Genomic DNA, 144179 nt, shown 5'->3' on the forward strand with positions numbered 1-144179 from the left:
CTTGCTGTGGAGATGAATACTACTAGTCCCACCACTGTGACAATTGGTACAGAAATTAGAAAGAAACCTGAAAATATAGTTATAGATTATCCAGAATATAGATTATACCACCCTTCTTGGTTTTGTGCTCAAAAGTCGATATATCCTAGAAATGATTGCACACCTTTGTTTACTAAATGACAACTGATAATACCACAGTTGGTAAATGTGTTTAAGTGTCAGTCGGTAGATTGATGAAGAAAACATAGTACATGCACGCTATGGAGTTTTGTTTAGCCATAAGAAGAACTAAATCTCATTTTCACAAAAAAAGATACAATTCGTAATCTTCAGGTTAAGCAAACAAGGTAAACTCAGAAAGACAACATGTCAAAATTTAAATAGATACATAAAATTATGCTCATGTAGTGTGATTCATAAAATATTTACATGTTACTAAAATATATATGGAGTCAGAGCCGAAGTGAGAATGTCTAGAGGAGTGGTTTTCAGCCTGTGGGTCATAACCCCTCTGGGTTGCAGGCTTTTTGATCATACTATGAATCCTGAGATTATGTTATTTACTGGAAAAGCCTGTTTCTAGTTTGGAGGAGTCTTGTTTGAGACTGCATAGAAGAAAAGTCCCTTTCTGGAATGTCAGCAGAGGAAGAAGTTCAGCTGGGCACTTTCTCTGCCTCTCTGACTTTGCAGACATTCCACCCTAGAACTGGGTCTTGAGTCTTTACCTGTAAACTTGAACAACTCAGACTAAGTTAAAATCAGCACCTCCTCCTCCTCCTCCTCCTCCTCCTCCTCCTCCTCCTCCTCCTCCTCCTCCTCCTCCTTCTTCTTTGCTAAACTACACAGGAATCATGTACGACCATCAGAAAAAACAGGTATTTATATTACAATTCCTAACAGTAGTAAAATTACAGGTATAAAGTTGTAACAAAAATAATTTTCCTTAGGAAATTAGGAAGACTGAATATCACTGTCCTAAAGGATTTAACAGAACCAGAAGGTGGTGGAGAGTTGAGAAAGAATGGGATAATGTCATCAAATTACATGATATACTTCAGGGAAATATCTTCACGAAGCCCATCTGCAAAACCATTAGCTTATGCACCTGGCCAAGACTGGTCTCAGAGAGCCCAGTATGGAAGCCCCACAGAGTCTATAACCTTGCACGGCTTGGACAAGGATGATTGAAAGTTTGAGGCCAGCCATACCCATAGATCCATGTGCCAACCTGAGCTATCACATAAGGCCTTGACGCAAAATAAGCAAATAAATAAATAAGTAACAAAGAAAAAACAAACCATTACTTCTAAAACTCTTGACAACAAAGTTTAGGGAAATAAAGTTAGATTAACTATCTCTGCCTCAGTTGGTCCTTCTGATATGCATAATTTTTGATTTGCCATAGTTTGCCACATCTTTATTGATAGCTATACACAGTTCATTATCATGTTGTCAGCATAAAGGGAAAAGCAGCACAAGACTGTTCAGACCGACTTCTCGTACTTTTGACACTGAAATGTATACACGAGCCTTTTCTTCCAGGGATAAGAATCTATGTAATTGCATCTTTAGTTCAATGTGCATATATTAACATGATCTCTCAAGTAAACACAGCTAAAATGCCATACTTGGTTCACTTGTGCGTTAAGGTTATTTAGATTTCATATGTTGATGTTATTTAAATATGTTTTCAATTTTAAATCGTAATGTTTGGGTTCTCCAAGAAGTGAAAAATTCTAGAACTTTCTTTTTATCATTGAATCCCCAGTTTCTTTTCAGTTTTCATAACTCATCCATGTCTTTCTTATAAGCTCATACCTCATATGTGAAACCAGAAGTAATACATATCAATAACATTGATTTCAGTCCTCTTCTTGTCTTCCAATAAATTTCCAATACATCATTAATTTCATGGAGGGGTTTCACCAGCCCGCTGGCTAGGAATGGTCCACATGAAGCCATCCTTGCCTCTAGCACTAGTTTGCTCACTATTTGTCCCTAGCTAGCTGCCCAGCACAATTCCTGATGATGTCATGCTTCTGCCAAATGCCAGTAATGTACATAGATATTATTTGATTTTCTTCCTTTTGCCTCTGTCTTTCACCATTCTTCGACTACCCTTGAAATGCTAAAAAGAACACCAATTTCATTTCCAATTTCTACTTATCTCTCAGACTATGCTGGCAAGTACCTGCATGCTGGTTAAAATAACAGTCACTATGGGTGTTCCCTACAGTATCCTACCCCAAGTGAAAAGAGAAATTTCAGTTTCTTGAATTAAGCTAAAAAGAGTAAATGCTATGTAAGTGAGCATTTGTTGTGGTGATGCAATAACTTCTTTGAAATTTTGTTAAACTCATAGGTGATACACTTAATTTTACGTACTCAGATTTATGTACATAATAGGTATCTATTGGGCTAGTGCATTCAAATGTCTTATAATAAACTATTTGGGTGAGTAATTCATGTGGGGAAAAAAAGAAATCTCACAGTTCTGGTGATTGGGAGCAAAAGACAGAGTGTTAGCAGGATCAATAGCCTAGAAAGAACCATGTACTCTAAAGAGTAGTATTGGGAGTTGGAAGGTGGAAGGGCAAGGCTGCTAAATGTTGTGCAGAGCCTGTTTCTGTTAAGATCTTAATCTCATTCAAGGGAAACAAGCCTTCAGAACACACTCAACTCTAAGAAGCCCCACATTTACCATCACGAAGACAACTAATATACAACATTCATTGTGAATGAAGTCCATCTATAACAGAGCAGTCAGTGATAATAACAATCCTAATTCTAAAATAAGAGTTCACACCATTTCCTGATATGCAATATTCTAAGTGTTATACTGGTATTAACTAATTTAAACCTTACAACAAATCTGGAATATACTTGAAGAACCCCTTTACACAGACGAAGACATCCAAAGATTTTACAAAGTCACATTTTCCCATTGATAATAAATACAAGGCACAGCTGGTTAAACTGAAAGGAGAAATTGTCTTGTGTTTGAATAAATTTTCGATTGACTCAGAAATTAAAAGAATTCCACATCGAAGTCCCTGCTGCTTTTGTATTCAGCATGATTACCTGGGGAAACGAAGAGCTTTATTGGAAATCCTCAAATCGCTTCTTATAAATCTCCATATACTTGATCTTCCTTTAAGGAGTTTCTATATTTTTAAATAAAAAACCAGACCCGTGAGGGCCAGTGTTCATCACGAAGCACTTCACATGTCTGAAACAGTCTAGCAAACAGAACTTCAGAAGAATTCCTCAGGTCCAGTATGTACAACTTAGACTCTTCACTTTTCCACAAACTTGTACATGGTAGAAATTCTCATTGATAGTGGTTGTGAGGACAATTATTTCCTGTATTTTTCTTTCTATCCACGCCTCTAAATACAGATAGCAATCACCTTGAGAGATTGATTGCTCATGTTCAAATTGCCTTTTGTGTGAAGCTGACAAATTTAGGATTAAATTGCTTTTGGCCATGTTTTCAGAAAAGTAGATCATTATAATGACATTTAATTTTTCTTTTTGAACAAATGAATGAGTTTCAAGTCTGTCTCTACAAAGACAGAGTACTATAAAAATTCCACATGAAAGCAAGCCTTAATTTAAAAAATAATGCCCTAATGATGCCTAATTATTTCCTTGAGAATAAGCAGCAACCTAATTAGTCACCTTTATCTTCATATGCACCTGGAATTGCTATTGTGGATGCAGAAGGAAAAGCACAGACCATTTTTAAAACCATACTCTACCTGAAAAGCACTGAGAAGGTTTGGGCTAGGAAGGCATGGTAATTTATGACAAATTTACATTTTCTAGTGAATATTTGATACATGTTTCAGAGAATTGATAAAAATAATTAATAGAGTTCAGAAAACTTTTCATAGCAATCTGCATGGAATTATTAAAGGAATAAACATAAAAGTATGTCCTCAGAGGAAAAATGCAATTTTGAGGAAATGGTATCTGTAGCTACCAGATGTTTTTCTACCAAGCCACAGACTGACTATTGACTCCAAACACTGAACTTTCTATTCAGACACAATTTGAAAATCTCTTTTTTTATGAGATAGTCTTCCCATAAATGGACCATAGATGGAATAAGTTAATAAAACTGAAAAAGACTTAGATTAGATGTCAAGTTTTTGAAATATGACCTGATGATTCTCTGCATTTTCTGTGTCTATTGTTTTCCCCTTTTCATTTCTGATTTTGTTAGTTTAGATAACTTTAGCCAAACAAGTGGAAGACTTGTATGACAAGAACTTTAAATCTTTGAAGAAAGAAATTGAAAAAGATACCTTAAAGTGGAAATATCTCCCATGCTCTTTGTTATGTAGAATTTACATAGTAAAAATGGCAAGCTTACCAAAAATAATCTACAGATATAATGCAATGCCCAATAAAATTCTTCACAGACCTTGAGAGAACGGTACTCAACTTCATATGGAAAAACAAAAACAAAAACAAAAACAAAAAAACCCAGGATAGCCAAAATACTCTTGTACAATAAAAGAACTTCTGTAGGCATCCTGACTTCAAACTCTACTACAGAGCTACAGTACTGAAAATAGTCTGGCACTGGCAAAAGAACAGACAGGAGGACCAATGGAACCGAATAGAAGACCGGGATATTAATCAACCCACCACCAAACACCTGATTTTTGACAAAGAAGCAAATAATATCAAATGGAAAAGAAAGCATATTTAACAAATGGTGCTTGTATAACTGGATATCAACAGTAGAAGAATGAAAATAGACCCATATCTATTCCCAGGAACAAAACTCAAGTCCAAATAAATGGATCAAAGACCTCAACATAAAGCCAGCCACTCTGAAACTTATAGAAGAGAAGTGGGAAGTACACTTGAATGCATTTGCACAGGATATCACTTCCTAAATAGAATCCCAGCAGCACAGACACTGAGAGAAACAATTGATAAATAGGACCTCCTGAAACTTAAAAGATTCTGTAAAGCAAAGGACATGGTCAACAAGACAAAATGGTAGCTTACAGAATGGGAAAAGATCTTCACCAAGCACACATCAGAGAGAGGTCTGATCTCTAGGAGTGGGAGGAGATGGAAAAATAAAAAAATAAAATAAAATAAATAAAAGAGTTGGTTACCACAGCCTGGCCAACTACATCTGACTGTGTGTTTGAAACCAGCCTGGTTTACAAAAGCTAGTTCCAGGACAGGCTCCAAATCTACAGAGAAACCCTGTTTCGAAAAACCAAAATAAAAATAAAAATAAAAAATAAATCTACAAATAATTCAATAAAAATGGAGTACAGACCTACATAGAGAACTATCAACAGAGGAATCTAAAATGACTGAAAGACACTTAAGGAAATGTTCAACATCCTTACTCATCCGAGAAATGCAAATCAAAACATCTCTCAGATAACATCTTATACCTGTAAGAATGGCCAAGATCAAAAACACTGATGACAACTTATGCTGGAGAGGTTGTCGGGTAAAGAGAACACTCCTGCATTGCTGGTGGGAGTGCAAGCTGGTACAGCCCCTTTGGATATCAATATGGTTATTTCTCAGAAAATTAGAAAACAACCTTCCTCAAGACCCAGTAATACCACTTTTGAATATATATCCAAAGGATGCTCAATCAAGCCACAAGGACATGAGCTCAACAATGTTCATAGCAGCATTGTTTGTCATAGCCAGAAACTGGAAGCAACCTAAATGCCCCTTGACTGAAGAATGGATAAGGAAAAATGCAATACATTTATTAAGATTACTACATAGCAGAAAAAAATGACACCTTGAAATTTTCAGACAAATGGATGGAGCTAGAAAACATCATAATGAGTGAGGTAACTCAGACCTAGAAATACAATTATCATATGTACTCACTCATAAGTGGTATTAAACATAAAGTAAAAAAAAAAAAAGCCAGCCTACAAATCACAATCCCAGAGAACCTAGACAACAAGTATCCTGAGAGACATGTGTGGATCTAATCTACATGGGAAGTAGAAATAGTCAAGTTCTCCTGAGTAATTTGGGAGCAGGGGGACCATGGGAGAGGGTTGAAGGGGAGGGGAGAGGCAGGGAGGACAGCAGAAAAAAATCCAGAGCTCAATAAAATCAATCAATCAATAAGTAAGTAAGGAAATAAATTTATATTTTGCTGATAAGAAGAAAAGATGTCAGGTGGGCCTTAAGAGTAAGGAAGGTCAAATAAAATATTCATCATCTTCATTTCTATAATGAACTCTGTGTCAAAAATTAGTTTACACACTTATGAAAATCAGTTAGAAAGCTAAGTTAGGCTTCTTGTACTATTATAGTTTATACTGTTTGTATTATAGCAAGTCTTGTGTGTATTATTATACTAGGTTTTTCTAGGGAAAATCAAAGTGTAAATTCTATGCATGCATTAATCCATGCATTAATTATTCATATTAAACTGAAAATAAAGTAACTTGGGGGAGGTTAGGGCATTATGGTTTTAATTATTGTTTAGAGTTTTCTTGGTTGCTACTTTACAGCATTTACCACAGCTCTTGAAGTTTAAAACAATGGTTTTTTGTTCATTTTCTTTTTTATTGTTGCTGTGTAATTTTGAGATTGTCAATTAATTATATTTTCCTCTTTTCTTTCCTCCTTTCAAACTGTCCCATAAGCAACTCCCAGCTCTCCTTCAAATTCATGGCCTCTACTTTTATCAATTTTAAAGCCAAGCACATATGCAGTTGTATATTCATATATGTTACAAAATATAACTCATTGATCCTGTATAATGCTTTTTATTTAAAGGATTTTAGAGCTGATCATTTACGACCAGAAATATAAACTAAAGTGTAATGTATGAGATTTAACACCAAAGAAAGAAAATACAATAGATAAATAAGAGTAAGAAATAACTGGCTTTTGTTAGTTGTATTTCTTGATGGACAGAGAAAAATGTTGACACTGTGGACAGTTGATTACATCTAGAAAGAAATGTCTGAATCTTTAAAAGGTGAGAAATGAGTATACATCTCAGAATGCATAAATATATGTATTTTGCGAAATGTTTCATTTTGATGTAATTGTTAGCTTCCAGATTTGTTAGCTGCTACTTTCTGTTTTTAATGGCATTTGCATTAGTACTTTTACTTTCTGCTCTCACTGGTAAATGCTAACCACATCATTGCCTTAGATATATTCCAGAAATGGATTGGAAACTGCTAACGATGCAAGCTAACTTTAAAAGGAAATAGCAGACGTAGGCCATGACCACGCTGTCGTAGTGTGAGTTGCCCAGGGCATTATCCTGCCATCTCCAAGACCTTCCACTAATAGGAGCAGAGCTGTCAGACAGGGCCACTGTATCAATCATCTTGTTTTCTTTAATGCTACCATACTATAATTCTAACCTTACAAAAGATATTTCAGCATGCTCTGCTTTGTGTATAAGATCAGCAGAAGGGAGAGTTAATATCTGAATTGGGAATTGAATCAGCAAATGGCTCCAGCTAGGAAACAAAAGATTGAAGTTTCAGATAAACAAATTTTATGTAGTAACTTTTCATTATATGATAAATATGCAGGCAAAGTACTAAAACAGTGTTATCTTCTGACCCATTACATGGGTAATTACTAAGGGAGATGTTACATGACTTAAGCTAACTAAAATCCTATGCATCCCTGATTGCAGTATGGTATAGGAGGTCCTTTCTATCTATGTGTTGCTTTCATTGGTTAACTAATAAAGAAACTCCTTGGCCTGATAGGGCTGTACATAGGTAGGCAGGGTAGACAGAACTGAATTCTGGGAGGAAGAAAGCAGGTCAGAGATTTCCACCATGGAGCCAGCTGCCAGGTAAGACATGCTCAGTCTTTCCCGATAAGCCACGACCTCGTGGTGACAGACAGATTATAAAAAATGGGTTGAATCAAGATGTGAGAGTTAGCCAATAAGAGGCTAGAACTTATGGGCCAAGCAGTAATTTAAATAATACAATTTCTGTGTGGTTATTTCGGGGGCTAAGCTAGCCGGACAGTGGGACTCAGCCCACTCCTCCTACTACAGCAGTATTCTGTGCATCAGAGGCAGGAATGTTTTGCTAAATCCTACAAAGGCTTTCATATAACTGACTGGTCCTCTGTTGTTAGCATCAGTTCCAAAGATACTTAGTACCTAATTAATGAGTATTAGCTTAGTAACAAAGGTGATATCCTTAACAGATATCACCCTGACTTTACAGATTGAGAAATGAGGGTTAAGTTAGAAAATCATGAATTAATAAACCTAAATGAAATTTAAGAATAATAATGTTATAGTATTTTATGAAAAAGTTACATTATTATGCTTAATTTTTGGCAACTTTAAAGAAAATGAGCTCAAAATCTGTGTAAAAGAAAACCTGTCACAGATGCTACCTCCATTAGAATGTAGTAGCATTTCTTCTTGGACAACCAGTTTGTTTTTGTGTTTGCTTGTTTGTTGGTTTCATTTTGTTTGTTTCCCTGGGTAGTTTTGGAACCTTTCCTGGAACTTGCTCTGTAGACCAGAGTGACTTTGAATACAGAGATCTGCCTGCCTCTGCCTCCCAAGAGGTGAGGAAAAAAGATGTACATCACCACCGCTTGGTCCAACCAATCAATATTTAAATTGTATCTTACTCTCTCAAAGTTTCGCTCCAGTTAAAAGTAACATTGCTAATGGTCACAGCACTTTCACTGTTTACATAATTCTTGCCCACTTTCATTTTATGTCTTTGGTTATTCTTGTTCTATCCTGTTTCAAATTTCTACTTTTAAAGAAAAAAAAATGAAATTTATAACTATTTCACTGTGAATTTTAAAACAAATGAGGAACTTGATGGAGTAGGGAATAAACTCAGATGTTGCTTTTTTCAGATAAAAAGGCATTCCTAAAATAATTTTCACATTGTTTTCAAATCATACAAAAGTTTGTTTATGTGTATTCTATAGTCAAGATATATGAAGATGACAGTAAGTTCCCAAAATATATCTTGCTCTCCAAGACAATCTACCTTCAGTTGTTTGCTTTAAGTTGTTTTTGTGGATCATTGAGGAAGAACTGTGATGGCCAATCATATTAGCCTGGAGAGGATCTGATTTCTTTGTATAAATAAGAGGTGATCCACTTATCTTCTTATCACAAAAGTCAGGGACTCACATTAAATCATATTCAATTAATGTATTTTTAATATTTGGAAAATATCCAAGTTTTAAAAATTATGAATTGAATACCCTTACCTAATGCTGTCAATGAGATGGGCAAATTTCTATTTATTGAAAAAGAAATCTTTCAGTCCTGTTCATTGCATCATGAATAGCTTGATTGCCTAAAAGTCAGACATTAAAAATATCAAAGCAATAAAATTAAAGGACAAAGACATAGAAAATGACAGAGTTTCTAATTAGGAATCACCTACTTCAAAGTTCATTCAGGATAAAATCTATATAACTTATGGTTTAGCAAACAGAATAATTTTTTTCTCAAAATCACATCCAAGTTGGTGCATAAATGTCAAATAATATAATTAAAAATCGAAGGAGGTACTATTTGCTTGTTGTGTTTTGGCCATTGCCATCTCTCAGTGGTTTAATTAATTTTATATGTTCTCATCAACAGATAACTACATGATCACAGCAATATTTGAATTCATTATTTTACTCAAATAACTTTAGATGATCAAATAAAAAGATTATCAAAACTCTTGTTTTATGAACCTTTTTCCATAAATGATCAACAAGCACATTGCAAAGAAAAGGTAGTGAATACATCTACAAATTTGGAAAAGTGTTGAAATTAGTGAAATTTGGTTAGTGTAATACAGAAGAATATGTAGTCATACAATTTCCTCTGGAACAAAAGCAAGAAGTTTATTTTAAAATTTAAGATGGTATACATTTGAATATTAGGTAGTTATTCTCCATGTAATTAGAATATGTTCATAAAGACAAACATTGTAGGATGTGGAACAGAATAAATATCATACACACAAGCCAAATGGAAACTATTAACCCCTCAAAGGAAGACAGGTTAAACATTTTTCTGTTAAATGAAAAACAGGTAATTGTGACACCAGAATATATTTGTGCTAGATAGGATATATGGGCACATAAAACAGTATGCCTACATACACAGATTCCTAGCATATAGTCATCAAACACAGTATGTGTGGGAGACATAAACGTCAAGAGATTTTAAAGGTATATTATTTTACATGTGTAACATAGAGAGCACCGTGATATATGAAATATTCTTAGAAATACTAAGAATAAAACTTATAAAATGTCTGTTATAAAAAATACAGATGAGCTAGTGATAAGTACATATTGCTTAATCAAAAGAACTGTTTTGGTATCAGGGTAACTGTAGCTTCATAGAAGGAATTTGGCAGTGACTCTTGTGTTTCTATATTATGAAATACCTTAAGGAGTATAGGTATTAGGTCTTCTTGGAAGTTCTGGTAGAATTCCGCATTGAAACCATCTGGTCCTGGGCTCTTTTTGGTAGGGAGGTTTCTGATAACAGTTTCTAATTCTTCGCGACTGACAGGACGATTTAGAGCATTTACCTGGTCCTGGTTTAAGTTTGGTATATGGTATTTATCTAAAAAACTGTCCATTTCTTTTACATTTTCCAATTTTGTGGCATACAGGCTTTTGTAGTAAGATCTAATGATTTTCTGAATTTCCTCTGTGTCTGTGGTTATGTCCCCCTTTTCATTTCTGATCTTATTAATTTGCGTGTTCTCCCTCTGCCGTTTGATTAGTTTGGCTAAGGGTTTGTCAATCTTGTTGATTTTCTCCAAGAACCAGCTTCTTGTTTCATTGATTCTTTGGATTGTTTTCTGTGTTTCTATTTTGTTGATTTCTGCCCTCAGTTTGATTATTTCCAGTCTTCTACTTCTCCTAGGTGAGTCTGCTTCTTTTTTTTCCAGAGCTTTCAGGTGTGCTGTTAAGTCACCAATGAGCGCTTTCTCCGTTTTCTTTAAGTGGGCACTTAGTGCTATGAACTTTCCTCTTAGCACTGCTTTCATTGTGTCCCATAGGTTTGAGTATGTTGTTTCTTTGTTTTCATTAAATTCAAGAAAGACTTTAATTTCTTTCTTTATTTCTTCCTTGACCCAGGTGTGGGTCAGTAGTTGACTGTTCAGTTTCCATGAGTTTGTGGGCTTTCTGGGGGTAGCATTGTTGTTGAATTCTAATTTTAATCCATGGTGATCCGATAAGACACAGGTGGTTACTAATATTTTTTTGTAACTGTGGAAGTTTGCTTTGTTACCAAGTATATGGTCAATTTTCGAAAAGGTTCCATGAGCCGCAGAGAAGAAGGAAAAAAAAAAAAAAAAAAAAGAACTGTTTTTTTTTCCCTTGGTACCTGGAGGGACAGCCGTGGGTGCTGGGAACCGAACTCTTATATTTTTGGTTGTGAGCCTAGCCTTTAACGGCTGAGCCATCCCTCCAGGCCTAATCGAAAGAACTTAATACAAAATCTAAACTTAAAAAAACTAGAAACTAAAGAGTTCTTTGGAACATAATGAAATTTAGGAAAAGAAATAATTACCATTTTATTTATCTACATGTATCTGTGTGTGCACTGGAAATCGTGTGTGTGTGAGTATGTGTTTATGTGTTAGCATTGTTCAATTTAATGTTTTGTGTGTTGGTTCACTCTGTAGCAGTTCACTTTATAATTCATTACTGCTACGTTAACTTTTATGTACTTTTATGTGTGGTACATTTAATGATTAATAAAATCCTGAAGAGAGATGCAAGATTATTAACAAAAATGTTCTTTATGCTTCTATTTGTGCTCAGTGAAATTAGAATATACATAAATTATCCATTATTTTATTGGCATGGATACATTTTTGAGGGAAAATATACTTTTGAATGTATTGTTGTATTGGTAGTAAAAAATAATATAAAACTTGTTCTCTGAGATTTTTGTTTGTTTGTTTTTAGAAAACACTGGCCTTCTGAGATTTTGTTTTCCCCATTCTCGTCTCTTCACAGAAAGAACTGTTTTCATTCATTTTCTATGATGGAATTTAAAACCATTTTTTTGTTACATGAGCTATGTGTCAGGCATGTCTTTACCTTAGGGGGAAAAAGGTCTCATCTTAGGTGTTTTCAATTATCTATGTTTACATACAGCTTTTTATATTAACCACATTTCACTGCATACATTTGTAATATATTGCCCCACTGAAAATAGCAAATTGATCTAACATCCTACAGTGAATTAGCACAATAAATGGGATGAACTCTTGTTTTGTCTGTTTTAATTTTATCTACATTACATTTCTTAGTTTGTTGGGAGAAAGTTACAGGAGAATAAGCAGAATTAGGTCGAAAACAAAAACTGTTGCTTCAAAACATTGTTCATTTAACTGTGACCCGGGCAAACAGGATGCTGTAATTGCACCATACATTCTCTGTGATCCTGAATGTGCTTTGTTTGCAGTGGAGAGGAGGACCCACCTTTTTCTTGGCAGATGAAGTGCTGCATTGAATGAGGTGGGAGGTGACCCAGATAGCTCGTTTCCACTGTGTTCAGACTTCACAGGTGTCTCCTGAAATCCAAAGTCTGTTTAAAATTTGTTTTATGAGAATGACACACAATAAGGAATGATGAATGCATTTTTGCTAGCAGTTCTGATCTTTTGTAGAAATACTACATTAAGCTTAAATCTTTTGAAAATATTGTGCCTTGAAGGAATGCTATCATAAAATGAATAACTTAAAGTGGTGTTTCTACATCATAGTACAGTAAGAATAAGAAACTTCAGCTTTACTATATGTAGCTATATTTTTCTCTGAAATATAACCTGTTATCAGGCTAATATGCTCTGACCCCATGCAAAAACAAAACCTTGGTCTTAGCATAGAGTGGGGAACCCTGATGGCTCCTTGGCCTTGAAAGGGAGGGAGGGGAGGTATGGGTGGAGGGGAGAGGAGGGAAGGGGGAGAAGGAGGGGAGGGAAGGGGGAGGAGGAGGGGAGGGAGGGGGGAGGAGGAGGGAAGGAGATGGAAATTTTTAAATAAAAAAAAATAAACCATGAGAAAAAAAAGAAAAAAAATAAATATAAATAAAATAAAATAAAAAAAACAAAAAAAAAACAAAAATTGGCATACATATGCTTTTTATGTTAATATGTGTGTTGATCCATTGTCCTATCTCACCATTAAGTTTAATTTCTAATTTTCTTTTAAAGCAATTTGTCCAAATTATTGATTAGTATTCAATGATCATTACAGGACAAATGAGACATAAATTGGTCCAATTGGTCTAATAATTTTCAGAGGCAATTTTTAAAAACCAATCAGCATCACTCTGAAAAACCCATGAATTTAGTTGTGTGTTCATTTGGCTCTGCATTTTTCTGCTTCCTGTTTTAATTTACTCATTATGAACACAGTTCCTTTTCGCACCAAGCATACAAAAAAAACACTTGGGTTTTTATAACTTTCTTTTCTTATATGTCTTTTTTTGTGCAGGTTAGGAAGCTGAGACAACTTGTATCTGAGTACTCAAAAAGTTCCACACGAACTTTGTTACCTTGGGACTCTTCCAAGCTCACAGGCTTAGTGTCTTTAACTGAAAAGTGAAGACAAATGTTACCATATTTTTTTCAGTTTCAAATACTCATTCATTTGCTATGATATGGGAAATAACAAGATTTCATTTGTTTTTAACTCTCAATATTATTACATAGTGCAAACACTTTTTTCCATCCATATTCTGATGGTAGACATCTTGGCTTTGAAAAAAAGTGCTACAACAAACATGGGAATTCAAGTGCATCTTAGACATATAGCTTTCCTTTCTCTGGCTAAATGATTTACTGGCTCTGAGAGCAATTTTATTTTAGTTTTCATTAGCATATGTTCACTGTACCTGACAATAAGCTTAATAAAGACATTTTATTTTTGGTATATAATATACATTGGCTGTTTCCACTCTAAGTATTCCATTTTCTTCAATAGTCTCCATATGATTTTATGTCACATATCTGATTTTATATACACACACACACCTGTGTGTGTATGTGTATGTGTGTGAATGGAGAGAGAGAGAGAGAGAGAGAGAGAGAGAGATATCTAGGGTCCAGCCATGATTGAAAAATGTGATATTTCTCTTGATGAATATGGTTTATTTCACTGAGTATGTTGATCTTGACTTCCATTTTCATCTATTAGAACCTAGATTAAATTCATAACTTAACAATTGTAAATAGTGCCAGAAAAAAATATAGAATTAGAAGAATCAGCATCTCTCTTCCTCTTTTGCTGAATTAAATTAATTTGAGTTTGTCCTAAGAGTACGTACACTGTATGTTGTGAAGGTTTAACATTCATTTTCATCAGGACATTCCATTCTGATTTCCATAATTTCTGAATTTATTTATTTGCACAACAACAGTTTATCAGGATTTATTTTCCCTGCATCTGCACTAGATATCTTTCATTTTTAATGATTATTTTTCATATTAGATTTCCATTTCTTCACTGGATTGTTCAGTTTCATAGTAATTTTGTTTTATACATATACATATATTGGATATTTATCGTATGTATGCTATATCATATATATTTTATTGTTTTATCTCTATTAGACATTAATCCTCTGCCTAATGAGATTAGCAAAACTTTAATCTTTCTCTTTACCCTGATGATTATTTCATTCTATGTAATCTTATGGTTCAACTTTGTGATTATTTCCCTGGCAAATAGAACCCTTATCAGAAATTACATACCTATACTTACAAATTAAAATATTCCTTATGTTTTCATCCACATTCAACTGTTCATGTTGTACATTATGCTCTCTGTTTTGTTCTGAAGTAGGTTTTTCTACAAGGTAAAATTAGGGATATTCTGTTATTCCACATTCAGATCAAAGTTTGCTAAACACCATTTGTGTTTGTTTTTTCTAATGTATATCTTTGACACATTTTTAAAGTATCACGTAAATACCCATATAGTTTTGTTTTCCCCTTTTCCCTTCCTTTCACTCTCTCTCTGTCTCTCTGTTTCTCTGTCTCTGTCTCTGTCTCAGTAATATTGACCATACCTTCCAGTTCTGTGAACACTAATCAGTAGGTATTAAGGCTCGCGTTGAGTACCAGCATGTTGTCTTCATGTTTAATGAGAAATGTATGTGTTGTATTCAGCAGTAAGGCCTTACCATAAGTTTATGGAAGGTGATTGATAGCTTTGGTAGTATCCTGAGATATTTGACTGGTATGATGTTTCTTCTTTGTTTTATATATGTTATTATGCCAATGTTTTGGTATTTTTACTATGCTTTTTTTTAGTACATTTTGAAGTCAAAATAATATAATTCTTCCCTTTTATTTATTTACTTTAATGATCTTGGCTGCTTTATCATGGTTTCATGCAAATTTTAAGCTGTTTTGCTTGAGGTCTTTTATTGATGTTTCATAGAAACTTCACTTAACTTATACCATGCTTTGGGTACTGAAAGTATTTTAACAACAGTGATATTTTAAAACATAGACATACAATGACTTGTTATTGTTTGTGTGTGTATGCATGTTTGCGTATGGGTCTGTATTTTTTATTTCTTAATTTAGTTCAGGACATTTTATATTGATTATTTTACAATTGTTTCATCTCTTTTGGTAAATTTAACTGTAGATATGTTAACTCTACGCAGCTGTTGTAAGTGAGTCTTTTATCAGATACTATTGATTTTTAATTTTATTCTAAGATTAATACAGTTGTGGAAAAGTTATGTATCAATATTTTGGCCATGGCAGTGGTGAAACAAGCCTTTAGTCCCAGCACTCAGGAGGCAGAGACAGGCGAATCTCTGAGTTTGAAGCCAGCTTGGTCCATAAAACTACAGAAAGAACCTGTCGAAAAAATTGCCAAATTTGGAAATACTTTTCAGGTCTCTTGCAAATGTGTGATCAAGCTATTCCCACTACTGCAATAGAAATTAAAATTGTTTAAAAGTGCACATGTGATCATCTGCCTTCCTCACAAATTCTATGGAGGCAGTGACTATGAGATATTCAGCACTTCTCATACATCATCTCACACCGTGGCAATCATAAATCAGATTCTTAATCAATTGAAATATGCTAAAAACTAGTAAGTAAATATTTTTAAGTTATTTAACTGCACAGATTATAGACTCGAGTCCCTGAGAACTCACTCTCCAAACATTGTCTGTATAATTTTAGAGATTTGAAAACTTTACTGATTATTATCTGAAAATCCCAATGTCAGAATTTTATAGACATTAAGTATTAAATCTTCAATATATTTTACTTTCCAGAGACCTCAAAATGGATTGAATTAATAGATCACACTTTCCCATGATGTGGAGGCTCTTTGTATCTTCTGCCTTGCTGTTTTGAGATAGCATTATATATAGGGTTCTTAATATTAGATAAAAAGTTTTAGAAGGTAAGCAGTCTTGAGCCACAATGTAATTCATATTTAGTTTAAGCCTGATGAATTGTATGCAGAAGTAGTGTAATGTTTCCTTTTGCAAAACAGTTATGCTTTCAGTTTGAAAAAACTATAATTTTTTGTTTAATGAATAATTTTATCTGCAGTGTAGTTGATGGGTTGTTTTTTACACTGGGTAATTCATGGAAATTCAAAGAAATATTGGCAGATATCTGAGCTAATATGTTATGCTGAAAGTTTTCTAACCACATATTTGTCTATAGGATGCCTTTCTTTTGGTTTGTATGTATGTTTATGCATATATTCAAGTAATAATAAATACACTTTTTCAAAACTCAAATCATCTCCATCAAGATTAAAATAATGGGAGAATGCATGATGAAACCTTGTACTAAGAGACTGGTATATTTTTTAAAAGTAAATATGTAGGGTAATTGTTAATTCTTTACTGTCACTTAATGAACTTGTGATAATAAGGCTGGTCTAATTAGAGCTGTCAATATTTAATTCCACATGTGCATTGCACTATGAATTTAATTTAAATTTTTTCAGCCCTGCTCTTTCCTTCTAGTCACCACTGGGAGAAATTGAACCACTTGACTGCTGCTGTGGCAAATTGGATCCTAATAAGGATGATGCTTTAGCGCTTCTTGTTTTCGATAAGATACAACTGCAGTATTGCAGAATAACTCACCTGGGCATTAATTCAACAAGAGATGTTGGTAGGAACATTATATTTTCCACGTTCTGATATCTCAGTGAATGTGTTGCATATAAAGAAGAACAGCAGCTGGATTGTTTCATTTACCAATGTGCTTGTCATTCCAACTTCAGGTGAGGCTGACTAGTCTCTGTACATTTACAAATTATAATTTCAGAGTCTTGAATTATTGTACATGGCAATTTTCAAAATAAAATGTCTATTCTAAAGTAATGAATAAATATGCATCAAATATGAAGTGTTGATGTCAGAATCTATTATGGAAAAAATGGTAACATTGTGGGTCCTTATGGAACATGTTTAAGCACTATCTACAAAATCAACAGCTACACTATACACAATTAAAACAGGACATAATCAATAACCCCCTTATAAAGGTACAAATACAAGTTCCAGAAGAAAAAAAAGTCTTGTAAATATTACACTAATGGAGAGATTTATAAACCATAATAATACTAATACCAAGTATTAGTAACATTTGAACATTAGGCTCTCACACTCTGTTGAAAAATAAATGATATAATTACGTTGGGGGAATTTAATGGTATCTATTAAACCTGATTGTTTCTGTAATTATAGCACACAAACTCTCTCTCTCTCTCTCTCTCTCTCTCTCTCTCTCTCTCTCTCTCTTTCTCACACACACACACACACACACACACAAAATTTGTTTTTCTCATGAGTGTCAGCATTAGTCAAAAGAATTCAAACTGCATATACCACAAATATGCATCAATAATAGAAGAGATAATAAAGACACATCACAGCCTCTCCAAAGAAAAAAAAACAATAAGTGGGAATGAATACTCCCACATGGAATTTTTAACCAACTTCTTAATCACTGTTTTGAATAAAAATAATCATGAGTAATGAGTTCTCTGTCACAGTTAGTTTAGAAGACCAAATTGAAATATAAGATAAGAGAGAGTTCAAATGTGCTTACTGTTGGGGAGCTTCTGGAATAATGTTCAAGTTTTCCTTCCAAATATTATGGACACAACCCTCTTTTGTCAAAATTCCTCTCAATGCTCATTTTCATTTACATTGTGTGTGTATCTCTCTCTCTCTCTCTCTCTCTCTCTCTCTCTCTCTCTCTCTCTCTCTCTCTCTCTCTCTCTCTCTCTCTCTCTGTGTGTGTGTGTGTGTGTGTGTGTGTAATTCCAATTTAAAAAAAGACTTTATACCCAAAGAATGTTTCAGAGGTTATGTCTGTTACACAGGAGCTATATCCAGTGTCTGGAACTATATTGTAGTGGATTACCAACTGTAACTTCAGTTCCAGGGGATTCAATACCATCTTTGAGAAACAGCCATATATATGGTGCACAGACTCCCATGCAAGCAAATAAATTCGCATAAAATTAAAGCAAATAAAGAATTTCAAGTTATTTAAATGAGAAGTGGTAAATAAATGAGAAATAAAATATGATACACCCAGATGGAATAACTCTGAAATTGCTAATTCTTAATTATTCATATTTTGATAGATCTGTTATATTAACTAATATAATTGTATTTTTACCTTACTAAATGATGAAAGTAGTAAATCAAACACATGCATTCCAGTTATAGTAAAACAAAGATCTGTGGAGATGCTGTTTATATTTTAGGCTTTCTAATGAAAGAAAGCAGTTTTTTAAATCTACTGTTGAGTGCTTGTTGCTTGTCAGTATCTCTATTAATTATTTGTGTACCAACCTAAGTTTACCAGAATCATACAAAGTGGTAGAAAAATATGACTGAACTTCAGACTTCAAAATTTCATTTCTGCAGTACTATGTTATAAAGAAAAAGACCAAAATGGCAATATCACCTGCTTAACAAATAAGAAGAATTCAGTGTGTGTAAACTACAGACTGATTTAAAATGGCAATGGTTCCCTTTGTGGAAGAACAGAGAAATGATAGCAGCCCTTTGTTTACAAAGTGCTGTTCTAGCCATTAAACAGGCAGATAATTTCATTATAAAAACTCCCAACTGTTAGAAACTCCACTTGGTAGAAAGGACAGCATCTACTAAAATCATCACAGCTGCTCCATGTTTTATCAAGGAAGTCTACTGAAGTCATTAACATGTATGTACAAGGTGTGCTGGAGAAACAAGAAGACCAAAGTGATAGAAGTAAGGTAACCAGGGCATATTTAACGTGAAAAGAAGGGAGAGAGAAGGCAGGGGCATGATTGATTTATAGAACAAGAGGAACTGCCAGGAAGTGATGGCACATGCTTTAATCCCAGCACCCGGGGGGTAAAGGCACATGGATCACTGTGAGTTCCAGGTCAGCCCGGTCTACAGAGCGAGTTCCAGGACAGGCTTAAAAACCACACAGCAAACCCTAACTTCAAACAAACGAACAAACAAACAAAGAATTGAGAAAAATTTTGTGTTTAAGGAAAGTGTAGGTCATCTTGAGTAAACCTGGCTGTATGCTTTAAGAAATAACAGTTATTCTAATAGCAAGTTATTCCAACAAACAAGTTATTCTAATAGCAAGCAAGCAAAAATAAAAGAAGATCGCATATGATCAAGAGACAGAGGATGAGGAAAAAGCAACAAAATCACAGATGTAGAAGCTGTCATTCTGCTTGAGTGGCTGGTTTTAAAGGTTTGCAAATATATTTCTCCTGCACTTACAAAGAATGACAAAATAAACAGTACAGTACTTTTTCTCCATCTATGAAACACATGATAATTCAGTATCAGCTGTAGCTCTGTATACTCTGATCATTCAATAAATCCTTGAAGCAAGAGTGTCCAATGACTATTATTTCCGCTGTCCAAGTCAAGAGTCAGTAGTGGCTGAGAGGTTACAGAATTGATGCTGCTGGGATTCTGAAGACATCCTTCACCTTAAGCTCCTTAGAGCAATGTCATAGCCTTTATACCATCTTGACATCCATTGCTTTTCCTCATATATCTATAATAAAATGCCTGGTGCCTAAGAACCTGACACACCGCAGCCTCCAATCATCTTTGCAGGACTCACAACCACCTTAGAGAATCCAGAGTGACATTGGATGGCTCAACACCTCTGCATTGAAATTACAGCAGTGACAAGTCAAGGTCATTCAGAGTTTTGTGTTTATTGAAATTTTATTAATTTAGGTAATGAAAATTTAAAAGCCACGGATAAAACGGACATTTATAAATATATATGTCAAACAATGCAAACTCATTTCAAATTAGCCTATGCTCTATGTGCATTTCATAGACAGTGACAAAGAAAGAGAAGCAGTAGGTGTGACAGGCAGGCAAATTTTGAGGAACAATGCTGAAAATAGAATAGGAATATATTGCACGATCTCATGAAATGGTGATATCACCATCCTCCAGTTAATCCAGGAACTAGGGTGGCTGATCCTGGTGGAAAAATTATAAACTGAACGTCTGCATGGGGCAAGAGTCATGTTTTTATGAAAACCAAACTCTTCAAGTTTTCAAATGATAATTGTCATTATTGAACATTTAATCTTTGTTGGCTTTATTCTAAGTAAATGGTAAAGCTTCCTAAATCAATAGTCCTGGCAAACATATGAAGCCATAGTAATTATTCCCATTTAAAAAAGGACCTAGGGCTTCAAGGAATTTAGTGAGTTCAGGTTAATCAATGCTGAGCCTAAAAACCAGTTGTTTGCCCTTTCATACGGTGACTCCATGGAAAGAACACATCCATGTTCTCATAAATTGCATGGGGGAATTTGGACGACTAATCAGGTAATTCTTCAGGCCCCCTCAAACTCTGTGAATCAATTTCCTGGAAACAGAGTTGCCATATTGTGTTTGATTGTATGTCTTTATCTGCTTCACAACAACTTTTGAAGTTATATGGTTTAGGCAAATGGGAGGAAATAAGTCTGTAAAACTGGGAGTCCCAAAACACCGTGAATCAACATCCTAAAAATTTGATCAAGGATTATATGAGTAAAAGACTCAGGTGCCCTAGGCTTTCATTTCTCTAATACCATTGTATGAGAAAAATGGTATTTGTGATGTCATTTGTAAATATATAGAAGAAAATAATGATATTTTTACAAAACATTTAAGTTTTACTCTCAATATATATTCTATCTTAATTATATATATTCTATCTTAATTACTCTGTAAAAAAGCATCTTCAAAGATGTTGGCTCAACAAAAGGTTTGAAAGTAGTATTTGTAACATTAATATTTTGTCAGGGGCTCACATATCTTAAACATTCATCTTATGCTTTTGATGAGAAACTTTAGTACTTGTATGTATGTTTATATGTTTTGTTTTGGTTTTTCGAGACAGGGTTTCTCTGTAGCTTTGGAGCCTGTCCTACAACAAGCCCTTGTAGACTAGGTTGAGCTTGAACACACAGAGATCCACCTGTCTCTGCCTCTTGAGTGCTGGGATTAAAGGCGTGTGCCACCACTGCCCAGCTTGCTTATATGTTTTATGAAAAGGTACTTTTGAAAAGTAACAGTGGGTCAAAAGTTCTTCAAAAGACACCTATAAACCATGAAATTTTTCATGAGTGACAATCAGTAGTAGACATGATCCTCCTGCTGCCCTTTTTCTTACAAGAGATTTACTTTAAACAACTGGTGAATTTTTTTTTTCAACTTTTCTTTATATAAATATTTTTGAAAGCTTCCTTATAACTGACAGTTCAGTCAGGTAGGTACTTCTTAAGGCTCTTGGAGTCATCTATTAGATATGTAATGATAGGGGAAATAGAATTCCTGTTTTCCATTCTATAACGACATGAAAGCCAGGCTGAAGGAGGAAGTGACACAGAGATGTATCCAAGTATGAAAACTACCTCTGGCACAAAGAAAGAAAAGGTTTATTTGTTTAATATGAAGTAAAAAGAAATCAGTAAATATTATCCAGATTCTTTTTAATCTCAGCACTTTCAACTCTAGAATTCTTTCCTTTAGTGCATTACACTTGATTTTTCCTTTCTACTAACATTGTCTGAGTGTCTTCCTTGCCTTTATTCTCTTGCTCAGAGTAAGTGTTGTTTTGGTAGTAAGGGGCAGTAGCTCCACGGAGATTGATTCGATGTCACTGATCAAGCATGTTATTTCATTAGCAAAGTGAAAAAAATACAGCAGACATCACTGTGGTATGTAGTATAGCATAGGAGCAGAGGAGTACGGCAGTATACAGTGGGAAGCAGAGGGGGCTTTGGAGGCAGAAGAGGAATTCTAATCACTCCATCAAATGAAAAGTGAGGGACACAACCAGTTTGTGACTTTGAGGAAAAATCTCAAAATCTGTTGAGTGTCATCAGCAGAACTTAAGAAAGAATATGAATGATCAAAATACATCTTTGCTTCAATGGACAGACTATAAACACTGGTAGAATGGGCCATTAACATAATTACTTTAGCTACTGGTTATATTGAATTAATAAATAACATTGGTCCTCCAGTCCCTAAAACGAGCCATCAGTAGGCTGTGGTTTCACATTTCACAGAAGACAAATCATCAGCTTAGCCCAGCTCCCCTTTTAAGACCTATTTTCTTCATTTCTGTGTTCATAAATCAGATCATTTTACTGATTAAGTCTCACTATTAAAGTCCTTTGATTACTATTTACACCAAATTACACAGTAATATGTTTATATTAAACTAAAGGAAGCAGGATGAAAAGATATTATCAAAGAAGCTGACTAGATAGATCATGGGCCCTAGTAAGAAACTTAATTCAGTCATTAATTCACCGAAAACACAAAGAAGCAAAATGACACCTGATATTGTGATACTTACAGATCAAACCACTGTCCTTTCAGAGGAGATTCTTAGCGTACTTATGAATTAAAACAGAAACCCACAACTGGAGATGTGAAGAGTGAGAAATATTGGCGTGCTTGGCCCTAATTGGGATTTTTTAAAAAATCTAACCCTCACCTCTACGCTCAGTGGCGAAAGAGGATGAGGAGGCAGAAAGATTGTTAGAGTCAGACAAAGAGGATGACACTAAAGAAACAACATCTTCCAGACACAAGAGCTCTCATACACATTATGAAGTCACTGAAACGATGACAGCACCCAAGAAAATTACCTAAGTTCAACACAGACGAAATCCTGCCTCCAAGAGGGGAAAGTAGTCACAAATCTTACCCAGTTCTAAAAAAGCTATTTCTAATTGGTATCTGGTAGGAAAGGGAAATAATTGATTTTCTCCAAGGGGGAAATGCTATGTGCTTATGTTAAACACAGGTCAAACTTAAGGCCCAGAAGTTTTGGGGCAACAAAGTACAGACTCCATGCTTTTTGTTTGCAGGTTTTGGTTGGTTTGGTTGTCTTGTTGTTTTTTTAATCTGTTTTTGAAGTCTGTGTTTTGTTTTTAATACATTTGACATATATTTTATTATTTTTTGGTTGGTTTAATTTTCATTCTTAGTCTATATTTTTATTCCTTTGTTTTTCATGTTTTACATGAAGTGTAGGTAAGGAGGTGAAGAGGAACTGAGAGGAAATAGAAAGAGGAAGAATTTCACCATAACACATTGCAAAAAAACTAAATAAAATGTATTATTAGAACTGATGAAAATAGTTCTTCAAAAGTCTCGAATATTTGTCTTTATAAGCAAACACCCGTGTAGTGTTCTAAACAAAGAGCAGTGGGGAAAAGGAGCGTTAAACAAAATCGAATTCATTTTTCTTCGGTAATCTCATGTACTTCTGTAAATTGTATTTTGACAAACAAAACACTCTTGCCCAAGTGTTTGTTGACTTATTTTTAATCATAGTTACTATATTAGACTAATATTTTATCCCTCTTTGCATTTTTGTGGGATTTCCATTACATAAGTAGTTTTTTTCCAGTTTATTTATTTTTTATTAAAAATTGCCATCTCCTCCCCTCCTCTTCCCCCTTCCCTCCCCTCCCCTCCACCCACACCCCCACTCCCTCCCTCTTGAGGCCAAACAGCCATCAATGTTCTCTACACTATGTTGAGTCCAAGGTCCTCCCAACTCCCCCCAGGTCCAGGAAGGTGAGCAACCAAAACCAGGTGTCCAGGAAGACGCCCCCAGCTAGGTCCTTGGGCAGCTGAGGAGAGGGTGCCAGAAATGTCCAGATCCTATTGCCATACTCATGAATATCTTGCATATCACCATAAGTAGTTTTTTAATTAATATGCAAATACTAGACAATACTAGATAAGTGATTGTAGGGCAAATTTAAGCTGTCCATTTAAAAGCCATTTTGATGGGTTGTCAGTCAGGTAATTCATTGTTATGATAAGACTCCTTGTAACTCCTGTGTAACACAGGGCCTGCATATGGGGGTTTCTGTCCTGCCCAGTTCCCACAGCTGGCAAGTCCCAAAGAAAATCACACAGAGTCTCCATAAGTGATAAACTGCTTCTTTGGTGTCTGTACAGGACTGTGAGAGAGAGCTTCCTTCTTCCCAGAATACTCCTGTATATTCTCCTTGGCTCACCTCTACTTCCTATCTGGATGTCCCACCTATACTTCCTGCCTGGCTACTGAATATTCAGCATTTATTTAAAACATAGTTGACAGAATACAGAATTGTACCATACCACTCCTGTGCTACCACTGTGGTATTTTTTTGATGTTTCTCAAAACTAGAGAATTTCATTGACAAATATAGGAAGGAATTTCTAATCTGATTTTAAAAATGCACAAAAGATTTTTCCCAGTTCCTTTTCTTTTTCAGTATGACTCAAACATACACAAATTAATGCAAGTTAGGTTGTGTAAAGTGAAGAAGGACACTTAAAAGAATTTCCACACTAGCTCAGAATTGAGACTAATAGAGGATTATTTATTTAGGGGTAGACTCACAAATCACAATCCTCTGATGGAACGGAGAATAGCAACTGAATCCTGCAGCCGGAAAACAGGCTGGAAGCAAGCTTTACATCAGCATAAATAGTATGAGGCCATGCCCATGTAGGGAGGTAACTTAAAGGCTACTGGCAGTAGGAATTCCTGCAGCAGTAAAGTTTAAAGTTTTCCTTATAGTTTGCATAAATGTGACTCATTTTAATTTACTAAAATGCTTACCTTCCCTTTTTATAACACTATATATATATATTTATTTAAAGTATGTATATCTTCAATATGAACATAAAATATGAATGAAAGATAGATGTCAGGTTATGAGAGAAATTGAATATATTTCCATAAACATAAGCTTACATTCTCATGACACTCTAAAAATATCCAACATTTATCTTTAGTGTCTGAATCGTTCTGTTTTGCATAATGTGACTAGATTGTTTTAAACATGGGGAATTCTCTGTTGTCGACTGTTACATGTTCTTACTCTCATGCATTTCTGAGTCAAGTGTTCTAATCCAGAGAAGTAAATTCTGCCATCCACCTGGATCATGAATTCTTTTTTGTCTTTGACAACTTTTCAGATTTTGTTGCATTTTCTTTCTCTTGATTCTTCTATCTGTTAAGACTTCGCTCATGTTCTTGAAGTTTATTTTGTGCTTTGAAGAGGAAAAACCTCCCTTGGGAGCCATCTGCAACTCTGAAGCCCACAGAAGTTCTTAGGAAATATTTGTAATGTTGCCATCTACCTGAGTGGCATAAAAGACCTGAAACTGCTCTAAACATATGAAACACCATCCCGGACATGTAGGTATTTTGAAACAAAACAGCTTGCATGTGGAAAATATGTTAATCCTGGAACACCAGATTCTATAAATCATGAGTTTTTAGCAGAGTTGAGCTATTCAATGGCAATCAGTAAAAATATTAAACTTGATAATAACAAGGTAAACTTTTGTGAGATTTTATACAAATAAAAATATGAGACAAAATGTCCTTGAAAAATAAAAATATGCATTTGAAAGCTTAGAAAAATTGAATTTTAACTGAGAAAATTTAAATATGTATATATTTACAGATAAATTTATGAGAAGAATATCTGAAATATTATTGTGTTTTCTTTGAGAAATCAATTAATATTTCCCTGAAACCGATAAGTGTCCTGATAAGATGCTGTCTCATTTATAAATATATGTGTATAAATATATATTTATGTATATATTTATAAATATAAATATAAAATACCAAGCTTATATAGTCAAACAGCCAGAAATATGTTAAAAAAAACTATAACATAGTCCAGCTCTTCACAACATTAATTAAACAATGGAAGTCACTGAATTTTATTATGTTATTACAAAATATCAGAGACTTTTGAAGGTCAAATAACTAAATTGACTTTTGTATTTGCATGAGTAATGATGAAGAGGAGATCAATCTCTTAGTAGATCATATATAGAAAAAAATCAAATAATACATGTTACAAGAAAGACCAATGCCAAAAAGATAATTTATAATTAGTATATGCAGGTGCTTATAAGGCTTTGATAGCTATATAAGTACAAAGAAGACAGAATTAAACACAGAAAGCTCCTAATGGCACTTTTACAAATTAAACATAAAGAAAAATGGATATTTTTCATTGTCAATTTCAAGCATAAATGGTAGACAAGATATGTACAGTGCTGATAGAATCACTTATGTTTACTGGGCTTTGTTGAGACCATCTTCCAAAGCAGAATTGGACACGTATATTTTATATTTATGTTTTAATTTGCAATTGTCATGAAAAATTATCAAAAAGATTTATAAACTTTTTTCCTTGGGAGGAGGACAGAGGTAACAAGGATGAGGGGTAGACCAGGGAAGACTGAGAAGTAAGTGTGATTGGGTTTATGAACTGAAATTCCCAAATAATCAATAAAAAATATGACAAAAAGATTCTCAAATTATTCTATCACTGACATTATTAGAGGGTAAAGCTAAAAGGCTATGGAGCCCAAAATGATAAGATTAGAATGCGTACATACTAAATTCTATATAATATAGTTACATTCCAGCTTTTTTTCAGTTAAATTACATTTATTGCATTGTACAAGCTGTTTCAAAGGGCAATCTGCTCTGCTCCAAAATGCTGAAAAGTGATGAAAAATGTAGAATAAGACAAATATATGTAGCAACAGCTTTGAATAATGCTGGTGTTTAAGTGAAGAGCCAAGAAAATGGGTTTTAAAATTTGACAAGCTAGTTTGCAGCCTCTTGGAAGATGATTACATATTTTCCTTCTTAGTCTCCTAATAATTTTTCTAACTTTCCAAAATGAAAAATTCCCATAGATGGAAGATGCTCATTGTTGGACTGCATTGTTCTTTAATGCATTTCTAGATTCTGAATTAAGCTCTGTATCAGAAGTTTGCATTGGTTTTTATATGGCAATACCATTTTTGATGTCTGTTTTTGTGTGCAGTTTTCATTATTCATTCATGACAATGTCTCCCTAGCTTCCCTGTTGAGAGGAAAATGAATAATACTCATTAAATAAATGAATGAAACTACCACTACTTCATAATTGGAATAGAATAGATTTAAGAGTTTATTATACTTTCAAACTAATTGTTTTGTACTATGACTTTATGTTTTAATATTTTAGTTATTTTTATTTTTATGCTTATGTTATTTGATTTTGTTTTGACCTGTATATTTATCACATTTTGTTTCATTTTTAATTAGGTCTTATAAGTTTTCTGCCATTATTTTTATTATAAAAGCCTATGACTTTTCTGTTTTATTATAACTGATATAAAACTTTTGACAATTTTGTTTCAATAGTTATTTATGTAAACTATTTGTGTAAGTAAAATTTGAAATTTCAGTTTTCTTTGATTCTTTAAATATTTTGTATAGAAGCAAGTACTAGGAATGCTCATAAAATATTTACTACAAATATTGTTCACAAAATAATTTATTTTCTTTTTAAATACATATATTTATTAGATAAAGATTAGTAAATACATTTTCCTGTATTATCTCATTAAGTAAGTTATATGCCACTGACTCTTCTGCATCACAATTTCTTCAAAACCTAGAGATGGAATTTTAGGTACAAATTTGTTGTCAAATACACTATAATAATGTAGTCAATGGTTGTTTTCATCACACATCATGAGTACACAAATTTTAATGAATTCTAATCTTGCAGGTTAACCATAACATGTCTGTTCCCTGAGAACTGTTATCATAGAGTCAGATTCCTCATCAATTTTATTTATGTTAACAAGTTAATTGAACAGGAGAAATTGAGCTTGCAGACTTGTGAGCTAAGGATTGTATAGAGGAGGAAGAATGTGTACACTGAATTTTGAAAAAATTCTAAAAGAAAATGTAGTTTTTGTTTTGCAATACAAAATCTTCATGGTTACACATTTTTTTATTATTTAAAAAAGCATCCAAAGATGTGTGGTCTTCTATTTCTAAACATCATAATTACGGTAGAAACAGAGATGATGGAATTGAGTTTATCCAGGTTGGCAGTTAAACTAAGTGAACAGAATGAGAGACAGAAAAAAAATACATGTGAACAATTAGACTAATAATGAAATATAATGAAGTGAAGGTATAGGATAAATGAAAGTTTCCATCTGACAATGAAGATGAGCAACTGGAGTAATTCCAAAGTTTTATCACTGAAGAAAAATGTTAGAGAACTGAGAGGATTGAGAAATTTGCAGATATTTTAAATAACGGATTTTTGCAACATTTCTTACAATCTCTGAGTCTAAGCAGTTATTTGAAAACATGAAAAGGATCTGTACAGCAAACACAGCACATCGGCCATGGAGAGTACTTGTTTTCTGGAGTAATGGCTATAACAAATATGGAGTTACTGCTTGAGTGGGCAGGTAAACCAGTAGAGACAGACTTGATTGTGTTTGAGCTAAAGATGGAGTGGTCTTTGATTGAAGGTTTTTCAGAATAGGATGTGTTTTAATAGTGACAAACTGGAAAATCCAGCATGTTAAGTGGGTTTAAAGAGGTAAAATATTTTGAGTCATAGGGATTTTTGAAAGACTTCCATGCGAAAAGAATGAAGGGATTCCTATTAGACATAGCATCATGGACAACAACACATGCTTTCCTTTGTGCTTTACAGAAGTGTAAGAATGTGAGGCACACACTTTAGACACTCAAATATGTCATTTGAAAAATGAGATTGAGAAAATGAGTGGTTGGATACGAAGTGTCAATGACTAGTATTTCAGTCTCTTGGCCATAACTGAAGATAATCACAACAATGTAAGAATCAATTTTTTTTCCTCAAAGATCAAGAACAATTTTGCCTGGAAACAAGATAAGCTGAACATTGAAACAGTGTTATAAGCAACATAAGTGAAGGTGGAGAAAATAGGTATTTTAGGTTCTAAAACCTAATAATAAAGAAGACAGAAAATATCATGTTGAAGAACGTTTAAGAACAGAGAATGACCAATATATCACAAAAGAGGAAATCAGAGGCTGAAATAAGATGATACTTTTCAACTCATGCTGTGTATAGTGTGTACTCTTGATATTATGAATATGTATAACATATGAATGTATATAGTAAATATATTATATACACATATACACACACACTGGGAAATAAGTATCATATTATGTAGGTGGAGAGCTCGTGCCAATTTTTGCAAGAAGAGCCAGGCTGCTTGCACTTCCTGGATTCCTGACTAGCTTAGCCCTAAAATAACCACACAGAAACTGTATTAATTAAACACTGCCTGCTTGGCCCATTAGATCTAGCTTCTTATTGGCTAACTCTTATATTAATTTAACCATTTCTATTAATCTTTATATTGCCAGAAGCATCCATTTATTCTTAGCATTTTCACAGTGGGAATATAATTCTCCCAATTATATTGCACTTATTTTGGCTATATGGCAAGAAAAATAGACATCTGAATTCTAACTCTTTCCCAGATATGTGCTTTGATGAATGAGATCCTAGTAAATTTTTTATGCAAAAGTATATATTGTGCAACTATAGTCAACTTTTAATCTCTTGCCACTCTTATAAAAAATAATTGCATAGATTATTCAGATTATACAACAGAACATTTCCTTCTTTATTTCATTGCTATTAATAAAACATTTTCATATTGTCCATCAGTTCTGGTGACAGATTCATCAATGCATAGAGTAGACTAGACACAAAATCCAGGTTTGAGTGAAGTCCAACAAAGATCAAACTATACTGCTGCAATCTCAGCTGATTCATATGAGGGAATAAACAGACTTTTCGGTTGTTTAATCACATAGTAACTGTGAATAATAGAGAGGCATAAATAGCAATATTAAAAAAAAGAGAGAGAGCCCGGCGGTGGTGGTGCACGCCTTTAATGCTAGCACTCGGGAGGCAGAGGAAGGCGGATCTCCGAGTGTTCGAGGCCAGCCTGGTCTACAAAAGCTAACTTCAGGACAGGCTCCAAAGCTACAGAGAAATCCTGTCTTAAAAATATGGTGCTTAGCATAGTTGGGAATGAGGACAAAGGAAGAATGATGATTAATGAGTACTAAATAATAATAAGGAATGAGAAGGCTTGCTTTGCTACTGTATAGCTTGGTAACTGCATATAGTAAAAGCATTTTGTAGTTTTAAGAAGCAGGATTTTGGGTTTTCTTTTAGTGTCTGGGTTGAATTTTATATAGATGTCTGTTACATATATTTTATGTATGATCATTTTGCTTCATTATCATTTATCTTGAGCTTTTTCTTCAGCAATTCTAGCTTTTATTGAATTTTTTCTATCTTTTTCTGACATCCTTGTTTCAGTCATCTTTAATGTCCAAATTTTGGAATATTCTTGCTTTCTTTCAGTTGTTTGAATGTACTGTGATCATTCCTTTCTAATTATTTGTCTGGAATTTCTTCCTAGTAATTCTCACTGGGAGTGCTATTAAAGAATTTGTACTTTTTATTGTCTCTTCTATTTTTTGTGATTATACTATAGTTACACCATTTTTCACCCTTCACGTTCCTCCCAGCAAACTCTCCCAGATAGAGCTCTTTGTTCTCTATCAAGTTCATAGCCTTTTCCCCCTTAACTGTTGTTGCATGTGTGCATGTGCGTGTGTGTGTGTACAAACATATGTGTGTACATAAATTTTACTATACATATATATGCATAAATACAGTTCTGTATTTTGTTATGCTGTTTTTACTTTCTGGGATTATACTTGTGAAGCTGGAGTAGTATGTAACAAGATATTTTTCTTTTCGTTTCTATTCTTTCTTTGTTATTTCATCCTTTCTTTCAGTGCAAGTGTGCACGGTGTCCTGAAGGGACTAAGTATTAATGTGTTTGAGATATTTTTATCCTTTCTGGACTGCCTAAACTTCTGTCAACAGCTTTTCTCTGAGAGTCAATTTCCGCTTTGTGCATATGAGTAGGTCCATAAGATGCTGCCTGCGGGACCTGGTACAGGAAACTCTATATTGTGGTACCTGGAAAGAACACCAGGGGCCACATAGCTGGATCAAAGCAGGGGAGGCTGAGAGTGCTGACTTTTGATTCTGAAAACAATGAGAAAGGCTTCTAAGCACAATTCCTTGTCCTTGTAAGTGAGCCTGTTGCAGAGGGCTGTCTAGGTTCAGTGTGTTTAATATTTAGATCCCAAGAGGATTTATACCTTTATTACGTTTGTCTTTTAGTGTGTAGAAATATGAGCATTGCTGTTCTCCTTATGTGGGAGTGTAAGTTTAAAATGTCAGAGGATCAGGTCAATTATTTTGCTAGTTAATTATCTGTTAATTACCTTGAACATTGACTCTTTTACTGGAAAACTGAATATTTTGTATGAGGCAATTGCTACAGCTCTTGCTATAATTCTTCTCACAGTTTTGCAGGAGTTATCATCATCATGAAACTGAAGGGGGCCTTGGAGATCGTTCACTGTCGCTGACATCAAGTGCCACTCATTCACCAGATATTCATATGTCTTTGGCTTGAATAGTGTCAGTGATCAGGTTTTAATTACTGTTCACTGGTACATGATTATATTGATGCCATTTATTTTTTAATTTTATAAATATCATTTAAAACAAATTTGCATATTTGAGCTAACTCAATCTGTGGTGTCACTAAAAGATATCCTAACAGAAAATAAAATCTATGTACTTGACTAATAACTGAAAATTTTAATTTACTTTCTCTGCTTGTCATTCTCAATGTGTTGTACTCATAAAGACAATCATTCCATGTAGTATTTTGAAAAACAGAAACAGTCTTTCCAAATAGTGGTTCTTGATTTTTTTTTAACATTTTGGAGCTAGTACAACCCCAATTCTCTAATCTGAAAAATGGCAAAGTTAAAGGCTTCTGTCTTGGAAAAGAAAAAGGACCGTGCCATGGCTTATATACAATTCAGGAAGAGTGCAAAAGAGGCTGTATCTATTGAAAATCCCTGTTTTGGATGCGTATGTATTTGAAATCATTCTATCTGTTTTGAAAGGAAAGACTGGCAGGTTCTAGTGGCAAGTATCCTTAATTCTAGTACTTGGAAAGCAGAAGAGGGTGAATCTCTGCAAGTTTAATGCTAGCTTTGACTATATAGATAGATCTATATTAATCTTTGTGTTGGGCCGTCTCTAACTTCTTTCTTCATGTCATCTCTGATGTTTTAAGATAGTACTCATCTTTATTAGCAAAGCCACATGGCAGTTTTCAGTATTATCACTCATCCTAGATCATTTCCACAAAATTGTAGGTGCAATGGAATTTATTTTGATGGAACATGTGACCAAACCGGACTCTCTGAATGTGGCCGACGGTGGAGGCTGACAGAGAAGCCAAGGACAATGGCGCTGGGCTCTGATTCTTCTGCATGGACGGGCTCTGTGGGAGACTTCTCAGCTTGGCTGATCACCTTCCTGGACCTGGGGGGAGTTGGGAGGACCTTGGACTTAACATAGAGTAGGGAACCCTGATGGCTCCTTGGCCTGGAGAGGGAGGGAGGGGGGTTGTGGGTGGAGGGGAGGGGAGGGAAAGGGGAGGAGGAAGGGAGGAGATGGAAATTTTTAAATATATAAAAATAAACCATGAAAAAAAATTAAAAAAAAAACATTTGAAATTCAACTTAGAATAGAATCAAGTAAAAAGTAAACTATTATCCAGATGTAAATATAGAACACTTGTGAATTGTTGATCAATGATTATACTCAATAATACTTAAGAAGAGAAAAAGCATTCAGGCAAAAGAGATAGATGATTTGAAAGACACCCCATAAAAGAATAAAAATAACTTATGAACTAAAATGGGTCTTGATTTCTTAAACCATCACAGCATTTAAGATCCATAACAGACTATTTTTTTTTCAGGTAGACTATCTGTTCTAACAAAAACCACAGAAAGTAATACAACCTAGTGAAGAGTGGAGAAAAGGGAGCATTTTCTTCCTGTCACCATCAGAGATTTAAATAAGTATGACTATTATCGAGAACAATTTCAAAAGTCCTCAAAAACTACAGTTAGAATTATTAAAGACCTAGCAATCCAATTTTGAGTTATATGCCCAAATGAAAAGTAATCCACCAAGATACGTCTCAAGATGATTCTCATCATGGCAGTCTTTACAAGAGCTTATATGTGCGATTAACATACTGGAGTGCAAGGAAGTAATGGGTAAAGGCGAAAATGGCCTGTATATACAAAGGAGGATTATTCATCCAAAAATAATCATGAAGTATATTTTACAAGCCAAACTAGATTAACTTGAAAAATATCTGTGATCAGGTGAGTAAGGCAGAAATAGAGAGACAAATATCACATGTTCTCTGACAGATTTGGTGGCTATCTTTTGGTATTTTGTTACAGCGATAAAGAAAAGAATTAAAACAGGATCTAAAATATGTCAACCTGAAAATAGAGGAGTGATTAATAGATATTGATTTTAAGAGTGGGTGTAAGTAGATAGAAAAGGGGCGGGTTGGAATTCTCTTTTTATGCATGCCATATGTTTGCATGGAAATTTATACTGATCCTTATTAATATATGATTAATATGGTAAATACACAATGAAACAAATATAATTTAAAACCAAAAAGGACTGCAGAAGGATCTGATTGCAAGCTTTTTCCATTTAAAGTGACATGCAAGGAAAAATAATCATAAATTTAAAGCAAAATTGAATTTTAAGGTCAAAGGTTAAGATTCAACAGTTTTGAGTGCCCTTCCCTAAATGGAAAAACTTTACCATAGCAGAAGAGGTGGCAGAACAATTCTGAAGCAAGAGGATAGGGAAGAATGCTATTAAAGCGGTCTTCTGGATATGCCATGGCCTTTGCAATCTTGGTCACACAACTGTGCCGCCTATGTAAGGCTAACAGAAAATAAATCAGCCTGCATTTCAGCAAGGACTGAGGAGATGATCTTGCAGATTCACTTCTACCTGGAGAGCAATTGGCAGTTGATTCCTGCTTCAAAGTGCTAATCCTTCTGTGTGAGTGTGACTACATTTGGATTGCTTTCTTTAGTAGTGTTTAAGAACAGCTTGACAGAACTTAGAAAGAAGAAACTCCAAGTGAAAAAGTACCTCAGTCAGATATGCAGATTGACCTGTGAGCATGTGTATGCACTATTGTATTGATTTCTAATGGGTGTAGGAGGTATCAACGCCATGTGCATCTCTAGGCACAGGGTCTTGGTCTATTTCAGGTTATCTGGGCCAAGTCAAAAATTAAGCCAGCAAAGAGAAGTCTTTTATGCTGTCTGTTCCATTTATCATTTGTTTTCCTGTTCTGACTTTCTTCCATGGTGGATTTGACCCTGGAAGTGTAAGTTGAATATACCTTCCTTTCCCTAAGTTGCTTCTAATTAGAATACTTTATCACAGCAATAGATGGACAATGTTCAATTGAACCCACACTAGGTCAAGGAAGAAATTTAAAAAAAAAAAGAAATTAAAGACTTTCTAGAATTCAATGAAAATGAAAATATAGCATATCCAAACCTATGGGGCCCTATGAAAGCAGTGCTAAGAGGAAATTTCATAGCACTAAAGTGCCTACCAAAGGAAAGTGGAGAGATCTCACAGTAGCGACTTAACAGCACACCTGAAAGTTATAGAAGAGAAAGAAAGAGACTCACCCAGGAGGAGTAGATAATGCAAATAGATCCATATCTATCCCCACGCACAAAACTCAAGACCAGATGAATCAAAGACCTGAAAATAAATCCAGCCACACTGAACCTCCTTAAAAGCAAGTGGGAAGTAGACTTGAACAATAAGTAAATGGTACCTCCTATAAACTGTAAGATCTGAGTCAAAATTCTGATTCTACAATCATATAATTTTGAGTAATTACTGTCATTTTGAGTTAGATATTAAACATTCTCTGACTTTGGATTTATGTACTTCTGGAAAAATAATGCTTTTATAATTTATAACATTTTTGTTACAGTTTTAATGTTTTAAAAGTGGTTAACAAAAAAAGAAAGAAAAATATCTTTGTTTGAGAAGCTCATAACTTCTTTTTTGTAGACAATTGCTGTGTTTTAATTTTTATGATTAAGATGTCAGACTTGAGATATCCATAGGAAAGCAAATTCTCCATGCTGAAATGTAGCTACGACACAGTATTTCAAAAAAGATTGTTTATTTTAAATTCACCCTTCAGGATGTTTGTTGCTTTCGTCTCTTCTTTTTCTTATACTGAAAATGGCTACTATTTCATACAATATATAATGATTAAGGTTTTCCCTTTCCCAACCCCCTGAGATCCTCTCCACCTCCCTTCACATCAGTATCTATTAACTCTCTTTCTGTCTCCCTTTAGAGAAAAGAAAGGCTGCCATTTTGTCTTATTGATTGTGTAATTTACATTATAAAAGCTTCTCAGATCTAGGAGGTCTCATTTATTTATTGTTGCTCTCAATGTTTGTAGTACTGGAGTTATATTTAGGAAGTGGTCTCCAGTGCCACCGTGTTCAAAGCTTTCAGTGTAACCATACTTACGTTGAAGTCTTTGATCCACTTGGACTTGAGTTTTGTGCTTGGGGATAGATATGATATAACAGATAGATATGAATCTATTTGCATTCTTCTACATGTTGAAAACCAGTTATGCAGCACCATTTGTTAAGAATGCTTTGTTTTTCAATTATATAATTTTAGCGTCTTTGCAAAAAACAGGTGGTCATAGGTATGTGGATTAATGTCAGGGGCTTCAATTTGTTTCCATTGGTCCACTTATCTGTTTTTATGTTAATACCAAGATGTTTTCATCACTGTAGCTCTATAATGGAACGTCGTATCATGGATGGTGATGTCTCCAGAACTTCCTGAATATAACACTAGTAGCACAGACACTGAGAGTGACAATTAATAAATGAGACCTGCTGACACTGAGAAACTCCTGTAAGACAAAGGACACAGTCAACAAAACAAAACAGCAGCCTACAAAATGGGAAAAGTTCTTTACCAACCTCAAATGGGACAGAGGATTGATCGCCAGAATATATAAAGAACTCAAGAAACTAGACATTAAAATACCAAATAACTCATTTTAAAAATGTGGTACAGATCTCATCAGAGAATTCTCAATAGAAGAATCTCAACTGGCCAAAAGACATTTAAGAAATTTTTCAAAATCCTTAGCCATCTTACACCCGTCAGAGTTGCTAAGATCTAAAATACTGGTGATAGTTTTTGCTGGAGAGGATGTGTAGTAAGGAAAAACATTCCTCCATTGCTGATGGGAGTATACACTTGTACAGCTACTTTGAAAATCAGTATGGTGGTTCTTCAGAAAATTGGGAATAAATCTGCCTCAAGACCCAGCAATGCCATTCTTGGAAATATAGTCAAAGGATGGACATTCATACCACCAGGACATTTGCTCAACTGTGTTAATAGAACCATTATTTGTAATAGTTGGAACCTGGAAACAGCCTAGATGATACCCTTCAACTGAAGAATGGCTAAAGAAAATGTGATACATTTACACAAAGAAGTACTACTCAAAAGCAGAGAGAGAAAGAGAGAGAGAGAGAGAGAGAGAGAGAGAGAGAGAGAGAGAGAGAGAGAGAGAGAGAGACATCTTGAAGGATGGATCTAGAAAAAAATATCCTGAGTAAGGTAACCCAGACCCAGAAAGACAAGCGTGGTTTATATTAATTCATAAGGAGATATTAAATATAAATCAAAGGATATTCAGCCAGTAGTCATGACACCAGAGGAGCTGGAAGAGACATATACATGGATACCTCTGTGAAGGGGAAATAGACAAGATCGCCTGAGAAAATTGGGAGCATGAGGGTGAAGGGAGAAAGAAGGTGAGAAGGAGAGGAGGAGGGATGAAGGGAAAAGGGGAGGAGAATGGATAGTCAAGATGGAGGAAGGACAGAGATGGAGAACAAGGTGAGAGGTATTTTTATTGAGGGAGCCAGCATATGGCTAGCAAGAAACCTGGCACTAGAGAAATTCCCAGGAATCCACAAGGATGACCCCAGCTAAGACCCTAAGCAACAGTGATGAAGCTACCAGAACTGGCCTTTTCCTATAGTCAGGTTGATGACTACCTCAATTTTCATCAAGGAACCTTCATCCAACAATTTATGGAAACAGAAACAGAGATCCACAGCTAAGCACTGGGCCGAGCTCCCCGAGTCCAGTTAAAAAGAGGGAGGAGTGATAATATGAGCAAAGGTATCACTACCATGATGGGGTCACCCACAGAAGCAGCTGACCTAAACTAGTGGGTGCTCACTGACTTCAAACTGAAGCAGGTGAGCCTGCATTGGAGCAAACTACTAGGCCCTCTGAATATGGGTGACAGTGTGTGGCTGGAGCAGTATGTGATGACACTGGAAGTGGGAGCACAATTTATCTCTAGTTCTACAACCGCCTCGCTCAGCCTAGATACAACAGGGAGAGCCTTGATCCTGCTTTAAATTGATGTGTCAGGCTTTGTTGACTCCCCATGGAAGCCTTACCCTCTCTGGGGCGTGGATGAGTGGTTGGGTGGTTGGAAGGTGAAGGGATCCGGAGTAGAGGAGGGCTAGGGAACTGGGATTAGTATGTAAAATGAGAAGAGATTGTTTTAAATAAGAAATTTTAAAAATATTAAATACAGAGAAATCAGAACAGAAAAAAAGAAGAGATCCTGTACTCTCTTCCTAGTCCCATTTTCCTTATAGAAGGAGTGTGGAAGGGTTGAGAACTGAAGCCAGCAAACATGGAATAAGACGCTAGTTTGTTGTGATTTGTTAAATTCAAATGCTTAGAATCCTAGATCTTAAGAGCTGTTTTTCATTTTATGATGGGAAAGTTTGCTTTCATGATCTCCTTTTGTTTGGGGAGAGCTGAAGGGCAAAGACAAGGAAAAGAAAAGAAAGGCAATAAAAGTAGAAAGAATTGACTAACAGAGCTTAAGTAAACAGAAAAGGTTTACTAGCTTAGAAGCTAAATGTAAGTCAAGTACCCAATTGTGAGTTGCTCCTCAGACTGCACTATGAACTTCCTTCACCTACTCCAAAGCCTGCTATAAATGGTACTTTATAACATAAAGAGCAAAAGGAAGGCTTATCTATCTGGGTTTAAAGATTTCAAACAGTAGCGAACAGCTGTTAGGAATGGAGTAAACTTGAAAGAACTTCATAGGGGCTGAAACTTCTCAGAGAGGGAAATATCATGAGAAAGTCAATAGTGAAAATATATAAAACGAGAAAAAATGGAGTTAGTGTATCTCCTAACTGCTAATAGTAGTTTTCTGCAAACAGATAAAAACATGTATATGGTATGAAACCATTGCAACTATGCCATTTTCTAATATAATAACTGTCAACATTATAATTTTCCAATACAATGCGAAATTTCAGACTCTTATTAAAGAGCTGTTTGCCTGAAATTATAAAGTAGGTTCTTATTTAAAATCTCCAACAGCCGGGCGGTGGTGGCGCACGCCTTTAATCCCAGCACTCGGGAGGCAGAGGCAGGCGGATCTCTGTGAGTTCGAGACCAGCCTGGTCTACAAGAGCTAGTTCCAGGACAGGCTCCAAAGCCACAGAGAAACCCTGTCTCGAAAAACCAAAAAAAAAAAAAAAAAAAAAAAAAAAAAATCTCCAACAAAATACAAAACATAATTGAGAAAAAAGTTTTGATTTCTTTCAACACCTTAAAAATAATAACTAACAGCCCATAAAAGAGACATAAGAAATTAGGTATTCAACAAATATCTATCTATGCATGCATGTGACCTAGTAAAAATAAATGCACATTGTTAAGAATATTTTGGAAATATCTTGTATCTCATAGGCTATTTGTCTAGTATATGAAACAAAATATTTTGCCATTTTACTTAACCTTATAATATGTTTGAAATATTATTATTTCTCTAATATAAGAGGAGAATAAAGATTATTTCCAAAGGTTAGGGGATTTAGTTTGGAATTGTGGATATATTCTGAAACTGGACAATATTCTGAAGCTAGGATACATGGCCAAGGAGCCACTAAAATATTTACACCTAAACGTTAGTGGGACAATTCCAAGACACAGAAATTGTATTTCAATAAAGTTACCAAAACATAATTACCAGGCCCATAAATGGCAAAATGAAACATTGTATGTCTCTAACTTTTATTCAATCACCACACAGATTACACTATCAATGAATATTCGTGTGGCTACCAATTTGCCTAAATGAATCCATCAACTATTAAGTGATCTGACATTCAAATTCTAAATTAACAGGACTAAAACAGTGAAAACACATATAGAAACAGGTTGAAAAATCTAAAAAAAAAAAAACCTGATAGTTTTAAAGATTTGGCCTTTGAGGTTGTTTAGAATATAATTTTTCAAATTTAAATTAGTCTATGTAAACTGCAAATAGTTCAGCATAAAATTGGCTTGAACTGCTTAACAAGTTCATAAATGTGTGGACATCTGGGAATATGATGTTTGTACTAACCTGATGGTCTAATTTTATATTTAGCTCCACAGTCTACAAGGTAAATATATAAATTATGTACTCAGAATGGTATTCTTTCAAGTGATTAGAAATGTAAACAAAACATTCTGTGTAGACATATGTATATCTACACATACATTTATACGTGCACAAGAATCAGAGACCCACTTGTTTACACACCCAGAAATCCCATAAAAGTACTGAAACTGAAAGCTATAATATATATTATGCAGAGGACTTGGTACAGACATGTGTAGGTCTTTACTTGCTACTTTATTGTCCGTGAGTTCATATGTGCTTTGCTCAGCTAACTTAGAGGGCCTCCTTCCGTTGATGTTCTTAGTTTATTAGGATTAGAAAGGTGAGAATGAGAATTTTTTTATATGAGTTTTACATTTACATCATTCTTATACCTCCCACTTTTCTTCTCCCTCCAAAACTCATTATCTATTCTTCTTTGTTACATGTGTATATATGTACACAATAATGTATATACAACCTATTGGGTCCATTTATCATTGCTTATATGGACATGTGTCCAGAGTTAACCACTGGAACTGGACTACATTGTGGGAATTCATCATCTGTCTAACTGGCTTCCAAATCAATGAACTATGGTCTAGGATACATTTGTTTTTCTAGATTTTTCCAAAAATATAAATACTTTTGGTAAATATGGATCCATAATATTAAAAAGTAACTACTAGTGAAATAGTATCATTTTAAAGTAAGATTTTTGTAGAGGTAGGGAAGAAACTTGACAAGCATTATATCATATGACCTTGAACTCTCTAAGTATCGAAGAATGACTTTCAATTCCTGTTCTCCTAGCTCTACATTCTAAGTACTCAGACCAACTATATTCATGTCATTCATTTCCATGAAAACTGAAGTTATGGTGTTAAAATGGTATAGAAATATTGTTTTGATTTTTTAAATATTGAAATCAAGATAACATAATGCACAGTCTTGCTTAATATACTCTGTATATTGCCTAATTTTATTCTTGATAAATTTTGATTTATTTTATTAATCAGAAAAGTTTTTCAACTTGGGGCTGGAGAGATGTCTCAGTAGTTAAGTAACCATACTATTCTTGCGAAGGACTTAGGTTTCATTCCCAGATTCCCAACACTAACATAATACCTTACAACTGTCTCTAACTCAATTCTAGGACTGTATTCTGGTGTCCTTCAGTACCAAACATTCATGAAGTGCACATACATACATTCTCAGAAAATATTCATTCATACACAAAAAACAAATTCTTTAAAATGCAAGTAGCTTTATGAAAATATCTTGCTAAACTGAAATGAAACTCCACACAGTGATAAAAAATTGTCCATGTTTGTTCACTAATAACATCTTCACATACAATTAAACATACATACAGCTGTAATTATTCTAATTATTTCACCATTAAGCAACAGTAATCTCCTTTTCTATATGTCTATGTAGCTTTGCACTTTTGTGAAATGTAAAATACTAATAATTGTTACAGATAATAAACCTGAAACATAGTGTTTTCTAATTGTTATGTTTTCTCTGGTGACTAATTATTGAAAATGATAATTTAGAAAATAAACTATTAATGACCTTTAGAAATGGCATGCTTTAATAGTATTTTGTTTTAATTATTTGCTTTATTAGAGATCAAGGTGTATATGCACTGTATACTTTTGGTAATTTTTTTTCTTCCAAAATTCCCAAAATGTTTTCTTCAAATATATCTTGACTATTAAATCTTGTATACAAAATGAAACAGAGACTTAAAATTCAAAAGATAGTTCAAATTTATGATTTTGTTTGTCTCAATTTCTACTTAATTTTATGATATTTTGATAGATGATTTAACTAAAACCCAGGAATCTGGAAATCTCTACGGTGTATGTATGCAAGTCTGCTTTTCAAGGACAAGTCAGGCAACTATAGAGAATTGTGCATCTTGGCTACTATTTTTCTTCTCTAGCCGTACTGCTTTTCTGCATAACCCATCTTGTCTTATAGATGTAGTTAGTCTCATTGCATAGTCACATTCATGAACATCTTTTAATTCTCAGAATTAGGTCCTATGTTTTATATACAGTTTTGTCTCTGCCCTATTTGTATAATGCTGTAAAGGATATCTTTTAAAAATGCTTCCAGTTTTCACTTGCTGTTCCCAATGATAAAGAAAATAAACAGATCAACAGGTCAATGTTTTTACACTCATTATAATAAGACCATCTCAATGGAACTATGAGAGTATGTCAGGGTGTACCAATTCTCCCTCCACTTCAGCTTTGTTGCCTCACACAATGTTGTGAAGCACACAAAAGCCAATGGCATGCACCCGATTGGAAAGGCCCTTAAGACCATGTATGACAGTTTCTACCTTGACTGTGAGTCAAACAATTGTAACTTTTTGTTTGTTTTCCTTTTTTCACTTTGAAGGTCCCTAGAGCTCAAAGCATCTTTAGTTACCCAATTGTATGCAGTTGCCCTGCCAACAAGCACCACACTCCGCATTGTGTATTTTGGAGGCCAATGATGGCAAACATTTCACATCTCTATTCGAGTCACCTGTTGATTACGAAATATTGGTTTTTCCTGTCAAGGATGCCTACATCCTTAACGTTTAGAAAGTGTCACAAATAACTTAGGTCAATACACGCACTCATCCACATTTGCTACAACAAAAGGAAAATGGTGATTACAGGGAAGTATTTTTATTTTTATTTCTATTTCTTTTCATCGTTGTTCAATAGGAGTAAAATAGGATTTGCTAAAAAAAATTAATCAAATATAGTTTGACAATTACACTAATGAAATACATCTTTGCTCATGTACAATAAGTGTTGTCCTTGGTTGGTTTAAATTCAGGGCCAGGCTTCAGTTTCTCTTATAAAACATTTTTCTAAAGGGTTCTCCACGAGACTGTACTTCATATTCCAGAGGTGTTCCACCCCAGGATTTAGGTGAGCTTTCTTTATAGGTGGCATCCATTAACTTCTCATCAATAAAATCCTAGTAACTGAAGTAGGTTTCTAGTCCCAGTGCCCTGCAGCATTTGGTACATTTGGTAAATATTTGTGCTTACCTGTGGGGCGTGAAAATGAGGGAGTGCCTGCGCAAATTGCACTTTTTCATTGAGAATTCTCCTAAGATTTCATAAGGGGTAACCACAATACTCCCATAAGCTTATCCATAAGCTTTCATTCCCAAGCTCAGTAGTTTCTCATTAAACTATTTTAGTCCCTTTGGAAGGGTTATATTTTATATTCTTCCAGGGTCAGTACACATTCTCTGTTAGGATGTTTTTCCTTACCATAGTAAACTGATTATGGTATCTCTTTTTCCATTATTCTTATGCATTTTTAGAATGCTCGAGTTTCCTTTTGAATATAGTTGATTATAAACTAGTATGTTTCATCACAGAATCTCTTTTCATAAAGACTAGATTTTTCTTTTTTCAGGAGCCTAGACCTGGTCCCATCTTGGTCTAAATCTTTTAGAGCATTTCACTCTTGGCATTATTGCTTATGACATCCCATTAGATGAATTTTAAATATCTGTTTAAAATCCAAACTCCATTAGAGGCAGTGGCCTGAAGTATATAGAAAGATACAGTTTAATAGTTCATTCTGACTCAATGGTGATGCTGACTAACTCCTGGTACCAGAACACTCTTCAGTAAACTAGTGGCAAGGAGTCATCATGTCTGAAGTTAAGACATGGTTTATCAAACTGTAAATCTCAGAATTCCGATGGAGAAAGAAATTAGTGGGTCTGAGAAAGGACATTGCTAGGCAGTTCTTGAGAATGTTTTGATTTCTTTCTGGTGCTAAGCCTCCCGTGTGTTTATCATCCATGGGTCAAAAAGAGCTACAAATCTTAAACTTGTATTTTTCAACAGCAGAATACTAAGTGAACTTAAGTGGCATTATTTATGAAAACAATGGAATTTAAACATAACTAAAACAAAAATTTGATCATAACTTGTGTGTCTATGTGTACTATATTTGTCTGTGTATGTGTGTATGTGTGTGGTTGGTGTCCTCTGGAGGTGATTTGAGGTGGGTAAGAACTTGGGGAACTTCCTCAGTTTCTTCACATTATTTTGGTATTTAAAGCTTTCACTTAACCTGGAGCTCACTGATGAGCTACAAACAAGTAGTTAATGAGCTCAAGGGATCTGTCTTATTTTATCTTCCATTACTGGAATTTCAGATAATCTTTCATTTGCGTGCGCATCTTTTTAAATCTAGTTTTCTTTACCTAACTTGCAGTCATCTTTGAAAAGGACAAAGTTCTCCCTGACCAGCTATCATGTAAGCCTATATTTACATCTTTTCATTAGCATAGACAGACAAATTAAACATTTTGTTTAGCTGATGTGGCAGACAAATTTTAAAGCTCTCCCATGAAGCTGATCTCCTGGTATATTCACTCCTGAACAACCCTTGATACCGCTAACTGTAGATGGATATTTGAAACGTGCTTCTTACTACTTCTGCAAATGTAAATTATAATGCTACAAAAGAGTCATTTTAGTTCAATGTCTAGTTCTGTTGTCATTATTAGTTTGTAGAAGAATGTCATGATGACCAAATCTGGAAGAGAAAAGATTTAATCAATAAATGAAACTGTACGCAGAGTATCCAATTTGAGCTTCCACAAAGCTCTTGTGTTGTCTGTCATCATGATTGCAACTTTAAGGCTATGAGATTAGACTTCACAGTCACAGAAAATGTGCAATACTAGGTGGGCCATGTGCAAACAGTAAACTATTTTTAATTTTCTAGACAGTATAGAAAATAAATGCAGGAAATTTGATGTGGATTTTTATCATAGACGATTTCCTTCAAAGCATTACACGTGAATATTTATTATGTACATATTTGTACTACATTTCAAAACATGTTTAAAAGAACATGAATTCATAGAATGCAGTTTTTTTTTCTAGAAATAAACCCAAATCTAGTAATAAGACTTTTCAATTTTGCCTTTAAGTATAGCTAAAACTCCTCTACATCTCTGGAAATTATTTCCCTGTTCTGTATTTTTTTTTTTTTTTGGCTTTTCGAGACAGGGTTTCTCTGCAACTTTAGAGCCTGTCCTGGAGCTAGCTCTTGTACACCAGGCTGGTCTCGAACTCACAGAGATCCGCCTGCCTCTGCCTGTCCTGTATTTTATGGTGAGCCTTTTTCTTAATTGCAAGCTATATTAATCAAACCAAATTAATGTTCAATGTATTGTTATCATTCTTTGGATACATATTTAACTTTTTGCTTCACAAGATCTGTCATATCTTCCTTCAGTCAAGAACTTGCTCTTGTTTCTGAACATCTGAACAGCATGAATCAGGAAGCTGGATCTTAAAGAAGCCTTATATATTTTGCAGTTAACACTGAGTCAGGAAGGCTTTTTTTAAAAGGAGCTGTGCCTCTGCTTGCTGCCATCAAACAGAGTATATTTGAAAAAAAAATGCGACTACCAAAAATCTGTGCTTAACTCTTGTTTTTATGTGTCTAGAATTCCTTTCCAAGCTCTTTCAGTTTATATGAAGATGTAGTTGCCCCACATTGGTGTGCCATTTTGTTGGCATACAAAAGAGTTCCACAATAACCCAGGATGGAGTATAACAAGGGTTTATTTATGTAGGGATAAACTCATAGACAAAAGTAGCTATCTGCAGTTATCTGTAAGCATTGGGAACTGGAACCCAATACAGCAGCCAGGGGACCTGCATATTCATTTCATCTGCATTTATAGGATATAAGATGTCTCCTAATGTGGGCTGTTATTTTAAAGGCTATTGCCTGAAGAAGTTCCCACAGCACTACCTCACTCTCTCAGTGTCTTCCTTATGACAACATTGTACTCATATCTGTTTCTTTCCATATCTCTCTGATGTCTCCAAATGTTCTGGTTCTAATCTCTTAATTTTCTTTCAAAATATTTTTATCTGATTAATTCAGGTATACCCAGGAAAATCTCTTGTTATTTTAGCACAAGCAGAATAAATCCATTAGTTGCAGCTGAAACCCCCTTTATCTTTGCTGAGTAATATTTCAACGGAATGGATGACTGTTTTACCCAAGCTCAAACTGAGAAATCTCTGAGCAGTGTTTATACCCAGTTTTAAAATTATGGGAGCCATGTTATAATTCTACCTTCTAGTGACATCAGCACTCACTTTCTGACACTGAAGGAATTTATTCTTTTTTTTAACAGATATGCTACTATTGTATATCTGCTAATTCTTATATTTCTTCTTTTTTATTATTGATTTTTATTGAGCTCTACATTTTTTTCTCTGCTCCCCTTCCTGCCTCTCCCTTCCCCTTCAACCTTCCCCCAAAGTCCCCATGCTTCCAATTTACTTAGGAGATCTTGGTTTGTTTTTTTTTTTTTTTTTTTTTGTCTACTTCCCATGTAGATTAGATCTATGTATGTCTCTCTTAGTATCCTCATATTTCTTTTAGATAAGTTGGGAAGTGAAATGCACTAACAAATGAAATACAAGAAGTACATAGCTTTAATATGTATGATATGTATGTTGGGGATAAAGTATCTAAAAAGGAAATGTGTGGTGGATTGAATGAGAAATGAACCCCAAAGAGAGTGGCATTATTAGGGGTTGTATCTTTTGGGGAGTGGATGTGGCCTTGTTAGAGGAAGTGTGTCATGGTGGGAGCAGGATTTTAGGTCTCGTGTATGCTCAAGTCACACACAGTGCCTTAATTCACTTCCTCCTGCCTTTCTGTTGCCTGTGGAATATGCACAACTCTCAACTCCCTCTCTAACTCAAGCTGACCATGTCCCAACATGGTGATAATGGACTGGACCTCTGAAGTGTAAGTGAGCCACCACAATTAAATGTTTTCCTACATAAGTATTACCATGGTCATGGTGTCTCTTCACAGCAATAGAAACCCTGACTAAGACAAGAAGCATCAAACTGTTCTAAGATGAATAATGTTCATAAAATGTTGATAATGCCCAATAACCAAAGCCAATTTGTCTTTACATATTACTGAGGAGGAGGAGTAGCAGGCCTATTAAGTATATATTTTTAATTATTCTTATATCAAACACACAATGGGAAGAGATAAATTTGGATTAATTATGTATTTTTCTCTACTCGCTTACTATCATTTCTCAAAGAGACCAATTCTAATTTTTTTTTTTTTTTTTGGTTTTTCGAGACAGGGTTTCTCTGCAGCTTTTTTTTAGAGCCTGTCCTGGAGCTAGCTCTTGTAGACCAGGTTGGTCTCGAACTCACAGAGATCTGCCTGCCTCTGCCTCCCAAGTGCTGGGATTAAAGGCATGTGCCACCACCGCCCGGCCCAATTCTAATTTTTAACTTTGTTTATTGATGAAAGTTATTGGCAATTTTAAAAAAGATATGACAGTGTAGTTCAATCAATCCGGGTCCCAGCTTTTCTGTTTTGATTATATATAGAGAGAAGAGAATGATGGGGAATTCCAGAGACATCCTTCAGGTACTCTGTGGCCTCATAATATCTCCTATGCAGGAAAAATATGCCTTTCCCTAAAACTTGCCCATGCTGGATGCCACAGCAATGCCAGTGTCCTGTTGAGAGCACCATCAAATGTCAAAACTGGCAAAAAGCCATCAAATGTTACAACAGCAAAAGAAAAGTTGTAAAAATTTGATTTCAAGTTTTTATTGTTAGGTATTTTGTTTGTGAATGTGTGAGCATGCCCGTACATTTCTTATTCTTCTTTCTTTTGTTTTTTTTTTTTCCTGGTTTTCTTTTTTGTCTATTTGTTTCTCAACATGTTTGCTTTCTAAAGATAATTCAAAAGAAATCATGGAATTGAGTGACTGGGGAGTGGTAAAGATCTGGGAGAAATGAAAAATTAGAAGCCTTGATGTTGGGAGCAGTGAGACCCCAGATCCTGAATTTCTTGTAATCCCCTGATCTGAGTGCCTACAGCTGCTCTGAGCACAAGACTTTCAGGAGTTCCTGATGGCAGGAGAGTGGTTTCTGGTGGGTTTGGCTGGGGCGTGGTTATCTCTATATAATCTGCCCCTGAACACAATAAAGGGGGCATTCTTGGGGAATTCAAGGATGACCCATGTCGCTGTCTCTCTGTCTGTGTGTCTGTGTATTTTAACCTCCAGCCCCTTGCCCAAATCTCGTGAACTGGGTGCCAATGCACCGAACGCAGACAAGGGGGCGCGGTGCATGGCACCTTGACATAATACATGAAAAATTTTCAATTAAAAAAGAAAAAGAAAGTATGAATTTTGCACCTAACAGACAATATACCCCACCTATTTTAAGCCATCATATCTTTAATCTTGCTAGTCCTTTCATCTGAAATTCCCTTAATTAGTTAATTAATCAATCAATCAATCAATCAATCAATATGTTGGTGCTTCTTTCAAATCCTTTAAGCTTAATGAAAAACTCCAAGTTGTTACTTTTAATTTTCTTTGAACTATTCAGGTACTCTTCAAAGTAATGTATAATTTGATAATCTTTTTTTGGGTTCTGTCATTACCTAGAGGTTTTAGATACTAAATTTCCCAACTTCTTCCTTATAATTTCTGTTTGCAGACAAGGTCTTACACATTCCAGCTAACTTCATAACTGAAACAACCTTGAGTGTCTGATCATCTTGTGCCCCTTCCAGAGTACTGACATAAATGGAATGTACCACCACACCTGGCTTATGTTGGTGCTGGTATTCAAACTCAGGGCTGCGCATGTGCTGTGCAAACACTCTTTCACTGGAGCTAATTTCCCAGCCTAACTTGCCTCTGTTTCTTGTTTACTGGTTTTCTCTTATGATTTAATAAGTATTTCATCTTTTTCTTATTTCTAAATCTAAAAAACCCATCATCTCACTATTTTCCCCTCCCTCCAAACTCTCTCGTGTCTGTTTTCTCCAGGTGACTCTCAAATTCATGGACTATTTTTTCTTTAATTTTTTTCTTGTAAATGAAAGTATTTAATTGGGGCTGACTTAAAGTTCAGAGGTATAGTCCATTATCATTATGGTACCAAGCAGTGGATATGCAGGCAGACATGGTGCTAGGGAGGTGCCAACAGGAAGAGGGATCCAAGTTGTGCCTGACTTGAGCATCTGAAAGTCCACCTGTGTGACACACTTCCTCCACCAAGGCCACACCTACTCCAACAAGGACACATCTCCCAATAGTGCCACTCCCTGTGAATCTATGGGGGACATTTTCACAAAAGTCTAAAGTCTCATTGGAGTCTTATGGCAATCTCTTAACTGTGATCCCTGCAAAATTAAATTTAAAAAAGCATATAACATGCTTCCAACATATAATGGCATAGAATAAACATCACAGTTCCAAAGCAAAGAAAAAGTGCATACTGAAGAAATAGTGGAGCAATGAAAGACCAAAAACCAGCTGGGCAAAATCCAAAACTGTATCTCCATGTCTGACATCAAAGCTCTCTTCCGACCTCCAGCTCCTTTCAGCTGTATTGACTTCAACACTCTTTTTTTTTCTTTTAGATGTCTCTTCTCCCTCTTAGAAGCTTTTCTTGGCAGGTATCCCATGACTCTAGCTTCTCCAATACCTTGGGGTCTCGAAAGCAATCTTCTCAGCTTTATATAGTGACCTCTTTAAGCCTCCATGCAGGACTTATACCTGGTCTCAGTGGCTTTCCTTAGTAGAGGAGGGAGATTATATAACCCCATTCTTGTATTCTTGACTTGACTTGTATTATGGGACCAAAGGTGCCAAGTTCTGGGAATATTGCAGTGGGAACATGGATCCCTAGTTCAAATATGTTTTCACCAGCTTTCTGCTGTTGATTGTTTCTGTCACTGCCTAAGCTTGGCTGTCCTGGAACTTCTATAGACAGAAAACTGTCCCACATCAGACCTTGAACTAAGACAGCTCCCTGCTTCTGCCTATGGAATGCTGGAACTAAACATGTGTACTACCACACCTGGCTCAAAGCTTTTCTTTATCCTTTTCATTTTTTATTTCCTTACCACAAATGTGAAGCTTAGCTGTGTGGGGACTTCCTCTGAGGTCCCCACTCCCTTTATTTCACTTAGCATTAGGCATTCCTTTAATCTGTTTGCATTTCCTGTAGTAGTGCACATTTTGTATTTTTCCTTACTCAGTTTACTCTTTTTTGATATAAATCTACTTAAGTGTGGCCACTAATAACCAAGCAACAGAGTCAATACTGGGCTGTCTAGAAATCTCCTCTGCCAAAGATGTTAATCCATAACTCTTCAATTTAGCCTCAGGAAGACTTTTGGACCAGGGCAGAAAGCAGCCCCATTCTTCACTGAAATATCACAAGAATGATCTCTAGTCCACATATTAATGTTCTTCTCTGAATCCTCTTAAGCTGGGACCCCAAAGTTCTGATCTTCCACAATTCCACTTTCTTAAGTGCTCTTACTAGTGTGGTCCATTAAGACCTGCTTAGAATATTCAGCTGTTTTCTCCATCTAAAGTCCCAAAGTCTCCATTCCTCCAAACAAAATCACTGTCAGGCATAACATAGCAATACTCCAATCCATCTCTGGTACCAACTGCTGTTTTAGTTAGGCTTTACATTGTTAAGAGGAGACACCATGACCACAGCAACTCTTTTAAAAGAAAACATTTAGTTAGAGCTGACTTATAGTTCAGAGTGGATAATTCAGTCTACTATCACCATGGCAGGAAGTATTAGGGCATGCAGGCAGTCATGGTGCTGGACAGGCAACTGACAGTTCTACATCTGGATTAGCAATCAACAGGAAGATCAAATGATCTTGGGCTTAGCTTGAGCTTGTGAAACCTCAAAAGTCCACACTCTGTGATACACTTGCTCCACATCCACACATACTCCAACATGGCCACAACTCCTAATATTGTTACTCTCTGTGAGAGTAAGGGCCAGTTTCATTCACACAACCACAATAACTAAAGTCTGGTTCTGCTGAGGCCCTAACTCTAAGAGAATAACTCTAAGAGATTACAGTCTTTCTGTCAGGTTTAATTTGTATCCAGCAATATGCCATTGACTTTCATTGATTCTTACATTCTGCATGTCCCTAGTATTTTCTAGGAAGCAGAATTCAATTTTCTATGAAAGCAAACCGTTGGTCTTCAACTGGTTTAGAGTTCTGTGTATATATCGGCATCATGGTAACATTACTCAAAGTTCCAGATTACGGGGTTACCGTTGGAGCCCGGACCGAGTGAGTGTCCGTTGGCGGGCGGGGATGCCCGAGGTGACCTTCGAGCTCCTGAAAGGCGGCCAGCTTGCGGGAAGGCCTGTCCAGATAGGAGTCCACCCAGCTGGGCCAGCTCACGGCCACGCGGCTCCCTGTCCCCACGCACCTCCTCCATGCTGTCAGTTCAGGATTCCACCACAGTGCTTCATTTCACACACACCGGGGTGCATAATGGCAGAAAGTGTGTCTCCACTGAAGCACTTTGTGTTGGCAAAGAAGGCCATCACTGCAATCTTCGGCCAGTGGCTGGAGTTTGTTACCGAAGGATCACATTTTATTGAAGCAACTTACAGGAATCCAGAGCTTGACAGAATAGTAACTAAGGATGAGCTGGTGGAAATACAAGGCTGCAGAAACAAGCTTGCCCTCATTGGGGAGGAGCAGTCGCGGAGACATATGAAAGTGGCATTTTTTTTTTTTTTTGGCAGGATGAGTAGTGGCAAGAGCTGTGTCATCAATGCAATGTTGTGGGATAAAGTTCTCCCTAGCGGGATTGGCCACACAACCAACTGCTTCCTGAATGTAGAGGGAACCGACAGAGATAAAGCCTACCTATGACCGAAGGATCAGATAAAAAGAAAAGTGTGAAGACAGTTAATCAGCTGGTGCATGCTCTGCATATGGACAAAGACTTGAAAGCTGGCTGCCTTGTGCATGTATTTTGGCCCAAAGCAAAATGTGCCCTCTTGAGAGGTAACCTGGTTTTAGTAGACAGCCCAGGTACAGATGTTACCACAGAGCTGGATACCTGGATTGGTAAATTCTGCCTCAATGCTGATGTCTTTGTTTTGGTTGCAAACTCGGAATCCACACTGATGAACACGGAGAAACATTTTTTTTTCCCTAAGGTAAATGAGCGGCTCTCCAAACCAAACATTTTCATTCTGAACAATCGTTGGGATGCTTCTGCCTCAGAGCCAGAGTATATGGAGGATATACGCAGACAGCACATGGAGAGATGCCTTCACTTCTTGGTAGAAGAGCTCAAAGTTGTGAGTCCTTTGGATGCTCAGAATCGGATCTTTTTTATTTCAGCCAAGGAAGTTCTCAACTCCCAAAAGCATAGAGCCCAGGGTGCTGTGGAAGGACCTTCCGCTTCTTCAGCCAATAGCTGCTGAAATACCAGCCCACTGGGGCGTGGTCTATTTATCTTTAAAAAAGAGCGGCAAGCCGTAGGTTCCAGCGCTTGGTTCCGGCTCCTGCTCCAGCGACTAGGCTCCTTTCCTGACGGTGTTTCGTGAGTTTTACCCCCCAAAATAAATACTCCTTTAAATACTAACTGGTGTGGGATTGTTTTTGCTCATTACCAGGAGATGCCAGAAGGTGGTGGGGCACTGGCCGAAGGATTTCAGGTAAGATTACAAGAGTTTCAGCATTTTGAACAAACTTTTGAGGAGTATATCTCAAAACTCTGTGCACATACAACTTGATGTTGTTCTTTTTCTTTTTGTTTTCAAACAGATAAAAAGGAGCACGTCTTGGGACAAAAAGGAGGGCCCGGAATTCCAAGTGTCCTTCAACAGAAAAATGCTTTACTGCCAAATGTTCTTCCTAATCGTTAAGCTCTTGTAGAAATCTCCATATTCTTCATTAGTAATGTCATTAGGATTTCTGGTCCAAATAGGCTTTGTTTTGTTGAGCTCTTCCTGATCGATGTCCTTTCCCTTCTTCTTCTTCTTCTTCTTCTTCTTCTTCTTCTTCTTCTTCTTCTTCTTCTTCTTCTTCTTCTTCTTCTTCTTCTTCTTCTTCTTCTTCTTCTTCTTCTTCTTCTTCCTCCTCCTCTTCCTCCTCCTCCTCCTCCTCCTCCTCCTCCTCCTCCTCCTCCTCCTCCTTCTTGTCACCATCCTTCTTTTCTTCCTCTTCTTCATCAGAACCGACATCTATTTCAGGCTTGTCAGACTCCTTCTTTTTCCTTCTCTTCCTCTTTATCTTCCTTTTCTTCATCTTCATCATCACTGACTTCCTTATCACGTTCCTTCTCCACGAAGAGAGTAATGGGATAGCCAATGAACTGAGAATGTTTCTTCACGGTCTCTTTTATTCTCCTTTCCTCCAAGTACTCAGTTTGGTCTTCTTTCAGGTGTAAGATAACCTTTGTCCACGACCCATTGGCTCCCCTGTGTCAGTTCTCATTGTGAAAGATCCCCCGGCTGAGGATTCCCAGGCATACTGCTCATCGTCATTGTGTTTGGTGATCACAGTCACTTTCTCAGCGACCAAATATGCAGAGTAAAAACTAACACCAAACTGGCCAATCATAGAAATAGCTGCACCAGCCTGCAAAGCCTCCATGAAGGCTTTGGTGCCAGATTTGGCAATGGTACCAAGGTTATTGATCAAGTCAGCCTTGGTCATTCCAATTCCAGTATCCACAATTGTGAGGGTTCGATCTTGTTTGTTGGGAATAAGATTAATGTGCAGCTCCTTCCCAGAGTCTAGTTTGCTAGGGTCTGTCAGACTCTCGTATCTGATCTTGTCCAGAGCATCTGATGAATTGGAAATGAGCTCTCTCAGAAAGATCTCTTTGTTCGAATAGAATGTGTTGATGATCAAGGACATCAACTGGGCAATTTCTGCCTAAAAGGCAAAAGTCTCGACCTCTTCCTCCTCCATTGGTTGGTCCTGGGTCTGGGTTTCCTCAGGCATCTTTGCTGAATAACCACGTAGGAAACGTGACTATCCGCACCACGACACCGAAGCAACTCTCTTTAAATTTTTTTTATTTCATACATGTAATATGTGAGTCCAACCTGCTGATTCTATACAGTATTGCTTTTAAGGATGTTTGTAAGACATCTATAGTATAACTACTTACAAGACACATCCTAGGGAGGGAAACCTAATTCTCCCTGTCTGAGTAGTTATTAAATGCTTATAGCTCTTCATCAGAGGATAAAGATTTGTGAGACTTCCTTTATTCATAGTGGCATGTAAACTGGTGCTATCTTTGTTTAGGTTATGTTTATAAAGCAATATTGCTGGAATTTAATATGTAACTTCCTTGTCACATCTAGAAGACCCTATCTCGTAACAAACTTCCTGTCTCTCACTCAAATAGTTATAATATTATTTTATTTTTATTTCAGTTTATTATCAATATGCTTGAGAATTCATGAGGATGTGCCTTTTATTCTGGATAAACCTATACTTTACAGGGTGTATATTTGAATTACACTGCATCTCCAAGGAGATTTTTTTGTGAGAAAAAGTAGTTATCAGAGTTCTATAAGTCACACATACTTTTCAATGAACCCAGGCCAAAGTTGTAATCCATACATATATCAAAAGAAAGCATAATTCATCCTTACAACCGAGAGCCATCATTAGGCATTAGGCATGAATACTTCATGCTTAACACTTCACTTTTTAGGCACATAAGAGTTAATCAAAGCAGGACTTGAGGAAGTCTATGTTCTTGAAATATGTTTGCTATTTTACTTTGGAAAAAAATGGTCATTAAACATTGTCAAACTATTGACATTAATATATGCATTTAAGTGAGTAGTCATTATGTAGATTATATATTACAAAATGTTATCAAGGACAAAGATAACACTGTGTCACCAAATGGAAATGACACAGCCAGAACCAAGTAAAAGCATTCCAGCACAACTGATTCAATGAACAGATTCACTAGAGCCAAAACGTAAAAGTGTCCAGTACTTGAAGCACGGATTATAAGCTATCAAAAGTTTTCCAGGTCTTTTTCAAATGAAACTTGCTTAATATATCTCAAGATCTTTATATTATTTCCAGTAATTTTTTATTTATGCTCTTAAAAATAAACTAGATAAAGAACAATAAAGGAAAACAAAGAAATCAGAAATTCTTGTCTGTGCCAAGGAGACAGGTGAACATTTTGCAAACACCTGGGGGATCTATTAAGAACAGAAGAGTGCCATATGTAACATGTCAACCCCTGTGAGTACTGGAAGCAAAGACTGTGTAAAATCTTGTGTAAAAATATGAGAAAAAAAAACAGAGACACGTGTTACAGACACAAACACACACACACTCTCTCACACACATACACCATGTTCAAACGAAGTCAGAATCACTCAAATAGACATACACTGCACATTCGACACAAAGAGAAAACTATCATACCACATTCCACACACTGGTCATTTCAAAAATGATTAAGGATCACAAATACAGATACCATTTCTTCCAATTGTCCAGTAAAATAGAACTGTTTATAAAATCAAATCAATCATTTCAATTAAAAAGTTCATTATTTATTTTTTGAAGAATATGTTATTTTCTATATCTGAATATTAAATAGATATAAACTGTTAATAACATATTTATCCTTATGAATTTTAAGGTATATCTTTGGCATCATTATGTGGATCAATAGATGGAAGACATTTTAAAATGCAATATAGAAGCAAATAATCAGTCAGTCAGAAAAATAAAATCTTATTAATCAAATATATGGCATATAGCATGCTTTCACGGCTGAAGGGTTTTAAAAGCTGATAAGTCAGAAAGGAATTTAAGCTGTAACTCCTACAGAAGAAGTTAATTTGCAGTATATCTTAACGGACAAAATGGTTAATATGTCTCCCAGAGAATTATTTTGGTACTAAAAGAAGTTGTTTAAGTTAAAACTTTCTTAACATATTAACCGAAGAGGCAACTTTTAGTCTGTTCAATGACAGCTGTCTACTTACCAGAAAAGCAACACACAACCACATATGGAAGCAGACAACTGTGTTAACTGCCTACAATCAGAAATCTAACGTTCACAGCTATATTCTGTCTGTCCAGAGCTTGCTAAATTAACCTAAGTATAAGTCATTTTGAGCACATATTGAAATGTAGAACATAAACACAGCAAGTTCTGCAGAGCAACTGCTTCATTTGCCCTGTGTCGATGCTGGAGATCTCTGTGGATGTCTTCGTGACAAGTTTCCAAGGTATGTCTTAAAACTAGACAAGCCTGAGTATATAAAATATAAATAATGTGGTCAGGTTCCATCAATAGGACTAGGATATTAACACATTTTCTGCGATTACAGCCCTCTTCTGTCCTCTTTATTCCTCCTCCGATATAAAGTACACCTGCAGCTAAAGAGTCCAGAAGACACTTTAACATAAATGACGTAGGCAGCCACTCAATAAGTAAAAGAAGTCTTATTAAAAACACTTCAGTCATTCGCTACCAGGCCTTTCAATCCTTGTTGGACTGGTAACCGATCTGATAGGTTGTCAATAGCCTCTCAGAAGCACAATTTCAAGTAAATCAACCGAAAGTTGGTACTGCTTCGTGAAACTAATAAACTCCCACTAGGTTTCTTTCTCTGAAGATGTTTCTTTCTCTGAAGATGTCAAAGTGATGCAAAGAAGACTGTAAAGTTCAGGCAATAAAGGAATGCAGATCATTTGTCTGCCAGCTTCTGAGTACTTACATTTGAGAAATTGCTCATCCTGTTAGACAGAGTTTCACTTTAATATAGATAATGAAAATGCCAGTTTTGGTTTCTAGTTTCTGTTCCTATGGGCCACAGAAATAAATTAGAAATGTCCCATCTTATGTGGCCACTAAAATTGGGGTTGCAATGATACCATACTTGGGTAGTATATCTTTCCTTCAAAAGTGTTACAAACAGCAGTCTTGATAGTAGTTCCATGGAAAATATCTGTTGAAAAAGATTCCAACCTCTATGCTAGGAAATCAGTAGGTACAGTGAGAAGAATAATGTTAAAATCTTACTAATGGAGTTTTTTTTAAAAAAGATTTATTTTATTTTTAGTGATGAATGTATTCAGATATTAATTCTTTCCTGGGAAACAGGTTTCAAATCCAATTAGGAAATGGTTGGTTGCTTCATGAGTCTTTCCACTATTGTATTGTTTTGAAAAATCTTTCCTGGTTTATCTGTATTGGAGTATGCAGGGTCTAATGCCGGGTAAGACCACTGAGGTTTTTCTTCTCAAAGAACACTCTGAAATCTAGTCAGAAGGGGAAAAACTTTCCAGTTTGAAACTGTTTTTGTTATGGCCAGTTGCCAGCATATGTGGTGTGTCATCAGTGATAGGAGAGCATCATTTAGTTATGGTAGGGAACCAAGAACAATGACAATAGTCTGCAGTGAGACCGATGTGAGATACCTCTATTCACACTTCACTTGCAAAAATTATATATTGAAGATAGCTTACAATTTAATAGATTAAATTTTAATACACGTGTGTTAGTGTTGACATCCCTTCCCCTCTTCTTTCCCATGCCCCTCCACCCATCTCCACTAATTTAAACCTTTATCCCTTATGCCACTATCTTTTTCTTTTCATTCCACATATGGTTTACAAACACCAATTATAGTTTTACTGAGAATTTTTACTGACTTTGAGATTGTAGGAGGTCGTAAGGTCTTTTGTACCTCTTCCTTTACATTAAACCCTCCTTTGACTCTTACAGATCATTTATTTCCAACCCTATTACCCCGTGTCTCTTCTCTTACTTCACCTACAATCTACTATCCCACTTCCTTTAATGTATTTTCTACAACAATAGTCTAATTTCTTGGCTTCTACTTTTGTTCAGGATAACAGTAAAAAAATTAAGATCTTAAATGAGAGAATACATAAAGCATTTATCTTTGCAGTTTGAGTTTCCTAAGTCAGTAAAAAAAAAAAATTTCCAGGTGCCCATATTAACCTACAAATTGCATTATTTATGTTTTTTTAAGTTGAATAATGTTCAGTTGTGTATATGTATCACAATTTGCATATCCATTTATCTGTTAATGACTATGTCGAATCCATTTCCTAGCTATTGTGTATTGAACATCAATGAACACTGTAAAATAATAATATTGTACACTGTAAAGATGTATTTTTCTCATTGATAATGAATAGCTGAACAGGCAATAGCTAGGTAGGAAGAGGTTAGGTGGAAGAGCCAAACTGTGAAGATTCTGGGTACTAGGAGGGCAGAATCTCCAGTGAGACAGAGGAACGGGGAGATGAGCATGCCAAGCTGAAAAAGGTACATGGTAGACCATAGATAAATATATGATTTAATTTAAAATGTGAGATCTAGTTAGTAGCAAATCTAAGCTATGGGCAGATCATTTACAATTAATAATAAGTCTCTGTGTGGTTATTTAGGGAGTCTGCAGTCCTGGCCAAAAACTTCACCTACAAACGAACACCAGGGCAAGCATTGCTATAGTAGAATCTAAACTTTGGATATATGGCACTTAGGAGTCACCACTTGTTCTTGTTCTATCATTTGAGAAATGTCAAAATGATTTCCCAAAGTTGCTACGAGAGTCTTCCTCTCACCACCAGTGTTTAAGTATTTCACATTCACATCATCCAATCTAGAATTTATTTATTTCTTCCTGATGATTGTATTCTGACTACAGTGGGATGGCCTATTAGTTTTAATATGCAGTTTCCTCGTTGCTAAGGATTATGAACACCTTTTAAAGCATCTACTAGCCATTTGTATTTCTTCCTTTTTAAAGAATTTTCTGATCAGTTCCATAACCAATTTCTTTTATCTTTTTTTCTGCTTCAGAATTTCATGCTTGCATAATGAACTATTTTTATTCATTGTACAACCCCACTGCCTCTCTTCCAAAAGCCCTTCTATTCCTTCCCTATTTAATATGTCTTGACTTTTTAACTCATTGAGTTCACTTGGTGTTGTCACTATGTGCATGGGTTTAGAGCATCCACTGTGTCATGGCTTGCTTCTCAGTGGCTAAATTATTGAATAAAATTATGTCTACAATCTCAAAGAAATCATCAATTGCCAAAAAATGTATTAGATAGGAATGAGAATATATAACCAACTTTCCCCACCATGGTGATCTTTTTTTCTGTATTGATTGATCTTGCTTATGTCTTCTGCATGTTGTCACCACCACTGTGATCTCATACATGAATATACACTGTTGTGTCTGACAAAACACTGTGATCTCATACATGAATATACACTGTTGTGTCTAACAAAACACTGTTTCACTACATTTATCTGACAGCCTATGGCTCTTATAACCTTTCTGCCTCCTAGTCCTCAGTGATCCCTGTACATTGGTATGAGAAATGTTGCATTTAGGGATGAGCATTTCACAGTTTTTTTTTATTCTTTGCACATTGTCCAGGTGTGGGACACTGCCAATCATCATCTACTAAAAACTAAATCCTGTCTGATGAGAATTAAGAGATGCATTGATCTTAGGATATTATGATAAATCATTATGGATCAGTTATATGTTATACACATCTAACAGAATATTTTTTACAGCTTCTTCCTAAGATCCAGCACCTACCTTGTGTCATAAGATCTTGGCCTATTAATGGTACCAAGCATGAATTAAATGAGAGAAGCAGGTCTTACATCCATTCCAAATAATGTTGGTTACTGAAGGAGCATTTGCCAATATATTCCCAATAGTCATATCTTGTCAATGTCTTGTTAGTGCCGCATCCAAGCTTCATTATTGTGTCAGATAGATTCTTCTTCTGCCAAGGGGGGTTTACATAAGAGATTCCAGTACTATTAAACCTAACCATTAAGGATAAAGTTTTTAGTCAGTACCAGTTTGATTTCTAAAGCTTATAGTGAAGCAGATGAGAGGTTTATCCCCCAGTAGAATTCTACTTTCAAGTTCTGAAGAGTAGTCAAGAGCAGTGACAGTGGCCTGTGATATTTGTCAATCTAAAGTGACACAGCAGTCATAGGTTTATGCGTAGTGGGTTCCATCATCTATCCTGATATTTTCTCTTTAATCTGTTCTCATTTTCCCACTCCACTTAACCCTCCTTTCGCCATTATCTCTAATCCTTCCTTCATACTGCCTATGCTCTATGCCAACCTCACTGAAACACACATCTCATTCCTAGTTTTCCAACCTAGCACAATTGTAATTGTTTCCTTTCTTAGTGTTTAATGTTTTGAAATATTTATATATTATAGACAATAATCATCTCTTGCATGAATGGATTGTTGTTAAAGACTCTTGCATTCTGTATGCTGCCTTTTGATAACTTCCTTAGCTTTTACAGAAGACTTGTTTTGAGTTCTATCAGACAATTGTTGGTCTTAGTTTCTGTGCTGTTGGAGTCTATTAAGAAAGTTCATACACGTGCCTATAAGCTGAATCATGGTCTCTAGTTTTCATTCTAGCAGTTTCAGTGATAGTTTGAAGGGTTAGGGCCTTGATTTGTTTGCAGTTATGGATTGAGTGCAGGTTGAGACATAAGAATTGAATTTTGTTTTTCTGTGTTTTCAAATCCAATTTTGCAAAACAATTGGTTGAAGATGCTATCTTATCTCCAATATATAAGTGACTGTGTGTGTGCATGCGTGTTTATGTGTGTGTGAGAATGCGTGTTTGTGTGTGTGTGTGTGTGTGTGTGTGTATGTATGTACTTACAATTAGTTTTCTTTCCTATTTAATTTATTTCTATATCTTTTTTGACCAGGACCATGTGGTTTTTATTACAATGGCTCTGTACTACAATTTGAAATGTTCCATTTTTGTTGTTGTTCATGATTGCATTGGCTCTTTTTGGTACATTCACACAAATTTGGGATGTTTTTCTACATCTCTGAAGAGATTATCTATAATTGTTACTGTGATTGTAATGAATCTGTAATTTGCTTTTCGTAGGATGGTCATTTTTACAGATGATTATTTTTGATGCATAAAAGTGGGTAAAAAACTTTCCCAGAGTCTTCCTCTAGTCTTCTTTGTATCTTCAAATTTTCATTGTAGTCTTCTTTCATGCTCTCATGTAGGTTTGTTTCTAGGTAATTTTTTGAAGGTGTTCTAAATGAGATTTTTTTCATGATAACTTTTCTAGTATATTTATCATAGGTATATAAGAAGGCTACTGATTGTTTCTTTGCTTTCCTTTTTGGTTTGAGAGAGATTATTTATTAGAAAAGTCATCTTTTAATGTTTATTTATTTTATAAATTAACACTTTGCTTGAAATGATATAAGATGTCTTGAGAAAAAAATTATAAGATTTTGTCAACTCATTAAATTGTCTTGTATGTGCCACCATCATTTTTATTCTACATGTAAATTAACAGTAATTAAATGAATTATTTTCTAAAATTCATTTGGTGTTTGCAGACATCCCCCCTGAGCTTATTGGAGTATAAATGAATATATACTTTGCAAACATGTAAGTTCAGATATTTTTTAAATCACTATTATTGGAATATACTTCATTCTGAGCATTCTCCTCTTTCTATTTTTACTAAATTTTTTGAAATTATGCCCTTTTTATAAAGGCTTTTCAGCCAAAAGAAGTGATCTGATGAGGGTCTTTCTTTGTTAGTTATTCATTGTTCATTCTCCCAGTTCCTTGATTACCAGATAAATATTGGTTCCTATCTTCTTTGAGCACCTTTCATCCTATGCAGTATAATTTTATGTTAAGGTTTAGAGACACTACAATTGAACTGCATAAATCTACTCATTATATCATTTCAGCTTTTACTTTATAGTGTAGCCTCTGGGAAAGAAGGCCTTTCCCCATTCTGCAGTCTAAATGTAAAATCTAGAAATCTGACCAGATGTTCTCATTAAGCATTAAATGAATACCATGCATGGATATCATTTCATTCTTGCACATAAAATGCCTAGCTATTTTAGTTTTAATTAAATATGGATTTTCTCTTCTACTTAACTCATTCTCTAGATAGCTACACTAACTATAATAATAGTCTTAGTATTCTCCAATGCCATTGAATTTTTATAAAGTCAGTGTCTCACTGTGAAAGCTCAGCTAGAAACTTATGACATTTATGATCTTTCTACACAAAGTGAGAGCTCCTAAAATAAAATATTCCTTTCAAAATGGAATATTTCAAGTATTCCTAGCATGAAAACATAGTATAAGACTTATAAAATGTCAGCCTGGTCTACAAGAGCTAGCTCCAGGACAGGCTCTAGAAACTACAGGGAAACCCTGTCTCGAAAAACCAAAAAAAAAAAAAAAAAAAAAAACCAAAAAAAAAAAAAGACTTATAAAATGTGTATGCTATGATTCAAACCAAAGCAGAGAAATTGCCCATCTCTTCATAAGTACTCTTAAATTATGGTATAGTATAACTATAACAGCGAAAATGTGTCCATAATTCAGGATTATCATTCAAAATCCATAGAAAAATGAACATTGATTTAAGATACCATTAGTCATCCAATCATTACATAATTATATAGGTGTCAATCACATGGTTGCTATCACTCTGGGGTTTGAAGTATGAAAATTTAAGTTTATATTTATTATTCTCTAGCCTACAAAGAGGCAAAGTATAAAACAAAGGAAGAGGATCATTGTTAAAGGAGCTATATATGAGATATTCAAAGGACAACTCAAAAAGAAGGTAATACTAAGGCTGGCATTGCAAAAACTTTAACTTTCAGACATGACTAAGTCAATGATTAGAATTTATATTCATTAGAAAGACACCTTTCTAAGATAGTTGAGGAGGAAATGTTTTGAGAACACATGCTTTAGATTAAGATGTGCAACTCGACAACTTCCCAAGCCAAAACTTGGGAATTGTTAAGTAAACTCTACATGCCACACTTCCTTATTTTTATGATGAGGTAATAATGAAGACAGCTTTGATTGGTACATGTGGAGTATTTTGGACAGTTTCCATATAAGTGTTTAATAAAAATAAATAAATTCAGGACACTAAGTTTTCTGAAATGCAGATTTTTAGGCAAAAAAAAGATGGATTGAAGTAGCCAGAGCATAGTCATTGGAACGTTTTTTAGAAGATAAACATCAAAATAATTTTGAGGGAAGAGGGATGCTGTAGATGTGGGGACCAGCCATGATAAGCTAAGTACAGACAGGTCACCCAAAGGAAATTCCTTATTTCCAACCATTATCACCTGCCAGAATAGAACTCGTCCCTCTATAAATTTAATAAGAGGCCTGAGTATCTGTAGTTCACCCTAAAGCAATACCTGGTAGCAGGAAAGAACCACAAGCTGAGATAACCTGATCCCCACCCAAGAGCAGACCATTCAAAGGAAATGCCTGACATTCCAAGCGCTTTAAATAGAAACACCTGCCAGCACACCTCACCAGAACACCACTAGACAAATGTCAGCCAATCAGGGGTCCTGAACCTCAGAAACCCCTCACCCCCACCTTTACTACTCTAAAATCCCAATTCTAATTGAGTACGGGACTCTCTGGTTATTCCAATACCATGGACATGCAGAGACACCGAGTTTGCAAACTTAATTAAAATAAAGTCTCTTTGCTTTTACATATGGTACTTGGTTTCCTTGTTGGCCTTGAGGGGACTTCGCAGATTTGGGCGTAACAGTAAACAGGGTAGATTAATTCCATTCCTCTTGAAGTTGTGCCAAAATCCTTAACAGCATCTGTGATAAATGTCGCAGAAGTTAGGAAGTTTCTGAACTCAGAAGATGGCTAATAACACAGTACCCTTGGAATACCCTTTCTTGAAGTCCTGATCCTGGGTGTAAGACATCTCAGTGTGCAGAGAGAACTGCTCAAATTGGCTCCACTAGTGATTCTAACGAGCTCCATCTTTTAGGCCTCTTTCCAGGTAAAAATATCAGAATGAGAAAGGCATGGTTTTCTGTGCTGGTCTATGTGCTTCTAGGAAATACCTAATGGGCTTCTCCAACTATAGATGCAGTAAAATAATCACCTCAGCCCTGGCTAAAATCTTCATCAAGGATATCACAAAAAATTAAAGGAAAATAGCCACACAGTTTTGTCACTATATGTGTGTGTGTGTGTGTGTGTGTGTGTGTGTAGCTTGTTTTGTTCTTCATCAGTGTACAACCTAATGAGATATATCCTTGCTCTATAAGAAAATGAAAATAACATATTTGCCAGTGTTTCCATTGGAGAACTTTAGCATGACAAGGTGGTTCATGTGAATAAGGGAAATGACGAGGGTCTTAAAAATTCAGTCGAGTACATATAGAATAAATGAAAAGAAACAAAAAATTAAAAAAAATTATTTCAGAAAGGATTTTTGGAATCACTTGAACATTTAAAACTGTGTGTGTATCTGTCTGTCTGTCCCTCTTTTTTCCTCTCTCTCTTTTCTCTCTGTCTGTCTCTCTGCTTCTCTCTCTCTCTATGTGTCTCTATGTGTCTTTATGTATCTCTGTCTCTGTTCATCTACATGTGTGTATGTAAGAGAGAGTTACAGGGGGATAATCAATTATATTGAAGGAATTAGACTCTGAATATTTCTATCATATCCCGTTAAGTAAGGAAAGACACAAAGTGGTTTGAAACGTTGCTGTGGTACAACGCCACCACCAAACTGAAAGAAATGAGAAAAGGGAAAGAAAAGAAACACTGGGAAACAGCATCATTTGTTCAAGATTCCAGTGTTAGCCCCCAAATCACTGGGATAAGATAAGAAGTGTTTTATCAAATTTACAACTTCCGTGAGGGGTGCGTTCACCCATTGAGAAGGTGGGACAGAACTAACGGGAGACCACCAAGTCCAGTTGAATGGGACTGATGGAACAGGGGAACAAACGCGACTCTCTGAATGTGGCTGACGGTGGAGAAGGTCTGAGAAACCAAGGACAATGGTGATGGGCTTGGACTCTACGGCATGGACCGGCTCACTGTGAGCCTTGTCAGTTTGGTTGCTAACCTTCCTGGACTTAGGGGGAGTTGGGAGGACCCTGGACATAACATAGTGAAGGGAGCCCTGATGGCTCTTTGGCCTGGAGAGGGAGGGAGTGGGGGTATGGGTGGAAGGGAGGGGAGGGAAGGGGGAGGAGGAGGGGAGGATATGGAAATTTTTAATAAAAAAAATGAGGAAAACAAAAAACAAAAAAAATTACAACTTTATTTTGGTCAAGACTAAGAGTTAGAACTCATCTAATAATTAACCATGACAAGCACACACACATATACACAAATATGCTCTCAATGCACACACCCCCACACCCACAGATACACACACACCAAAAGTTCTATAAACTCTTCCTTTGGGGGCAAACTGATATTTCATAGATGATTTTCAAAAGTGTGGTGAAATCATATGTTCCAATATACTGAAGTCTCCAACCACCACAGAGTCCTGTTTAAAAAGCTATTGCATCTAGGCATGGTGTCACACAGCTATAATGTTAGGGCTTACAACCCAGAGGGAGAAAGTTCAAGAGTTTAATGATCACCTCACCTAAACAGAGACCTGGAAGGCAGGCTATATTGTATAACATCTTGACTCAGAACCAACAATAAATACATAGCATTGCTTGCAGAGAACAATGTAGGTAAGTAGATAGACAGATATAGTTAGAAAGATATAGGTAAATGATACATAAATATAGATAGATGATATATATATGACATCTATATATATGACAGATAGAGGCATAAATGTAATTTATTGATTCTATTTTTGAGAATTTATAAGTTAAAAGGAAGCATTTATCTATTTATAAAAGCATCTTAAAGAATAACCGAATTAAACATGAATTCACAGCTATTGAAGATGAGCCTCTGAAATGTGTTATATAAAATACAGAACATATCAACTCAGAGAGGGAAAGGTAACACCTTTCTGTGGCCCCCTCTGAGGACCAGACTCTATCAGAGAATGTGTAAATGGAGCAGAGTTTTGGACTCTGGATGAGCAACAGGCAGTGAATGTGAAGAGGATGACTAAGAGACTTGTGAAGACCAACGCAGTGTGTGTAGAAATTACACAGAAGCTACAGCTGCACCTCAGCAGAGTCCTAAATTGACAAAATACAGAGAAGGATCAACCACACTTCCACCATCCTTAATACCAGGTTGATTCATTTTATTTTTTACTAAATGTGCACATTTCTGCTCCAGAATTTTAGATTAGTTTGAGGCTATGTAGGATATTACATATAAAAATTTCTCTTTTCTACCAAGGTTTATATAATGCCACATGAGATCTTAAGTGATTTCTACCTATAATACTCAACTACCAATTTTTTTCATTACCTAGTTTTTTCATTCTGAAGAAATATTTTAAAGATATATGCTGCTCCAGGGACAGGGATGTGGCATAGAACATGGAGTAAGAGGTAAGCTGGGGTAACTAAAGCAAAGTTTTCTGTATGTCGTTTTATTTGTGTGTGTATGTACAAATATATGTATATGCATTTGCATGTACATGTGTGTGTGGGAAAGAGATCAAGGCAAAGATGTAGACACAGAAATGGACAGAAATATTGGTCGATAATATGAAATGCATGAATATTGAATAAACGTCTTCAAAAATATGGAACTACTTTCATGTACAGAACCTCAACAGAGATTCAAACCATTTTTTTCATGAAAATATGAGAAATAAGAAAATATTTCCAACATACAAAAAGTCAAATTAACATAACATGAGTCTCACCACAAGCCACATTCAGACACAAGAGGGGCTTGAGCAGCTTGTACTTCTGCATATGCAACCGTGATTTTCTTGGATGGTCTGCAGTGTACTCAAAGATAAACAAATAAAACAACAAGCAGCCTCCCATTAATATTCTCACTCCAGTGTTTTTGTTTTCTATTACACTCATATTTGCCACTTCTAAGACACAAGTTTTACTGAGGCAAGAGATGAATTATTTATTGATAAACTTAAAAGATGACATTTTTCCCTTTTATTCTTCAGTACTCCATAGAAAATGGTACAGTTACTTCCTCTGCCTAAAAATTTGTTCTCCCATAGAATTTAGTACATGAGAATTTTGCCATTTCCATGCGCTAGGATACTACTAATTGATCTCTTTTATTTACTTTCCTTCCATTTTCTGTTCATGAAAAGCTGTGGTTTATTATCAAGCTTAATCAAAGATCAGTTTCTACCTATATGTTCATGGATGCCTTATTTTAAATTGCAATTCTTATTCTTTATTATGTACACTGGCATTTTGTGTGTATATATGCTTGTGTGAGGATGCCACCTTCCCCAGAACTGGAGCATCAGATAGGTGTGAACTCTCATGTGGGTGCTGGGAACTGAACTCAGGTTCTTGGAAAGAGTGGCCAGTGTTATTAACCATTGCGCCATCTCTCCAGGCTAATAGTTTTTACTCTTAATTAAGAAACTTTGCAGAATATTTAAAATAATAAAAAAAACCAAATATTTTATAGCATCGAATTAAAATCACAGAAAAAGTGAACCTAACAAATATCACAGATATTCTAATATTGTCTTTCAACACTTACTTTCTATTCCTCTACATAGATTTCTATCTGAGTTACTAAGAACATCACCCAGGTGTCTGCCTACCTAAGATTTTTAGGGAATCCTTATTATTCCTTTACCAAGCATCTACTCTGTGAGTTGTTCATATCCGGGCTCCCAGTTTTTACATGTAGAACTGCTAACACAGTTCCATTTTTACCTAAGAGATTTTTTTTCTAGAATTCTTGTTAGAGACATAACAGCTCTGTGCTAGAATATGTGAAAAAAACATGTTTCTGCCTTCCAGACAATTGCTGACTTGAAAACACCTTCCAGATAAAGTAAGTTTGGAAAGAAGCCTATGATAACTAAAGGTGAAACTGTCTACGTTAGGGTGTGTCTAGACTGGATGAAAATCATGAATAAAAATTGAGAGAGAAAAGGTAAAGCCCAAGTCTGTACTTAGTGAAGAATTACCAGAGTGTTGATATTGAGGAAGTGGAATGAAAGAAAATTAATCAAAATTCTAAACAAAGAGAAAACATTAAAAATATCTTTTGGGCCTCTCAAACTTCATTTTCTAAGGAAAATCTTTGGAAAAAATTGTATAATCAAGAAAACAGGTAATTATTACAGAAATCTTCAGTTTTAAATTTGTTTGTGAAAGCAAGTAGCTATCAAAGTGTTTGAGACAGGACATGAATTTACAATAAATAGCTAGTGTAGCTTTTGAAAAATAAATAAATTTTGAATATAAAGGCTTCTCGGTTTCAGTATCTACAACCTTACGACGTAGTCACCTCCATCCGGTGTCAGCATTCCAGAACTGCAAAGGCAGCTCTTTAGTCTGCTTTTTCATGCTTAGAGCTGAAATTCAGAAATAAATATTCAATAAGACAAATCTGACATCAAACATTCTACCTCACTCAAAACAATCATGAGTTTACGCAAAGTCAGACAATTAAATTATGTTCTTGTAGTGCCTGACAAAGAGGCCCCAGCTCAGTGAAGTAACATTTATGTTACTGAGAGGCGATGGCACAGTAAATCCTACTTCATTGCTAATAACTGAAGATCAAAACAATCAACCAAGCTCCACTGGTAATAAATTGAAAGTCAGTGGAGCACAAAATGTATTACTGTTAGAATTAATTTTGGCACAAAATGGGTTGTTGAGTTTTCCCCTTTTCTTAAAGCAAATCAACCTTAAGCAAATAGTTAATAAGCTGTTGAAAAGCAAATCCATTCTGCTAGGGGTATTCTAATGGAATTTGAATTTCATATTTTTTGAGCACAATGTAATCATTTGGAATCTGGATTATAAGTATTTTGGTAAAGTTTTTCTTTTCTTTTTTTTTTCTTATCATTTTTTTTATTAAAGATTTCCATCTCCTCCTCCTTCCCTCCCCTCCCTTCCACCCATACCCCCACTCCACCCCTCTCCAAGACAAAGAGCTATCAGGGTTCCCTTCACTATGTTAAGTCCAAGGTCCTCCCAGCTCCCCCTAAGTCCAAGAAGGTGAGCAACCAAACTGACAAGGCTCACAGTGAGCCCGTCCATGTTGTAGAGTTCATGTTCATTGCCATTATCCTTGGTTTCTCAGTCCTCCTCCACCGTCAGCCACATTCAGAGAGTCCGGTTTGGTCCCCTGTTCCATCAGTCCCATTCCAACTGGACTTGGTGGTCTCCCGTTAGATCTGTCCCACCGTCTCAATGGGTAAACGCACTCCTCACGGTCCTGACTTCCTTGCTCATGATCTCCCTCCTTTTGCTCCTCATCGGGACCTTGGGAGCTCAGTCCGGTGCTCCTATGTGGGGCTCTGTCATTTTCTCCATCCAATGCCAGGTGAAGGTTCTATGGTGATATGCAAGATATTCATGAGTATGGCAATAGGATCTGTACATTTCTGGCAAAAAATCCTAGAGAAGCTATATAAGAAGGTGAACCCAAAGAAAAACATATAGTTATCCTCCTGGATACTGGAAGTAGACAAGATTGCCGGACAAAAAATGGGAACATGGGGGTGGGGTGGGATGGGGGAGGGGGGGATGGGGAGAGAAAAGTGTGAAGAGGAGGATGGGAAGAGCTTGGGGGAATAGGATGGTTGGGATATAGGAAAAGTGGATATGGGAACAAGGAATTATATATCTTAATTAAGGGAGCCATTCTAGGGTTGGCAGAGACTTGACTCTAGAGGGGTTCCCAGGTGTCCAGGAAGACGCCCCCAGCTAGGTCCTTGGGCAGTTTTTCTTTTTTTAATGGAGCTTCCTGATTAAATTGTATCTTGAAAACTCTGTTGAATTACATGTGGCTTTTTTTTTACTCATTTATAAAATTTACTCCTAGCAGCAATTAATCTAATCATTGCTTATAATAAGCTAGACTGGCATTCTATGGACTTCTGTGATGTGAAGTATGTCCAAAATAAGCTGTGAGAATTCATAGTTATATAAAATAGTGCTCAATCAAGGAAGCTGACATGTTTTAAGAGTACTCCTTAAGTTTAGATAGAAAGTAACTAATGATGTGCGTTATGGCGAAATACAACGCTGTGGTGTGCAAGCTATAGCAAATCATGCAAATGTATGAGTTTACTGTTGAAGGTTGCTGAGATTCTCATTTTTATTTTTCTTCCTCTTTTCCCTCTATCTCCCTTTTCTTCTGACATGTAGTTTTAAATATCATTTTAGTAGAGTCATTCTCATTTTGTTTTTTAAAAACTGAACACTGAACCTAGAACCTTTCACATGCTAGGTCACGTGTCCAGCAGCTATATTCTTTGTTATGAGCAATGCTAGTTTCAATGGTGACATACTGCTTAATATTTATCATTGGGAAAATTATTTACAGTTGAAGGGACTTCTACCTATATTTGTTTAGATGAAGTCAAATCCTTTAATATCTTAAAGATTAGAGAGGATTTTTATTGTATTTGTTTGTTTTTGTTTGTGAGATAGGGTCACAGTGTGTAGTTCTGAATGGTTTGGAGCTCTATTTAGCAGGATCACTCAAAAATAACAGACATAAACTGTGTGGTGGTGGTGTATGCCTTTAATCCCAGTGCTCAGGAGGCAGAGGCAGGCGGATCTCTGAGTTTGAGGCCAGTCTGGTCTACAAGAGCTAGTACCAGGACATACTCTAGAAACTACAGGGAAACCCTGTCTCGAGAAAAAAATAACAGACATACACTTGACACTAGCTCTCACCTGTGAGTGTTGAGATTAAAAACTGTGGTATCATATACACCTAAAACCTTTAGATGACAGCTCATGCTAGTAAGGATGTGGACTAATTGGAACACCCATTCATTGCTGATGGAAGGGCAAACTATACATTTATTAAGTAAAGGAGTGTGACAATTCTTTAGGAAAATGGGAATTGATCTACCTCAAGATCAAGCTGTATGACTCTTGGACATAAATCCAAAGGATGCTTCATCCTGCCACAGAAACACTTGTTCAGTTATGTTCATTGCTGCTCCACAATTCAAAATAGGCAGAAATTTGAAACAGAATATATGTTCATCATAAAAATGTGATACAATTACATGATGAACTATCACTTAGTCACGAAAAAGTAAAATCATAAAATTTGTAACAAAATGAATAGAACAAGAAAAAATCCTCATGAGTGATATAAACCAAACCCAGGAAGACAAATATGACATGTATTCTCTTAGAGATGGCCATTAGCTATTATGGCTTCCACAAGAATGCTATAATGTATATAGCCACAATGACTAGTTTTAGAGTAAGCAAGTAAGCAAGAGAAATGAATCTTACTGGAAAAAAAGAGATAGAATAGATTGTTATGATTGGGCATGGGTAGGGAAACAACTGAAGAGGGAGGGGACCATGAGGGAGTAAAAACTGAAACTACAGGCCAATTGATGGGTCATATGAAACCATAATACAATATTAGCTTCCTATAACATATATATTTCTGAAGGCCAGTGAAATGAAATAGCCAAATATGGGGGAGACAGAGCCACAATTAGACACCTCTTAATATCAACTGATACTTCCAGTATCAGGAATGGATTACACTTAATTGATTTGTTGTCTGAATAAAGAGACTGATGGGGAATTCCAAATAATCAAAGCTATTACCAATACTATTGTTTGTTTTCTGCAAACTAATGGTAAAGCCCTATTTCTAAGACAATAACTACAATAACTACGCAATTGATTGAACATGAGGAAGTCAAGCCGTGATCTACCCGGAGCCTTTACTCTTATGGACACTCATCTATAGATACTATAAGGTTTTCTCCACAATACCAAAATTAGGCCAACACAGTTACAAAGCCTTTGATCCAAAATGATGTACTACCTGCATGATGCACTAATGCAATAGTGGAAAAAATTGTGGAAGTATAAAACTATAAACAGAGACCATGCTTTCATTTCCCTTCTGTCCAGATATGGATAATCAACAGAAACTATATTAATTACAACACTGTTTGTTCAATGGCTTGAATGAGTATAGTCAGACAGAAAGTATAGGTGGGGCTATAAACGGATACTGCATTTTCATTTCCCAGACACCTGGATCCAAATAATCATGCAGAAACTATATTAGTTGCAACATTGTTTGGCCAATGGCTCAAGTATAGTCCTAGATAGCTCTTACATCTTAAATTAACTCATTTCTATTAATCTATGTATTGTCACAAGGTTGCAATTTACCAGTAATATTCTAGCATCTTTCTCCTTAGGTGACTACATTAGTGTCTACTTGACTCTGCCTTCTCTCTCTGTCTCTGTCTCTCTGTCTCTGTCTCTCTGTCTCTCTCTCTGTCTGTCTTCAGATTTACTACCTGGATTTACTCTGCTAAGCCATTGGCCAAAACAGACAATAAAAACAACACATATAGAGAAGGACATCCCACATCACAGTGCAACCAGACAGAATTATGGAATAGAAAAGACAGAAATACAGTTATCAGCTAGATGAAGAGAAAACATGATGGGAATGCCTTATTAAGAAAATGTGTGAAGCCACATGTCTAAACACAGACAAGAACTATGGGTTTATTTAAGTGGTAAGAGCTAGTTAATAATAAGTTAATAGGCTAAACAGTTTATAATTATTCTAAGCCTCTGTGTGTTTCTTTAGGACTGAATGGCTGTTGGCCCAGGTGGGACAGAAACTTCTGTCTATAACCAAGCATTATCTGATTGGATTAAAGACCCACTTCATGACCTACAACATAACCCCTATACTACTCAAGTTACCAAGAACCTGAGACTAAATAGGCCAGTATCTAGGGACCAAATACTACTCTTTTGGTAAAGGAATCCTAACTTGTGTGCTTTAGTCATAGATCAGTGCCTTGCTCAGTCAACATCAGAGAAGCTTCTACATAGAGGGGATGGGAAAAATACAAGAGACTCACAACCAGAAAATGAGCAGAAAATGAAAAATCATGAAATACTCAGTACTAAATAGGATGTCTTTATCAAATACTACCTCTTCTCAGAGCTCATAAAACCTTGCAGAAGAGGAGGCAGTAATATTTTAAGAGAGAGAACAGATGGAGTACAACAAGAAAACCTGGATTTCTAAACACATAAATACGGTAAGTACAGATTACATAAAAGTCATAGAGATTGTGGCAGCATGCACATGGCCTGCACCAGTTTGTATCAGATGGGATCCCAGTGATGAGAGAATAAGTGGACACAAGCACCATCTCTAACACATAAGAAATCTCCAATTAATAATCAGTAAAAAAATAAAAATTAAAAATTAGCTTTTTACCATGGAGCCTCACTGTTATACAAACCATTCCTGAGTACAGAACCCATTTCCAGCAGTAGATATACAGCTGGAAATAGGAGCCAATAGGATATTTGGGGGTGCTTTGCATCCTAATGTTTAGTCTGGGCATTTTTGTATTTTTATGTTATATATTATTTGTCCATAACATATATGTTTTGGTTTTGTGTTTTTATAGGATTCCTTCATGTGGGATCATTTATGTTTTTATATCTATATGTATTTATTGTGCTTTTCCTTTGACTCTTTACCTTCTGCTTTTGTTCATATTATTATATTTAATTACTATTCTTTAGTGCTTTTTATTTTCTTTTTTGAATTAATTTATTTTTAAAAACAATCTTTTCTTATTTTACATAATAATATCAGTTCCCTCTCTCTCCTGTTCTCTTTCTCCCCCACCTTGCACCCACTCCACCCACATCCACTCCTCAATGAGAGTAAGTCTAGTCCATCACTTTAAAGCACAATCAAAGGCCCTCCTGCTCCCTGTATCTAGGCATCACTTTATAGAAAATGGGCTCAAAAAAGCCAGTATGAGCACTAGGGCTATATCCTGGTCCCACTGCCAGTGACAACACAGAATGCCCCAGTTGCACAACCATCACCCACACTCGTAGGATCTAGTTTGGTCCTACGAAGGTTTATTGCTCTCAATTCAAAGACAGAGAGCTCACAGTAGCGCAGGTCAGCTCATTCTATGGGTAACCCCATCATGGTCTTGACATCTTTTTTCATATTATTGCTCCTCCCTGTCTTAGACTGGACTCTGGGATCTCAGCCTAATGCTTAGCTGTGGATCTTTACATCTGTTTCATCAACTGCTGAATGAGGTTTCCTTAATAACAGTTAAGGTAGCCATCAATCTGATTATAGAGAAAGGCCAGTTTAGGCACTATTGCTTAGGGTTTTAGCTGAGTTCAGACTTGTGGACTCCAGGGAAATTCTCTAGTGCAAGGTTTCTAGGTAGCCCCATAATGGCTCCCTCAAGCATGGTATCTCTTTCCTTGCTCTCCTTCTCTGTTCTTCCCAAATGTTGGCCATCCTATTCACTCATATTTGACTCTTCCATCTCATCTACCCTCCTCCTTATCTTCTGCCTTCCCTTCTCCCCCATGCCCATGCTCCCAATTTTCTCAAGAAAACTTGTCTACTTCCTTTTTCCACAAAGATTCTTGTATATCTCTCTTAGGGTTCTCCTGGGTACCTAGTTTCTCTGGGGTCATAGACTATAGGCTGGTAATCCTTTGCTTTATGCATATTATTCACTTATGAATGAGTACAAACCATGTTTTCCTTTCTGAGTCTGGGCTACTTCACCCAGGGTTCTTTTTTCTAGTTCTATCCATTTGCTTGTATTTCAAGATGTCTTTGTTTTTCACTGCCAAGTAGTACTCTATTGTGTAAATGTCCCTCATTTTCTTTATCCATTCTTCCATTGAGGGGCATCTTGGTTGTTTCCAGGTTCCAACTATTGCAAATAATTATGCTATAAAATGGGTTGAGCAAATAACCTTGTGATATGATTTTACGGTCTTTGAGTATGTGCCCAAGAATGGTATTGCTGGGTCTTGAGGTAGATTGCATCCCGATTTTTTAAGAAACTGCCATACTGATTTCCAAAGTGTCTGTACAAGTCTGCACTCCCACCAGCAATAGAGGAATGTTCCCCTTGCTCAATATCCTCTCCAGCATAAGCTTTCATTGTTTTTTTGATCTTAGCCATTGTGACTGGTATAAGATGATATCTCAGAGGTTTTTTGGTTTGCATTTCCCTGATGACTAATAATGTTAGCAGTTCCTTAATTGTCTTTTGCCCATTTAAAATTCGACTGTTGAGAATTCTCTGTTTAGATCTGTACCTCATTTTTAATTGGATTATTTGATATTTTAATGTCTAGTTTCTTGAATTTGTTTTATAATTTGGAGGTCAGTCCACTGTGTGATGTGGGGTTGATAAAGATCTTTTTCCAATCTGTAGGCTGCTGTTTCTTCTTGTTGACTGTATCCTTTGCCTTACAGAAGGTTCTCAGTTTCAGGAGGTCTTACTTATAAATTGTCAATCTCAGCATTTTCTCTAATGATGTTACATTCAGAAAGTTCTGGAGACATAATCAAACCTAAAATCATGCTCTATTACAGAGCTACAGCAATGAAAACAGCTTGGTCTCGGCATAAAAAAACAGACAGGTGGACCAATGAAATTGAATTGCAGATGCTGATATTAATCCACACACCTAAGAACACATGATTTTTGACAAAGAAGCTAAAATTATACAGTGGAAAAAAAGCATCTTCATCAAATGGTGATGGCATATTGGATGTCGTCATGTAGAAGAATGGAAATAGATTCATATCTACCCCATGCACACAACTCAAGTCCAAGTTTATCAGACTTCAACATAAGTACAATTACACTGAAACTCATACAAGAGAAATTAGAAAGCAGCCTTGAATGCATGTCACAGGAGACCATTTCCTAAATGTAACACAAGTAGCACAGACATTGAAAGCAACAATTTATAAATGGAACCTCCTGAAACTGAGAAGCTTCTATAAGGCAAACAACATAATCAATAAGACAAAAGGGCAACCTCTTTCTTTTTTTTTCTAAAGAGAGACAGAAAGGCAGTGAATGGATACTGATGTGAAGGGAGATGGAGAGGATCTTAGGAGGGTTGGTAAAGGGAAAACCTTAATCATTATATAGTGTATGAAATAGTACCCATTTTCAATACAAGGAAAAGAAGAGAGACAAAAGCAACAAACATTTTTCTACTATTTACAACATGATAGGTGAACTTAACATTAACAATTGTTTTTGAAATACTGTGTTGTAACTACTTTTCTGCATGGAGAATTTGCTTTTCTATGCATGCCTCAAGGTTGACCTATTAATCATAAAAATTAAAATGCTGGAAATGTCTACAAAAAAGTCGTAACTATATGAAGCAAAGATTTTTTTCTTTCATTTTTTTGTTTTCGAGGCAGGGTTTCTCTGTCCTGGAACTAGCTCTTGTAGACCAGGCTGGTCTCGAACTCACAGAGATCCGCCTGCCTCTGCCTCCCGAGTGCTAGGATTAAAGGCGTGCGCCACCACCGCCCGGCTCTTTCTTTCTTTTTTGTTAATCACTTTTAAACATTAAAAGTGTAATAAAACACTTTATAAATATTGAATGTCGTTTCTAATTTTTTGTGTGTTTGTTTGTTTGTTTCTCTTTTTTCTTTCTTTTTTTCTTTGTTTTTGTGAGACAGGGTTTCTCTGTGTGACAGTACGGTACTACTCCTATATTGGGGTACCTGCACTACAGGACCATTTTTGAGCCGTGCAAGTGTTGGGACCAATTGAGTCCCGGCCTTCAGCTGCTTTTCCCTGTCTAGAGCCTTCTAATTGAAGTTACTAAAAGCTGTGCCTTACCTAGAGGATCAGAGGATAGGATTTTCACCTGTTGGCCATTGACGGCTGTGTATTTAAGCCTCCATGGTGCTATTAAAAGGGGGCTTTTGTACCAGCGATTGGAGGTTTGTGTGTTGGTCTGTCTCTGCCTGTGTTTCCTCAACCTCTAGCCCCTTGCCCAAAGCTCACCAACTGGATTCTAGCGCATAGAGCGCAGAAGGGGGCGCAGTGCGGGGCAGGCAAGGGCCTGGAGATTTAAACACACAAAGACACACAGACAGAGACACTACATGGTCATCCATGAAACAGGAATGCCTCCTTTATTGTGTCCAGGGGCAGCTTATATATGAATCCTTAACTGATTGCCACAACCCAGCCAAACCTACCAGAAACCACTCCTCTGCCATCAGAAACTCCTGAGGGTCTCGTGCTCAGAGCAGCTGCAAGCATAACATGTTGTTTAGAAGAAATTAAGGATCTTGGGGTTCACAGCACCCAACATTTCTCTGTAGTTTTAGAGCCAGTACTGGAACTAGCTCTTGTAGACCAGGCTGGCCTCAAATTCACAGAGATCTGCTTGATTCTGCCTCCCAGATGCTGAGTTTAAAGGCATGCACAACCACTGCCTGGCATGTTCTCTAATATCTAGCTCAAAATGACATAAATTATTTAATGTCATATGGGTGTAGAATCAAAATTTTGACTCAATTCCTATAATTTATACAAAATATTTTAATTTAATTAATATTTTCCTAGTGCCACATTCCCCCTTAGTGTAACTGAAGCACCTTTGTTGCATTTGGCTTTTCATACTAGAGATCTGACACATATATAAATTTCTTCAAACCCATATTTATGCTTGTAATCTAAAGCTAAATATATTTACATGAATCTTTTTAAAGCAAAAGATATTATTATCACTGGTAATCTATTTTGTGATTGATTTTGTCTGCATCTAAGAAGTTATAGTAGTTCTTTAACTTTCCTGTGGGTTTACCATGCATAGAATTGTCAGGAGGTAGTTCAGTTACAAAAAAATATTTTCAGTAGATACAGAGAGCAAAGTTTATTCACTGATAATCATATCACAGTTTTTTATAAATAATCTTTACAGATTGTAGTTTCTAGATGAAATCATCATCCCAACTTTTTAAAGAATCTGAGTATTATAACCATGTAAAATATGCAAACAGATGTACATATCTGGACTTACTTGATGTGAGCCTATCAGTAATCAGAAGATTTAGTGACTCAATAATAAATGTAGTTGCTTAAAATTATTTGAAAACATTGGTAGCGATAATTATTTTTAATCATTGACTTTGTACCACATTATTAGCTTATCAATTTTGACAAACTTGTTCATAACATATCTACATATAATATTTTTAATTAGTGTTTTAACATTGTGACTATTTAATCAAACTTTAAATGAGATAAAGAAATCTAAGACACACAAACACACAAACACACAAACACACACACACTTGAATTTGTGAAGTATCCTTAGAGAAGTAGTTCTTTATCTTACTAATTGAAAACAATTGATAAAATCCAGCAAGATTTTTTTCCTTTTGTAGTATTACAACTTGTAGTAAGTGCCTACTATTGATCAGCATAATGTCACATGTATGATTACCAGAGAATCAAACCCAACTTCAAATCTTATTTTCCAGTTTGTATTTGTGGAATTGCTAGCAAAATCTAATCTCTTTAGATAGTAATAGAGATATTTTCTATATAGGACTCAAAATGTTTACCCTATTTGTTTTGTTTACTGTATGCTCAATTTATTAATAGAAGTAATAATGCCTATCATTTTTACTGTACTGAGTTAATCCACATAAACAATTGCTGTCTTCCAGTACTGCAATGATCCAATTGTTTTACTATGACTTCCTAATGTATCTTATTTTGTAATATCAGTGACTGATTGGCATGCTGCACATGAATTACAGAGTTGTAACTGTGCAGAAAAGTACCCAACTGACTCGGACTATCACATTACCCTAAAAGGTATAAGGGGGAAGACCATAATGTTCAACAATTGTTTTTGCTTACTTGGAAAGAAATATTTACCTTTTTGTAAACAGTAGCTGAAAACCTGCGTAAATTTTCCAGGTTTATCTCTGTTTTGAGAATCTTGAGAAAGAATTAAAACAGTTCTTTATTCTCTTCCTATTGTCTAACATTAAATTATTATTAGCTTAGCTAAAAAAATAAGTTAAAAGTTAGAAAATTGCCCAAACTCAACAGCCCAAGTGGATATGTGATATAAAAAAGTGTGTTCTATGGTCCCTAAGCACCCTTTAGCGTCCATAATAATAATGAACATCAGATATAACTTCCTTTAACCAGTAATGGGATTGGTTTCTAAGCTTCTTTAAAATTTATTTTTCTATAAATATTGTGTGTTTCACTAAAAAGTATACAAGATCACTGTTGAGCTTAAAATGAAAACAGTATTTTACAGTGATGCGTACCTGCAATATTCAGTTTAAAATATCAGAGGCTTCCAGCATGTGATTTGTTTGGATAATAGAAAGTACCCACACAACAATAAAATGTAGATCTGAACTGAACGACTTCGTTATTTGCCTTGTATATTTACAGATACTAGAATACAGATCTTTCCTGAATGAGTCTTTTTCATATTAAGAAGGAGTAGAGTTTGCTTCCATATAGAAATTGCTTGTGTTCTTAACGTTCCATTCACCTGTATAAAACCTCAGGGTAATCCACAAAATATGACTGAATTAGTAAAATTCCAAAGTATCATCATTTATTGAAAGGTGAAGAAGTACTTATAAGACCATTAAAAAGACAAAACCAAATGTTTCTTTTCACCTCAAAGATTTTTTTTTACTCTAAATAAAAATTAATCTATCGATTTATTTAAAAAAACCATAACTTTCATCCTTGTGCTCTTGCCATTCCCTTACAGTGAAATTAAGCATCAACTAAGAAGCAAGTTTTCCATAATTTCTAGTTAAACATTTGGATAACCATATAGGTTTAGTGGAACTTTGTCTTTACCACTTCTATCTGCAATGTTAACTACAGTTCTGAGACACTGGTCAGTTAAACATGACAACTTCCATCAGTTTGGGCAGTCATTTTAAATAGAAGCAAGGAAAGTTTCTCAGAAGATGAATGACAATTTTCTCAAAAATTTAACAAACTTAACATGGGTTGCAGATGAGACACCCACCCATGCAAAATGTTGCAAACATAGGTGATATTTAAATTTTATAAGATAGTAATACACAATGTACTACCTTAATACATGTAACACAAAACCAAACTAGTTAACGTGAATGTTATTTTTTATAGGAATTACAATTGCTTTTTAATCTTCACAATTAAAACTTTTGTGTTTTCTAGGATGAAAATGTAATATATATTTCTAAAGTATATGGAATGTTTACTTTTGTTTTATTTCTATTTATTGATATTATTTAATTAAATGAAACAATTAAGTTAAAAACTGTTAAGTTTATATACATTTCACAGAATCTTCTGATTCATTTTATCATTCCTTCCTTTTTCATCACGGGTTTTGATTACAAATTCATAATAAAAGTTCATTCTTAAACTTTCCAGTGTTACATGAAAGCATAGACCATGCACGAGACAATTTTAAAAATTTGAGCATTAAACAGAGAAGTAGATTTCCCCAGGTGGTGTATGTTGTGTTCCAACAGTGGGAAGTAGTAACTAGCACCACAAATCTGCTGGAAAACTATGAGTTAAATACTATGAGTTTAAATGGAGAACACTGTACCAACAGCAACATTTCCACCAAGCGTAGAGATCTGGCTAACTTTCAACTTTTATAAACATTGATATAACAGTAGATTTTGCGAAAATAGTTTTCTGGTTTGGAGAAACTCTATAGATTGACAAACAGGAAACATTAAACTGAAAAAATTGATATCTAAATAACCTGTATTCACTATAACATGACCTAGTAAGGAAAATTTTGTTTGAGGTCTTCCTTTCTCAAAATTAATCCAATGGGATTTATTAGAAAAATACAAGGAAAAATTCAGTAACATTTTCTAACCTACAGCAAGCTAGTATGGTTCTGACCATGTTATACATAATCCAGTGTCAAATTGTTTATACAAGTACAAATAAGTTCAGACATAAACAAAAGAAGATATAATTGTTGTCTATCGAACCATATGAATAATAATCATTTACTGATACCTTAACTGGTGATAATGCTTTTTAATTGCTACAAGCATTACTCAGAATAAAAAGACTAATGAAGATTCTCATGAAAAGATTCTTTTATTTTTATTGAAAATAGATTCTTCTGTCATATAATACATCCCAACCACACTTTCCACTCCTCCTATTTCTCTGAGGTCTTTGCTTCCCCAGATCCACTCCCCTTCCATTTCCTCTTAAGAAATGAGTAGGCTTCCAAGAAACACCAACCAGATACAATGAAAGACTGATGATAAATCAAATAAAGGGAACTATAGCCTGAGGGAAAAGGAATTAAATAAAGCTTAGGCAGTGGAAGGAACTGTCAGCAACAGAAAACTCATCCAGATGTAATTGAGAGAGAAGGCCAGGTACCAGCCCCAGAAAGCAGCAGAACTTGGCAGCTTCAGCCACACTGTCCTGGCTTTAGAGTCAAGAAAAATGTGGCTTTGTTAGAGGAAGTATGTCACAAATGTTGGCTTTTGATGCTTTAAAAGTTCATGCGAGCCCAGAATCTCTCTCTCTCTCTCTCTCTCTCTCTCTCTCTCTCTCTCTCTCTCTCTCTCTCTCTCTCTCTCTCTCTCTCTCCCTCCCTCCCTCCCCTCCCTCTTCTCTTTCTTCCCCTTCTTCTCTCTTTCTTCTCTCTCACCTTCTCGCTCTCCCTCCTCGCTCTCTCTGCTTGTGGATCAGGATGTAGCTGTCAGTTAATTCTCCAGAACCAGCCCTGACTGCCTGCCACCTTGCTTTCTGACATAATGACAACGGACTAAGCCTCTGAAACTGTAAGCATGCCCTCAAATAAAAGTTTTTTTATGAGAATTGATTTTGTCATGTTCATGGTATCTTCACAGCAACAGAATCAGAAAAAGAGACTGTCATTCCCTAAATGTTTTAAAATAATGGAATATATATATATATATATATATATATATATATATATATTTAATAGTTTGGTATAAAGTGAAGTATTGAACACGTAATAGTTACGCAGTGAAAGAGAAGAAGAATGGATCATTATTTGGATCAGATATTCTCATGTGTTCAAGCAAGAAAAGTAGATAAATACTTATTTAAATAAATAGATAATTCAGCACAATTAATAAAAACCCAGAGTCAGATATTGTAGTTCAACTTGAAGGCCGGAAAGGGTTCTTACTACTACCTCAGTGTGAGATGGACATCCTTTATCCAGGAATCTCAGAATGAGACTGTGTCTGAGAGTTGTCTTCTCCTGTTTTATATTGCTCTCTAGTCTGGGATTAAAGGCATGCTACACTACTGCCCTGTTTCTATGGCAAACTAGTGTGGTTACTGGGTTAAAGCTATGTGTCACTACTACCTGGTCTGTAAGGCTGACCAGTGGAGCTGTTTTACTCTCTGATCTTCAAGCTAGCTTTATTTATTACAATACAAATAAAATATCTCTACAAAAATGAAAGCAATATATGTTTTTATTGAGTTATACGTTTTTCCTACTCCCCTTCATTCCTCTGAAAACATGTCGATAATTATGCCAGGTAAGATGGATAAAAAAACAGAAATTTTGATAGAAGCCACTTTATGTAGTATGTGGAAAAACTTTATCTCATGAAATAGTAATCCCATGGGCTGGCCAGAGCAGTCAAAATTGGAGAGATGGGAGGCCAAATGGTTATTTGATTATAGCTGTATTGGTATAAGAGAACCTGTTCTACTATACCACAGTAAACTGAATGTAAATTATGTTAGTACTCTGTATTTCAAAAAGTTCAAACTGCGTTGGGAAAAGGCTCCAGTTGTAAAGTGCTTGCTATGAACGATTAAGGACTCATGTTCAGACCTCTAGAACTGATGAAATGTTAGCCATAGGGATGCTTCCTGTAATCCCATCTTTTGTGGGAAAGGCATAGGTGTGTCTACGGAACATGGTGTCTAGCCAGTACTGCAATTCAGTGAAGACAACATTCAGCAACAAACCCTGTCTCAAAATATGATAGAGAGCAATGGTGGAAGGCAGCTGAATTATATCTCTGCCACCACATAAATGTGCACACAATCAATGATGCACATGTGCACAAACATACACACTGATACAAAATACACAAATGTACACAGAAGACTTAAGAAAAAAATATTTGAGAGTTTTCACTATGAGAAGTGACAAGTTGCACATTTTAACTTAATTTTTAACTGATTTAACTTGAATACAACACAGACTTTTTACAATATAGCATAGCATCTCATGAATATGCGCAATTCTTCTGTTTCAGTTCGAAAAAGTTTAATTTAAAATTAGAAGTTTATTTTCTTATTTTTTGTTTTTTAAACAATGCCAAATAATATTATTTTTTGTTTATCTTTTACTTGACTATTCTTAGTTGTGTAACTCAACCACAGCCTAACCATAATAGAAGTTGGTGGTTAATTTCAAATTCTGATTCTATGAAAAAAGTACTTATTCATTATCTATTCTCTATATTTTATTTTTTGAACTTTTAGATCAACCAAGAACAAATATGACCCATTTCATGTATTTGCAAGACTGTCCACGGCTCCATCACAGAAACTGTTATGTACTGATTTCTACTACTAAGATTTCTGGATTGAATGAATAAATTGGAAGAAATTTTTCATGTGTTCCATACCTGAGACACTACCAGATGGTCCTGTGCTATTCTCAGGTTGAGCATTGTGTGAGAAGCCTGGGCTCACAGCCAGGCCATTCACACTGTTGACAGCAAAAGCAATGCAAGGCTGAATGAAGCCTATGTCAAGATCACTAGGTGTCCATTTCACTTTAAATAGATATCTGCTTGTGTATGGCATGTGGCTCATGTCTATGTAATATGACATAATATGTACATATGATGAAAATATAATCTGATATTAAAACATATTTCATATAGTATCACTATAATATATATTTTATTTTATTTTAGGGGAAGGTTACAAAGACAGAGAATGGTTACATAGGGACAGGGAGATAAATGGGATCAAGATGAATGATGTAAAAGTCACAAAAAATGAATAAAAAGTGTTAAAAAGTATCTATGTTATAACATAACATATATTCAGGTACTTTTATAACTTTGCCTGTTTTTTCACCCTAAGCCTAAGATGTTTCTCAAGGGTTATGCTACTTTACTTACCTTGGGAATCTCTCCACATCTCCAACTTAACCAAGTTATCACCTGTGCACATGCATGAAAAGACTTCTTTCTGTCCAAGAAGCCCTGTAATTGCTTTAGAAACTTCTACAGACACAGTTTTTCATTCAAAAATAGGATAGAGTATGCAAAAATTTCTTGGGAATCTAAATTGTATTTTCTCTTTGACTCACCGCTTCTATATTTATTGGTTTAGACATATGCTTAGTAACCTTACTTTTATTTAAATGTGTGCAAATTTTGAGTATTATATACGCATATACTATATTTACATAATTTTCCTAACTCCCTCACCAGCCACTAATGTCTCTTCTGCTACTCATGCCCTCTAAAATTCATAACTTCTTTTTATTTAATTATTATTATTACAGACACATGCATATAGTTAGTTTTGTTCATGTGTGTGTGTACATGTGTGTGTGTATGTATGCATGTGTGTGTTTTTAAGATGAATCACCTGTGATTAAACAGTCTATCAAAGACTTGTCCCTGGAGAAACTGGTTCTCCTTCTCTTAACCATCATTATTTTACTTTAACTCTTCATGTAGATGTAGGACCTTGTGAAGTTTCTTCTATCCATGGTGAGGTCTTATGTGGTAGTTTAAATAAAAATGCCACTTCTACCACAGCTTTATATATTTAAATTCTAGATCTTCATTTAGTGGAATTCTTTGGGAAAGATTAGAAGGAATAGGTATGACCTTGGAGGAGGTGTATCACTGGTGGTGGTATTTGGGTTTCAAAAGCCATGCTCAGTTTCTCTCTCTGCCTTTTCCCTGCAAATTAGGATGTTGTAGGAGGAGGGCTCACCTGTTCAGCCTCACTGCCCAACAATCTTAGACCCGAAATAATCACACAAGAACTGTATTCATTAAATCACTGCTTGGACCATTAGCTCTATCTTCTTATTGGCTAACTCTAATATCTTGATTTAACCTATTTCCATTAATCTGTGTATTGCCATGTGGCAGTGGTGACTGGCAAAGTTTCAGCATGTCTTACTATGGGGGTGGCTCCATGTTGTCTCTCTCTCTCTCTGCCCTTATTTCTCCCAGCATTCACTTTAGTTTTCCCTGTCTAATGCTGTTCTTTTCCCCTATCACAAGCCAAGACAGTTTTCTTTATTCGTTAACCAATAAAAGCAACATATAAACAAAAGGACCTCCCACACCATTTCCCCTTTTCTGTTTAAACAGAAAGGAAGGCTTTAACTTTAACATAGTAAAATTACATATAACAAAACAGTTATCAAGCAAGAATTAGAGTTACAATATTTATATCTACTTTATCTTTTATCATAAGTAAGGAAAACTATAACTATGATGTTACCTAAGTAAACAAGAAGTACATTTTAAGCAATTTTCAAAACTCTAGAATTGACAGAGACATCGCACTGCCTGGACAGTCACCCAAAGTTTTTCTGTACCATTTTGGCAGCCATCTTCAGCCTATAGGCCCATATTATCCAGCAGACTTTTCTATGTAGCAGGAAATTTCAAAGACAGTCCCACCTATATCAGCAGTTTTTCAGTCACTTTCTTCTGTTTCCTGCAGAATGTCTGGCAGGCTCTTTCATGAAGCAGGAACCCCTGAAGGATTGTGTCTCATGTTTAGGCAAGTTCAGCAGTCGTATCTATGTAGGTCATGCATGTCCACTTTATCAATGCAGGCAAGAGCAGTTTCTTACCCAAATGGCTAGCAAACTCCATAAGGAGCCTCTTTGATGCCATCTTCCTCTTGAAGTAACTGGTGGTGCCTGGAGCAGACATGTCTCACTGCCATGAAAAGTCTTAAGTTCTTAAACATTTTAAATGCCATATTCTGAAGGTTTCTGAAAGATTTGAAGAATATCTATCTAACTGAAATTTATCTCTATACATCTAGAAAATCTAACTTACATGACTACAAGCTTGACTATTATAGAAGATTATTTATTAACTTATATTTCTTAATTATACATTACATTTTTTATATGAACTACACAACCATAACACCTTAATCAAGAGTAGAATGATACATATAACAAGATTGATCTTAAACTTGTATCAATAAATCAAGATCTATACCAATGCAAATTATTCATATATGTGTCATATCCCACATTAAGTGAAAAAAATTAATAGACAATATTTGGAAATATGGGTATAGTTTCTCCAAACTGCTTCCTGCTGTTTATTGGATGAAGTATTTTCTTTGTGGGTGTGTTTACAGCAAACTTTCAGGGGTTCTTGTTCCATCAAAAAACACCAATCTGGATCAATCCACAGGTTCTCATCCTCTGTGGAAACAAGAGAATCACTTCTTTTCTAAAGCAACATATCTTTAGAACGAAATTTGGAAATCATGATACCTTTATAATATAATCATGATACCAGTATATATATATATATACTGGTTTAGCTTAGCAGCACATACAGTGAAATCTCTATGTACTAAGGTACTCACAGTCAAAAATTTAAATATACACAATATTATAATATACATAAAACAGGCTCTCTGTGTATAGTCCATCTTTGTGTGGCTTGTTTTTCTTTACTCCTTTTAATCTATGACTGTCTGTACCCTTTCTCTTTCTTTAAAAACTATTTACTTCTTTTTATAACTCTCTGTAACCTTTTTCTTCTCTCTACCAAGCCTACATTTATCCAACACTATGACTCATCTGGATTTGTCTTTATTGCATATCTGTAATGCTTTACTGTCCAGGAACACTTTTTAAAATGCTAAGCCCTTCTTAAAACTTAAGCAGCAGCATTACTAGGCCAAATATGGTATTGCATATTTGCCCTTCCCAGAATCACTTGTGCCTCTGAGCCATGCACACCATCCTACTTCCAGGCACACAGCCAGTCTAAATTGCCATCAAGCAAGTTGCATGCTGCACACCACTCATGAACCCCATCCAAATAGTTGGTCTCCCATAAGAGCCAGAGGTCGTGCTGGCAACAAGTACCAGAAAGCCTGCAATTCAAAACCCTGTGGCATTTTTCTACTGCTGTAGCTGTGTCATAAAAGCCTCTCTTAAAGGAGCTGCAGCATACCACCAGCAAACATCAAGAAGCTGTGTTAAAATTTGTATTTTTTTTTGTCTAGAATTTTTCTTCAAACCCTCTCAGGTTTTACATGGCTTTGGTTGGCCCCACTTTGGGTGCCAATTTGTAGGAGAAAGTCCCGCTTATTCATTCCAGCCACCCAGCTAGCTTAGACCCGAAGTAATCACACAGAAACTGTGTTAAATTACTGCTTTGGCCCATAAGCTCTATCTTCTTATTGGCTAACTCTTAATTTAACCCATCTTCATTAATCTGTGCATTGCCATGTATCAGTAGCTTACTGGCAAAGTTTCAGCATGTCTCACAATGGCGGCAGTTCCATGGCATCTCTCTCTCTCTCCACCCTCCTTTCTTCCAGCATTCACTTTAGTTTTCTTTGCCTTTCTCTATTCTTTTGCCCTAATAAAGGTCAAGACAGTTTTCTTTATTCATTAACCAATAAAAGCAACACATAGAGAGAAGGACCTTCTACACCGGGATGTAGTTCTTAGTCTCTTTTCCAACACCAATTCTGCTTGCCTGAATGTAATCATACTTTCCACACTGAAAATAATAGCTTAACCTTCTGAAATGGCAATCAATCCCCCATTTAAATGCTTTCTTCTATTCTTTGACTTGGTCAAAGTGTCTATTTACAGCCATGGAACAGAAACTGAGTCTTGTTTAGGTGATTATATTGTTGAGATCTCATAGGCACAGTAGTCCTGTCATGGAAAGAATGTCTTAGAGCAGAAAGCTTGCTCTTATAATGTCCTCACCCTCTCTTCTACAACTTAAAAAGTTTGTGTTGTAGATGTATCAATTGATTTTGGCATTACATGCTTGCCAATTTACTGCATTTTGACAGTTGTAGATTTTTTTACTATCTTTGTTTGCAGCAAAAATAGGTAACTTGAGAAGGGTGACATTAACACATATATGTGGGTATAAAAACAAAAATTTAGGAAAATTTCCTGGTTCACGAAGGTGACTGTCCTGTATTCTTTTCTAGGTTCCAGACACTCACCACCTATGGGTGTTTACAGTAACAGACTTGAAATTCCTTCTTTTGAACAGGATTTAAATCCAATTTGAACTGTTGACAGTTCCCAGAATATTATTGCTGTCCTTATCTCCTTGTGGACACATATTTGTGCTGGTCATCATGGCTACCAGGCTTTATAGCTGGGTGGTTGTGGGGCTTTGAATAAGAATGTGCCCATAGATTCACATATTTGAATGCTTAGGTATGAGGGAATGGCACTACATGAGAAAGTGGTGTCATGTCACCTTTCTGGAGTTGATGTGTCTTGGTTAGAGGAAGTGTGTCACTAATGTTAATGGATCTGACATAGCACAGGGCCAAGTCAGGCCCAGAATCAGTCTTTCTACTGCCTCAATATCTGGATGTAGAATCCTCATATACTCCTTCAGTATCTTGTGTGTGTGTGCCTTTGTTCCAACATGCTCCCTGCTGTCATGACAATGAACTAAACCTTTGAAAATGTAAACAAGCCCCAATTAAAAGCTTGATATTATAAGAGTTTCCAGGGCCAATATGTCTCTTCCCCGCAATAAAACACTGGCTAAAACAGTACTTCACCTAATTATTTTTCTTCCTGGGTAGTGTGAATGGTAACACCCATTACAATGACAACCCATTCCCAGAGAGAAGGTTTCCACATTCAAATCATGTGGTATCCTTTAGCAATTTGGACTTAACCTGCTTTTCTGGGAGGCAATCATGGACAATGGCAAGAACCTACAATTTTCAGAATCTCTTGGATGCCCACTTGTTAACAACACCAAGGGAGGTTCCCATGCCCAGCACTAGGATTTTTGTCAGATATTCTGAATGCATTATAAATTTATCAGTTGGGGCTTGATTTCCCAACTCTGAATACTGATTGACTTTGGTTTTCTGTATCAGTGTTTGTCTGTTGCAAAGAGAAGATTTCTTGATGAGGGGTGAAGATCATACTTACCTATGGGTATAAAGATGAAAGTTTATATATTGCTGTTAATGATTATGTTGGTTTAGCAAAATTTTGGATGTACATTCTCTTTGAAGAAACAGGATTTCACCAGACCCTCTTAGTTAACTTTGTATCCAATAACAGGAAGAACTTTTCTCTTGTTGAACAATTGTTGAGTCCAAATAAATAACTCTTTATTATCTACCAAATATGTGTGCCATTATGCAACCTTAGGGTTTCATGCCATGCTGGTAGTTGCTGTAGTTCACAGGTATCGTAGCTGAGTGGGATTATTGGTTGATTCTCTTCTTTGGAAGCTTGAATAGCACTTTCAGGTCATAAAGCTGGTTCTTATGTATGGGGCATTCAGTTCAGTTCCAGCTCAAGGTCCTCTATACCCTCTTTTTGAAGTGCACAGTGTCTTCAGCAATAGACACCTACCTACCACCTCTAAGGGATAAGCAAGAGCAATAGCAAAAGGCTGTATATTTTGGGAGTCTCTCACGTGGCCCTAGCCAAAAACTCAAAGAAAAAATTCTCATGCCTGGTACTGGGTTTCTGTTTACATGCTCTTGGAGAAGCACCTCAGGCAAAATAATAATAGTTCCTTAAATCTATTTATGTATATTCAAGCATGGAATTATGTGCACTAACTTTTAGGTAAATAGTAATGTGATTTCCTGTGACTTTTCCAGTCAAAATTATTGTTGTGTAACTGCTTTTATTCCTTAGCCAATTTTTTTCTCTCTCTCTCATTCACTAATAATCCCTCTTTTTCTCTTCCCTCAGCATATCAAATATATCCTGCTTTTTTCCTTTATCTTTTGTCTGTATTAGCCTTCTTCACTAAGAGGGCTGCTTTGTTTAAAAAATAAAATACTATGTAAATTATAAAGTTAAGCTGAAAAACTTAAACTTCTCGAGTACACACATTTAATTACTTTCCTAATGATCAGTTTTACTATTAGATACAAATTAGATAATACTGGAGCTTTACATGGGCACAAAATTAATTAGTAGTAATAAAGAATTAATGTTTACATAGTAGGTAATACAAGTACAACTGAATAATGTAATTCATCATTGAATATTCCTGAACCATTCAAAAACCATTAAGCTTCTGTGGCCCAAATGTAAGAGGAAATAAGCTAGGCTTATTTATTGTCCATGAGCCTTTTATTTTAATAATTTAACCCAAAAGGTATGAGGTATGTTTGATATATGTCCATACTCTCTCTCTCTCTCTCTCTCTCTCTCTATATATATATATATATATATATATATATATATATATATATATATATATATATATATATACATATATATATATATACTGTTGTTCTACTATGCATATGGATATTTATCACAAATAAAAAATTATAAGTATGCATAAAGGTAGGTTTTTAAATTTCATATTTTGAATAGAACATTTATCATGAAATGTGCTTTCTTAGGAGAGGTTACATGTATAGCATAGTACTACTACTGATAAAAACATGGAATACTTTTTTTTAAAGAATTATAGAAAATTTCACAATGTCAAGAGAACTGCCATCTGTTTTACTTAAGACAACAGTAGGAAATTAATTGAAAGTTTTCATTGAAAAACTGTATTAACTCTATAGTTATATATAAATATATATTATTATATAATTATATTATAATTAATGATATATTAATTATACTAAATTCAAGATATAAAGTTAGAGAATTAAGTTTCATTATCAAAAATGGAATCATAAGCCGGGCGGTGGTGGCGCATGCCTTTAATCCCAGCACTCGGGAGGCAGAGGCAGGCGGATCTCTGTGAGTTCGAGACCAGCCTGGTCTACAAGAGCTAGCTCCAGGACAGGCCCTAAAGCTGCAGAGAAACCCTGTCTCGAAAAACCAAAAAAAAAAAAGAACCAAAAATGGAATCATCTATCTTTTTAAAATATTTAAGAAATATGTTCTGCTATCTTTAAAACTTGCAATTGCTTTCAGATTATAGAACTTTGAGAATATTATGGGTTAGTTGGAATAATATTGTGCCCTTACTACTGAATTAATAAAAGATTAATTTATTATTGAAAGTATATAAATTGTAAATACAGTTGTTCAATTTACACTTCAAATAGACAAATATAAATCACTCTGGAGAAGAAAAATACAAAGCAAAATTAGTACTGCATTGTATGAGAAATAGGAAAAGCAAAAAGATAAAATTCTGCTATTGTAAATATCTATAGTGGTTGTTTATTGTTTATGTAATTAGTGTGGTAATAGAGCAAAAATTATAAAATAAAATAGTATGTGGTCTTTGCTGCTCATACCAGAACATAATAAATAGAAAAAAGGTGAAATGGAAAGGTCATGGACCACACTGAATTAAACTTTATCTAGCAAGTAAAATAACTGTTTATAGAATACTGGTTATTTATTTTTCTTTCTTCTAAATCCAGACTTCTTTTGGGCTTTTCATGGACATTTGTAGATTTTACCTGAATTTATCGTTAATCCGTAAAACTATTTATACACTTTATTAAAAAAAAATTCTAGGTGGAAGCTGCTTATTCATTCCAAGCCACCCAGACCCGAAATAATCACACAGAAACCGTATTTATTACAACACTGCGTGGATATTAGCTTATGCATATTCCTAGCTAACTCTTACATCTTAAATCAACCCATCTCTACTAACCTGTGCATCAGCAAGAGGTCGTGGCCCACCAGGAAGATTCTGGCCGGCAACTCACGTCTTTCTCCTTAGGCAGCTACATGACATCTCTCTAACTCTGCCTACTCTCTTTATATAGCTCTCTTCCACCCTGGCTATATTCTGCAATGCTCTACAATAACTATTAATTTAATAAAACTGATAAACATTTTATAAAAAAATAGAAGATGAAATAATAAAACGTTTTTACTATATTAAATAACATTATATGTAATAACAAACCTCACAGACAATCACTCAAACACACAGACACACACTAAAGGGACAAGGAAAATAAAGTAGATCATCATATAAATTTCACATTATCAGAGGTCTTTTTACTCTGCAGAAATCAAATAGAGATGGAACTTAAAATAGATCACTGGTCTCTTACTGTTCTATCTACAAAATTTTAGTTCTGATTAATTTCTAAATTCAAAGTAATTCAAAAAGAAAAGAAACAATAACTAATTGTACAAATCTATGTGTGTGTCCATATGAAATCTATGAATTTTTATAGGTAATGTATATCCTAATAACATGGCTAAAGAGAAATTCCATGAGGAAAAAAAATCACGATCAGGTTGCTTTCAGCGAGTCCAATCTCATGATTCATCAGCTTCCTGATTCTTTTTGCCTACTTCACTATCCCTAATTCTCAGTTTTCTTAAATTTAAATTATTCCTCTTGTTAATATAACTACATTTTGCTCTAAAACCAAGATGTGGGGAAATACTAAAGAAGTTTCTGCTACATCAAATATATAAGTTGTATTGGGAAGTTCAGCTTCAAACAATAGCAAAAGAATGCCATATTCTCCTCTAAATTCATTTAACAATGGTATCCATTCTTGGAATATTTGAAAACATAATTGATTTCAGGAAATAGTAGAATTGTATGTGTAATTAAACTTGCTGTAAGGGAAGCAAACAAAAGGACATAAATTTTGTCCCTGTATTTTTAGTTTCCTAATAAATATGGACTGTAAGTTGTCAACAGCAGCTAGAGAAAATTATATTCCCTTGTTTTATCTTATGAATCTAAATGAAAAATTGTTTACAATGTCAAGGAGGAATATACTAAAACAGAAACCGCCATAGAAAGAAACAATTCAAAGGTATACTTCAAACATAGAAATTCAAATATATCCTGTCATCTAATGTCATAAATTCTTTCTTATTATTATTCATTGTTTATTGCCATTGTTCTTCCAAAGTTAAAATGTACCTTAGAGTTAAAGAAAAAAGGAATTTTTAGATATTTAATGGCATGTAAAATATTTTACTGTGGGTTTAAAGAAAATTCTGAAAAGTGATCCAGTCACCAATTTAGTTAGCTACTGAAAGAGGCAGTGTGTCTAGACATAAAGAACAAATTCATAGTCCGTTTTCAATATGACAGCCTTTCTATCTAATAAAGGTTTATTTTAAAAAAAGAAAATTCAATTTAAATTAATAATTATCTCTAATAATCTTTATTTTTATTTTCTTTAGACATAGAAAATATTCTGAAAGAAAAAAAGAATTAACTTTTAAATATTATTTATTTATTCTATATAAAAATACAGAAATTTGAATATATCATTTGACTTCAGAATTAAGTTTAGCTCCAAAGCACTATGATTAATAGTAAAATCATATATATTAACTATAGAGTTACTGTAGACTATAATTATGCTACCTCAGAACAAGAAAAGGTTTAAATTGGGATGTTATAAATTATGTACAGGTTACATGAAAAAAGTGTTGATCTGGGAGGATTACAAGAATAGACTTAAATATCCATGAGCACTGGGAATTATTCCTAGCACAGAGCATGTACAGAATTTACACAGGCAGAAGCAAAAATGAGGTTAGTCATTGAACTCAAATGAATCCATAAAATTCTGGTTTGACCAGCTAGAGTTCTAGAAGACACCCAGTTTCTTATCCAGCCCAATATATTTAATTGAAAATAAAAATCCAGCAGGGTTACTGTCATGTCTGACTAACTGAACAGAAGTAAATTCCTTTAAAATTTCCAAGTTTCTATTTTATTTATAGGACTAAATTGGCATCAAAGAGGAAAATGCCTTTCACAACTTAAAAAGTTAAGTTAAAAAACATTGGACACCATCCCCCTTTTAGTTTCTTATGACAGTCATACACAAAATCAGATGAAGATAATGATCATCACGGTATGGTGAATAGTATACTAAAGCAACTCTTGTACATTTCCAAAATAGCTTCTTTGAAAATGACAGTATTTTACTAATCTACTAGAATCCATGATAAGTTGTTTTCCATCCACTTATAGTAACCGTGCAAAGAAAGAAAATTTTAGAGTGACTCATAGTTATGAGAAATAGAGCCATCTCAGTAATGGTATCAATATTATAGAATTGTGAGGCTACAACAGGGAAATAATATTACATCTATTTTGTGGTGCAGTAGCGTAGAAAATTCATATAAAAATCTCAAGGTATTAATGTGTATATAGAGTTGAATATATATAACTCTAATGGAAAATAGCATGCATACAAATACCACTTGGAAAACTATTCATCACATGTTATTAGAGAAAGGTACTTATAGAAGAATGCACTTATCTAAAAATATAAAGCCTGATCTTTTGAGAATAGAATCATTTCTTTTCATTTATTGACTTTGATATGACAGCTACTTATAAATTTGACTTTGAATATGGTGCACTTTACAAAAACCCAATAAGTGTGTCTAATTTTTCTGTTCTCATGATATGCTTTGTGTAAAGATAATAAATATCCAGTTGTGTTTACAATAAGATATTTGAGTAAATTTTAAAGATAACCAAAAAGACATGTCTCTATAAATGTGAGCATAGAAATGAAAAATTATTCAACCCATGTCCTGAATAAATCACAAATTACTATATTATTTTCCACTATGATCTGACATTTACCAAAAATCCAATATTCTAGGACCAAACATTTATTTTAGAATATTTCATGTATATCACACTTTGCAAAGCAATATCGAAAAAGTCAAACTCTTTGCTGAAATACATTACACATGAGGAAAGCAAAAGACAAGTTTTTTTTCTAGATAATGGGTTTCAACTTTAAAAAGATAAATTAAAACTTTACAATTTGAAAACACTGATGTTTGATGGAGAAGCAAACTAAAACAAACATGGCATTAATACAAACCCTACAAGAAAAGACATTAATTACACTTGACACTTAAAGAATTTTATTTATTTATTTATTTATTTTGGTTTTTCGAGACAGGGTTTCTCTGTAGCTTTGGAGCCTGTCCTGGAACTAGCTCTTGTAGATCAGGCTGCTCTCGAACTCACAGAGATCCACCTGCCTCTGCCTCCCGAGTGCTGGGATTAAAGGCGTGCGCCACCGCCACCTGGCTACTTAAAGAATTTTAATATAATGAATGCCTGTTTGTCTATGAATGGTATAATAAGGACTCAAAGATACTTAGAGTGTTATTGTAGAGATATTTGTATTAAAGTGAAACAAATGACATACTTGATATTTTGAAAGGTAAACATGATAGAACAGCACTGTGTGGGTCTGGTCTCAGGAGGAAGAACATTCTACTCTTCCAACACAATGAAATGTTTGTAAATCGTATTAAACCATTAAAATTGAATACAATAATTGGTATGGAGGATGTGCTTGCCATTTGGCTAAATTACTTAGTGACTTACAATAGGTACACAAAAGGCTAGACGGATGGCTCAGAAGTTGAAGAGTACTAGCTGCTCTTGTAGAGTATCTGGGTTTGATTCCCAGTACCCATACATAGGCTCACAACTCTCTGTAATTACAACTCGAAGGCATCAAGTATCCATATCTACCCTCTATGGACACTGCATACATATAAAAATACGCAGGCAAAACAACCAAACACATATAAAAATACATAAAATATAATCCTCATTGTTAAGGAATTCTTAGTGTATGAGAATACATTCAAATATTAATAATATTTAAGCATGTGGAAACTGAGAGAAACAATGTATACATCAGAGAGAACCATTGCATGTAGATGTACAGAACACAATGAGCATCTGAAAATGTTATTAGACAGGGGATTCATAATACTAGTGACAGTATGGAAACCATGTTCACATGGAATTGCATGTCCTGAGTAAACACATGTTGATAGATAGATAACTTTAAAAAGATTTTAAAAATTCAGTTCACTACATTCTCAGCTCCAAACTATTTTCTTTCCAGAAGAGGAAGTTTCACTTGTTAAGAAATATTAAAAATTAGTGATGCAATCAAATAAATGCAAGTGAGGTCCCCAATTTAAATCTTTTGGTTCATAAAAGTCAGGCACTATGTTTTGTGTGTGTGTGTGTGTGTGTGTGTGTGTGTGTGTGTGTGTGTGTATGTATGTGTGTGTGTTTGAGAATTTTGTGGGAAATACTGCTACCGAAGTATAATTATTCTTAAATCTATATTTTCCAATTTCATATGACAAATTTTGTCATCCAAATATTCATATTATAAGTCTGTCTTGTACATAGACAAATGATAAAGGAGGGCTAGTAAAATAAATGATGTGATGTGGGATTCCCCTCTGTATGCTATGAATATGTTTTATTACCATTGGTTGATAAAGAAGCTGGTTTGGCCAATGGCTTAGCCAAGCAAAGCCAGGTGAGAAATACAAACAAAGAAGCAGAAAAAAGACAGAGTTGAGTTGAGGCCAATCTGCCAAAGGAAAGAGATACCATGTAGCTACTGAAGAAGGATACACTGGCTGGAACCTTACTGGTAGGCCACAGTCTCCTGGTGATACACAGATTAAAAGAAATGGGTTAATTTAAGATGTAAGAGTTAGTAAATAAGAAGCCTAAACCATTAACCAAAGAAAATAGTAATTAGAGTAGTTTATGTGTGATTATTCGAGTCTGAGCAACTGGGAAATGAATGAGCAGTCTCTGCTTACAATGATGCATCTAGCACCATTTTAGAGCAGTGGAAATGAAATATATCCAAATCTCCTCAGATACATGGTTAATTCTGTTGTAGTGAATTTGATTGTATCACTATGATTTGTGATACTTAATCATAATATACAGCCCAGGATGGCCTTAAAAGGATTATACAAGCCAGGTATAATCTTAAGTGAGGTCTTTTTCCTTCTTCCTCACCCACCCTAGTGCTCAAATTACAGGCTTTAGATGCAGTGTTTGATTCCGAAACATATGACTTTACCTACCTCTTCCACTGTACTACAGCATATACCTCCTCCATTTGTTTAGATTCTGCTTCAGAATTTGCATTAGTTTTGGAAAAGGTGTACATTTAGCTTCTGAAACAGACATCACTTTATCTTGTCTTTGTGTTTAAAGAATACAGGTAAAGTATGGAACAATGTTTATGGTGAAGGTTTTTATTTAGCCAAACAGGATTTGCAGTAGCTATGAGGTATGGATATAGATATAAATGCTGGATATATTAGAATATGAGATCAATTCCAATTCTTACTTCAAACTCCATACCAACTATGAACACTTTCCCACTGGAAGGCCTCATTCTGAAACGATTATATTCATACATTGAAATAGATTAGATGATAATCCGAAACACAAGTAAAAAGGCAAATCAACTGTAAGTTTCATAAGGACACTTAAGCTTTCTTAAATATTCTTCTAAGGAATAAAACAATGAGCCCATATTGTCTTTAGAAGTGTCTCATTATTTTTAGAAATATTTTTAGAATATTTTTAACTGGAGAAACATGGTTTTAAAATTATGTATAACAGATTTTTTTAAAAAACAAAAAAGAGCAGTTAAAGAAAATTAACGAACTCACAAACTGCCAGGAAGTTATCCTGTTGTTTGAGCTGCTTATGTCTCTCACGAGTGCAGTTAGCTTTTTCTACTATGGTCTTAGAAAGAGCCCTTGACTCTCCCCATTAACCAGTTAAGAGACCTTAGACAAGCATCTCACTCCCTGTGGAGTTCAGCTTCCTCAGCTGTGTCTAAAAGGACTTAGCAGCCAAAATGTCTAAGACTGTTTTTATCTTCATACATTTACCAATTCAGCTGTCACATAAAGCCATATCTATAAATAATTTCTTGATTTTGATAAACTTACCTTAAGTAATTCGACCATGTTTAACCACGGCATTAGTATTTTCTACTAACTGAATAATTGAAAATACAACTTTAATAATGTTAGTTTTCAAATTTGCATATAAGGTTTAGCTTAAAACCATGTCTTAAGTAGCAGATGCAGAGACCCACAGCTAAACATTAGGTAGAGTTTGGAGAATTCTGAGGAAGAGGGGGAGGAAGGATGATAGGGGATAGATGGAACAAGGACAACCTACAGAAACAGCTGTCTGGGACTCATGGGAGCTAGCCTAAATGAGGGAGCCTGCACAGGTCTGACCAAGGTCCTCTACATATGAAGTCTGTGGTGTTGGTGTTCTTGTGAGACTTCAAACAGTGGGAGTGGGGGCTCCCCCTCTTTTGCCTATTTGGGGGGTCATTTTCCTTCTACTGGATTACCTGTCTGTCCAGCCTTAATATAATGCAGGTTGCCTAGTCTTATTGTAACTTGATATGCCATGTTTAGTTGATATTCCTGGGAGGCCTACCCTTTTCTGAAGGGAAACAGAGGAGGGGTGGGTCTAGGAGAGAGAAGAGGTAGGGGAAGGATTGGGAGGAAAACTGGGGGGAGAAACTGCAGTTAGGACATAATTATATAACAGAACAAATTTTTAAAAAGGAAACAAACATGTTACGCTCAGGGAATATAACTGAGTGCGTGTAAATCTCCGCAAATTCTTGATGCCATTTTAGTACTGGTAGGTACAGGAAGCGTAGGTAAAATAGCTCTTTATATAGATGAGAGCTAGATATTTGCTGGAGCTTTATTTGTAGCTATGGAGAATTACTCTATATTGAGGCAGAAGTCCACAAGAAGTCCTTGTTTATTGACAAGGAAGTAATTCCATGGCATTCATGTTTTGGAAAATATCCTATCAGATAGTTCTTATATTAATCAGTTGACCAAGTTGTCAAGAAGTTATAAGCCATGGTGTCTTCAAATATCCATATGAGGTTATATATTTTTAAGCATTTACTAAAAGTTTCTATGATAAATATCTGAATGGTTCAAGGTTACATTTGGAACCAAGTTTTAAGACATTAAATACTGTAGAGTATTCAATATTCAGCAGTTTTTGATGCTTACAATTTTTGTTTGTGAAAGAGATTTTTCAGACATTTTAGGAATTATCTGTCCTAACACATTCAAACAAGAGCTAAAAATTATTTTCATTCTTCTTTGTGAAGAAATGATAAGTATGGTTTCTGAAGGAATGCTGCTTGGTTGATTCCAGAAGAGTCCAGCTTCTAGCCATTCACAGAGAGGCTTCATGTGATTGACACCCATGTGGATTGAAACCAGTTTAATAACGGAGACCTCTGAAGTACTTCATTCATAGGAACATGAAAAATAATACTTATCTAGAGCTGGTGAATCAATCAGTAACAAAATTATGATATACGCTTAATTCAGTATTGCTTCAGAAATTTTTTTATAAGTATTGTCATAAGACAATACTTATATCAGGTTACTAAGGCTATAATAAACCAACCTGACCAAAGTTAATAAAAGGAGGAAAGGATTTCACTCACAGTTCCATGAAGCAGTTCATGATCAAAAGCAGTAAGGACAGGAACTCAGTCAGGGCAGGATCCAGAAGGCAGGAACTGATAAAGAAATCATGGAGTGGTGCTGCTTGCTGGCTTGTTTGGCATGGTTTGCTGAGAAGCCTAGACGCATAGCCTAGGGATAGTCCCACCAACAATGGTTTGGGTTTGACCACATCAATCGCATATTAATAAAATACGCTACAGGATTTCCAACAGTCAAATCTTATAGTGACATTTTTTTCAATTGAGGCTCCCTTCTCTCTGAGGACTATTACTTGTGTGTAGTTGACATAAAACTAGCTAGTATAGATAGATAGATAGATAGATAGATAGATAGATAGATAGATAGATAGATAGATAGATATGCAGATATACAATATTATCTGGAGTTAAGATACCACACAAGAAAACTTGTATGAATTGGGTGTGGGATGATGTCAGAAGGTAAAATATTGAGGAACCTGGGGATGACAAGTATAGGAAACTTGAAGAAAATTTCATGTATGTGTTCATATACAAATTGTGGTAGTTTGACTAAAAATGACCTCCATAGGCTCATAATGGGTGGCAATATAAGGATTATGAGGTGTTTCCTTGAGAAAGTGTGTCTTTTGTGCATAGCCTTCAGTTCTCAAAAAAGTTCATTCCAATTTCAGAATCTCTTTCTTCTTGCTGCCTCCACATTCAAATGTAGAACTCAGATGCATGTTGCCTTGTGTACTACTATGCTCCCTGTCACGATAAGAATGAACTAGCATTCTGAAACTATAGGCAAGTACCAGTTAAATTTTCTCTTTTAACTGGTCATAAGAAGGCATAAGAAGGCATGGTCATAGTTTCTCTTCACAGCACTAGAACTCTGGCTAAGACACAAATACATACATACACACACACACACACACACACACACATATACATATATATATATATATATATATATATATATATATATATACAGACAAACATCTATAAACTTCTGAGAGATGTCATGAAGCCTTTCTGGGTAAAGGAACGGTTATGCATATTAAGATATTAAGTCTGTACTGAAACACTGAGCCCTATCTCTGATCTCCAGTCCCTTGTATTTATTTTTATTTTGAGGCAATGTGTTAAAAAATTACCAAGGCTGACTGTATTAGTTAGGGTTCTCCAGAATAAGAACTTTTAGAATGAATATCTCTCCCTCTCTCTCTCTCTCCATATATGTATGTGTATATACATACACACACATATATGTGCCCCTCAAGCCACATGAGTGGCCAGACCCCTCCCACCAGGACCACCAACCACCAGATTCCACCCACAGAATATTCTAATAGTTCTAACAGCTCAATTCAGCTGTTACTACAGAGTAAAAATTTTAAACTCTGAACTTGAAATCCCACCAATCCCCATTCTAGAAAGCTTCATCCTGGAAAGTTCTGATCCACCCACCCCTAGAAAAGTTATGTAAACCATGTCTTCTGCTGGGTTTTCTTCTGTTTCTTGCCCAAGCAGAGTCAGTCACACTCCTGGTTTCTCAGTGTCCTAGACCTCAAAGATGCCTCCTTTTCCATACGTCTCAATTTTCAGTCACAAAATATTATTATCTGTATTTGGGCTGATCTGGATAGTCATCGTCTCAGCCAAACTCCTGGACTGACATACCCCAGGGGTTCTGGGACATCCCACTTCAACTTGACCAGCCTCTAGGCTCTTACTTACTCTCTCTGTCTCTTCCTAAATCCAAACTTATAACTGATCTTCTTGTAACCCATCACTGTGTATTAGCCAGGCTGATAACTAAATCTTATTAAACCTTTTTTTCTAGTCAGGGATATATGATATTATCCTCTAATGCTTACCTGTCAATCCATCAGGTTCCTTATCTTGGATTAGCTATTACTCCAACTCATAAGCTCATTACCATAGATAAAACACACTTAATGTAGTTACTCACAGTTCAAACACCACCAAGGATGAATTCTATCCTTCCTAAGAATGGCCAACTCCATCCTGGGAATCTCACAGATCGACTATGTCCTCCTGGGCTTCTATCTTGCTTGTCTGCTCCCCCTTGCATCTTAGAGAAACTGCCTCCAGTGCATTTCATTTTATGACCCTTTCTTCTTTTCTCCATGAATCCAGATTTTATTAAAGCCTTACTCTGTCACTACAAACAGCTTGGCCTTGGTATATTTTGGTGGCATATCTTGGAATGCTCAATTTTCACTTTGTGGCAACTCTGCCACCACACACACACACACACACACACACACACACACACAAATGATCTGAAAATCTTTTATGCCCAAACGTGCTCTCTCTTCTTCCATTTCTTCCTAAAATTATCTGTCTAAGGTAGCTCTTATATATGGATGCTTATCATTCAAGAGAACCACACCTTTATATAAGTGCTTGTCCTAATAGAGTTAGGAAATTGTTAAGTATTAGGCTGTCAAAGGCTGATTCATTTTCCTATAATGCCTTTATCCATCTGTCTTTCACCAGGCCTCACTCCCATACCTGTTTTGTTGTTGTTGTTGTTGTTGCTTGGTATGGTAATTCCTGTCATGAAAACAAAAATCATAAAACAGGGCTCATTATGAGATATAATAAACAATGCTTGCATTAAAGCTGGACCTCCACGTACTCATAAAAGATTGTACCTAAGATTAGCAGCTGAACTTTGTAATATGAGAGCCACCAAGGTGGTATTAGTTTTAGAAAAACATGAACGTATCTTAAAGAGAAATTGAGATTTGGCACTGTGTAGCAGTACTGAAGTTTCTAACGAGGGCCCAGGACAGACTATTGGTAAAAATACAACCCAGTTGCAATAAAAGCATAGGAAAATGTTAATGAAGGTCTGAGACTGTGAAACCATCAGTGAGTTCCAGGAGTCTCAGAAAGTGTGTAAGTGTCTGAGGATATAAAATCTTAGGTGAATTATGAAGGTAAAAGAAAGTTTTTTTATCAAAGAATTTTCCTTCTTTTTTATTGATTTATATTGAACTCGACATTTTTTTTGCTTCCCTCCCTACCTCTCCCTTCCCCCTTTCAACCCTCCCCCAAAGTCCCCATGCTCCCAATTTACTCAGGATATCTTGTACTTCCCATGTAAATTAGACCTATGTAAGTCTCTCTTAGTGTCCTCACTGTTGTCTAAGTTCTCTGGGATTGTGGTTTGTAGGCTGGCTTTCTTTGCTTCATGTTTAAAAACCACCTATGAGTGAGTACATGATTAAGCCATGTGAGTGCAAGTTCTGACTGTATAGGAACGTGATTAATGGTAATGAAAAAATGGTCAGATTTCCACCTTCCATGTATTGTTAGGTAAAGATACCAAAGGTTCAGAAGACTTATACCTAATGAAACCTACACTTAAAGGATTGAATCCAGACCACACGCACGGTGGGTCTGGAGACTGCAACCGAACGGCTGCCAAAACTAGATACTTGTCCCTCTAACTTCTCCATCAGCTTCTAAAACACCTGGCCCCATGCTTACTTTCTCGATGATTAAACAAGTGATTTCTGTGAACATTGGTCAGAGACTTATGAAGACTGCCTTTATTGGTCATGTGGGAGACATGGTACATATTCAGGAAGACTTTCTACCGTTTACACCAAATGACCTCTATGCAAGAATCCACAGAAGTCTCTTTATTAAGAGATGAAGTGGAAATAACTCACTCAACAATATAGGATGGGACAGCACCTCTGCCTCTTTATTCACCAGGGAAGAGTGAGGAATGTTCTGGACCAGGTCACTGAGCCAGGGAGTGAGGAAGTCAAGAGAAAGTATGACCCCTGTCCCCAGTTCTTATCCAGTCATATATCCTGAGCAGATCACGCCAATAGTGCTAGTCACCCCAGTACTACTGTTTAAGTGGACCAAATTCCCACCACAATAACCAATCTTTTTATTCTAATTAATGACCCATGGCACCCCAGGTGGGAGACAGGGTAATCAGTAAACTTTACTATAGCACTTTTTGTAGCTGCCCATCAGGCACAATCAAAATGCAGAGTACACAGCTTCTTCTCTCAACTCTTAGGAATAAGCACAAGAGAAGTTATCCAAAGCTCTTCAAAGTTCCGCAAAGATATTGCATCCCAAATATCACCCCTTTTTAAATTATGCTGTTTCTACATCCCTGTCACATCATGTATTGTTTCAGACATCAACCTCTGCATATTTATTGAATAATTATTTGCCTAACCGCCTTGGAGTATGCTGGCTGTGTGTCTCTCCTGGATCAAACTTGCAATCAGCATTTGTGGCCTCACCTATTGCCTTATTAGGCTCTCTCACCTTCCCTCTTGCTAACAGTTCTAAGCTGATACTACAACCGCCCCTTTTCTTTCCCACATCTCTCTTTTTGATATCATAGGCTGCTTTAACTCCCCAGGAGCATGCTTTAGAGGCACACTGGATTCTGCAGAATGCAATAATTCCTTAACACTTAGTGCCACCACCCAACCCCTATGCCCAAAAATCCACAAAGCCTCAAAGGTATCACTGCCTGATGGATGGCCTGGGACTTGTGCCCTGGAGTTCCTTTTTCCAAAACTAAGGGGGTATACCTGATGAAGAACCCTTACTGACTCCCACCACAGGGTTTATAGTGGCATGGCATGACAAACAGATGGTTCTTGTCATGCTCTCTCTAGGAGTCCTGGTATAACCACCAGCAGCACTATTGGAGCAGCAGGATTGACTATGTCCCCAGGTATTTACCATCAGCTTTCCTCTCAGTTCATCCAGGATCTCCAACAGGTGGCATCCTTACCCTCCAGGGCCGAATAAATTCATTGGCTGCCACATGTGCTACAAAATCAATGAAGAATAGATTTACTAACAGCGGAAGGAGGTGATCTTTGTCTCGTCCTCAGGGAAGAGTGTTACTTCTACTTATACCAGTCAAATATAGTAAAAGACAAGACCTGACAACCAGACAGATCTCCAAATATGTAAGAAAAAACTCAATGCTTCTGGCCGGTGGATCACTGATAATCCATAATGGAACCAAATATCACCTTTCTTAACCCCCTTTCTTATTCTTTCCTCGATCTCCTAGTCACACCCTGCCTTATAAATTTTTCATCTAGATTTCTCCAACACAGATTCAAATTATTTCTAACCAGACTTTTAATCAGTTGCTTTTATAGCCCCTAGCTACAGAACCAGAGGCCAGAGACTCCTGTCTATACCCTGAGGGTGAAGATCAAGTTTGTTCAAAGGCTTCAACACTCTGATTCAGTAGGAAATAATATAATGATAAGATTGCCACCTTTCTGATAACCTGATTGTTTATCAATAGTAAACAGAAAAATGGGTAATGTATGCCCCTCAAGATACAGGAGTGGCCAGACCCCTCCCCAAGAACCCATATGAAAGTCAAATGTGATGGCAGGCATCTGTATTACAGCTGTTGGAGAGACAGAGACTGGTAGATCCATGGAGCTTATCGATAACCAGTCTAAATGAATTGATGAAATGGAGGGCCACTGAGGAACCATGTCTGTAATAAATGAGGAGAATGTTTTAGGAAGAGTCATAACACAATTTCTAGCTCCTATACCACACACATATACACACACACACACTATGCATCCTTATGCACCCATTCACATACTCACATGAACACATGCATACATACAAAAATAAGCAAATGAATAAACAAATAAGAATGCATCTTGAATCAGTTGTACCACTATTTTTCAAATGTCTCCCCATGTATTTAAGTCCAATACATTGTGTGCATCATGTCCAGTCTTTGGTAGAATAGTAACCAAATATCACAGACTCACAAAGTGAGACACCATATCTTTGATGCACACATATTTATAAAATGTCTGACTTTAGAATCATATATTATTTAAGTGATAATGTTTATTTTCATGCTTCCTCTTAAATAATATCATCATCGTTTATATATAAATGCAAAAAGAACACAACTGCTTCCATACTAACATTATCTATGAAACATAATGAGTATTAACTTAAATAATGTGATGTTTCTTCTTGGGGAAAAAATAACAAGTTTAATAATTCCAAGCTGGATTACTGGCCAATGATGTTTTAGCAATCACAAAATACATATGACAGCCACTGTCATCATTTACAAATTTACAAATAAACTTGCAAATTTTTAGAATGTAGTTCATATATTATATATGGTCAAAATATTGGTCTGGGTCCAAATCAGGAGACAGACAAGTAATAATTTAAGTAGAGATATTTTAATGTAAACAAAGATTTCAACATCATCAGAGATTTGTATCTAAAATGGAAATTAAAATATTAAAATATGACAATGCATTCTGTCACCTTAGATTTATGAGAAGAATAAATATTATTTATAAGAGAGTATAATGTAGGACTAGGGTAATAGTTCTTTGGTTCTCACTGAATATTCTTCCAGACGACCCATGTTCAATTCTCACCACCAACATGGTGGGTTACAACTAGTTGTAACTCTAGTTCCAGGGGATCTGATACTCTCTCTTGACCTCCCCAGGCACCAAGCAAGTATGTCCTGCACAGACATACATACAGGAACAATAGCTAAATACAATAAAGAAAACATAATTTTCAATTAAAAATAAAAAGTGAATAAAGGTATAACATCCTCCAATAGTACTACCCTTATATTCCTATACCTAAACCAAGATAGTATGCATCCCTATGTATGCAGGAAGGCTGTCAGAGAGGAAAAGTGCAGGGTACTGTGATACTTTGAGTTCTAGGTTCCTAGAGGAGCCTGAAAACATGTCCCATACAATTGTACTTTGCTAGAAACAGAAAAAAAAAAACAAAAACAAAAACAAGAAAGTGCCAAATAACATATACCCTAACCAGGAATGTGCTGCCCTTCCCATTTGCAACATATCTTCAGAGCCTTTTGCTGACAGAGGTAAAATTGTGCTTATTTTAAAACAGGGCATTTTTGAAGCTCATTGGCTGAGAGTATGCACACTGGAGAGCAAATCTGATTCGAAGCAATATATTGATGATTGCTGTGTTCATCATATGATCGATCACCTTACTATATTATATACACACATTAAGCAGTGAAAACAACCCTGTCGTGGCACAGACTCAGCCCACATTTTTACAACTAGCATGCACTTCAAGAAATTATATGATAACATTTAAAAAGGATTAGAACACTAGAATTAGTAGTCCGTGGACTCCCCTCTCCAATTCTGAAAGGATGTAATCTTTGCCCTAGACATGTTTCTCTGTCCCAACAGAAACCAGATGAAATTGACATGGGCTACATATCTACCTTTATGTTTGACATTTACTATATGCATGAATAGATGTTTGTGCCTTCTGTTTTAGTCTCTAGAAATCTTCCAATGCATGTTAGTAGCAAAAACCCACTCATAAACATACCAGTTGAACTATATTTTTATCAGGCATGAAAAAATTAAATTAATAATATATTTGAATGACAATTTACCAAAGACATACTTGCCTTACTGGTATGAAAGAAAAATGGGTTTTCTTAAACCATGGATCTTAATTCCATGTTAGAATTCAAGAATGTATATCAGCACATGGTCCATAATATTGTGGACATCAGCTTTTGAAGTTTTTTTTTTTTTTCTTAAAAAAAATGATATCTTTGTTTGGCACTAAAACACGGTTAAGATATTTAAATTTTTTAAAGTAAATTTGAAGGGTTACTACAGTTCAAGTTTGTTCCCTAAACCATTAAATATCAGAATGATTCTTTTTTTTCCAGTTTATTTATTTTTTATTAAAAATTGCCATCTCCTCCCCTCCTCCTCCCCCTTCCCTCCCCTCCCCTCCACCCATACCCCCACTCCCTCCCTCTCCAGGCCAAAGAGCCATCAGGGTTCTCTACACTATGTTGAGTCCAAGGTCCTCCCAACTCCCTCCAGGTCCAGGAAGGTGAGCAACCAAACTGACAAGGCTCACACAGAGCCCGTCCATGTCGTAGAGACCAAGCCCATCGCCATTGTCCTCGGCTCCTCGGTCAGCCTCCACCATCAGCCACTTTCAGAGAGTCCGATTTGGTCGCATGTTCCATCAGTCCCATTCCAGTCAGAGTGATTCTTAATCTTAAATATCAGATAAAATTCTTGAGCAGGGTTGGGATAGCCTATGGCTTTAATCACAGTAGAAACAGACAGATTTCTATTAAAGAGTTGTTTTTAAATTCTAGAATTACCATGAACAAGGTAGTGGTGCCCTTTAGTCCCATCACTCATGAAAAAAAAAATTCAGATAGCTCCTAATTGGTATTTTTTAATACTAAAGAAATCAGATACATATTTACAAATTATCCAAAACCCTCTTCATGGTAACTAGAAAGACGGGCAGAAATTCAATGTGAATAGTCTGTGTTTTCTAAAAGTAAATACATTTAAAATTGAATTCATATTTATAGAGAAAAAGGAGAATAGAGGTTTAGTACCCATATATACTAAAGTATATTTTGTTTCAAAATTTCAAAAGAAATTAATTGAAAGATTATTCTTCCTGGCTGACAAAATAATGTTTTGCTTTAGCAAAGATGTAATGGACCAAAAAACGAAGTCCTGAAATTTGGGGGTGGGGCAAGGTTTTGTTTTGGGCCTTTCAGGAGAAGAAAGGCATCCAACTAAGGAATATGGAGACCACTGAACAAGTGAGACATCTGAGGAAGAAGGACAGACAAAATGTCCCAGGAAAAAGAGAAAACTGGCCAAGTGCTATTGCCCAACTCTAGCTCAATCCGCTGTCATTTCTGTGCAAAAACAGTCAACACCTTTGAGGTCTCCAGGAAGATGGGGCCAATCTACCTCAATTGTGGTGGTACCTGTTAAATTGGGAGTGTAACCTCAGCCCCTGGCATCCTTCCCAGTCCCCTGGCCTGGGAGTTGCATTGGTCTGGACTACAAACCTCAGCATGCCAGGTCCTGACCCCTCCCTGGGGGAGGGGCAGGACCACTCCAACAATGTATTTAAGTAGGCTCCCAGATTAGGATCATGTGGTTCTGGCTTTGCAAGTGCTCCCTGCTTTCCTGTCTCCCCACCCTGCACTCGGCCACCCGAGAGTGCTGTGTTTAATAAAACGATAGGCATTTTAATATGGTTTGATCTGGTCTAATTGGATTTCTTTGCGCTGGTGGAGTCATTCATTTTAGGATTTTTTTTTTCTAACAGTACCACTAAGTACACAAAGATCAGCTTCGGACTACAAACTGCTCAGGACATTCAAATCGCTGAGTTCATATGAGATTGGCAGAAACATTTTACAGAATTTTGAACTCAGAAATACTTAATTCTAAGTCTGCCAAAAAACAACTATGCTGAACATTGTAGAAAACTTGGGAAAATAGCTTTATTGTTGTAAAAGTTTCACTCTGTTACAGGTAAAACCTTTTCCTTTTTATTCAGACAAAATGGGGTAAGTATGGAAGGACATTTGATCACTCTGTGACCCCCAAGATTGCACTATTTAAATAAAAGCAAGCACACAGTTGGGTGAGTGAAGTGTGAAGTGTAACCATACAGTGTAAGGGGAATGTCAAAAGTCAGAGAGAGAGAGAGAGAAAGTAGTAGGGAGAGGTATCTGTTTGGAGAAATTTTGTTTTAGATGGCATAGAGGAAAGTCCTCTTCCTGAGATGACATCAGAGGAGAAAAGTCAGTCAGCTGCTTTCTCTGTCTCTCTGAGCTGGTAGGCTTTCAGCCTGGTGTCTGACTCCTGATCTTTATTGGTAAAATAAAAAGAGACTTAGAAAAAAAGAACAACGACAGCATTTGCCCCCCTGTGTGGTGACAGCTGAGGCAGCAGAAGAGGCGGTGGTGAGGTTGAAAGGCCGCCCCTTACCTTTACTTCAGCAGTGGGAAATCATAGTCATCAACCGAGACAGCATCAGGTTCAGGTGAAGCTGCGGCATCACAGATAAAACAGAAACCCCCTGTATTGTGATGTATGATGTGTTGCTCTATCATATGTCCTCCACCAAGGACTGCATTTCCAAAAACACATAGCAATGGGACCAATCTGTCATGCTCTGGAACATCGTCAGGAACATCTGAAATCATGAACCAAGACAAACCATTCATTTTTTATAGGTAATTCATCCCAGAAACATTCATTTTAATGTTATAAAGATTCTTTAAGAAAAAGCATCAAGTAATTTGGAAATCCTTCTAATTTGAAGAATTTCAATCTTCAGGATCTTTATATTAACAAAGTCCTAGTTCATATTTTTCCCTGGAAATGTAGAAAATACAATATGATCTTTGTTTCTGTTCTTCCTCATAAAACCAGGGTTTAATGCTTGAGTTTAATGTGCTTCCTAATATTCAATTAGATGATTCTTGACATGCAAGGAACAACAGTGTTCCTCCTTGTTTCCTTTAAGCAGAATAAATCTCTCATAATGTGCAGGGTAAGATGCCCTCATTTTCAAGGGGAGCTAGAACAGTGCAGTTTGGGTGTCAAAGTGTTCCATAGTTCCTCAATGATTGCTTTATTATTTAGTATTCCCAAAGTCAGTCTTGAAACATATTTACTGTTATTCATTTTAACAATTATACAAATAAAGCATAGAAAATTTTCTAACATGCCAAACATTTACCTTCATATTTTTTGAAGGTTTTTGACCTCAGTGACCATTTCAAATGGCATGCTAAAGGTCTCTCTATCTATATCCCTCATTTATATTTATTCCTGTAAGGAATTCTTTGAAGTTCTGTTTAACCCAAGACTATGATTTCAATGGCCTTGCCAAGATACTGCAGTGTCTGTTTGGTTTGTGTTGTCTCTCCCTCCCCCTCCCCCCCCCGCCACACATCAACTGAATGATTGACCTGAATTTTACCTCTTTCCCTATTAACTGAATGTAAAAAACTAAATGGTGCTTTCTTTTCTCCAATAACCTAGAGGAAAATGTTTACATAAAAATCTGAAAAAAATGGCAGCAGCCTGAAAAACCTGCAAAGGTTATTCCAGTCTGGACCATTCTGATGTCCTAACCTTCAGTGTGTTACCCCTCCCCATATATATAAATGTGTGTGCGTATATATACATATATGTGTGTGTGTGTGTCTGTGTAAAGAGTAACACTTGTGTGTTACCCTGTGTCGTAACAACTGAAGCAGCAGGGGAGGTAGTGGTGTTGTGATTGGAAGGCTGCCCCAGCTCTTGTAGTTAACAATGAGGAATCATAGTCAGCATCTGAGGCATATACATACATACATACATACATATATATGTGTGTGTGTGTGTGTGTGTGTGTGTGTGCCCTATCCACCAAGAAAAATAAAAAAAAAAGAAAACACCACAGCTACTTATTAGGATTTAACAAGCAGGCTCATTGAAAGAGACTGACTCAAAATTATCCTCAGATGAGCTATGTTAAGAGAGCTAGCAGCACCAGCACAGGGAGCCATAATTAAGAATTAAAGTGGAAAAACATTAGAAGACATGTAGCCACATAGCCATAGGCATGCATAATTGGTACTTCATGGGAGTGGAGAGACTTTCGTTCAAATCCCATGATACAAGCAGAATGAGGATACTTCTCTCCAGACAGAACAGAGGACTCCTGAAGGGCAAGGCCCACCCTTCCCTCCCAGAGAAGAAAAAAGCTTCTTGATTGGTATAGGTTTCCAGTTTAAATGCAGGGTTTTGAAGTTCCATACTATAGACTATAGCTTTACCTTACATACAAGTCAGAAGTCAGGAAATCACCGGGAAGAACTAGGTTTCATTCAAGGTTGTTGTTGATCTAGGATTTAGAGGGGAGAAAGGCTAGGCTTGCATACAGCTGCAAGAGGAGGAAAAATAGTACATGACATTTCCTTCCTTATTAAACTGTAGTCACTAATAAAAAGTTGCAGGATGCTTGGCCTAACTTCTGGAAAAGGAAGAAAAACATTGAGACTACATAGAAATTCATTAATTCAATCAAATAAAAACATGACATGATAATAATAACTGCTTGCAGTAGTGATTATCAGTAGCAACAGAAGTTCTTTTATCCATCCTCTTACAATCACAAGTATTTCTAAGTCCATTTAGTTGACTGGATGCTTATACCTACCCAATAGATAAATATGTCAAAATCCTATACACTGATAATATAAAATCATGAGATGAGATAGGATTTCAGTGGGGTGTTTAGGTCATGAGGATAGAGTAAATGTAACTAGTTGTTGGGAGCAGTGAGACCCCAGATCCTGAATTTCTTGTAATCCCCTGATCTGAGAGCCTACAGCTGCTCTGAGCACGAGACCTTCAGGAGTTCCTGATGGCAGGAGAGTGGCTTCCGGTGGGTTTGGCTGGGACGTGGCTATCTCTATATAATCTGCCCCTGAACACAATAAAGGAGGCATTCTTGGGGAATTCAAGCATGACCCGTGTCGCTGTCTCTCTGTCTGTGTGTGTCTGTGTATTTTAACCTCCAGCCCCTTGCCCGAAGCTCAGTAACTCAGTAAAAGCGATTCGGACGCAGACACGGGGGCGCTGTGTGGCAATTGGAAGTCTCCACCGAGATTTCGGCAATTAGTGTCTTTCAAAAAGAGACTCCATAGAGTTCCCTTTCCCTTCCATAATATGAAGATGTAACAAAAATAAACTTGAAAGTTAGCCTTTTTCCGGTGACAAATATCCTGAGCCTTTTCTGGAGCTTCTATACATTCATCATTGTGAGAAATGTGCTTCTACTCTACTTAAACCATTCTGGGTGTGGTATTATGTTACAGAAGCCTGGAAGGATTGATGCAGGTAGACATAACCAAACACAGCAGTTAAGTGTTACTTCAAAACATTCAGCATTTGTCTAAGAGTTAGGAAGCAGTAAATGTCTGCTGGGTGTTTGTGAAGAGAGCAGGGGTTAAATATCTTTACATCATTGTCATCTGAATATCTTCCAACAATACTTACATTGAAAAATGCATTTTATTTAGTATTATATAAAGCCCAATGCAATTGTATTCATCTAATGAGTCTTCTGTGATTGAACGCTATTCATAGCAATAGTCAAATGTCATACATTTGTTTCTTTAGGGGAAAGAATATGATGTATAAAAAACAGTGTAGAGGTATATGGGTGTGATGAATTAGGAAGAAGGTATGATGTCTGGTTAAAGTACACAAGATGTACATTTTTTAATTACTGCTTTATCCTGACCCAACCCCTACAAAACAGACTCATGCTTCTATCCAGAGCACACATGCATCCTTCTTAGCCCAAGTTGATTTATAAAATTTCTCATGTGGATGCATTTACTGTAGTGTGTGCAACATGCTTTTCTGTGTTCCACACTGCTCCTTTACCATTGAAGAGTATGAGAGAGAATAGATTTCACTCTAGATTTTAACATATATTGTCAGGCTTGTTAACTGTAGTTTCAGGCTCCGACAGTCAGAATGCCAATACTATTGGGGGAAAGTTGGACTTTGGAAGCTTTTTTAATTATAATGGAAAAAGTAGGTAATAAAAATATGAGCCTGTCAATATTATTGTACCTAATTTTTTTTCCAATTGGTATCAATAGACAGAATATATTTATATAAGCCATACAGTGTTTTCATATATCTATATAAGAATATTGAGTCCATTCATAGTTGTTATTAATGTGTAATTGATAACTAAGAAAGGGAAATTACCAGAGACTATCTCGGTATGGCTCTGGAAAAAACAGGACAGGATACATTTCAATCATGGTTTCGGTGTTATAGATACAATTTTAAATAAAAATTAATTAATTATTCTTAAGCCTAACATTTAGTTCTATGATGTACATTCAGGAAAAACCTCTTTCTTTAAAGTAATAAAGGGCAAATCAAGTTTTTACAATAGATGAAGGAGACAAATGGGCAATAACCGTAACACTATCTATTTCATCAGTGCTGAAGTCTTCAAAGAAATGATATGATGACTTTAATTGGGGCAGAGACCAAAATTCATTGGCAATTTTTATTTTCCTTGAGGAGCTCACCATTGCATAATGGCTAGTGAAGAAATAAAATCTCAGATGAAAATCTCCTAGAATTTAGCATGCTCTCATTATGCTTTGATATATATTTGTGAGATGTTTCCAGTTATTCAATTTCGTTGTCCAAACAATATTCTAAAATTTAAGAGTGATCTGAATGCATCATTCTGAACAAAATATTCAAGAAAGCCAATGTCTAACAAAATTGTGCCCATATTCCTGAGACTCTGCTTAAGCACAATGCCCCACAAAACAATCATTTCTAATGGTGATGTTACATAATTCTTCAGGTCTTGCAATAAATAATACAGCAATTGTATAGATAATAAATATTTAGGCACCATCCTCAACTAATTCTCACTTACACAAGGACAACGGCGATGAGCATGACCTCTACAGCATGGACGGGCTCACTGTGAGCCTTGTCAGTTTGGTTGCTCACCTTCCTGGACTTAGGGGGAGCTGGGAGGACCTTGGACTTAACATAGTGAAGGGAACCCTGATGGCTCTTTGTCTTGGAGAGGGGTGGAGTGGTGGGGGTATGGGTGGAAGGGAGGGGAGGGAAGGGGGAGGAGATGGAAATCTTTAAAAAAAAAAAACTAGGCATACATATTATTTAGTTTTCAAGACAGCTCACTGGAGACCTGGACAACAGTTTGCTTTTAGTCAACCACAAGTATAAAGGATATCTAAGACTATATTGAATACAATAATTAGTTATCTATAGGTCTTATTGCATGATATAAACTGGACATAGGGTTATGTACTGGTTACTGCCACTCTATATTAAGGATGGCTTATCAGCTTCTATTGTAAGTCACATCTGTTGTTTTGTTTTCTTAGAAGACTTGTTGGCAAACTCCTCAAAGAAAAGATTATTTTTCTTAGTAAAACAGTAACAAAGTGAGCCCATTAAATTGCAGATTTAATCATATTAACAGAAACTAATATACTTTATTAGAATAACCTAAGTCACTCATTGCTTATACCCTACAATCCTAGAGCCCAGGAGGTTGAAGTGGGCTTATCGTGAATTGATGATCAACCTAGGCTACACAGTGATAAGAGAGAGAGACAGAAGAGTTTGGGTACCCATATAATACCAAAATGGATACATGAAAGAGGCATTTAAAAAACAGACTTGTAAAATGTGGCCTTGAGCTGGACATCATGATATGTTCCTAATAGCTCATCATTTTTCAGAGGTGGAAGTAGGAGAATCAAGAGTTAAGTGAAGTCTGGGTTACATAAAATGCTGTCAAAGCCCACCTCCAGAAATATACCTTCTATACCAAGCCCACATAATCCACGCACACACACAGAGACACACACACACACTAGTACACAAACACCTATAGGAAAAATATTGGGGCTGGTTACATAGATTTAGGTTATCAACACAGATATGATCATTAAGACTTTGGGATTGAGAAAGCTCTCAGAATAATGTGAAGACACTAGAGTGAATTTTGAGAAAAATGAGACTGTGTTAATTGTTGTGATGAGACATCAGGAGGCCTTTTAGCTTCATGAATTGTTGAGCCAAATGAAATAAATATATGAGGTATATGAAATAAATATATTCAATAACTTGATGGAATGAAACTTTATTTTACTGACTTTTTCTGGCTTTTTTTTTTTTTTTTGGTTTGGTCCATCACTTACAGAAAATGTCAAGTGATTCTAAAGACCACCTGGAGTTTCTTTAACTTCAATCCCCCCAAGAACCTCAAAAGGTCAAGTATCAGCTCTTACTGCTCCTCAGATGCCTATGCCCCACACTGCGTTTCCAGTTAATCTTCCTCATGCCTGTGAGATTCACATGCAGCAGTGCTCTTGATAGAAATCATACACACTCTTTCAATTTCAGAAACTCAGCTTTCCATGTAGACTCAGGGGGATCATCCCTCATTTTAAAGACAGCATTTAATACGTTGAAAGCAGAAATGATCAAAAGATTAGAAGAGCTCTTAAAATACCCTAGAAACATATTATTCAGTAGTAATGTACATTGTTTTAGAAAGCACGTGAATTAAATTGAAATGTAATGTAAGAAATGGTTTGAAAGGAAATATATATATACTTATATGTATATATACATATATATTAATTATAATACAGCATGCATAAAATATCTTTTATACATTAGTGTATACACAGTAATCTAAAATTTATTAATATGCGAATAAGTACCGTGTACATTCATTACACACAACAGATCAATAAAATTAGTAAAATCAGCAGTAGTAAAAATCTCATAACCCCCCTTTTTTATCCAGATACTAAATGGGTCAGGTGATGCCTACTTGTATTAGTGAAGACACTCTTTATCTCTACACTGTTGATTCAATTGCTGGTCCAGAAACACCCATAGACACTCCCTGAAGCAAGATTTAACGTAGGCACTTCTTGAGTTGTCAAGTTGACACATAAAATTAGTAAGTGCACCCAAAAAGCCAGGGCTTCCTTCTCCAGTAAATGAACAGCATGTAAGAGAGACCTGTAAACAGATAATTATTTCACTATTCATTTCTTCATAGACATTCCAGTGGGGCAAAGGTAAAATGTTAAATGGTAATTCCCAGTAGAGGAGAATAAATGTTAAGTTTAACCAGAGGTGGTATGATTAGGTGGAATGGCACAATAAGAGAAGAAATGAGAATTTAAACAATTGAAAGATGTCAGGGGCTGTGATCCTTGCCTTTAATCAAAGAACCTAGAAGGCAGGTGTATGTTCATGGCCACCCTGATCTACCTAGAAAGTCCCAGGGTAGCCAGTACTACATAGTCAGACCCCCTCACAAACACAAACAAGCAAATAAATAAATAAGTAAATAAACAATAAAGACAAAATACATATTTCATGGTATGATTTCTATAATGATGTGAATATTTTAGTTACAGTGACTTTCTATGATAAACACCATCACCAAAAAGAATTCAGAGAGGAAAATATTTATTTTGCTTAAACTTTCATATACTAGTTTGCAAAGCAATTACAGCAGGAAGTCAAACAGAGCAGCACCCTGGAGAAAAGAGCTAATGTAGGGGCCATGGAAGATTCAGTCTGTTTTGTTTTTTTGTTTTGTTTTGTTTTGTTTGTTTGTTGTTTTGTTTATAGAACCATAGACAAATGACCTAGAAGTGATATTAGGTAAAATAGGCTAGGACCCCCCTACAACACTCACTCATTAAGAAATTCACCTCCAGACTTGTTCATCTTATGGAAATAATTTTTCTATTGAGGTTCCCTCCTCTAAGATGACTCTAGCAGCTAGCTTGTGTCACACTGACAACAAAACCAGTCAGGAGAGTGAAGATTATTAAATCCTTAGTTTTACAGGTAGTGAAGACACCGAATCTGAAGAAAAGGAGCTCCATATCCATACATATTATTGAAACATCACAAAACCCTGTCATTGAAAAGAAAATCAACACCCACTGAAAGGGTTTACTTTTCCTTAGGTGAGCAAATGGAAGTTCACCAACTCCAGCTGAATTGGGAAGGAACAAGCATAACTAGACCCTCTGAATGTGGTGTGATAGTTGTATGGCTCGGGCAGACTGCGGGGACACCAGGATTTATACCAACTGCTTGTACTGGCTTTTTGGAACCTATTCTCTTTAGATGGATATCTTGTTCCACCTAGATATAGTAGGGAAGACATTTGTAGCCTACGCTTGTGTGCTAAAATAATCACCTTCTCAGCAAAGTTGCCTTTGGTCAGGGTGTTTTGTCACAGCACAACAAATTAAATTACAGCAGATGCTAAGTGACAATAGCTGTCTCAAAAACCCAGGGCGGCAGTGTCTGAGAAAGAATATCTGAGATTGCCCTCTGTCCTCCAGACTCACAGGATGTACACATGCACTCACTGCACTATATGCCGCACACTTGAACATGCCTACACACATGTACCTGCAGCTACAAACAAAACCAAATGCAAAAGCACAAGAAAAAGGAAGGGACATTGGATATAGTAAAAAAATATATGCCAGAAATAATGTTGGTGAACTTGAGAGTGAAACCCACATGTATTTGGTATGTTCTTTTTACCAGTCAAGAGATGTTGAAAAGAAAACTATTTACTGAAGAACACTGAATTACATGAACTTTTTATGATAAATTATATATTATTAAAAGTTTGTTAAATCCATGACCCATGGCCATACATTTTATTGACTTGAAGATTGAGTTTTTGCTTAAATTTTCCTTAAATTTGTGTTTATTGCATCACCAGTGGAAGCTCACATACTAATTACTTGGTGGAAAATTCTGGAACTGCGTATACTTTCAAGTTTCGTGTACTCAGATGATTCTGAAGGACAGAGCATTTGGGACGGCAGGCAAGTTCCCCTTGTTGACCAGATGTAGGACTAGTGGTTTCCCACATTGTATTGAATTGTTTAATAATTTTACATGACCCTGGACTCACTCTTGGTTCCTCACGCAGGACTGAGAAACCAGAGACAATTGATGCATTTTGAAAGCAATGTTATTTTATATCCACAGGGTTTCTTGCCTTAATTGAGGAGATGCCTTAAATGCATAAGCTTGGAATGTAATCTTTCATTTCATACACCAGCAGGAGACTGGAGAAAACTCCCCGACAGTGGAACAGAGAGATATGGTTGTTTACTTCTTCAAAATCTCGAATTTATGGGGGAGATAGAAACTACATCTTTTAATCTGGGAATGGACACTGTCCCGAGACAGGACACAGTCAGCGTGAAGCCGTCTCTAGAGCTCCCCATTGTGCCAGAACTTAGTTGCTTTGATTAGAATTCTCTCTGGCTAAAATAAGACTCTTATCTTTCTGTATGCTACCTTTGATGAGCATAAAATTTCTTTTGAGAAGAAAGAAACAGTTTGATCCCCAATCTGATCTCTGCAGGGTAAGCCAGTTTATCATTGATAATGTTCTTGTGGAGAGAGATCGTATTGTTCAAAACTATATCTCATGCAGCACTCATAAAGGACTTTCAAAATATCATCAAGTGAGCACTTTGAATGTTAGAATAACAAAAGCAGGGTTATCGTGGGTTTGATAACAAGTCTGTTGTGATTTCTCTTGCTTACTAAAGAAACCATTTACAGCAGCCACAGTAAAAACAGCAGTCAAGTTCCAGAAAGCAGTGAGGACTAAACAGACATATTTTCACCAGCAAAGTTAGCACTTCTGAAAATAAAAATTTTAACTTGTGACTTGATAGTTTCATGAATTTTTTATTATGTGTGATTTTATATTAATTATATGAGGCCAGGAAAATCTTATTTATTTCTATTAAAACGAGTCTCTGTATTTTCTCAATGACATGATTAGGAAAATATATTCTACTGTCTGGTATCCTATAATAGATGCTTTTTCGTTATTTTCCAAAAGATCTAATAGAACATTCTCGATTTCAATCAGGTGGGACAACCTGTCACAATTCAATCTTGGCATATCAATGACAAGGCATATCAGAACAGTCAAAAGTTTACAACTTGTAATAAAAAAAAATGAACAAAAGTTAAGCATGCTATCCTGATGCAGGCCGTTGGGGGCTCAAGGCAACTTGTGATTTGTAGGCCTGGTTCCATCCAAATGTTCACTGTATCTAGCCCTTGGCAGGATGTCAAGGACAAGAAATAATCAGTCTTTGGAGATCACTTTTGAAATGCTCTGCACTCTGCTTCCTTCAGGTGACTCATTCCTTCCGTGTTGTCAAGATCCTCTGACAAGAACTGATGCCTTTCAGTAGTGTGTGACAGGTTAGGCATCCACCTACTAGAAAGCAGAAAATAGTACTGCAGAGCTTTTCACTAGGCATATTGTGAGGGATGAGCCTGTCTTCTCTGTCAACCCTTCCAGAGACGAAAGTACAAAACAGAGGGGTGGACACACTCATATACCTCAGACTACAGTGGTCACTGAAAGGGTAGATAAGAGGATGACTATTTATTTATAGAGAGTTCACATGGAGAATAAACAACACAATTGAGTTAAAAGCTTAACTAGTTAAAATCTAACAACATTAAATGGGACAAGTGTTACAATTAGTGGCCCCTTGAAGAATTCAGTTCCATGAACAAAAAAAAAAAAAAAAAAAAAAAAGAACAGCCTAGTAATAACAAACCCTGAAAAGAAGACAGAACATTTCAAAGTTTCTTCCTTGTCAGATGGAGAACTGAGGCAGAAGAGAAAAAAAATAGCTGTTCTGGACCTGGCGGCTCAGTGGTATGATGCCCGCATTCCCAAGGCAAGAAAATAGCAAATTCCAGGCCAGCCTGAACAATCCAATGAGACTGTCTCAAAGAAAACAGTAAGCCTGCCTAGCGTAAAGTTATACTGGATTCAAAGGAAAAAGATAGCAAGTAAAACGGCCTATTTGGGAAATGAGGCTGCTGGGTCTATAGTCTTGATTTCAGTTGCAAGGCGGAGCACTTTCACCTAGGAGCTAAATCTGATGGGTAACATTTTGATTTGGAATCTAGTATGCTGGGGCCCAGATTAGAACTTTAGTGCAGAATAACAATGTCTTGTAACTACTTTAAATAACAGGAAAAAAACTGTCTTCTTGCTCAAAATCCTTTAAAGTGATAGACCAATAATAGGTGTTTAAAAACAATGTGGGAAAATGTTTTCAGTATTCTTATAACAGTATTTGCCTAATTGGTATTTGTCTTTTTTTTTCATGGTTTATTTTTTTTATTTAAAAAAATTCCATCTCCTCCCCTCCTCCTCCCCCTTCCCTCTCCTCCCCTCGACCCATACCCCCCCTCCCTCCCTCTCCAGGCCAAGGAGCCATCAGGGTTCCCTACTCTATGTTAAGTCCAAGGTCCTCCCAACTCCCCCCAGGTCCAGGAAGGTGATCAACCAAGCTGAGAAGGCTCACACAGAGCCTGTCCATGCAGAAGAATCAAAGCCCAGTGCCATTGTCCTTGGCTTCTCAGTCAGCCTCCACTGTCGGCCACATTCAGAGTCCGGTTTGGTCTCATGTTCCATCAGTCCCATTCCAACTGGAGTTGGTGATCTCCCGTTAGTTCTGTCCCACCGTCTCCATGGGTGAACGCACCCCTCACGGTCCTGACTTTCTTTCTCATGTTCTCTCTCCTTCTGCTCCCCATCAGGACCTTGGGAGCTCAGTCCGGTGCTCCAATGTGGGGCTCTGTCATTTTCTCCATCTATCGCCAGGTGCAGGTTCTATGGTGATATGCAAGAAATTCATCAATATGGCTATAGGATCTGGCCTTTTCCGGCTCCCTCTCCTCAGCTGCCCAAGGAACTAGCTGGGGGCATCTCCCTGGAAACCCGGAACCCCTCTAGAGTCAAGTCTCTTGACAACCCTCAGATGGCTCCCTTAATTAAGATATATGCTTCCCTGCTCCCATATCCACCCTTCCTGTATCCCAAGCATCCCATTCCCCCGAGCTCATATGAGTTTTACTTCCTTATAATTTAATATGCAACTTCAATTATATTTGTAGACAAATGAAGTAATCATGAAGGCTACTGTTTATTCTGGGTTCCTTTCCAGGTCACTGTGTAATGGGCTTAGCACTATTCTTCTGGTATTTAGACCAGACAGCATAGCATGGAAAATCCAATCACAAACCTTTCTTTCTGAGAGTTCCACAGGATTTATATTAGTTATTTTCATCATTGATGTGGCAAAATGATGAAAAAAAAAAACAACTTAAGAAAGGAAAATTATATTTTAGCTCACAGTTATAGGGCATAGTTTATCATGGTTAAGTCACCATGGGATATCTGGTCCTAATGTACTCTGAATCATTAAACAAAAAGATGAAAGCTGGTACACCTCTGTCTGTCTCCTTTTTATATAGTCCTGTGCTCAATCCCATGGCATAGTGATATCTAAACTCAGGGTGAGTCTTTCCTCCCCAGTTGAAGTTTTCTGGGAACATCCCAATAAATATACCTGGAAGAGAGTCTCCTTCGGGATTTTAAATGCATTCAATATGTCAAGAAGTAGTAGCTGTCGCAGAACCCAAGCCAGTATTCTGTGAGTAAGAATATGAAGTATTGCTTTGGGACTATAAAAATGAGTCTTCCATGCATTATGCATTCTCCAAAGTTTGTTATTTAAAACTGCTCAACGTAATTGTTTATTATTATATCTTCAAATGAGTTATTGATTTTCAAATAGCAACTTTTCTCATCATGATAGATTTAGACAGATTTAACTCACTAGAACTCCAATTATTTAAGTCATAAAACTCCAATTTAAGTTTTTCTTACCATTACTCTTTTATATTTATGGGAAAGAACTTTTTATAAACTAATTATTATATATTTTCATGTAAATTTAGACCTCTACTTTGATATGGATCAGGTTTGAAGACCCCCTGAAAATCCTGACTACAGACATAAAAAAAATAAACCTAGAAGAGCCGCAAAACACATTATATATATTTTACCTGCTCAAACATAAAACAGAAAAAAATCATCTTTGGCTGACTTATGTACAATGCAGTCTATACTTGCACTAACACAGATAGTATGCTATGTTTATATATTTTCAGAGCAAGGAGACCAGAAACCATTAAAAACGGGTGGCCCAGGTGATTCAGTATCCATAACAGCTTCAAGAATATTCCAGCCAAGAGATATTTGTTACCATTTAGGTAGATTTGTTACAAGTTGTTCTTGGTCATTGTCAGAGAAAAGCTAAACAAAAAAGCTAAATTCAAAAATCTCTTTCTAAAGCAAAAAGGGAGATATGATAGAGAATTGGTAATGTTAAGGGTAGATTATTGAATCTACTTTAATCCAAAACCAACTATTAATCTCAAAATATTTTATACTGGTATGGATTTCATATATTGATATAAATGTAAAGTTAATTTTGCTAAAACGTATGCCTAGTTCTCCTCTTGTTTGGGGTGCTGTGTTTATGCAGGTCATTTAAAAATATAGTGTATAATTCTGCCTATTCTTATTCCATGTTCATTTGATATCCCTGAAAGGCATGCTTTTTTCCTGAAGGGAAACAGAGAAGGAATGGATATGTCAGGAAGGGGAAGTGGGATGAGCTAGGAGTAGTCGGGGAAGGGCAAACTGCAGAAGGTATGTAATATTTGAGGAAAAAATTAAAAATGGAGGAGGAGACAAGTTTGTGTATATAGAATGTCCAGATTGAAAATAGTATTTGACTTCTTCCAAGCATCAGAATGCAATAGAAAAAGTGTCCTCTTGGTTTAGAGCAAACCTGCATGCAATCTGAAATTCTACATTTAAATAGTCAAGTCTAAGAATGCTATATTTCAATGAGTTTGAAAATGTTACTAGGCATAAGCAAAGTACGGCAATGTGGCTACTGAGCAGGGAGGCCTCATGTGCCTCTTGTCTCTATTATACTTTTTACTTACTATATTCTCTCTGGCCTAGCTTCTTGACCTTTCTTCTTAGAGTACTTACTTCAGAAACATTGTCATTGTGAATTATTTCTCTGCCCTCTTAAGAACTAAATCTTCTTTATGAAGAGAATAAGCATTTTTATAGCCCAGAAATTTCTTTCTTGAAGTCTGAAAATCATGTCCTTAAGATTTAATCACCAAAAAAGACAGAATTCCTATCTTTGTTTCCCAGCAGGTGCCTTCCTCCCACTTGTACAACTACTGCCTGCTATAAAGCATGAAGAGTTAATTGTCCTTTAAATAAAGCCAATTATCAGGCTCCGATTTCCTCACCAATTTTTTTTTTTAAATTCCGATTTCTTTGTTTTAGTGAAGTTGGCATCAGACTAGATTTGGGTCAGTCTACTTAGCTTCTTTAAATCTTAGATGTTCGATTTTTCCCTGTACACGAAATTGATGATTAATTTTGACTGTCATCATAATGTGAAATAAAATCAGCTGGAAAGTGTGGCAGCCAGCCTTGATAAGCTAAGTCTGGGCAGGTCACCCAGAAGAAGTCCTCTACTTCCAACCATTATCACCTGGGACTCTGGCAATCAGTGAAATTAAATGGAGGCCAGACTCTCAGTAGTTTACCCTGAGGCAATGCCTGGCTGCAGGAGAAACCATAAACTGAGATTACCCAAACCCACACAAGAACAAACGATTCAAAGGAAATGCCTGGAATTCCAAGCACTGTATATAGGAACACGTGCCAGCCCGTATTCACCAAGACACCCTAAACAAATGTCAGGCAATCATGGGTCTTAAAACCTTAGAAACCCCTCACCCCCATCCTTACAACTATAAAAACTCAATTCTAATTGAGCTCAGGGCTCTTCAGGGCTCTTCGGTTATTCCAATATATTGGACATGTGGAGAGACTAAATTTGCAAACTTGATTAAAATAAAGACTCTTTGCTTTAACATATAAGACTCGGTTTTCTTGTTGGCTTTTGCGGGGACTTCACAGATTTGGGCATAACAGAAAAGGCATGTCTATAAGGACCATTTTAGACTAGATAGGCCTGTGGATGTCCATAAAAGATTTTCTCAACTGAGTTAATTGAAAAGACCATCCACAGATGTGCGAGCATCATCCTATGGGCTGGTCATGGAGTGCATGACAAAGATACAGCAGCCTGAGCATGAGCATATGCACACTAATTCATAGCTCTCAGTGCAACTAGCTAGTTCAAGTTTGTCTCATCCAGGAACTGCAGGCACACCAATCTTTTCTCCATTAAATTGTTTTTTTATTGAGATTTTCAGTTAAATGAATATGAAATGAAATAAGAAAACAATTACAGATTGTGTTAAAAACAAGGGTGTAAGACATATCATGCAAAATAGGACATGTACCAGGGAAAATATCAATAAAACCTCCACCAGTTCGTCAAGACAATACATGAAAGAATTTGTATCAGCTCAGGATACCCCAAGGCTGAGTTCTCAGCACAAAGAGATTTATTTGTTCTAGAGTGACAAAGGACAGAGAGACAGAGACAGGAGATAGATGATGGTGATGAATAGGAAGTGAACAAGGGGCAGGGATATTTTAGGGTGGGAGACATAAAGGGATTGTCTTTGGACAGAGAGGAGACAAACATGGAACATAGTAAAAATAGTGGTTTATAAAGGTTAAACGGGAAATCCCATGTTAGGATGAGGTGTTCAACTTTAATTAAGCATGTTAGTTAGGTGAGTCAAAAGGGCCTTTTGATTTCTGGAACTTGGTAGTCAGCCTCGGGAGGAGAAACTGGCCAAATAAGGAAATAGACCCTGGGAGCTACCTTTAGGAATTTAATCTGTTTTTAGCAAGGGAGAGGCAATACAGAAGGGCAAGGTCTGTCTTTGCCATCTTTGCCATGCTTTGGATGGCTAGATCCCTTCAATACCAAAGATGACCTTTGCAGAAACTGAGATTGTCAAAATATGTTGAGAGAGATGACATCTTTATTCAGATTCTTCAACAAAATACTAAATACTGTAGATTTGGTGACTTAAGGAATACCCCCCCCCCTTTTTGTGTGTGAGTTATAATTCGGGAGTCTAGAAATTCTAAGAAGTATTTCTGGTGATGCTCTGTGTTCTGTTTTCTAGACAGCTCCCTGCTCTCTGTATTTTCTTGGTCTTCCCTTGGGAGCCAGGAGAGACAAGAGAAAGATTCAGATAGTAGGAATAAATAGATCTGTTTGTCTCTTCTTATAAAATCATTAATTTCATTATAGGGTCACACTCTCGTGAATTAATTTAAATATTATTTCCTTCCAGAGGTCTTACCTCCATATACAATTACCTTGAGGTTAGAGCTTTAACCCAATAATTTACTGGGAAGAGAAACAAAAACATTAAACTCATATAAGAAATATGCCATTTTTAGGTGAGTTGCAATATACTATAAGGAACAAAGTTTTCTATCTCAGATTTTTTGCTGAACTCTACTCAGGGAGTATGAAACAAGCAGACCAAGAAGTATCTGGTATGGTGGGGAGAGGGTCAGCTCTGGTTTTCTCTAGTATTGACTGGAGCAGATGTCTCACTTTATAGTCTCTAAAAGAAATTGAGACAGAACACTATAGTAAATGAAGCAGCTGAGAGTTTAATTAGAGCAAGCAAGGATGCAAAGGCACACTCTTTAGGAAAATGGAGGTCTGACAAGAGCAATGGCAGCACCAGTTCCTGACTTGGGTTCTGGAATTGGGCAAATGATGGAGACCATACCACCAAAATCGAATAACCAGAAGCAAACTTAATTCCAAAGAACACAGGGTACCAAAACTTCTAACTAGTTAGGGCCAAAGAGAATCATTTGACTCTTTGACCCTGACGAAGGGCCGCAAGTGTCTTTTTATAGTAATAGGACCTTCGTGAGTAGGGAGTGCATCACTGAAGTCGGCATTTATAGCTAAAGAAGAGTACATTTCTGGGGTCAGGACTTACAGCCTCTATGGAATATATCCACAGAGTCAAGATTTACAACCTCTGATTACAAGGTATTAGTTTAAGATGTTTACTTAACCTGGATCTGTTCTAACTGGAAGAATGTAGGTCAGGGAATTATTTTAAGGCCATTATCAGGCTACAAGCATACAATTTTTCATATTCCTTGGCTTTTTACTGCCCATACAGATTTGCATAAATCTCTCCTACTCCTCTTTATTCTCTCATTTGTCTTCCCATGGAGGGGCAGATCCAGGATCCAGAATATAGACATTTTTTTTAAATATCAAGTCTATTTTACCTTGAAATCAGTTTCAGTAGAAACATTAGGTACATATATGTATAAAAATTAAGTTACCAGCAAATTTGAAATGTAGGAAAAAATATAATAACACTCTATGTATATTGTTCTTGGCATGGAGTCTTGACTTACTGCGAACTGGTCCAGCTAGAAACTACTGCATTTATTGTTCTTAAGTCTTGTTTAAACACACACAGACAGCCCGCAGCTACCTTCATATCTTGACCAACAGTTAAACACTGTATTTATCTTTACATCCTCTTTCACGGTAGTGAGTATGTCTATATATTGTTCTTTTTAATGTTATTCTTGTTAATCTACTGTTATCTTATGTGTACGTGTGAGTATCTCTATCTACATCTATGTACAACCTGTAAGACTATAACATGCAGAGTTCAGAAGAGAAAATAAGACCTTCTGGATCTGGAGATATAAACATTCTTAAGTCTACGTGACTGCTGGAAACCCCTGAGGTATTTCTCAAGCTCCTCATCTAATGTTCTTTATATATTATTTTCTGGTCTCTTCATCAGTACTTCTCTGAATGACTTAGCTAACCAGTCACTAATGATAAACATAGAAATTCATGAAAGAATATGATATAAAGCTGCCATACTTGTCTCAGATTGAGGACTTACTTAATGAGATATAAGTCATGCCTAGTAGGAGAAGCATAGCTAACTATACAGGTTTAATTAAGTCATGGATTTTGGAGGAGAAAATACAATGACTACTTTACAAAACCATAATCCATAACTGTCGTCTAAATACTTGTCCATATACCTACCGATAAGTATTGTCTTTACAGCTCATCAGGAGCACTTCTCTTTGCACCAGATGAAGACCATTATGGACAAGAACAACCACAGCCACTCAAAATACTCAATTGTGGAGATTAATCCCAATGGATATATCTGCAACACAGTTCCTATGCCTAATAAGATCATTGTCTCATAGGGGGCAGAAATAGAATAGTAGCTTGCTGTGAGAATGTGCCTCCTAGAAAGGTCAAAAGCTATACCCATAAAGTCTCAACAACATGACTTCTAAACATATACTGATCAATAAAGCCAGCAATAGTCATGCTAAAAAACATGGAGGAAAGCCATACATAATGAAATACATGTAACTAAGAAATGTGGAGGGTTGGAGAAATGATCTCCTCTAGGAAAGAGCACACAAATTAGTTATTCGACAACAAACCATAAGCACTGAATATATGCATACAAATAAAATTATACAGACAGAGAAATTTATACTTAAAATATATGTTGACGTGCATATACATATATACATGCAATAACAATAGCAAAGAAGAAGTGATTTTGAAAGTGAGCCCAAAGGGGTATATGCAATGTTTTGGAGGAAACAAAAAGTAAAGAATAGTGATATGATTATATTATAATACCCAAACGAAAATAGCAGCAGCAAACAAGAAAAGGGACAGGAGAGTAAGAAAAAAATAATCAAAAATTATAAAGCAAAAACAGTGCTTTAAAAATTTAAGTTTATATGAATCACTTCATACCATCTCTGGGGGAATCATTGGGTTTAATCAATATTCTACTTTAAAAAAGCAGCTGAACCAAAGTAGCTTTAAGGACCACAACAAACTTTACTCCTTCACTAAGTCAGAGGTTTAGACCTAAAATCCTTAGCTTCCTATGAATCACAATATCTTGTCACTACTAACTTCTATTCTGAGACACTGCTATGGGATTACTATGGGGTCTTCCAAAGTTCTTTACAATTTTCTATGTATTGATATTTTTGTGATAAATGAGCTAATAAAAGAGTTCATCATCCTCTTCATGTCTTGTAGGCACTCTCTGCTGTACAAATTCTCAGCAATTAACCTTACCTTGAAAAGAAAGTGAACACCTTCAGATCACACCTTTATTTTAATTCATACATCCCACACCTTCAAATCCATGATGAGGAAGGCATGGAACAGAGAGAAGGAAGTTGCTTTGCAACAGCACACAGAAAGTAGAGAGAGCACCAGTCCCAATGATGTACTTTATCTCGCAATAATCCACATCTACCCATGGTAGACACATTAGTTGGTAACCAACTATTCAAATACACGAGTCCTCTTAGGAACATTTATTTAATTATTCAAACCACGGCAGACATATATGTAAAAATTTTCTTTCATAACTGCCCTTTAAATACATCCATGACTTCTAGTTCACACAGGCAGACACCTAATTGAGTAAATGGTTACTTTTGTATGGAGTTGAGAGACAACTTCATTGTTGACATTTTTCCATGAGACTTATTCCCCAATGCACATTTGATTAAGAAAAACACAGTACTTTCCCGTTCTTTTTCATAAACTATCATCAAGATTTACTGCTTTTCCAAAATAAAACTAAACAAAACCAAAAACAAAGTCCCCAAATGCCTTAAAAATACAGCTTTTTACCCATAACCTGCTTTGCTTGTACCTTGAATATTCACTTCATTCATTTCTCTTTAGCTTAGTTGTTTTACCACCTATTTCCACATTTCTTCTTACAGGAATTAGTTTTTCAACCAAACGATTCTATTCTGGAGTTTCACACGCTTAGTTCAATATTATTCCTTTACAACCATTTACTTCAATTTTCCTTGGGTTCTAATTAGTCCCCATGAGTTTCCTAGAGCCACAATAAAAACAACACAATAGAGTTGCTTTAAGAACTGTTCATTCACATATCTGCAGATCATTATTCAAATTTACACTGCAATCCAACCTTTGCAATCCAAAAAGCACTTTGGGCTTTTACCCACTAAGAGCCCTGGGGAGAAAACCTTTCATGTCTCTTTCCATGATGTTACTTGCATCTACAAAAATCCCAATTCCAACAGGACATACCTACTAGCCACTATCTTAGGAAGTGGAAGCAGGCTAGGATTTTGTGGCCAGCTCCACTTACATAACACTCTAATTCAATACACCAAAAATAAAATGAAATAATAAAATATATTTTGTATCTTATTTTCAAATAAAGTCATAATCTGAAATTCCAGAGAGAAATGAATTTGTGAGGGATACTGTTTAACTTGGGACAGATGCCCTTTTTTCATTTTTTTCCCTGTGGCAACTCAATACCCTTTAACAGTCTAGTTATGACATTTTATTGAAAATTCCTTCTGACTTTTCTTTTCCACAATTGCATAAAGACAGCAATATGCTTCCCTTCTAGGCCATTTCATCTTCAGTCCCCACTGCAATGCCTAGCAGAGAGGAGAGGCTCAATAGACATTTGAAAATGAAAAGAATAAAAAGAGGGACAGAGGATAAAAAGCTTCTTTAAATTCTCACAGCCCGCTCATATGATTCAGGATAACTTCCGGAGATAGATCAGACTTTTCAAGCAGTCTTTCTTTAATTCCCTTCTTCTTCAGTCTTTGGATCACTTTCTGAACACACAGAAAACAAAAATAATGAATGCTCAAATGAATGAAATATTTCTGAAAGCAAAATACATTTTATCTACTTGATTACAAGTCTTCACATTTTATTTTACTTTACGTTGCATTTCCTTGGTCTATTTTTGATAATGTTTACATATCGTTATTTACCTTGAGTCCTTTAATTTTACTGCTAGTGTGGACATCTAATTCTGTCTTCATTCCACTCCTTTGAAGTAAATGCACTCCGGTACATTTCTGTACCAGCCTTAATCATCACATTGTCAAAGAGCTAATCTTCCTGATCACATACATTCTAGTTGCATCTTGGCACAAGTACAACAGAGTGCTGGGCTGCCAAAAAAAACTGAGAATCTGAAGTCCTCGAAGATCCTCAGACAATGATAACATTTGCACTAGGATCAGCAACTAAGGATTCAACTATAGCTTCGACTATATATTCAACTATATCAACTATAGGGAGTATTTATACCACTTATCCCAGAACCTGCAGGCAGTTTGCTTCTCTTCATGTGTATTCCCTGTAGTTAAAACCGGTCTAAGACATTTAATCAAATTCTTCCTATATTATTCATGATATCCTTCCCTCCACTCACTTGTCTTTTGTGACTATTCCTGTGCACCACTCCAGTAGTCTGAATACCACTTCATTATTCTCTGACTCCATCTGCCTAGTGTAACACTGGCAATGTGATAGGAACTGATAATGCCTAGTAGATTTTTTTTTAGTCTGCCTGTATACATCAGTCACAATTTTATTACCATATGATAAAAATTAAATCTAAAAGTGGTGAAGACATTAAGACAGCACACCTGGTACTAACATTTATCATGTTTAACCTTACATGAAGTTTATCACAAGCCATGTTATTTTCCTTCATAGGCAAAGCAAGACAAGCATTATGTTTTGAAGCACAGACAATTTTGCCATAGATTTCAGTATGCTGTAGCTCTAAGGATTCTTGCTATCTGTACTAAGTTTATTCCCTGAGTCCTTTTTAAGCTTATTTTGAACTCTTGACAGTACTTCTGAAATTTATTTTCATGACTATGCCTGACTATGTCCTTGTTTGATAAATTGCTCATAATTATTTTAACAAAACCCACAGATTTTTCCTTAAAGTGATGTCAAAAGGTATTGTTCTAAGTTACTGTTTTTCAAGAAGTAAAGACCTATGAAAAATTGTACAATTTAATGCTGATGAGCTTCATACCATTATTTTGCTGTAAAAACATGCACTTAACATTTAGTTTACTTGTTTTCAGAACTTTCAGAATGGTATCTGAATAGGCACCTTTATATTTAAAATTAAAACCCTTTTCTTAGTTTTCTTTTCTTTGATGTTTACTCCCTCATCTCTCCCTACTTCTTTACAAAATTGCTTTCCTGTACTGAAATAGCCGACAATACATTGTCAGATTTAGTTGATTTTATACACAATGTGGTATAAAGTCCTATGTTTTGTTCCCTCCTATTGTCTTTTGTTTTCTTATTTTATCTACTGCTGTGAAGAAGAGTTGAGCTCACAGACCAATTCAGTCAGTCTTAGCAACATGAAACAACACATTCAACTTTGCATTGTGGGCATATTTATGTAAACATTCTCCTTAAAATACTCTAATGTACCTGCTGCTAAAATTAGCGTGGTTGGAAGAGAGATGATGCTATCTTGTAGGAAAGAACAAGAAAATAGAAGGAATTCTTTTTTTCAGTATTGAAACTTTGAAGGAATTTTAGTTTTTGTATTGTCCATAAATTTTTTATGTTGAAATATATGTTAGGCATTTCCACACCTTTATGCGTTATTAAAAATGTAAAAAATAAAAAGAAGACAATTCCAAAGAATTCTAAATCTATGCTTGCAATTAATTTAGTGTATCTTCAGTTACAAAAATTAAAGAAATAACTAACAGAAGTAAGAGGACAAATTCATTTTGTCAATAAGAAGATTAAGATAATTTTGATAAGATATATTATTTGTTGTCATAAATTTTCTTTGAATTCATAGAATATAGGAATCTCAATCTTTGGTTTAACAATAATTTTAGTTTGGATACATGTTTATTGGCTTACACAGTCTCAAACATTAATTGATATGTAATCAATTAGATTTCAGTGAGAGACTCGTCATTACGTATAGCAAAGATTCTTTGAGATATGCCTCTTTCCTACATTCAATCTGCGTAGTATGTTGTGTATTTTAATCACTGGAACAAAATGTGTGAAAAAAGCAGTCTAATTGAGGAAAAGTTTATATTGGCTCAGAGCTTCAGAGTGTTCAATCCATGACTGTTTAGTCTCATGCACTGTGGATGACATCATCATCATAGTGGGGATAAGGCAGAGAAAATCCTTTATCTCATGAAGTACAGAGGTTTAGGAAGGGACACAGGACCAGGTATAACTATCCTAGGCCCACACAATGATCCAGTTCCTTAGGTATGTCCCATTTCTAAGGCCACTTGCTAAAATAGTTCTACCAACTAGATCGTGTTTCACACTGTAGCCTGTAGGTGACATTGCACACACAAACTGACATTGTAAGCCTTCATCTCAGCCAGTAGAAAGAAATGTCTTGGTTCTCCTTTCTAAGAGCTATAAATTCCAGTGAATTGTGTAGATCAACATTGTATTCATCAAAATGGTTTACAATGACTCATATAAGTGTAAGCTTTAATCTTGAGGTCTGTGTTACAAATCATTCAACATTTATAAGTTTCAATGTTATGTATGCAGATATGAGCACCTGTAACTCTCAACCCAGAAAGCTATTAACCTCTAAATTCTCTGACTTTTTTCCAGGTACCTTGACAAACAGCCTCTTTTTTTTCAAACCCATTGTCCATCCAGGCACAACAGGAAAATAGAAAACACTATGCACTTATGGCTTGGTCTGTGCTTTGTTTTTATTTTTACCTCCCACCAAGATTTTTAGATACAGAAATCTCTTTTGAAAGTTATCACAGATAGTACTTTTCCTAAACATTTACATCTTTCCAATCTCTAACAAAAAATCATTGCTAATGAATATCTGTCCTATAGGCTAATGTCACATGTTTAGATTAGCAGTTAAAGACCCTGATCTAAGTACTAAGACTTGTGCCTGTCATGAGTGGCCCAGTTATTCTGTGAAAATAAAAATCTCATCTTCTTAAAACGAGACTGTCTTTGTCTTGCTGATGAGGTGTGTTATATCACATGTTACCAGAGGGGCTCTTTCCAGGCTGATGGTGATTGCATTTTAACACATTAGAGGAGTCAGGAGAAAAATGAGAAGATGGTAAACTCAGTGTTAGCTCTTAAAACTGAAGCTTAGCATCACATGAGGCACTTCTGTATGTACTTTATTGATCAAAGCAAGTAACATAATGTACCAGGCTCAATAACATTCTTTTCAAATTCATATCTCCTTGGAACAACAGAATATAAATTTAATTGGATATACTTCATTGTAGTTGAAATTCGTTATGATGAGCTCATACCACATGAGGTCTGTTTCTAAATCTAGTGATTGGTAAACTTACAGCACTGAAAATGTGAAGATGTTCAGGCATTCAATGAAGGAAGTTAAATGAGGATGAAAGCCTGGATTGTATTGATGCATCTACAACCAAAGAAGAAAGAGTACTGTAGTCACCTGCTGAGAAATTGACATGGGGTAACATCTTCAGAGTCTCCTGGAAAAACCTAAGTATTCTAACTCATTGATTTTGGAATTCTCTCCTTAACTAAAACATTACATTGCTTTAAATCACCTAGGACCACTCCTAAGTAATTTATTATGTTATTCTTAGGAAATAAATCATACATGAGGATTGAGTTCAACATGAATAATCTCTCCATGAGCAGCATACTGAATATAAGTTTAATGAATTAGTTAATTTATTATTGTGTGAATGTATATATGTGGTTATATGCACATGAGTATATATGTTTGCAAATGCACTTGTCAATGCTTCCACATATAGACATCGGGGTGTATCCCAAGGATCTTCCTCTATCACTTCCACATATCTTCTTTGTTGAGACAGGGTCTCTCACTATACCTAGAACTCACCATTTTACTTAGACTGGATGCCCCAATCTTTTCCCGAATCATTCTATCACCCTCTAAGCCTCCTACAGTATAGAGTTACAGTTGTTTTGGGCACCCTTGTGGAATCCTATCTCATGTCTTCTTGCTTGTATAACAAGCAGTTTATCTACTGAGCATTTCCCCAAAGATACATTTTATTTCGTGTTGCTTTTGTTATTTCTGCCTACTTGTTATGATGGAGGAGAGTCATCTGTCTATGTGTTACTTTCATTGGTTAATAAAGAAACTGCCTTGGCCCTTTAATAGGACAGAAAATTAGGTAGGCAGAGTAGACAGAACAGAATTCTGGGAGAGAAAAGGAAAACGCTTCAGGCAGTCGCCATATGCAGTCACCATGCCTCTCCTCTCCGAGAAGAACACAGGTTAAGATCTCTCTTGGTAAGCTACACAGATTACTAAATATGGGTTAAAGAAAGATATGAGAATTAACCAATAAGAGGCTGAAACTAATGGGCCAGGCAGTGTTTAAATGAATACAGTTTCTGTGTAATTATTTCGGGTGTAAAGGTAGCCGGGTGGCAGGACGCAGCCCCACCACACCATCTACATTGTTATTTTCTGTCCTTGTAAATAACTAATATTTTCTCAAGTTTTGAGGATGTCATATGCCTAAAATATATTTTGATCATATTTAAGCTATCCTCCCTTATCCTTCTAACTTCTCCCAGATTCACCTTCACCCCCTCCCCATTATTTTTTGTGTTTGTTCGGTTAGTGGTTTGATGTGATGGTTAATGCTGATTGCTTAATGGACAACAGCTAGAGTCACCCAGAAGACAAACATCTAACACAGCTGTGAGAGATTATCTAGCTTAAAGTTGCCTCTTGGTGAGGCCTGTGAGAGATCATACAGGTGAGGTAAACTGAATTATAAAGACACACAATGGTTGTACAACTGAATGGGTTAGATCATGGGATGGATCAAAAGGAAAAAGTAAAGGAGAACTTGCACACAGCATCCTCTGCTTCCTGACTGCACATACCATGTGACTAGCTGCTCCCAGATCCTGCTGCTATGACTTCCGTGGAACTATAAACAGAAAACTATAAACCCAAACAATCCCTTTTTTTTAAAAAATGTTTTCCCTAGGCAATCTCACTGAAACAAAAGTAACCAACGCACTTGATCTTGCAGGATGGAATGGAACCCTAGGTTTTGTCCCTGAAGAAAACCCTTGTCTACGAACTCTAGCTGGAGGCTAGTTGTGCCAAGCATAGATCATATTCATGGACATGAATAGAATGAAAACTCTTGTCAAAGTAATTTTCCAAGTTTCCACCAATATGTCAAAACAATGTTGATACTTGTTAGGTTCTGATTTCTGGGAGAAAAAACCTGAATTAAACAGAGTAGATACAAAATGATTGTTCATAAGTGCAATTCATGAGCAATAAGATATAACTGAGATAAAAATATGAAATGATTTTGATTTTATTTTTTCTTATCATAAGTGTTTCTGTAATATCTTGTAGTGCAACTCCTGGAAAACAAACATTAATTTCTCTTAGCTCTGACATCCAAGATCAAGGTATTGGCAAATTTGTGGTGTCTAATATGTGCCCCATACTCCATGAACATATGTTTTGTTTTCACTGCCAGTTCAATTAATAAAAGGAGTAAGAGGATGTGCTCTGGGATTTTTTATAAGCGTAAAAATCAATTACAATCATGAGAGCTATACATAAACAACCTAATCACCTTCCAGAGTCCCAACATATAAATATTTCCAGATTACTCACACACATGGGTCATAACAACAAGTATTCTGAGAGAAGCAGAAATCAAGTACCTTGAATAAAAAATTATAGAACCTCGAAAAGTCATATGAAGTTTAAAACATTTCTAGAAGTCTACAAGATATGTTCCATTCAACAGAAAATCCTATTGGTAATGATTTTAATACTATAAATGCTGATGTTTACTTAGTCTATAATTCATTATGTTACTATGCCTCAATTTATTTTACTTTTGAGAGATTTTTGCTTACATAGTGTAGTGAGGAGGTGAGCAGGCCTGCTTTTCATCCCGCCCGAATTCCACATGGCTAGCTTTACACACAAAATAACAACAAACAAATAGTATTCATTTAAACATAGCCTGGCCCATTAGTTTCAGCCTCTTATTAGCTAATTCTCACATATCTTGCTTTAACTCATATCTAATAATCTATGTAGCACCACGAGGTGGTGGCTTACCAGGAAGATTCTAGTGTACGTCCATCTTGGGCCGGAGCCTCATCGCATCTGTCTCAGAGAGGAGAGGCATGACATCTGACTAACTTCCCTTCCCAGCATTCTGTTCTCTCTACTCCACCTATCTAAATCCTGCCCTATCAAAAAGCCAAGGCAGTTTCTTTATTAACCAATGAGAGTCCTCCATCAACATAAATTATAGATGCTCTCACATATACTTGTATAGGTACTTTTATCTTCATAAATGAAAATACAAATAGGCATAATCATACTTAAACTCCATGAAATGCAATCATGCATTAACCTATTCATGATTCAAAAGATATAGGTTTAAGAAGAAATTAATGAAGCATTTTTGAAACACATAAATATTTAGCAAAAATATATATATTTAAATTTAAACACTGTCAAATTAAATTCAAGGGTCTTATCAAATGAGTACTTTTACAGATTAATAAAATAAAAGATGGTATAAATATTGGATACAAAGAATGCTTAAATCTGAAAGAAAACATGAAATCTCCAATTACATCTTACCTCTGCTAGGGATAGAGTTAGGAGATTGAAGAACATAAATTTAAGTATCCTTTTCAAAGCTTTCAAATCACAAGATTCTGGATACTTTATCTAATTTAAATCTCAATTTCATCCTTGCTCTGGAAAACACTGTGGGTTCTTCCTGTAGAGTCTAGTTGAACAATGAATGAGGCAATCAATGTCAAGTACTTATCACAGATGTTAGCATATAATGAGCACCCCACAAATATTGGTTATTATTGATTTCTCACAAGGATGAACTCACCATTGGATAGAGTAGAGCGAGTACCACTGAGAAGGAATTGGACTTAAATAATGAACATTACAAAGAAAACACACACGCTTTATACTCCATGCTTGAGTTTAAGAACCTGGCTTGCACATTTTGTCATAATTTCAGAGTTTCAGACACCAAGATTGTCTGCTAAAAACCATAGCAGCTCTGTTAATATGAATCTATGTCCAACTTCAGTTTTATTATTCAACAGGGGAAGAATTCATTACTAAAACTGTGTTTCTATATTTTATTTTATTGGTTGTTTTGCAATACCAGTGATTAAACATATGTTCTTGACATGCTAGGCAAGAACTCTACCACTGAGCTACAGCACTGTCCATTATGTTCGTATTTTCAAGTAGTTTTTAACATATAATAATTCAGGAGCTTAAAGGGGGTGATCATCATCCAATCTAGAATCACTCAGACCTGAACTGGAGGAAGGGAGTAATAAACCAATTTGTATCTATCAAGAATCAATATAAGTATGGCATTATACATTTACCTGCTGTTAGTTTGGGGTACTTTGTTTCTAAATTAGCTAGCAATATATCTGATAGTTATCCTTTAATCTAAATGAATGCTAATACACTATGGTTGGATGAAATAAGAACAATAGATCTTTCAAAAGATGATGTGGTGGTGGGCATAATATCATCAATTGCCCCTATTTCCTAGGAGAAAGGGATTTTCCTGAACATTACAACTTTACATGCTAAAAACAAGGGTTCTGGTCAAATAGGGTCAAGATTGTAATGGAAGAAAAATGAAAGCTGTGGTGTGCTGTGGTGTGCTGTGGAGGTGTATACCTTTAATCCCAACACTCAGGAAGCAGGGACAGTTGGATTCTCTGAACTTGATGACATCCTGGTCTACAAATGTGAGATCCAGGATAGCCAGGGCTTCAAAGAGAAAAATAGAAGGAAAGAAGGAAGGAAAGAAGGAAGGAAGGAAGGAAGGAAGGAAGGAAGGAAGGAAGGAAGGAAGGAAGGGAGCAAGGCTTCCACAATGTACTCAAGTTCCTGCTATGCAAAGTAGATGGATAGAATCAATATTTCCTTTATATACTTTTTAATTCTCTGAAGGCACAAGCCCCTGAGTGTAGCCAAGAAAGATGTGATTGATCTGAAAACTCCACCTATATTCAATATTACAAACATTGAAGAAACACCTTCAGAAAAACTCAAATAACCAAAAATTGCATCTGATGTATTTGTAGTGAGCCTTATTGATCTACAAATGACAAAGTTGTGTTTAAAAATTCAATGTAATTACTAAGGATATCCATGATAAAAAAACCTACTGATTGGCATGCATAATTTGGATCTTACCTGGAACAAGTTGCATTGTGTGGTCATAGTCAAAAAATGACAGACCATGGTTTAAGCTAATGTCGATATTAAGACAACCTTCAGTTATTTCTTTTTTGTCTTTTCTGGGTTGATTTTACTAAATAATTAGTAACTACAAGTAGAAGACCCTATGTGCATCACTCATGGGTCTGCCAGATCTGGAAAAGATGATGAAGATCGTGGACAGATAAGTGAACACCATTAAATAGAAAGGAGTGCTTGATAAATTGATCCAGTCTGCCTTGGGAAAGCATGGAGAAATGCTCACCATTTATCCTCTTCACAGCGTTTTTGTTAGAAAAGTGAAATTTGGAAGAAGTTACCCTTTGCGTTATCAAAATTCATGGAGTTTCCCGGTGACAAGTGTAGGTCTTGGAAGACTGCTGCTGACAAAAGGCATGCTAAAGCTGAATGAGTTGACAGAGAGCAACAAACCAGCTCAGGAACGTATTGAAATTCCAGCTTGTATTTAATGACAAATAAAAAGTCTCTATTCATGAGAACGAAAATTCTTTCATAGTGGATTTTGAATATGTAAGTTTCTTGATGCTGGAGGTTCACAAACATCCTAAAAATAAATCATTATTTTGTGGAAAAAAAAATATATATATATATACATTTGCCAGACAGTATTTAAAGCTTGTTCAGTTATAATTACATTATTTACACGTAGAGTTATTTGAAATACTTAACTCCATTATCTTTTTATAGAATTAAAAACTATACAAATTAAATAATTGCCCTGTATTTACATAGGACATATAAAATTAAGGTTATTCCATAACAGTGAGTGTACAGTTTAATGTATTAGAAGTACAGTAAGAATATTCTTGTAGTTCATTCTCTAGCATATGATTTCTCTTAGAAAGCATGATCCAGGATATAGAGTAATGTAGAGAAAATGATATAGTTGAACTTCAAGGACCATTAGTCAATTGAGGCTTTCATAGCATCATCATTACTTAATTTCCAAAAGTAGATGAGGACTCAGACGAGATACAAAGTATAAGTGGTACATGTAGATATCAGGGAATGTCTAGAGTATACAGAAAATGTAAATCCAAATCCACCACACCATTTGGTAGATTTTCTACAAAGGTGGTAACACCAGTTAAGAGTCATAACCTGATGTCCAAAATTGAAGGCACAGATGATTTTCTTAGAACTAAGCTATGTTCTCTTTCAGCATGAGCTTGCAGGGTTGGTTTGGGCCCTGCCTGTAAGTACCTGAAAGGCTATGCAACTGTAAGTTTCCCTCAGTGTCACAGTTAGAGATTCCTCTTCTTAGTGAGCCTCCTGATTCATGGAAAGAATTAGAGAGATTGCAATCAGACAGTTATTTTTCTATGAATTTTCTTCTCCCATGGTAGTTGTTACTATCAATTCCTCCTTCCTGGTAGGAAAGACTGCACTCCAGGAAATCGTTAGATGAAAGGGGGAGGTCACTCGCTGCACTAAAATGGAAATGATAGTGTAATAAGAGAAAGAGAGCCCTGGATTTTAACTTTGTTATAGCTTATATGTTGAAAAATAGATTCATGTACAAAGTGCTCAAAACTAATTAGACTAAAGAAATGCATCTGAGAGAAATGAAATACCTCTTATCTTTGGGTTCATTTAAGCTTAACAATATTTCTTTTATGAAGAAAACATTTAAATAGTAAATATTAACGTATTATTTTTTTCACCAAATGCTCATTATATTTTAAAAGTATACCTGATGCTTTTATACATTGTTTGCAGCTTTCAGTCTATTATTTTTAAAGAGTTTCTTTGTTATTTAAGTATATAATAAAAAGGTTTTTTATCTCAAACTTTATTTCACATGTATTTCTTATCTACCTGCAATGTTTATATATAAATCCCTTAATTATATTTATTGCTTAGGATAGCTCATTTTTATGTTTTTCCCTCCCCCATTCACAAAATGAAGACAATATTTTATCACTTTGCCCATGTCGATATTGTATGGTACCCGAATTAAGCTGTAACTACCATGGACTTATAATGTATTTCTCTCTCAAATAATTTTCCAAGACAACAATTAAATTGAATTTGATATTTTTATAAAAGGATGACTATGTGTGATACTCAAGACAATCATAGAAACATTAAAAATGCCAGCCTTAAAAATATTCATGCAGTTTGTCCTATATTATTTTGCTTAATTTCTAGATATATTGCATTGTCCAATACCTGTTTACTAATGTTTGCATATCACTTTGCCAGTCCTACTGATTTTATGTTAATGCCTTAGAATAGCTCTCATTAGCAACTTGTCTAGAAACCCTGTGGTGCACAGAGATACCCCTGGTGTGGATCATGTTGTTTTGAGCTTTTAAGTGCTCTTCACTCCCTTGTTTAGTTTGGGAATCTTTTCATAGTCCTCAAGGAACTTCTTTTAGTAATATTTCAAAATCCTGATGTTTGAATCCATCTAGTTAGTAAATTAATGGCATAATGTAAAATATAAATGTACTCATTGACTACTTTGGCCATTCATCAGTCCTTTCATAGTCATAGAATAAATCTGTTGTTCACGTAGGAGGCGTACCATTAACAGCTGAGTATGAGAAGGTTATGGAGTAATGAAAGAATCTCCAAAACCTTAGAGATAATTTCAGGTGATAGAGTACCTAAACTCTGGCATAGAATTGTATCATTCAGCCAAAATCTCATAATATCCAGGCATAAACAAATAGTATATCATGTTCTTTACTTTTTCTTACTCTAAGATACATGCTTCTTTGTTTAAACTTTGATTTTGAAAGATAGTTCAAAAGAAAAATAAGAAGGCAATTTACAGGAAATGAAGTTGAATTGAGCTAGATAATGATTTTATTATCTGACTATTTACAATTTTAAGGTATATGTGACAAAGTCTAAATAGGAAAAACAAATAGAACACATGAATAATTTAATTCAGAGACTAGTCTTATGATTCAAATGTTATACAAAAGTTGTACCTGGGAATATTGATAACCCATAACATGGCAAAAGCCTGGCAGCTACTTTAGTCCCAAAAGCAGAAAAGAGAGCCCGGATCTCAAGACAACCCCTAGCAAGCAGTGAGCATGATATAAATCACAGGGACCCACTGTGAAGAGGAGATGAAAGTATATAACTTATGGGATATAACTCATCAGGCAGAGAGAAATGGGGCATTAACCTAGTTTCTTCCTTCCTGTTCACTCCATCAGTTCCCGTCCACTGGCTCCATAAGTTGAACTGAGCCCAAGACAATCTCACCCAAAAACTTCCTTGGATGTCAAAATGAAGCTGGAAGAGTGCCACAGATGTCTAGGGTTGACTCATAAATAGAATTGTCTCAGGGCTCAAAAATAGAAAACAAAACACCATTTACCCTTATTATTATGTTATTTTTGACATCAGCTAGGTAATTTTTTGTGTTTTCTGTGAATAGCATTGGTTGCAGATGTCTATCCTTCAAGCCTCTCAAGAATTGATAACCAGTGTTTTGCTGTGTCTACTGGCTAGATTCTAGTTCATTCAGGTCTTCCTGCAAGTCAGCAATCTGGTAGTATTATTCTTAGTGGTATAGTTACAGGGATAAGTTTTTGTTTTCTGAAGACATTAGAATACTTCTCACAGCAGCTACAAAGTGACATTTTTACTTCTGATATCACCAGTTTTTCTAAAGTTTTACTACCTTATGTTTTAAAAATAAGCTTCCCTCTTTCCATAGGGGGGAAAAAACACATTTTCTCAAATTTATGTTTAGCCATATTTCTTCTTTTGGCATGTTTTATGTTTCAAGACTGTATTGTTATTTAACATTTATTCTCTCTGTTTGAAGAACTTTCTTTTGGCCCAGTACAGGAAGAAGAGTAGATAAGCTGTTGAAAGTATCTTCAGCTTTAGTTTTATTACAGCATTATTTTCCATTCATGTCTTAAAGATAGCTCTCCTTTCTCCAGAGCTATTGAAAATTGATTGCTGCTAGGTGAATCCTGCTGGCTTCAGCTTCCTTTAACAAGACGACACTTGTTTTACTGACCACACTCTACCAGGACACATCTGTCACACAACATTAGTCAGTCAACACAAAATGAGTTCCACGCTATTCTTTTCCTTTTCAGTTAAGAGAAAAACATGAGAACATGTAAAGTTGGGTAGACAGAGAAATAAGGGAAGGTCTGGAAGGAATGGTAGGAGAGAGGTGAATGATTAAAAATGTAGCATGTGAAAATCATGAACAATAAGTAAAATCATTTTTTTGAAAAAAAGATAGTTTCTAAGGTAACATATGAATTATTGTCAACATTCCAGCATCTATAAAACATTTTATTACTTAGGTTCTTTTTGCTTTCAGGTGGGAAAACTGTTCGTAAGTGGATATCTGTTCACCTTAGAAGTAATGTTATTCTCTCAGTTCTTTTGTGATTATTTTTATTTAATTTAATTTTCAGAAATTTACTTATAATTTGCCTTGGAATATAACCCTCTGAATCTATTCTGTTAGACTTTGCTTTGCACCTATAAAATAAGTGGATATTTACCCAGGATTTCAGTAACATCAAAGACAGATCTGTATAGTTACTGTTCTGCAGGTTCAGGAGAATATGTTTCCCCTGGATTTTAGTCTGTCTTCTTCTTTGTCCAGGTTAGGAAATTCTATGAGTTCTTTAATTCCTAGATTCTATGGTCTATCATTTCTAACATTTAAGGGACACTTTCAGTGTTAGAACATTCATAGCTGGTGGTTGGACCCCTGGCTCAGCAGTGTATGGAACTGATATCGGCAAAGCCCCTGTGTCTTTGCAAAATACAAAGTCTTTCTCTGGCCTCTGTCAGTGTCTCTCTGTCTTGATGGTGTTTGGATCAATGATTTCCCTTGGTGGTTTTGTAGGGCTACTTCATATTGTTAAAAGGACTTTAGATCTTGGCAAGGAAAGTGCTCACCTGGTCCATCAGGAAGCCTGAGATAGAGACCTATTCTTCTATTGGCCCAAATTTCGTATGATCCTTTCTGCTTTATTCTTTCTCCAGTCCCTGACCCTGTGTCTTATTGTCTTTTCTATTTGAATTGTCTAAAGATTTCAGAGAATTACAGCTGTAGTGGAAAAGACAGGAAGAAACAGTCCTGTCCTTCCTTGGCTAGATTTACTGACCTTTGTCTCTAAACAAATGGCTCCCTATTTATTGCGATATTGCATGCAGTTATAGCTGGTGGCAATAGCCTTGTGTATTTCTGATATCATAGCCTAAAGAACTAAAGCTGGAATCTAAGACACAGAGTCCAGAATATTGATAACCCTCATAGCAAACACAGGAGAGACCTCAACAATAAGAAACATTACACCCAAAGTTAGCAGCGCTAAAATTGAGATTTTCTGTTTTTTAAACATTCTTTGCTTTTAAGAGAAAAAAATGCACTAATGTTCCAGTCTGTTTTAGAGTTTCTCATCAACATCCCCCCCCCCCTTTTTTTTGTTTCCAGGTAGCTTTCAGTTCAAGAGTGCATATCTTGCAGACTAACGTGCAAAGAGCATTCTAAATGTAAACCTAAGGATATATAATTTTCAAATTTGAAAATGTAATTTTCTTAATTTAATGCATTTATAAATCAAAGTAATGGCTATTCTATTGCATGGCCTCAAGATGATCTACATTATGTTTAATCAAGGAATATTTTTAGAAGCTGATAACTCCTGCCCCTCCTGTTACATTTAATACAGTTATATGCAAAAAGGTGGTCCGGGTCTTTGGGCTTCATTAGCATAGCTTTCATTTTGAATATTAAAGATAATCTAGCATACATTTTAATAATCATTATTTTAGTACCATTTGATGTTGCAATTTAGGCTTTATACCAGTAGCTAAATTACCGCTAATCATTGTAAGAGTTGAGGAACTTTCTGGAAACCTTGCTTCTGTAAACACTGCTACAGACTTTGGAACTCAGAGAATTAAAGAAAGAATTGATGTAGCAGTTCATTGCTGATCTGCAAGCTCTACGTCTATTGAATTACTGGCAGGAAATATTGGTATTCTTCACTCATACCCTTTATCCTCCTGTCAATGAGGTCTAAAGCACATTACCCAAGTGTGGCTAATTCTTCCTGCTTCCTGATGACCTTCCCTGGGGTAGAGGAGTTCTTACCAGATTCGCTAAGTATCTGCCCTGTAGGAGTATCATGGAGGAACCAATAAAGCAGGCAGGTATTTGCTTCTCAATGAACAGCTCATCAAAAGTCTGAGAACAGAAGGTTTTGAATGAATCAGAGCACTCTGGACAGTTGTTCAATTGCTAATGAGGAGCACAGACACTTTTCTCAAGCTGTCCAAACCAGGAGGCCATCTGTATGGCAGAAGTGTTTCTCTGAGGATACCTGCTAAGGGAGCTGAGCCTTACCTCTCAGGGGAATGCTACTCACTGGTCTGCATGACTTATAATTAAAGAAAGTATGCATAAGAAATAGAAAAATGAATACCAATTGTTGAAAAGGCACAGTTTTAAACTCATT

The 144179-nt window shown here is 35.8% G+C and overlaps 1 protein-coding gene and 1 pseudogene across 1 annotated transcript; one reads left to right on the forward strand and one right to left on the reverse strand.

Annotated features, from left to right (window-relative positions):
• Positions 1-51322: 51322 nt before the first annotated feature.
• Positions 51323-52557, forward strand: LOC119800343 (mitofusin-1-like; the record flags this gene model as incomplete). Its single annotated transcript, XM_038310476.2, is given in 3 exon segments — positions 51323-51701; positions 51704-52227; positions 52465-52557. Coding segments are annotated over 3 exon segments (996 nt in total), but the record flags the coding sequence as incomplete, so codon positions are not given.
• Position 52558: 1 nt separating this feature from the next.
• Positions 52559-53797, reverse strand: LOC119800341 (annotated as a pseudogene).
• Positions 53798-144179: the final 90382 nt, after the last annotated feature.

Source organism: Arvicola amphibius, chromosome 13 (genome assembly GCF_903992535.2).
Source record: "Arvicola amphibius chromosome 13, mArvAmp1.2, whole genome shotgun sequence".
NCBI lineage: Eukaryota > Metazoa > Chordata > Mammalia > Rodentia > Cricetidae > Arvicola > Arvicola amphibius.